The sequence below is a fragment of the Arvicanthis niloticus genome, chromosome 20 (assembly GCF_011762505.2).
Source record: "Arvicanthis niloticus isolate mArvNil1 chromosome 20, mArvNil1.pat.X, whole genome shotgun sequence".
Lineage (NCBI taxonomy): Eukaryota > Metazoa > Chordata > Mammalia > Rodentia > Muridae > Arvicanthis > Arvicanthis niloticus.
Genome location: NC_047677.1, coordinates 23225894 through 23343506, shown reverse-complemented (window position 1 = coordinate 23343506; position 117613 = coordinate 23225894). Strand labels below are relative to the sequence as shown.

At 39.8% G+C, this 117613-nt stretch overlaps 1 protein-coding gene and 1 pseudogene across 5 annotated transcripts; one reads left to right on the top strand and one right to left on the bottom strand.

The window, feature by feature from the left end:
• Nucleotides 1-43572: 43572 nt before the first annotated feature.
• LOC117724942 (amine sulfotransferase-like) lies at nt 43573-114245 on the bottom strand. Of its 5 annotated transcripts, none has more exons than XM_076917048.1 (7): nt 114007-114241; nt 81602-81753; nt 75245-75453; nt 71297-71423; nt 70207-70295; nt 57268-57454; nt 43573-43852 (listed from the first exon to the last, which is right to left on the bottom strand). In XM_076917048.1, exons 2-7 carry the CDS (start codon nt 81741-81743, stop codon nt 43731-43733), a joined length of 876 nt encoding a protein of 291 aa, XP_076773163.1. In that variant the 5' UTR covers nt 81744-81753; nt 114007-114241; the 3' UTR covers nt 43573-43730. The 5 variants fall into 5 exon arrangements, with proteins under 5 accessions (XP_076773163.1, XP_076773165.1, XP_076773164.1 ...); XM_076917050.1 differs by lacking the exon at nt 114007-114241 and adding an exon at nt 95802-95938; XM_076917049.1 differs by lacking the exon at nt 114007-114241 and adding an exon at nt 90388-90581.
• On the top strand, nt 114191-114746 carry LOC117724717 (asparagine synthetase domain-containing protein 1 pseudogene; annotated as a pseudogene).
• The last annotated feature ends 2867 nt before the right edge of the window (nt 114747-117613 follow it).

The window sequence follows — 117613 nt, the reverse complement described above, 5'->3', positions numbered from 1 at the left end:
TATTCATCCTTGAGTTTTACAGTCAACACATGTAACACATGTAAGTATTTCCTTGTCTGTATTTTACCTGGGGGCCCTCTGGAAGAAAGTGAATCTGGGCTCCAATCTTTGCAAGCAGGTCCCTGCCCAGAAGAGGGTAGGGGCATTCTGGAATGACTAAGAACTAGTAGTACACCTGTCCCAGGCCGAGGTCCATTGTCCTTCTGGTGGGCCATGAATATTGCTTATTGCCAGTAACTCCTAGACCCATGACTTCTTGTCAGACAATGGGCATGCAGTTTGTAGAAGGACTGAATGTTGAGCCCCAATATCCACCAGGAACTGGGTGGGCTTTTCCTCCACTCTCAGGGTTACCCTGAGCTCAAGGAGGGGTCCAGGCCCAATCTCCCTGATCATTGTCTTCATCTAGGGCCAGTATTTTGTGGTCTGGGGTTTCCTCTCGGGCTTGGTGGGATCTATCCCCCCCCCTTTCTTCAGGCAATCTTTTCCCAGTGCCTCTTCTCTTTGCAAGAGGTGAAATGATTCTTATCTAAAGGCCTCCTTCAGTTGCCAGGTACTCTCTCACCTCACCTGAGTCTCGATTTTTTTAAACCACTCTGGCCAAAATTATAGTCAATTTCTTTTCCTCTCTCTTTTCTTTCTTCAGTTCCCTACCTTCCTCCTCATTCTGCTTTTTCTCTTATTTTTCTTTCTCAGTTTTTTTGTAATAGAACACCCTTTCAGCTACCTGCACCAAATCTGTCAACAACTTGTCTTGCAATCTCTTTAACTTCTGAAACCTTTTTTTTTTTGTTTTGTTTTTTTTTGTTGTTGTTTTGGTTTTTTTTTTTTTGTTTTTTTTGAGACAGGGTTTCTCTGTGTAACCCTGACTGTCCTGGAACTCACTCTGTAGACCAGGCTGGCCTCGAACTCAGAAATCCACCTGCCTCTGCCTTCCAAGTGCTGAGATTGAAGGCATGCACCACCACTGCCCGGCCTGAAGCTTTTTCTTAATATCATTCGCAGATTGGTCAATAAAAGCTACTATCACATTTACTTTATGTTTATCAGACATCGGGTCATAGGGCTTGAACTGGCAAAACAACTCCACCAGCCGTTTTAGAAAAGCTGAAGGGAATTCAGGAGACCCTTGGTCTATTTCTTTTACCTTAGCCAAATTAGTGTGGTGCCAGTGCAGCTCTTTGGAGCCCTGCCATTAGAGACTGATAATAATAGACTTCCGGATGCTCCCTACCATATGACATGATGAAATCCCAATCTGGTCTGATCAGTGGGATGGCTGTGTCTATCTTGTTCTGTAAGGGAGTCAGCATTTCATCTGTCCCAGGAATATTTTCTTGGCTTCCAAGAGGATAACCTATATTTCCTCAGTAGTGAAAAGTATCTGTAAGAGCTGCTGACAATCATCCTAAGTGGGCTGATTTGAAAAGAGAAGGGCATCAATGAGGCCGAAAAGAGCCTGCAGGTCCTCCGAAAAAGGAGAGTTATGAGTTCTCCAGTTATAGAGTCTGCTGATGAAAAGGGCCAATACTGGAAAAGCTGGTTGCCCTGATCATCATGGGATCCATAGGCCCAAAGAGGCAAGACAGTGCTCTCAGGGGTCACCGCCTGCCTACTTCGAGTTCTGGCAGCCAGAACCTCTTGGCTCCCTTTTGCTCTGGGAGCTGAGGTTTCTACCAGGACTTTGCTCCCCTGTGCTGCCAGGGCTGCACTCCCCTGCGCTGCCATTGCAGGGAGGTCTGGTGGGTAAGGAGGAGGACAATCTAATAAGAAGTGGTCAGGATTACAGGTGGGTAAGCTCTTTCTTTCTCTCACAGGATGTGAGGCTTTTTTCTCCTCATCACCATCTTTTAACACAAACAACTCAAACTTCAGTGGGCCTGAAAGTGGAACAAATGGACGTACCCATGGGTTGGGGGGAGAGAACCAAATTTCCCCAGACAGTTATATAGGGGATCTGGTCTGGATGCCCACCAGGACCCTTCTGAAAAATTCTTCTTTTAACGTGTCCACCCTTTTCAAAAAGATGGGTCTTTTAGGTGGCCATCCTGTTTGAAAAGATGGCCATTCTGAGGTACACAATGTCTGCCATCTCTGTTTCTTCAAACCTACTGACAGATTATGAGTTCTATTCTTAACTTCAGTCTAGTGGTCATGAGTCACAGATAATGGGGGTAGAAAGAATCTGCCCATGTTCAAAAATGGTTCACCATTCCAACACAACACCTCAAACAATGAACAACACAAACTGAATTAGACACTTATATAATGCCATGAGACACCAAACACCACCTCAGGTGGCGGTGGCCAAATACCACCTTAAGAGGAAAGAGGGTTATTCCAGATTCTATCTTCAATACAAAAGAACTCTAGAGCATTCCACAGAGAACTGTGGCCTGCAAAGTGCCAACACGTCTGTCCTGTCAGTTCCACTACCCATGAATTCCTTCCCGGAACCTGTAACCTGACCCTATTCAAGGGTACCAAACAGACTGCTCTCTGTGGCTTACCCAGTTCTGGCCCTTGCCATGAGCACAGAAACCAGGCTACACAGAGAGTTGCCCCTGTCACAGGCACACAGACACAGTACACAGACATTTGCCCCTGGGCACAGGCACAGAGAATTCACAGACACAAAACACAAAACAAAAGACACACCTGCTCTAGCGAATACCTCTGGTCCCTGAACTGTGGGGTTCAAAAAGAGCATATCTTAGTGGGACCTCCAAAACTTTGGACCTAACGAGGCAAAACCAGGGGACACAGTTCCACCAGAAACACTCACAGATGGGATTCGCTGCAATAACATGAGGCTTATTGATGATAAGATAATAACCAGTATACTGGGGTTCCTCTGTATACAGACAAGAGGAACCCAAAGTTGGAGCTAAAAGCAAATTTTATACCATTTTTACAGATTTCACAAGGGCAGTTAATTACTTCTTAAATAGTACCCATAAAGGATTTCAAACAGAGTTTCCAGGCCAGGTTTCTGTTCCCAGGTCCAGTTTCTAAGTAACTAAAATTTATACCTTGTCTTTTATGACAAAGAGGGTCAGCTTAAGTGGCTTCTGCTTACCCAGGTGTACTGGGTTAGGTGCTCATCTTCCTGATAAATTCTTATCCTGGGTCTTTATTCCTGGAATGATTGTTTGAGTCTTTGGAATGTACTTCTCCTAGAATGTACCTCGGGGGCAGCTAATGTTTGAGTGTAAGCTGAAACTCAAATTTAAAAATTTCTTAATTTTAAGTTCAAGCTGAGACCTGAAATTACATTCTTACATTCAAAATGCATCCTTACAGTTCAACCTTAAGCAGCTAGAACAGTCTCTTTGAGAAGTTTTTTAAACCCTCAAAGGAATATTTCAAATATGAGGTTGTTTCATTTTGTGGTATTATTTTACCAGTTTTGTTAGACTGGCTTTGGACTTTAGATAATCTTCCTTCAGCCTGAGTGCTAGGGTGATTGTAGACTACCACACTTCCACAGCCTTGAGGTACAACTTAATTCTTGTGAAGTAGTGATGATCTCACAATCATCCTATAGCAAGTTGGGAATACTTAACCAGACTGTAGGATGTAAGCCTTCCTTTCTATGCTAAGCAAAAATGCTTTATATATAGAATTATTTAATAAAATTTGACACAGTTTTACAATTACTTACTTTGAACTGTGGTCACTAAAATGTCTATCCTCCTACTTCTGCTGGCCAGCTGTCTAATGTTAATCTAGCATCAATTTTACTGGATCCCTGCTTTCTTATTTCTGCAATACCCAGATTGGGGTTAAATAGTCCTGAGAAACTAACAATAGAACGTGTGGGCAACAGAAAAGGTAGCAGTGGAGCCTGTCTCAGAGGTTACATTTGCAACTTACATAGGTAAAATAAGAATATTACCATCTTAGCCAAATTGAATGATCTAAATGTTGTCTCTTAATCTTAATAGATGTTATATGTTTGTAACAAAAGAATTTGGATGTGGGAGCTTGTTGAAGATAGACTCAGCAATTAAAATAAGTTACTGCTCTTGTAGAAAATCTGAATTTGGTTTCCAGCACCTACATCAGGTAGCTAGATGTTACTTCTGACTGACACACATATGCCTATGTATGCACTTGCATGTGCACGTACACTCACAGTAAGTAAATAAACAAGCATAATTTTAGAAATAAATATTTTGGGCCAAGCATAGTGTCACATGTCTTTGGCCTCAGCTCTTTGGAGGCAGAGGCAGGGCAGATCTCTGTGAGTTCCCAGACAGTCAAGCTAAATAGTGAAATCCCATCTCCAAATAAAGGTTTTTAGGTACTCCGTCCCCTAGCATGTTTATATCAAGATATTTCCATTACTATTTTTTCTTTCTTTTAGCTTTCTCAAATGGAGTATGTACACTCAAAGAATCTCATTTACAGAGATGTCAAAACAGAGGACTTCTTGGTTGACCGACAGGGCAATAAGAAAGAGCATGTACTACACATTATAGATTTTTGGACTGGCCAAGGATACATTGATTCTTAAACCAAAGAGAGAGAGAGAGAGAGAGAGAGAGAGAGAGAGAGAGAGAGAGAGAGAGAGAAACCCACACACCTTATGGAGAGCACAAAAGCTTAACTGGAACTACATGATACATGCCTATCAATATACATGTAGGCAAAGGTGTGCTTGAAAGAGGCAGGTTATGTGAGCATCTTTCTTTCCCATAGCACTTTATTGTACATTGCATTGTGCATTACAACTTGTACCATTTTTTGCATTATAAGGTAAGTGACATTTTTGTACTTGAGAGATTGAAATGGCAAGTTAATGATGTTCCCATCGTTCTCAGCATCCACATGTCAGCCCATAAACATATGTTACTTTAGTTCCAAGAAATCAGATCTGTTCTGAACTCTTTGGGACCAGGAACACATGTACACAGACAAACACATATGCAAAACATCATGTAGATAGAATGGTTAGCCCAGTGGGTTATCCCACATGGCAATTATATTTATTATTCTATGAAGTTTGTTTTGAGCATCTACCCTGTATGATAATAGAGCACTTCATCGTCTTGGTATGCTGCATTTGCCACTAGAATTATCTCCAATGTTAAGTTTTATGAGGTCCAAGTGTTTTTCAAATTTTGTATGCATTACGGTTATGATGTTTTTTTTCTCTACTTCTCTACATACTGTAAAAAATTTCTCTCTTTCTCACTCCTCTCTCTCTCTCTCTCTCTCTCTCTCTCTCTCTCTCTCTCTCTCTGTTTGTGCATGTGTCTCTCTCATGTATTGTGTGTGTGTGTTTGTTTCAAGACAGGGTTTCACTATTTGTAGCCTTGAAGTCAGAGATCTGCACACCTCTAATTCCCAAATCTTGAAATTAAAGACTTGTGCTTCTGTGTCTGGCAAAAATTCTTGTAATTGGGTAATAGTGCACAACTTTAATTTCAGCACTCTTGAGGCATGAGCAGATGGGTTCCTGAGTTTGAGACTAACCTCATCTCCACAGGAAGTTCATGGCCAACTGAGATTACCTAGTAAGACCATGACTCAAACAAAACATAACTCATAAACTCTATCTCAGGTATCACATGAGAGAAGTTTCCATGGGAGCTCTAATGTTGTTTGTTTTTAAATGTGTTATATTTTTTAAGTTGTAATGAGGCAGGGGGAACCTGGGAAATACATTGTCAAATAACTCAGAAAAGTGCTTTTCATTTTATAATGGAAGTGAGCAAAGGAAAAAGGTGTTCTACCTGGCATTACATCAGATGTGCTACCTTCCATTGATTAAGACAGCTCAGGTGAACACAATATGTTTAGCCTAAAATTGAGGAGTTGTGCCTATAAAGCAAGCACATTAAAAAAAAAAAAAAAAACCTGAAAGTGAGCCTTCACCATGCTGAAGGCATTTGTGGCTTGTTCATTTTTTAGTAATGAAATTCTTCCTTGAAAACAAAACAAACAAAAAACTTGCTGTGAAAAAGTGAGGAGCACACTGGTTCCTTCCTGTCTGGGCCAGAGCACTGAGCAGACCTTGGGTGGCAGCTCTGCCCCCAACATCCAAGAACCCAGAGGAAGCAGGGATCCCAGGCACTCGAACTCAGGCAGTATCCTAGGTAAGCAGACAGCAGGGCCCACCCTAAACAGGGAGTAACTGGGAACCAAAAGGACCCAGGAAGTCACTCCCAGCACGGAACACTGGTTCCTTCCTGTCTGGGCCAGAGCACTGAGCAGACCTTGGGTGGCAGCTCTGCCCCCAAAATCCAAGAACCCAGAGGAAGCAGGGATCCCAGGTGCTCGAACTCAGGCAGTATCTTAGGTAAGCAGACAGCAGGGCCCACCCTAAACAGGGAGTAACTGGGAACCAAAAGGACCCAGGAAGTCACTACTGGCCCAGAACACTGGTTCCTCCCGGTCTGGGCCAGAGCACTGAGCAGATCTTGGGTGGCAGCTCTGCCCCCAACATCCAAGAAGCCAGAGGAAGCAGGGATCGCAGGCATCGAACTCAGGCAGTATCTTAGGTAAGCAGACAGCAGGGCCCACCCTAAACAGGGAGTAACTGGGAACCAAAAGGACCCAGGAAGTCACTCCCAGCCTGGAACACTGGTTCCTTCCTGTCTGGGCCAGAACACTGAGCAGATCTTGTGTGGCAGCTCTGCCCCCAACATCCAAGAACCCAGAGGAAGCAGGGATCCCAGGCGCTCTAACTTGGACAGTGTCTTAGAAACTAGTTCTCAGATCTGAGGCCTAGATCAGACCTCTGCCAGGTCTGCTGTTGTGTGGACCCCGGATTCCACCTGAGACATACTGGAAGGTCCACTCAATCCAGAGCCACAGAGGAACAAATGAACTCAGAGCTTCAGACAACATATCCTGAGATATTCTAGAGGAGACACTGCACCCAGAACAGCAGACACCTAGCTGGACTACTACCTTGGAGGCACCATATCCTGAGGCATCCTAGAGGTACCACTGTAATCAGTGCAGCTGGAAAAGATCACAGAGACATCTGGACCCCTAGGAGATCAGACACAAGCTACATAACTGGAAAGACAGGCTTCAGTCAGAGACAGCAAGTACAGGCAGCACTAGAGTTAACCAGATGGCAAAAGGCAAGAGCAAGAATGTAAGCAACAGAAACCAAAGTTACATGGCATCATCAGAACCCAGCTCCCCCATCAGAGCAAGCCCTGAACACCCCATCACACCAGAAAAGCAGGAATCAGAATTAAAATCACTTCTCATGATGATGATAGAGGGCTTTAAGAAAGACATAAATAACACTCTCAAAGAACTTAAGGAGAGCACTGGTAGACAGATAGAAACCCTTAAAGAGGAAACACAAAAATCCCTTAAGGAATTTCAAGAAAATGCAACCAAACGGGAAAAGGAATTAAACAGAACCATGCAGGATCTAAAAATGGAAGTAGAAACAATAAAGAAATCACAAAGGGACAATACCCTGGAGATAGAAAACCTAAAAAAAAAGATCAGGAGTCATAGACACAAGTATCACCAACAGAATACAAGAGATGAAAGAGAGAATCTCATGTGCAGAAGATACCATGGAAAACATTGACACAACTGTCAAAGAAAATGCAAAATACAAAAAGCTACTAACCCAAAATATACAAGAAATCCAAGACACAATGAGAAGGACAAACCTAAGGATAATAGGTATAGATGAGGGGGAAGACTCCCAACTAAAGGGACCAGTAAATATCCTCAACAAAATTATAGAGGAAAACTTCCCTAACCTAAAGAAAGAGATGTCCATAAATACACAAGAAGCTTACAGAACCCCAAATAGTTTAGACCAGAAAAGAAATACTTCCCGCCATATAATAGTCAAAACATCAAATGTACAAAACAAAGAAAAAATACTAAAAGCAGTAAGGGAAAAAGGCAAAGTAACATATAAAGGCAGACCTATAAGAATTACACCAGACTTCTCACCAGAGACCATAAAAGCCAGAAGATCCTGGACCGATATCATACAGACCCTAAGAGAACACAAATGCCAGCCCAGACTACCATACCCAGCAAAACTGTCAATCATTATTGATGGAGAAACCAAAATATTCCATGACAAATCCAAATTTACACAGTATCTCAACACAAATCCAGCACTTCAAAGAATAATTGGTGGAAAACTCCAACACAAGGAGGGAAACTACAACCTAGAAAAAGCAAGAAAGTAATCTTCCAAAAACCCCAAAAGAAGATAGTTACACAAACATATCTCCATGGATGTTAGTCCAAAAGCTTGGATTAGCGAAGACTCAACCCACAGGCCACATGAAGCTCATGGAGAAGGAAGACCAAGAGGGGATGCCTCAGTTCTACTTAGAACGAGAAATAAAAATGCTCAAGGGAGCAAATAGGGAAACAAAACATGGAACAGAAACTGAAGGAGGGGCCATCAGGAGACCTTTCCACCTGGGTATTCACCCCATGTACAGCCACCTAATCTAAACACTATTGTGGATGGCTGGAAGTGCATAATGTGAGGAACATGATATAGCTGTCTTCTTAGAGGTCAGCCAAAGACTAAAACACTCAGATGACAGTGTTCACAATTAACCACTGATATGATCAGGGGTTTCCCAATGGAGAACTTAGTGAGAGGACTGAAGGAGCAGAAAGGGTTAGTGACCCCAGGTGGAAAGCAACAATACCAAACAACCAGAGCCCCCCCCCAGGGTCTAAACCACCAGCCTGGGAACACATAGGGAGGGACCCAAGACTCCAGAGGTATATGTAGGGGAGGATGGCCCTGTCAGACATAGGTGGGAGAGGAGTTTCTTGGTCCCATAAAAAAAAAATGAATGAATGAACACACAGTGGGGGGGGGGGATGTGAGGGCAGGGAGGGGATAGTGAGGGGGTAGGTGTGGTCACTGCCTCATAGAAGCATGAGGAGGGGGATGGGATAGGTTTCTGGGTGGTGGGAGGAAGTAGCCTAAGGGGATAAAATCTGAAACGTAAATACTACAACCAATTTTAAGAAGCGGGGGGGGGGGGGGGGAAGTCTTCAGAACCAACATCTTTAAAAAAAATGTCAGTGCCATGGGGGTTGAAATTTTTTTTTTCTTGATACTAAAACTTGTTCTGAGAATTGTATATTGCAGAATACACAGCCTTGGTGTATCTACTCATCAAGCATACTGAGCAGACTTGCCCAAACCTCTGATGTCCTGGAAATCCATCTGGATTCAGTGAAGACACAGCATCAGAGGCTTATCAACTTACTCTCCCCCCCCACCCTTCTTCTAAAATCTCAACACCCTTAATCAGCTTGAAGAAGTTAAAGAAGAGTCAGCGCCCCTATTCCCTGAGCTTGGGGACTAATGTGGTTAATAATGGTCTGTCTTTCTAGGGACAAGTAGTGGTTTTGTTGGAACAGGAGGGATTAGCTAGGACTTACTGCATAGCTATAACCTACTGGTAGAAATCTGTATAATTATTATCAAGATGAAGTTATAAATTCTTAAATGGTACAAAATTTACTTTGATCTCAAATTTAAGGTTTTCATTGGTACGAGCCTCTTATTAATATAAAAATGAGATGAATATTGATACACTCATGGGCATTGTGCCTGTATAACACATTTAGGAATACAATGCCTAGACCCAGCCCTTTTTTAACTTTTTTAACTGATTTGGGATGGTTAACCTATGAGTTAAGGGACTATAGCAAATTCATATTTTTGAGTTTATTGTTAGGGTGCTTTCCATATTTTACTTAGAAATAGCTGAGAGGAGTTAACAGAAAACAGTCCAGGTTACCTTACATGGATAGTTGGTTTTCAAAACATCAGAAGTCCATAGAACTGATGCTACAAATATTTATATATTAATGTTCATATTGATTAGAGACCTGTCTGCTCCTGACAGCTTCCTGTCGTGGATTCTAAGAAGAAATTGAGCATCCTTGGAGTTACTCCAGTTGTGTGGTAACAGCCACTAGGCAAGAATTGCCTCTCTCCATCTACAGACAAATTACTGTCCAGAAAAGGACACACATGCAGAATAGTCGACTGATTATATCTGCCTAGACAGAGTAATCAGTCCTTAATAATCCTGCATCACCAAGGTCTGTCAGATGATTCTGGGCCAGAAGGCTGAAGATTTGATGCTCCAATGTTCGGTAGTATAGGGGCTTTTCAGGTGTTCAGAAGTCTCTATAAATTGGCTAAGTTTTAGAAGCTATGATTTGTGCTTCCCACAATTATAGTTAACTCAGTCATTCTGGATTTCTGATGGGGTTGAAAACTTATAACTATTTACCGTAAGAGAAAAGATTTTAGTGGATGGTCGTCAGCTGACATTCATCCTAAAGCCAGGTTCAGAACTAAATGTTTTAGTTAGGATAGATGACAGAGGTGCTGGTTAGTCAACAAAATGATGGACTGGGTATTAGGACTATCTTGTACCTCACTGGTACAAATTGGCATAATTATGCTCTAATTATATTTTGAGAGAAAAGTTTCATTTTAACAGGAAGGGTGATGTGTAGGAAGACCTAAGGTAGGAGGAGTACAGAGAGCAAGAAAAGGAGTAAGAAAAGGAGGAGAAGAAGGATAGGAGAAGCTAGGTGATGAAAGAGAGAAAGAGGGGGGAGACAGGGAGGCAGATATTCATGTATCTCCACCAGTCAAAGATAGTTGTTATATCTAGGTCAGTCAGTGGGTTACACCTCTGATTGAACAATTCCAAACTTATAACGCTTATGATTAACATTATTTAAAAAAAAATGTATAAATGCAAAAAGGAAAAGGGGGCATGTGATAGGAGTTTTCTAAGGGGGGTGGGGGGGAATGGGGAAAGGGGATGGCATCTGAAGTGTAAATAAAATATCTAATAAAAAAATTATAAAAAAAAAAAAAAAAAAAAAAAAGGAATGTGTCTTCCTGCTTTGGCCTTTTCCCACCCACAGGTGGGCCTACTGCCTGAGGCTTGAGAAATGTAATCCAGGAAGTGTCCTCTGGTTCAGGGATAATTTCCTCCACCTGGAATGTGCCCCGAGGCAGTGAAGGCCTGAAATCTTATTTTCAGTTCCTCGTTCTGGAACCTGCACTTTTTCTCTCAGGTCTAAGGCAAAAAAAGTCTACACATATTTCATAAAATGGTCTTTATAATTTTTCACTCTACAAGCCTCTGGCTATCACACCCTGAAGGCCTTGCCCTTTGTCCTGTAACTCTACATCCCTTGGTAATGGATTAACTAGCAAACCCTGAAGGTGGTTTTTTAAGTTACTTGGGTTTGGGAGAAGGAATCTACAGGGCCCTGCTATTTTATTAGTTTTTGTGGGACACATAAAAATTCTTTTCAGTACCTTAGCCCATCAAGGACAAGAAAAATAAAATGGCAGCCATGAGACAGTTCAAATGTATCTTTTGAGGTTAAAGAGATGATTCAATAGTTAAGAGCACTGACTGCTCTTCCAGAGGACTGGATTCGATTTCCAGCACCCACAATGTGACTTGCAACTGTCTGAAACTCCAATTCCAGAGGATCTGACACCCTCACACAGACATACATGCAGGCAAAACACAAATGCATGTAAAATAAAAATAAAATTGTTTTAAAAATAAAAATAATAAACTGTGTCTTTTTGACTATGATCATTACGAAAAGGGAAACCAAATGGGAATATTTTATTCAAATTAAAGGACAGAGACATTTTACATTTTTCCAGGAGTTTGTTTGTTTGTTTGTTTGTCTGTTTATTGTGAGGCAGGGTCTCATTCTAGCCTAGGGTAGCCATGAACTCATGTAAATGCTGACATTACAGATATGAGTTTCTTTGAGCCACCATGCCTCACTTCCCTTCCTGCTTCTCGAGTGCCCCCTACCCCACATCATCTGGTAGAGTTTGAGATGGAAACAGAGAGTCATAGAGAAGAAACTCAAGAAGGCAGGGAAAGGAGTGACAGAGAAAGACCAAGACCAAGGCTGAGAGAGGAAGGAAGGCCTACTAGCTTGGTGCTTTGAAGGAGTGAAAAAGACATGGAGAGAGCAGACTAGGAGTGACCAGAATATAGCAGCACTGGAGTTTCTAGATGACTTTTCAGGACACTGTTCCCATTTGCCTTCAAACTGTTAGTCTTCTCAGCTTCCCAAATTTTTAGTGCCTATCTAGCCACCCCCCCCCCCATCATCTCTAATGTCTGTGTCTCAGGTCCTCAGACATGCACTGCCCAGGCCTGCAGAGATTCAATGAGAAACTAGGGAAGGGGGCGAAAGAATGAAGGGACAAGAGACACAAAGAATGAGAGCTAGTCTGTGGTTCTGATCAAGCTCTGAAACTTTAATTTTGGGGGCAAGTTATAAAGACACAGAAAACTGGGAAGTTTGAGCAAGGATCATTGTTTAGGGTTATAGTACTATTGAGCCCTTATTGTTTAAGCCCATCACACTGTCATATCCTCATTGCCCTAGACCATTCCATTGTCATGACTGGCTCCAAGGAAATGCCAGATGTTCTTTAAATTCTGGGGACCTGAGGACTTTGAAACTCCTTTCTTAACCTTGTACTGGCAGGTCATTCCAGACAGCAGGTAATTTCCTGAGATTCTCTCAGAACAGCAGGTAATTTCCTGGGTTTGGCTCCAGGCATCTGCTTCCTTTTAACAATTTTAAATGAGGATGGCAATTAAATATGGACATTAAGAAATCTCCTTGGCAGATAAATGGGCATTGACCAGAGGGGGAAAGCATTGCCCTGATTATCTCAGTATTATTTGTAATGGTGTCTTTTGGGGGAGGAGAGTGTTATTTGTCTCAAGTACCATGTAGGATATTGAGGGTCCTAGCCGGCTGCTTTGAGACACCAACCACTATGTAATCAGGTTTGCTTTTCAGGGGACTAAGAAGAAGACAATTTGGGTCCTCCCCCTATAGTACCTTGTCATGCACACCTTGCAGTTACCCACATTGTGTCTGTTGTGCCCGTGCCATGCCAAACCAATGTGCATAGATCTGGGTTCTATGCAGCTCCTAAAGGAGATATGTCATTGAAATGCTTAGCCAAGGCTCTTTCAGCCAGATCAAGTCTATGATAATATACTTGTAGAGGTTTAGATGCCATGGAGTCAACTTGGTGTTTTTACAAAGCCAGTGAATCTATTAAAGGCCCAAGGGCTGAAAGCCAAAAGGAGAAAGGGATTGACCACAGGGCCCAGGATAGAGGGAATAAGGGTGGTAAGCCAAGGAGAGGCAGAAAACCAGTTTTTCTTGTTCTTGATGATTCTTTTGCCATTCTAATCTCTTTCTGATCTTGGCCACACTATGGATAACTACCCCAGTGTGGTCAGTATAAAAATAGCATTCCTCCTTGGGAATGGCACATAGCCCCCCTTTTCTAAACGAAAAGCAGATGAGGGATTTTTCTCTGAAGCCAATCTCTAGCTGTTCGATGTCCTTGTCAATGGCCTGTCAAGTTTCTGAGTAGTGCAGTTCCTGACACCTGCATCAGGATCAGAACATCCAAGTGTAAACATGATGGGTGGCTCATTTTCATCTGGAAAGGAAAAAAGAAAGGAATTCTCAGGAATATCTCTCTTCCCTGGATCTCAATTGTTATCCATTTTATTTACAATTGGGTCTGGCTTTGTGGAGGTATCTGTTTGTTTCACTAATCTTTCTGGCAGCCATCTAGCCAAGCTTTCTTTGGTATCAAACAAACATATAGCTCCTAGTCCCCATATGAGAACTGAATCTAGGCCATTCCATTTAAAAGTAGGAGGGTCCTTCCACATAACTGTGGCATAATTTTTATTGGTCTCAGGGTGCCAGAGGTGATTGGCAGCAGATTTGCCATGAGCTTCCAGATGTAGAAAATTGAGAACAAACAAGGCATGGTGAAGAATATTTCTAGGAGACCCCTTCTGGTGGTATAACTCCCACTCTTGTTTTTTAAAAGCTAATTTTTTGGAGTTGCTTGCAAAACCAGGGCAAAAGCACCAGTAGCTCCTCCTCTCACACTCAGAGAGTTATAAACATATTATTTTAAATTTCCAGGATAACTATTTTACAATGACTGTCCTTGAGGATTATAAGGAATCCCAGTAATATGAGTAATATTAAATTGTCAACAAAACATCTCAAATGTCCAACTGCAATAACCAGTTCTATATTTTCTCTTAATCTGATATGGAACAGCAAGCATAGAAAGATAACATAGGCAATAACTAATTACATTTTAGTTGCTTCTCCTGTTAAAGCAGTTGCAACTAGAAAGCCTGAAAAGGTGTCAATTCACATGTACATGTTTTAATTTTCCAAAATTAGAAATAAGTAACATTCACTTGACATAATTGATTAGGCAGAAGTCCTCAAGGATTCACACCATTATGAAAAAATTAAGGATACTGAGAACAAGTTTTTGCAGTTTGACTTGCACACCTTCTAGAAATATCAAATTGTTGTCTCAAAGTATTACTATTTTGATGATCTAAAGAATAAGATTGTCTGTTCAATTGTTTGTGTAAGGCTTATAATCTGCCTGGTATACAAATCTGTTGTGGCATTGCCCTAGGGTCCAGGCAATCCAATATGAGTTCTTAAATGTCTTATAAAGTTAAGAAAAAAATACATGTATCTTAAGTTAAGCTGTATTTGTAAAATTTGAGAAATAGCAATATGTAAAAAAGGAACAAATTTAAGCAATTATAAACCATAAGCTACATACCTGCTATGAATATACAAGTTGAAATCTTGATTTTTCAACATTTCAAACAGTGGGTTACAGCAGCTAATTCAATTATTTGTGCTGAAGCAGGGGGAGACAAGAAAATGAACATATGATCCATATATATATATATATATATATATATATATATATATATATATATAAAATCTTCCTATTAGATGAGCTGTCTGTAAATATTTTCTGCCTTTGAATATTTTCTGGGACAACAAGCACTCCCCAAAAATTTAAAGTTTGTTGTATGAGTGTGATGGCTTATATTAAAACTCCTTCAGAGAGATCAACTAATAAAATATCATACAATGAACAATATACACTGAAAGATTCAAATTCTTAACATCTTATATTAAGCAACAAAAATTTTTGTACATAATGTAAGGCTATTAGCCATTCATTGAGGCAAAATTTCTAGTGATATTGCTTCATGAGCTCTCAAAAGTTACAAGCATACTCACTAAATGTAAACCTCCCACCTTCACCAGGATATAAAGGAATGGTAAAAAAAACACTCTTCTAAATCTATACTAATTCTATATGCATTTCTTGGAATGGCAGCTGGAGTAGGCAAATCAGGCAGCAATGCCCCACAAGTTTCATAAATCTTAAATTTGAACTTTGCTTTGGATTAATTCTTTGTTTTGAGCAATTTTTTATTAGCAGGCACAACTATGCCATGGAAGGAAGCAGGCGTAATTTTAATTTCTCCAGCATGATTATTATCTATAACTCCTGACCCATAAACCATCTGTTGTGAAAGTCTTTGGGTCTAAGCCTGACCTTTCCTTCCCAAGGAAGAAGCAAAACAATAAAACAAATTCCAGAAAACACCTTTCTAAGGGCTAGTCAGGGTGACCATGACAAAAGGAATGTCACACAAGCTTCTGCTGAGCCCACTCTGAGCTTTGTCTTAACTCAAATGTGAAAGTCTTTTTAATCTTTGGGGGCTAAATTTGCCTCTACCACTGTATCTAATAAAGCTGTAAAAATGGTGGCAGGGCTGTACTGTGCTACAGCTGTTTTTAACTCCTTTATTACTCTTGGAATCATCTCCACCTGCTCTATCCTCTTCTGAACCATAAACATGAGTGAGTCAAAAATTCTTGAGCTCACGATTGAACTGCTAACTGCAGCCAATAGAACACTGGCAGTTTATATTTTTAAGTTTCTTTTGCAATATTAGTGTGTAACCATAATTTTGGGAAACAAAACCAATTTTTAACAATGTAAACAATTCATTTTCTCTAAAATCAACACCAAGTGGATTTCATCTCAGAAAGTTTGGATGTCAGTTTGTAGAGTGAAAAATTATAAAAATCATTTTATAAAATGTGTATAGGCTTTTCCTTAGGCCTCACTTTAAAGGACATGGGAAATTTTCTCAGAAGCAAGCTAAAAATGTAGACTGGCTGGTTTCAGAAACCAGCTAACCAAAAGGGAAGAGAAGAATGCAATTCATCTAGGTGGGGCTGAGAAACTAGTGACCATGATGACAGGGCAGGGCCATGTCCGGAGCAACTGAGAAATAATTGAGCAAGTGACAGGGCAAGGCCACAATGACATGGAAAGACCACATTTTTGAGAAGAATGAGTATACAGAGTGTTTTCTGTATGACCCTGACTCACTTAGGGTGGGTGTCTCTAAAATTTTCTGCTATTTTTATGTTATGTTTCCTTAGCAACCCCTCACCTCCTCTTCACTCCCCTGGCTTGTGGTTTTCCCCCTTTAAAGAGCCTTCAGCCAGCTGGTCTTTGTCAATTCAGCTCATGCATGGGCAAACAAATTGACCATTAGCCGGCTCACTCTCCCTAATAAAGCCTCTGCTGTTTGCATCCAGACTTGGTGTCTTGGGAGTTTTTGGGTGGCCGTGACTTCCTGAGACTTGAGTGAGGGTCTCCCCAGAGAGGGGGTCTTCAAGTACTTATATATCAATGCATGATAGTGCAGCTTTTAATAACAGGGTTTTTGTGGCCCAAGCAAAATGTTGAGGCCCAGGCTGCCCCACGTTGGGTGGCCAAAAATGTTGTGGCCCTCTCCACTCTGCGCTTGGCGGCCACTGTTTTCCCACCCAAGCTGCCACTCCGGTCTCCGCATCAGAATTCAGCAAGAGAGAGAGTGAGGATGCACTCGAAGAACGGAGACCAGACAGAGTGTGATTCAATCCGCTTTATTCTTCAGTCTCTCTTCCTAGTCCAAGACCCAAGTCTTGAGTTCCTAGTTCCTAGTGTCTGAATCTTTGTTACTCCAAATTGTTCTCCAAGTTGTACTCTCTAAAGTGTCTCCCTAAAGAGTATATCTCTTTGCTGTCTGCCTCTGCCTTTTATATGTCTCACTTTTAAGCCACGCCTCTAAGTTACACCTTTAGTCATGCCCTTAGGTCTTGTCTCTAAATCTGATCTCTAGGTCACACTCTTAAGTCACACACCTTTAATCTCACACACCTTTAATCTCACACACCCAAGTAAAGTCCTGGGTATCCAAAGCAAGATGTTATCAGAGTGTGCTCAGCTGTTGTAGGCTATTGTAATACAAGTCTCATGTCAGGGTATATGGCTCAAGATGGCTGCAAAGCTGATAGCCACTTTCTGCTAAAAGTCGGCTCCCAACACAGGGTGAGAAGGGTATTTAAAGAAAAAAACCACAAACCAGAGGGTGAAGGGGCATACCAGTGGAAAGTACTAGCCCGTCATTTAGTCAGTCATGTGGGGAATACCATGTACACGTTTTTCTCAGGAATTTAATCTTGCTCAACTATCTACTTTGTGGTTAGCCAGGTTCCTGCAACCTAGAGCTCAGGAACTAGGTGACCTGAATTCTTGGTTCCACCTTATTGTGGTCAGCCAAGTTCCTGGAACATAGACAGCCTGGCTCCTATTTATCTGCTAGGGGTCTCAAAAAGTTTCTATTTCTTTCACTCCCTACTTCTTCTAATAAATAGCTCTAATCATAGAGCTACAGTTCAGCATCATCATATCTCTGATTTTCCTGACCCTGAAGAGCCTGATACTGTTGTCAAAGCATTAACATCTGAACAGCACTTACCCTTTCTCTAACAAAGGTAACTAATCTATTTAACACACAGGGGCCTATAGTTAGTAGCAAAATCAAAATCAGAAGGGGTGACATAAGGGAAGATATCAAAGTAGTCATCCACGGGTATCTACCAAACCAACTTTAAAACCATCCTTGTTGTGCTTCTCTGTCTCTTTGCCTTTTATCTAATCTTACTCTAAGTTTACTCATTGAGTCTCTAATCATGCTTGAACAGTCTACATAAAAGCAACATTCTTCTCTGAGGATAGCACATAGCACTCCATCTTTTAAAAACAGCAAGTCTAATTCCTGTCTATTTTGTAAAACCACATCTGATAGGGAAGTCAAGGACTCTTCAAGCTTGGATATGAACTGTTCTAGGGCCCTTAGGTTCTCATCTATGGCTGATCTTATTGTATGGAAGTACTGAGGAGCCTGTACTAGGGCAGCAGTTCCTGTCCTGACACCAGCCACCACTCCTAGCCCTAGGATTATAGCCAGAGTCAAAAAGACAGGTTCTGTCTGAAAACACTTCAGACGTATATCAAATTCATCTTCAAAGGTGGTGGCTGGGTGATAATAGACTCTAGGTACTAGCTGCATGAGTACACAGTAGTCTTTGGTGTCATTAAAGACAGAAGTTGACACATAAGGGGTTAACTCTATACTGCAAGCCCACCACTTGTCTATCCCAGGGAATAAATACCTGGTATCAGATTTTCTCAGGCTCCCAAGAGATTCATTACATAGATGTTTATAGGTAGCTGGTAGGTTTCTTAGGCAGGTCCCTTTTCCCGAGACCTCAGTAAGTGTCAGCTTATTTCTATTGTTCCAGACACAAGCATCATGACTGATAGTATTGTTAAAGGTTCCAGATACCACAATTCCTTCATAATAAGGAGGTCCTGAGGTGAGGAAAGGCAACAAGATTCTGTCATATTAGGACTGGATCCGTTTAACACAGCAAATGCTCCTTGGATCAGATTAAATAGTCTTTGTCCTGTTGGAGGAAAGGGCAACAAAGTACTACCTGGTTCTGGAGAAGAGCTAGGTGTAAGGGCCCTTGAAGGGACATGAGTCTCTCTAGGTGGGGGTGCAACAGGGGCCGGGTAACCTTGTTCAGGTAATACTTTTTGGGGGCCTATTGGCTGGGGAGGGAGACTATGTATTATCAGGCAGATGAGAAGGTTAAATCCTGCCCCTCCCCCATGTTTATAAAAGACTAAACCCCAGGTCATCCCATTGCAATCTAGAAAGGTCAGTTGTTTTTCCCTTTTCAGTAAACTCTATTTTTATGTAAACTAAGTCAGCTGGAGAGCATGGCCTACCTATATATAATTCCATCATCACATATTTGCCTGGCCCTGAGTTGACGAAAGAAAAGGTCAATCTATCTTTAGTGGATGATGTAGTCCACCACCAATCTCCATCATTTGAGGTGACATGGGTCCACCTCAAACAAAAGAAGTCTTGGGACCCCCACAATATGTGTCTTTGTCAGTACCAGGACACCTGTAAAACCCATAACTGCATGCTAAGTTGGGGAGAGTACTCCCAGCTGTAGAGTTGATCTGTCAGAAACAAAAGTGTAAGACAGGCCACCATGTCCCTGGAGGGGCAATCTGTTGTATGCTGTTTACAATGATGCCAGTATCTGGGTCTATGATCTGCCAAGTAAGCTGGTGAGGGGCATGGGGATAAGTATTTTCACTCAGAACAGTCTCTGTGATGTAGACACTCATCTTTGGAGGATTTTGGAGCTCTCTTTACATGGGATGTGTGAATCTAAGCAGAAATGCCTTCTACTTTCTCTGCTGTGGGGGTGGTCAGGAGCATCAGGTATGGCCCTTTCCAGGGTGGCTCAAGGTTCTCAGCCCAGTGACACCAGATTAGGACTGTGTCTTCCACTTGGAACTGGTGTGGCACACTCAGATCTCTGGTCTCATAAGCCATTTTCAGCTGTTCCCAGACTTCATGCAGGACCACTTCAAGTGCTTTCATGTGAACAAACAAGGATTTAGAAAGAACAGCACCAGGATCATACAGCCCACCCACCTCTGTAAGTGGCTGCACAGAATTTCATAAAGGGTCACCTTAAATCATCCTTGGGTATTTCAAACCAGGAACAAAGCAAAGGGAAGGAGAGCTGTCCAGTGACCCCCACAGATCTATAAGGCCAATTTAGTCAAGGTCTCTTTTAAAGTTCTATTCATCCTTTTTACAAGTCCTGAACTCTGAGGTCTATATGCACAATGAAATTTCAACTTTATCCCCAGTTTGGCAGCCAGGCCCTGACTTACATGGGCAACAAAGGTGAGTCCGTTATCAGACCCTATTACCTTAGGTATTCCAAACTTGGGGAAGATTTGTTCTAAGATCTTTTTGGCCACTATATTAGCAGTCTCATTTTTGGTGGGGGAAGCCTATAGCCATCCTGAGAAAGTATCTATAAAAACCAGCAAATACTTGTGACCATATTCTACCATGAAGCTACTACCATCTGTGTACCAACTGGGGACACCATTCCATGGTTGATCTGCCAGGTCTTTCCAGAATCCCATTTCCTCCACCAGTATCTCAAGACACTGGTATGCTTGGGAGGCGGGGGTGTCACTCTCTTTGGGTAGCAGAGTGACTGAATTTAGGGCAACTGGTGGAGCAAAAGTCACTCTGTTAACAAGCTTTGGTAGTGTGTCATGTAGGCATTAGTCATCCTCTGGTCAGAAAGATGCCGAATGATGTTCTCCAGTGCATGAGGTGCTACTACAATGATTTGCTGGCCCAAAGTCAGATTACCAGAGTCTTTGATGAGAAGAGCTGCCAGGCAGTGGTGGCACATGCCTTTAATCCTAGCACTTGGGAGGCAGAGGCAGGCGGATTTCTTAGTTCAAAGACAGTCTGGTCTACAGAGTTCCAGGACAGCCAGGGCTACACAGAGAAACCCTGTATTGAAAAGAAAAGAGAAGAGCTACAGCAGCAATGGCCTTCAAGCAGATGGGCCATCCATTGGCAACTGGGTCTAGTTTCTTGGATAAATAAGCCACTAGCCTTTTCCATGGACCCAAGGTCTGTGTCAGGACTTCTCTGGCAACCCCTGTCCTCTCATCTACATATAAAGTGAAAGGCTTTGTTGAATCAGACAGAGCCAAAGCTGGAGCTGTTAGTAAAGCTTTTTGATGTCTTCAAAGGCATTTTGGTGTTTAGGAGTCCATGTAAATCTTCCTCCTTCTTTCCTGAGGGAGTAAAAAAGGGCTGCCAATGATGCAAAACCTAAAATCTACAGTCTACAAAAGCCAATGGTGCCCAAAAACTATCTCATCTGGCATGGGTGGTTGAGACAAGAATATGGGTATCACTCTTTTTCCTAGCTTCCATCAACCACTGCTTTCCATTTCTCAGTGTATAGCCCAGATAGATGACCTCAGATTTACACAACTGAGCTGTTTTAGCAGAGGACTGATATCCCAACTCAGCCAGTTCTGTCAGCAGTCTCTTGGTCCCTTGGAGACACTCAGATTCAGTTGATGATTCCCAAAGTAAGTCATCTACAAATGGAAGCAAAGTTATTTGAGGATTTTCAGCTTTGAAGGAGGCCAGGTCTCGATGAAGAGCCTCATCAAAGAGGGTTGGAGAGTTCTTAAATCCCTGAGGCAGCCTGGTCCAGGTCAGTTGCCCAGTTAAAACAGGATCCAGGTCCCTCCATTCAAAAGCAAAAATTGACTGACTAGAAGGATGTAGTTTTAGACAGACAAAAGCATCTTTCAAGTCCAAAAGAGTATACCAGTTCTTTTAAAGTGGCAGTGAACTGAGGATATTATAGGGGTTTGGTATGGTCAGGTGAATATCCTGGACTCTCTTGTTAACCTCTCTCAGATCCTGTAGTCATTAGTTCCTGGCTTTTTCACTGGCAAAAAGGGAGTATTCTATGGTGACTGACAAGGAACCAGGATGCCCTGTTAAAGCAGCCTTTGGATATGTGGCCTAATTCCCTCTCTGGCTTCTTTACTCATTGGGTGCTCTCCCACCTCGATGGGGAGGGCTCCAATTTTTAGTTCAACCATGATAGGGAGAACTCTTTCTGCCATGCTCACTCCCTAGTCTTGGCCCATGCTTTTGGAAATTCTGTCAACCATTTGTTAATTTCTGAACCATCCTGCATTTCTGGAGGTTCATGTAGCCAATATTCATCTTCTAATTTAATGGCCAGAATCACTGAGGTGGTGGTCCCCCAGGTAACCTCCAGGCCCATCTGTGTAAACTGGACCTGGGCCTTTAATTTTGTTAGCAAGTCCCTCACTAGAAGGGGCATGGGGCACTCAGGTATAACCAGGAACAAGTGGGACACTTTGCCACTTTCCAGTTCAACCATTCTGGAAGTGGCCCAACAATATTGTTTCTGTCCTGTGGTGCCCCCCCACTATGGTCTGTTTGAAGTTAAGCTTCCCTAATGGTTGTTTCAAGACTGAATAATCGGCTCCTGTATCTACTGGAAGGTCCATAGGTGTCCCCTCCATGCTCAAGGTTACTCTAGGCTCAGGAAGGAGGTTCAAGCCTCATCCACTCTAATCATCTTCTTTGAGGGCCAGGACCTTAGGAGTCCTAGCCTTCTTCTTGGGGCAATCTTGGGCCCAATGCTGTTTGTCTTTGCAATAGACACATGGATCATTGTTCAGCATGTGTAGCTGTAGCTTTCTGTTTTTACTGGGTCTGGGTCTTCTGTTGCCCAGGTTCTCTGTCTTTCTAGACCCTGTCCCTGTCCTCTCTTTTTTTCTCTCTCTATCTCCTACCACAGCCACCAATATCCTAGTCAGATTCCTCTCTTCTTTGTGATCCTGTCTATCCCCTCTCTCATCTCTCTCTCTTTTCTCTTTCTTGCTTCGCTTCCTCAGTCTCTCTTATGATATACTTTCTCTGCTTCCTTCACAAGATCCTGTAATGTAAAATCCTGCTTCTAGAATCTGCAGTTTGTTTTTTAATATCAGGTCCTGACTATCCTATAAAGGCCATGACCACTGCCACCCGATGACCCTCAGAGGCCCAATCAAAAAGATTATAGCACCTATAAGCCTCCATGAGTCTCTCTAAGAAAACTGACAGTGGCTCTACTGGTCCCTGTAGAACCTCCCTTACCTTCGTCAGATTGATCGGGCATCACGCTGCCCCTCGGAAACCTGCCACTAGTGTCCGGTGGTAGATGGCCAGTCTCTCCCTACCTTCAGCCATGTTGTACTCCCAGTCACGTTGATCAAGGGGAAATCCAGTGTCAATCTCATTGGGGAGGTTAGTAGGAGTCCCATTCTTGCCAGGGACGTTTTTGTGGGTCTCCAACAGGATCCACTCCCATTCCTCTTTGATGAACAAGACCTGCAGGAGCTGCTGATAATCAACCTAGGTGGGTTGGTGGGAAAACATTAAAGACTCCACCAACCCCATCAAGAAAGGTGATTAGTCTTCTAGTTATATAAATCAGCAGAGGAAAAGGGCCAATATTGTAATGGCTGCAGAGCCTCAGGGTCTCCAGAGGGAGGCCCGTAGGCACGCAGGGGCAAAGCCACTTCTGCTGATCACTCTTTTTTGTTTTCTCAAGAAACAATCACAGCTGTAAACAGAAAGTGGAATTTTCAAAAACTAAACAGCCAGACAAACGCGCGAGCACACAATGACAAAACAGAATGAAGGAGATGAAATTTTACCTCCAAGTGAGTTCTTGGAGATTTAGAAGTCTCAAATCCCAGATTAGCCCCCAAAGATGAAAGACCCCCAAGAAGGGAGACCCTCACTCAAGTCTCAGGATAACTCACAAGACACCAATCTTGATGCAAACAGCAAGAGGCTTTATTTCATGATCAGCTGGCTGAGGTCAAGACTCCTAACCTACACAGGGGTAGAAGAGTTTGACCCTGAGCCCAGGGTGAGAAGGGTATTTAAAAGAAAAAAAATACAAACTAGAGGGTGAGGGGTAATACCAGTGGAAAGTACCAGCCCATCATTTAGTCAGTCATGTGGGAAACACAATGTACATGTTTTTCTCAGGAATTTAATCTTGCTCAACCACCTACTTTTTGGTTAACCAGGTTCCCAGAACCTAGAATTTGTGAACCAGATGACCTGCATTCTTGGTTCCAACTTATTGTCATCAGCTAATTTTCTAGAACATAGCTGGCCTAGCTCCACTTTATCTGCTAGGGTTCTCAAAAACTTTCTATTCCTCTCATCACCTTTAGAGACAAAGGTTCCTTGCAGTAGAGAGATGTTTAGAAGACACAAGCATTAAGATCATAACAGTCACTGTCCTTGAAATACATCTCCTTTACAGACCTGTGGCAGACTGAACCTTTATTTTTCCTTTCTTTCCTCCCTCTCTTTTTTCTTTTTCTTTCTCCTCCTCTTCCTCTGCCTCTGCCTTAACCTTTCTCTTTCTCCCTCTTCCCCAACATCTTGAAGATCAATTGTTTGAATCAACTGAAGCAGAAGAATCCCACCCAGGATATGTAGTCCCTCCAGTGTCAGAGAGGACTGAGCAGAAGTTAACACTCTCTCAGAAGAACTTCTCTGGGAAGCAGTACAATTCTTGGCTGTTAAATCACCCAAAGGCCCAAAGCTCCAAGAAGTTCATCTACAGAGGAAAATTCTTTTGGGTACTTTCAGAATGATCCCTTTAGTTGGAAAGTAAAATGTAATTCTGATAGACATGAGAGGGGAACCCTGGCTAAGGAGTGGGGCACCTAGTACAGAGGGAGTCCTAGGTCAGGTCATCTCCGGTATCCACTGTAGAAATTCGGTTATACTTAACTTTTAGTTACTGTTAATGTTTAACTGCCTCAGGACATACCCTGGGAGGTCCACATTCCTTAGTCCAAGGATACCTGCTGGATTACCCTGGTGGATTAACATTCAGAGGAAAAGCCAATTATCATTCCTCAGACCACAGGGGTTGGAATGCACTTGCAGTTGAGAAAGGCCCAGAGCACATAGACACATTCCTCAGGACTGACCAGTCCTTGCCACTTACAGACAAGGGAGGTCTTTGCTACCTCATTCCCCAAAGACCAATCAGTTTAAAGTCACAGTGTTCTACCAATCATATTGTGCGTAAGCACTGTTTCCTTAGTCTACCCCATAAGCTGTATAAAAACTACCCTTAAACTCAACTTGGGGTTCTTCTTGCCTTTATGCAAGAGAACCTCAGTGCACTGGATTATTATTGTCATTAAACCTCATGTTATTGCAGTGAATCCTGTCCATGTAAGTTTCTGGGAAAGCGTGTCCTCTGGTTTTGGATTGTACAGTTCAACACCATATCCCACCTTACACACACACACACTCACACGCGCGCGCACACACACACACGCCTGCACACACACACACACACACACACACACACACACACGAGCACCAAAACTCAAAGGTCTATAATATGACTTAGCATTATCCAGGTGGCTCTTTTTTCTAAGTTTGAAGACCATGGTTTCTCCAAGTCACATCTTCTTCCTGTGGCTCAAAGAAGGAAAAATAAGGCACGCACCCTGGGTAAGGAAAGAAGCATGCAACATCACCTGCAGAAGCATGTAGTTAAGATGACACTCTTAAATCTGCTGTCCTTCCCAACACCTTCATGTAGAAGTTTCATCCTAAATGGTCCCTAAGTAATTTGCTCCATGCCAAGCATCTTTTGTCCTACTATCTTTAAAGGAGATGCATGTTCCCTGCAAAAATAGAAAAACAAAGAAACCCAATGAACATCAGAAATAAAGCCTACCATTTTCAACTAGTCGCTGTTGCATTTGAAACATTATACCATAGGATAACTCTCTCTGTGTTTATATATTTGCTTGTTTTGAGATAGTTTCTTGTGGCCCAGATAAACAGCTGAGAGTGGCCTTGAAGTTATGATCCTCCTGCCTACACCTCCCAAGTCTGAGAAAACTGAAGGTAAGAGCTATCACGCCTGGCTTCTCTCTGTCTTTAAATGAATAAAATTGCAAGTATGAGACATAAAGAGAGCCAAGCTCTGTGTTCTTTTCCACTCAACCATTTAATCAGTAGCACGTCAGTAAACTGCTAGTACTCCAAAAGCACAGAGCTCTGTGAGAAGTTTAGTAGTTCTATTCTGGATCACCATTTCTCCTACTTAGCCAAATACATTTAGGTTGCTTCCAGCTTTTCATTGTTAAATACCCAAAGATGAGTGTGTGTGTGTGTGTGTGTGTGTGTGTGTGTGTGTGTGTGTATTTTTGCATTCATGCAGTTAGCTTCTTGAGATAAATTCTTAGAAGTGAAATTATGATATTGAAAGAAAATATAGATTTTTATATTTGGGCCCAGATCATCAAGCTGTCCTGAAAAGTATCTTAGGGCACTGTATTCTTGTCCACCCATCCAAGGAGGGCATTGCTGTCTTCTACACTTTGCTTAGATTAAAGAGAAAGAGACAGCATCAGAAGCTGACTATTTAGGTTAGTTTCTAGGTGTTGATGTGACTCTGAGGATCTCAGTGAGCCTTGCACACAAGCTTAACATACTAATGTCTCTATCCTCTACATCAACACAAGGGTGAGCTGAAATCTTGCATAAACTTTCTCAGGGGAGGGCATGTCCCCTCCAGCTCTCTCCCATTCTCCATAGCTTTAAGATAGGGAGGAGCAAGTAACACTCAATTACCTGTAACTCCAGCTTTAGGGGTCAAATATCCTCTTCTGGCCTTCCTGACTACCTACATACACATCGCACACACACACACACACACACTTGAAAATAAATAAAATTTAAAAGAAGAAAGTAGACAATATGGAAAAAGTGAAAACTTTCTTACCGTCCCCATCTGGAGCTCTTTAGCCTTTCTGCCTGTATGTTCCCATCTTTAAAATGGGGATGTCTCCATTCTCTGTGTGCTTAGACAGTTAAACTAAACACAGCTCAGATGTCCTTAGGTCAGTGAGTGTCAGTCACCAGTGATGTTTTTAGCCATTAATCTGCATACAACAGCTAGGTAAGAGACAGCCCAAGCTACATCCCTGGTAGGGTTGAGATTAGTACCATCCCTTGGGGAAGGAGGGCAGGAGACACTTGCCACAGAGTGTTGATTCTGAACACAGTATCCCATAAAAATGCCACTGTTCTGCCTATCATGTGCATCTGCCGGAAATTGCAGCAAGAAGCAGAGGATGGTGAGAAGCTACTCCATCCAGCAAAGCTCAGTAGGCTCCCCATTTCCCCTTGCAATTACATATCAAACTGCTTTAGTTTCACAGGCCCTGGCTCTATAAGTGGCCTGAGGCAGAGAGCCACCAGGCAGCTTTGCAGCTTCAAAGCTGGGGACTCTGGTATGAGGTGGGCTATAAAGAGCCAAGTCAAGCCCCTGGCCCTGCAGGCACACACCAGGCAGCAGAGCTTTAAGATGTGCCCTCGAAATCACTCTCTACTTATCAGTGCTTAATGCAATACACAGAGGGTTTAGGGAGATGGATGGCAGAGACAAATCAATGGGAAGGCAGAGCCACAAGCTCTTGCCCCCTGGTGCAGCCTGAAGACAAGTAGTGAGCATTTCTTCCTGGAAGCCCTAGAGAGTCAAGGTCTTAATTTTGGAAACCCACTGTCCATGTTCAGGGTCTGTTTCCAAGCCCTCTCCAGGTGAACAGCATGACTCCAGGCCACCTAATCTTCAGGAAGTCTGAGCTTCTGGGCTTTTCTCAAAGATCCTCTTTCCTCTGATCCAGACAGGGTCAGAAGACGCTATAGAGGCATGAGCTTTTGAAAATTCCACCCATTTGTATGTCCACTCATCTACCCACCCACCATTTGTACTGCCATTCATTTATCCATCTATACATATGCATTCTTCTGTTCCTCCATCCATCATGTAACCAGGCACCATCCACTCATTTATCTCCACACCTATCCACTGATTGAGCATCCATTTATATCTATTTGTTTAAATATCCACCCACTGTCCATCCATCCATCCATCCATCCATCCATTCATTTACCCATAAATCCATCCATTGATCTATCCATTGATTCAACAATATGTTTAGCCATCCATCTGTTTTTCTACCTGTCCATTTATTTATCAATTCATCAAATAAATATCAGTTACTTCTCTACTCTGTGTCATCCCTCTGTCTCTCAGCCTTGCTTCTTGCTTGGTGTCTTCAATCCTCCTTCCCAGAGGGTGTAGATCTTAGGAGTCAGCACTGAGCAAGGAAAATACTAGACAACTCATGTCACTTCTCTGAAGTTCTATCTCTTTAAATCCTGGCTGCTTGGGTGTTTTCAGACACTTACAAAGCCTCCTGCCCTATTTCCTTTGGTCCCCTTCCTCTAGAACACAACCTTTGCTTTTGGGTGACTCAGTCTGGTCCCAGCTACTCTGCTGTCTTGGAACTGAAGCTGCTGCTGGGCACTGAGATGAGCTGCCTGCAGGAGAGCATGTTGCTAGGAGAGAAACACATAGCTGACAAAGCATGAAATTTGGGTCTGGGGCTGGCATTACAGGCAGGACACAGAGAAGAGTGACACAGCCGAGAGGTTCCAAATGTATAATTGTGGTAAGGACACTAGACAAAACAGTCTGATGACCCTTGATTTCCCTGAAGGCTTTATTTTTATTTTTCATAATAAGTAATTCTTCTCCATAAGTTTTTACCTACAGAGAGTCTGTAAACCAAAAGTATGACTTCCAGCAGCTTCCCAAGGAGGGAGGCAGTTAACCAACTCTTCCTGGCTTGTGCTAGGCCCTGATTTATTACATGGAGGAATTTCTGCAGTCACAGAGACCAGATTGCCAGCAAGATTGCCTATGTGAGGGCATGTGTTTCTGTCAGGAAGGAAGTTGGTATCTGGCTCAGCACAAATGTTTAGAATTGGTCCTAAAAAAAATGGAGCCAATTTCCAGCCTGACTACATATTGATATATAAACACATCTTAGCCAGAATCAGGGTAGGGGATGTCATGAGCTATTGAGGGAAGAGAGAACATATGCTACCCATGTTAAAAACTAAGTCTTATAAAATACTATAGGTGGTCCTTTCCAACTTTCACTCTAGTTTATTAATTTACTTGGACAGATGTGCCTATTTATGGATTATTATGCTCAGTAAGTAATAACTAGAACACTCCCATGTGCCCTACATTTTTTCAGGCCCCAAAGATATACTTGTAACTAAAACAGGAAATACCTTGCAATAGCAGGCATATACTCTGTTAATAGAAGATAGGACTCAAATAGATTACACTATGTGTCGGGATGTGGAAGGGTATCTTGGTTCTAGGGTGGGCATGGGCCTGGAATCACGAGACTCCAAGGGAGAAAAGGCAGGCATTAGGCCATGCCCCTAGAACCCAGAGTCCTGACACAGTGACTAATCTTCATTTAATTTGTACCATTCAGTCATGTGGGACACAGGTAGAGGGCTTGGTTACAGGTCTCAGCCTCTAGAGAGATTTCCATATTAATAAGTTATCCAAAGGCCAGAGGGGATAGCTAATTAAGTTACTTTCTCCCAGATCCTCCCCTCTTACTCTTCCTTACTTAAGCCAGGCCCACTCTGGCTTAAGTGGCATGTGCACACTCAGTCTACATTGTCCATGAACAATAAACTCTTGGAAATCCATGGACTCCCTTGTGTCTATTGAGGCCTGCCACTAAAGCATCCAGCCTATAGAATTCTGGATTTTTTCATGTTTTTGAGACCTGCAAGCATGGAAAGTTTCCCCCCCCTCCCCCCGCCATCTCTGCTGCAGTTTTTTCCCCACAATTAATAAGTTGCAAAATAATGATTATTCAATTATGGATTAACAATAAAATTCTCACATCAGCATTTCAAAAGTTATAAGGGCAGAAGACACCTTGCATATTGCAATCCATAAGTTAAGTAAGAGAGGAAATTCTGAATATTGTATGCCTAAAGCACTCATTTTTTAAAAGCCTTACATTAGAAACTTAAAAGAAATGACATTTGATCCACTCATAATACTTCTTGACTGCACTTTCTAAATGCAAGCAATATTAGATGAAACAGAGAAAACTATTCACCAAGTCAATTTTGCCAGTAGTGCTTGGTATTCTACTACAGGAGAAAGTCACACATACAAAGAAACAAAAATCTTGGGTAATTCCAGGTCCTTTTATGTACTGTAAAAATAAAATAATCAGTGGCACAGAAAGTCAAGTAACAAATGAGGAATGGAAATCCAGGTGGAACAGACCTCTGAGTGACTTTCTAGGACACCCACATTCTTCTCTGGCCCCTGATTAAATTTTTCAGAGCCTGCAAACAAAGCACTCCAGGATATAGAAAGAAAACACAGACACACAGTGGTACCAATGAGGGTCTCAGTCTTGTAAATATATGAAAAATGTTTGTGTAGACTGCTAATAATGAGAAAAGCCTTTTAAATAATGAGACCAATAGGGGAAGTTCTGCAGAAACACATAAATCTTAAATTTTAAGATAAATCTTAAATCATAAAGTCTCATAAATCTTGATAATTGATTCAGGGTTTATTCTAATTCTAAAATACAGCCATTAACATATCTAATGAATCAAAGCAGCAGAAGCTGATATGCATTTTTTTTTTAGTTTTATTTTAACTCGGGAACAATGTATGGTTTTCTTTTCATATAGCTTTCCAGAAAGTTTCTTTATTATGTTGTACTGTGCATTTCAGCTGTAATAAAGGTTCTCAAAGATTCTAGACAAATAAATGAAATATGCATGCCTGGGTGATACTCTCACTGCTAATAAAAAAAAAGGTTAGATTTACATTTCTTAGCCAGTAGAACAGTGTTTATGTGAAAATTGAATATCATAACCCCGTTTCTTATCAGAAATATCACCTATGTGAGGCATTAAGTGTTTTCTGCTTTCTGATGGTTTTTTTTTTAACTCGGCAACAATGTATGGATTTCTTTTCATGTATCTTGTCAGAAAGTATATTCATTAGACTGCACAATGCATTTCAGATGAAATAAAGGTACTCACTCTTAGGTTCTACACAAATCAATGAAATATGCATACTCGGGTGGTACTCACTCTGCTAATAACCAGAAAGGTGTTAGTTTTATATCCTTTAGAGAGTAAAAGAAGTAAAAGAGTGTTTATGCAAAAATCAAAACAATGTTTCTTACCAGAGACATCATCAATGTGATGCATTCAGTGTTTTCTGCCTGCTAAAAGTTTTCTTTTAATCAGGAACAATGTAGGGTTTTCTTTTTGTGCATCTTGATAGAAAGTTAATTCATTACATACTACAGTGCATTTCAGCTGTAATAAAGGTACTTACAAGTAGATTCTGTACGAATCAATGAAATATGCATGCCCCGGTGGTACAGTGTTTTTGCAAAAATCAAAACAATATTTCTTACCATAGACATCACCTATGAGATGCATTCAGTGTTTTCTGCTTACTAATTGTTTTTCATTTACCTCAGGAAAAAAAATGTATGGTTTTCTTTTTGTGTATCTTTCCAGAAAGTTTCTTCATTACTTAGTATAATGTATTTTAGTGGTAATAAAGGTACTTCTAGATTCCTAACCCTAACCCTAACCCTAACCCTAACCCTAACCCTAACCCTAACCCTTGACCCTGACCATGACCCTAAACCCAACCCTGATCCAGACTCTGATCCAGACCCTGACCCTAAACCCTACTCTGACCCTGACCCTAAACCCTACCCTAACCCTAACTCATTACCCCTAATCTTTAACAATAACCCTAACCCCAACCCGAACCCATAACCCAAGCCCCCTAACCCCCTAACCCTAATCTTAACCCCTAACCCTAATGCCTAACATCAACCCCAACCCTAAACCCCTAACCCTGACCCCTATCCCTACACTATTCCTAATCTTAACCCTAAACCTTATCCTGACCCTAATAATAACCCTGACCCTAACCCTATCCCTAATCCTGTAGAAAACTTAACTTTACCCTTTCAGGTACGGTTAAAACATGGCATTATATGGATAGTCTATTTATAGAGAATATTGCTGAAGTGAAGAGAACACAGCAGGGAGTCACTGTCACGTCTCACCTATCACACACAATACCTTCCACACACTCTTAAACATCCGTTATTTATTCCATCTTGATCTTCCTGGCTAGGAGTGTCACAATGATTCTGGAAGCACACTGAAGGAAATATTGACTTGTAATTTGTTGTATTTAGATACACAGCTAGGCAGTGTTTTAGAAAAATGGTGAAGAAAGAAAGTAGGGAGTGGAGAGGGGAGAGAGAATTTCTCTAAAACAAGAAAAATTAAGAGGGATGAAACAGGTTCATTTTGCAAATAGACATCAGTTTGGTGATAGAACAAAGAAAGTTATGTAAAGAAAAGGCATATGTATGAACCCTTCTTATTTCTTTACTAAATTAGTGAAAAAATATATTGAGACAAAATCTTTTCATATAACTGTGGCTGACCTGGAAGTCACTGTACAGACTAGGCTCACTGTGAATTCACAGAGGTCTACCTTCCTCTGCCTTCAGAGTTCTGGGATTGGAGTCATGCACCACAATCTACAGACTATAGATAAGTATACAAATATTATGCCAAAGAAAGGGAAAGCCTTGGTAGTGTCTGAATCTATTATTTTCTACTCATGAGTTGCATATCAATGGATGAAACAAAACCAGTTCTGATGAGATGTTGAGAGAAACAGGAATGGAAACCATTGGCTGCTGAGATATAAATATTGCCTGTCATATCTCCGACCCTCTGTTCCATGGGAAGTGTTTCTTGGTGATAGAAACATTGACTGCAGTGAAATCAAGTCTCAAAGCACTTTTAAATTGGATTCCTCTAAATTGTGGAATACTTTTTCAAATACATACTGGATATCTTGAGAATTTTCTATTCATTTTACTAGCTCAATCATTGAGTAAACAAGTTAGTTTGATATGTTACAATTCTTTAAACTTGATGTTAACCTCCATTCTTTTGTGTAGTTACCAATCATGCTTCATACTCTCAGGACTATCTCCTCATTCTGAAGATTGTTTCCTCTGCTGTAAGAACATTTTAATTTCATATACTCTTATTGGAAATATTTGCAGCCATTTTCTGTAATGCATTTGTCTTCAGGAAACCCTTGCTTGTGCCCAAGTTTCAATCTTTATCTTGTGGTCTGAATAAAGCTCATTTTTTTTCTGCCAGTTAAATAATCAGAAGGCAAGAAAAACTTATTTGGAGTAGATATATATTAATCTGAGTCATTTTTAGTACTGTAACAGTTTGGTTTATAGTCAATGATATCAGATAAATAAAATATGCATGGGTTCAATCACTAAGTACTGAGAGGAAAATAATAAATTTACATATATCACTCATTAGTCCTATGCTACATCATTTTTTAAAAAAATAGAATCAACAACTTAAGAAAGTAGAAGCAGGTATGTTTATGTATAATTCTCAACTGAAGAATTATTTTTAAAGCAGAGGTAAAGACTTTAAAAGAGTACTCAATTTACAATCATAAGTATATATACAATAGAATATTATACAGCCATTAAAAGTGAAATCATGGAATCCATATGGAAGTATATTGTGCTAAGAAGAAAAATCAGACTTGAGGTAATCAAGACCCAGAAAGAGAACTGTGGTAAATATTTACTTATTATTTGGATTTTAGCTGTTAAATTCTTCAAATAGGAAAGGGGAATAAAGTAGGAAGCAAGGGAGGGAGTGTGAAGAGAAATAGCTAAAACTAAGGGCCATTTGAGAGGTCATATGGGAAGCAAACACAGTAGAATACATCAGTGATGATATAGAAATAGAGATAAATAGACATCGACATGGAGAGACAGACAGATACAGACAGGAAACCATGGCATACAGATAATCGAGTTTAAATAAAATCCATAAAATTAGGGGGAGATACAAATAAGATATCTCTTGTCACTAAACCAAGCTTCCAGCACTGGAAATGGTGTTAAAGCTAAATAACTTGTTGGTCAATGGGACCCCATTTGAACAGGAACCATCACAAGCAACTGCCAAATATATATATTCGTTTTCAAACTTCCTAATGATGTGACATTTTAATAGATTTCTTCAGGATGTGGTGATCCCCAACAATAAACTTATTTTGTTCCTACTTTGTAACTGTAGTTTTGCCACTGTTGAGTTGTAATATAAATACATGTGTAATATTATTAGGAAGTTTGAGAACCACTGTCAAGGATCCTAGCAGTAAGATGACTACTAATGGCATCCTGTTATATTTCTAGATTAGGGCATTGATGAGCTATCATCTGAGAAGTTTTCTTCTATAATTGAAGGGTACATATACAGAGATCCATAGCCAGACAATGCAAAGAGTGAGGGACTTAAAACATTCAGTTGTAACTGGAATTTCACCATGAAATCCTTCCTCTCAGGTATCAAAAAACTCTGGGGACAATGAGAAGGAAAGAGGGTAAGAGTCTCAGAGGATGAAGGACAATAAAAAAAAAAGAAGACCCTCTAAGCACAGGAGGACTGATACACATGTGGAATCTCAAGAGACTGCAGCATGCACAAGGACTGCTTGGGTCCGCACTGAGAGAAGAGGAGATTCAAGTCCCCATACCTCATTTAGACACTTTCTTCAATCATAATCACTCACAAATAACATATTAATTTTCTCCATTGGAGTGCCACTAGGGATAAGAAAAATTATTAAGAACAGATGATATGCCTAGGAGTGAGAGGACTGAGTTAGGTAAAGCCAGGATGACTCCATGACAGGCCGAAAACTAGTAGTTTAAAAGATTAGGTCTACATTTCTGTTTGGACTAGGAAAGTCCAAAATAAGTCAATTTCAAAAAAAAATCACCCCTTACAGGCAGCCAATCTGGAGATGCCCTGCCACCTTGCCTGACACAGCCTGAGCCAAGAATAGCTAGTCAGAAAAGGCTCTAGAAAGCTCATCAAATTCCCCAGAGCCTTAACTAACCATAAAGGTACCCATATCCCTTGAGATAGAGCCAACCAATCAAGGGAATGACCAAAAAATCAACCATTCTTATATGAATGAGCTTTAAATTGACCCTGCAAAGCTCACAACTCTGTCTTCCATCTGCAGAATAAATGTTTTTTTGATGATGCATACTATTTGAGTGTGGGTTATCATTGTTGGTGAATCATGGACCCTTACAGCAGAAAATAGTGAAAGCAAAATGAAATCAATGGAATCTTTAGAGATTCATTATGACATAATGTACTGTCAGGTTTTTCTAACTTTGCAAGTTCTTCATTTATATATTATGACATCTAGTCTTCTGTTTATCCATCAGCATGTGCATATCTGAATTTATGTGGGGTTCTTGCTGTTTTTTGCTTTTGCTCTTTCTTTCAGTTTCTTTGTTATAGCCCACTATGAAATGTTTATTTTTGTTTGATCTTATTCTATTGCATTTTATTATTATTTGATAGATGTCAGTTTGTTTTCTAAGACCTAATTATATTGATGAATATATGTTTAGTCCATAAGCTTGGGCCTGTTCTAGAGTTACTTCATTCCTTAGTTATCCCATTTGTTCTATTGTATGCACTACCACATGGCTGGTTACCTAGTCTACAATTTCATGTGACTGTCTTCCTCCGAGTCTGGGCAAATCTCTGAGGCCTGACTTAATCCTAGAATCCTCTATCTATTCCAGATGTCCTGCCTTCTAATCCTGCCTCAGCTCATTGATGAATCAGCTATTTATTGACAGGTGAATGCTTTTACACAATGCACGAGGTATTATCTCAACAGTTCCTCCTTTTAGTCCAATAAAAGGCAGTATACAATAATAACAATTATGAAAAATACTACGTGAGATTTACATTCATGGTGTCCAGTACATATATGTATTTGGGAACACTGAAGAAAGTATTGAGGTCCAATTCCTAGTCCATGCACCAAATGCAAGACCTCCTGAGTGAACTATGTGGAGCCAAGAATCAATGCAAAAAACAAGAGGAATTTATTGTTCCAATGTGTTGGGGTCATCCTGCACCCAAAGGAGAGGTGGTGACCCTGATCTGGTCATTCAGTGAGCCTTTATACAGTTTTTAGAGAAACAGCAACTAGCCACAATATGATTGGCAGAACAGTGTGACTTTTAAACTGATTGGTCTTTAGGGAATGAGGTGACAAGGATTTCACTTATCTGTGGGTGGCCAATGATCCATCCTGTGGAATGTGCCCATGGGCTCTAGGCCTCTCCCACTCACAGGTCGGTCCCCACAACCTGTGGTATGAGGATGTTAATTTGCCTCTCCCTTCTGGTTGGAAGGGGTGCCTAAGTGTTCTATAATCTTTCTCTTCCAGGAGGGAAGGGGACTGGTAGAATTTTCCAAAGTTCCTAAGCTGAATTCTTCACTATCTTGGTGAGTTCAGCATTCTGTACCTAAATCAAATTCTATCATGGTTTGCATTACCCATCTAAAACATCTTCTTAGACTTAAGAACATTTTCTTAAGTCCTAAACAACTTAATCTTAATTGTAAAACTATTAAGCTTATTGTGAAACTATCTGGTCTTTAACCCCCTCAGAGACTCATGAAGCAATAAATATTATCTGAGCATTTAGTAAGTGCAGGCAAGCAGCTTCCAAAACTATGGCAGAGGAGTTGGATGACTGCTGAGTCACCAAAGATTTCTCTGTCATAGGAGCATTCATCTTCAGCCATGAGCCCCAGAATAACTGACAGACTTTTCTGTGAAGCAGGAATTATGAAGGACTCTTTAGCCTACCTTGGCACTTGACTTCCCTGCATCTCATTTGTCCATTTTTTTTTTTTTTTTTTTTTTTTTTTTTTTTTTTTTTTTTTTTTTTTTTTGGTTTTTCGAGACAGGGTTTCTTTGTTTAGCGCTGGCTATTCTGGAACTCACTCTGTAGACCAGTCTCACCTCGAAATCAGAAATCCGCCTGCCTTTGCTTCCCAAGTGCTGGGATTAAAGATGTGCACCACCACTGCCCAGCTTGATTTGTCCATTTTTGACAGTATCATTTCAGCAGTTGAAGCAAGGGTAGTTTTGTTTTTTTTTTTTTTTTTTTTTTTTTTTTTTTTTTTTTTTTTTTTTGCTCAGTGGCTAGCTTGCCACAATTGATGTAAACACCAAATGGAGGTTCTTTGATGCTCAGCAATTCTTTGAAGTAGAATAGGCTATTTCCAGGAGCAGACCTGGCTCATTGTCATAAAATATTTTAATGAAAAAAAATATCTTCAAATGTCATGTTCTATGGATCTCTGATATTTTGAAGACCATATATTTATAGTATAACTGAATTGGCAAGCATTGCTTGCTTTTAGCTATTTACTATCTGCTCAACTTTGAAAACACTTTATTTTAATTAATTGGACTAGTAAGTAACATGGCCATGGGTTTGATAAACTATTAATTTGCATTTCTTAATTATCCTAAACAGTTTGTAATAACAACTTTCAAAATAACAAGAAATTATTGTTGCATTTTTAAGAGTAACATAAGCACAATACCTGAAAGGAGTTTATACATTGGTGGGTGGCATGTCTGCCTCACTGATGGGATGCCAGTGGACCACCAGCATGCCACTCAGGAAAGGCAAATGCAGTCTAAGATGGGGTCTCAGCCAGTGTTCTTCTGTGCAAGAAACAATGATTTCTGAGACAATTGCTGTGGTTTTTAATTTTATGTATACCCAACAATGCTGGGGACCTCAAGGATCTGAGAATGGTGGGTCTGCTCTTCACCTCTGTTCCAAGCAAGAAGGGAATGGCTGAGCCTGGGACAGGCTGGAATCCAGTTTAGTTCTGAGTGATGTGCCAAGAGTTCTGAGGTGCCTTCTCCAGAAAATTTAGATTTTTTTTTAACCTCTAGCTCTCTCCTGAAAAAGTTCCCAAGTATTTTACCAAGTCTAGTAACTTTTCAGCATTTCCTGCAGTGTCCATATTTCTAACTGGTATCTCTCTTCCAAGTATCTATAACTGACAGCTCTCTGCTTCTCAGTTGGAAGGTTGTATTTCCAGGAGGCAGCCCTTGCTGGGTCTGAGCTGAAGCCAATGTCTTCTATAAAAACTTTGTCTCACACCAGCTGATAGAGTTTGGGAACCAAGCATATCTGCCTCACTTTGTGGGAGTCATTTGCCTGTAGGGTGCACCTGTTGCTTTGGGTCAGGCTTCATATTCACTACTCATAGTCTTCCACTTGCTAGCCTCTGCTGGCTTCACTGGAAAGTGGTACTTTTTCTCAAAGAACCATACATTTGACATTCCCTTGCCTCTCTAGGAATCTGCTCTGATTCAGAGCAGTGCTTGTTTGTACTCTCTACCTGGAACTCTTCAGGCTCTAAGCCTAGTTCTTTCTAAGTTTGGATTCTGTGCTCTAGGCTGGACATCAGTTGTAACAGAGGGCTCTTTCACATGGCTTCTTTATTCCCTAAAAGAACAACTGCAAGACATTATTATCCTTATGAATAAATGTTTAGGCCATAAACTTGAGACTCTTTGTTGACAAGCTCATGATTTAATGATCCCATTTGTTCTATTCTAAGTCCTGCCATGTGTCTAGTTACATGGTTCTTGGTTTCATGTCATCAACTTCCTCTGTGTCCTACTGAAGACTGCTACCTAACTTAATATCAGAATCCTCATGCTCTTTTTCATTTTTCTCACCTTCTAATCCTACTCAGCTCATTGGCCTATAAGCTTTTTATTGGCAGATAAATGTTTTTACATAGTGAACAAGAGTTCTGGCTCAAAACTTCTTAAAATGCCATAGCGGTAGTGATATGAAATCAGCTAACAACATAGACTGTACTTGAGAAAACTCACAACTGACACTGAAAGTATTTTCTTTCATGTAAACTTAGCAGTTTGGCATGGCATGATTAGCAACTAAAACCAACACAATACTCTATGTTGAGAAGTTTGACAAATTTTATAGCAAAACATGAAAATTTTCTTACTAACCTAGTATAGTACATGAACATTAAACCTTACATCCAAGTTAACAGAAAGTCACTGTATAATTATGGACGTTTAGAATTCACATATGCACCTTAACAAATTTGAGATTATATTATTTTTACAATTTGTCCTGAGCTTCCTTCTTTTTTTCTGTGAATTAAACCATTTTTACAAATTTCTTTCCTTGATTTAATGTGTAAAATTGGATCATGAAGACAGAGCTCTTGCTTCTCACCTTACTGTTTTTTCAATAACTGGAGAACTTCTTAAATGTATCTGTTATGTTCTGATCATACATACCCCTGTTTCTAAACTCTTAATGGATCATTCAAGACACACAATCCCAACATCATGACTTTCAAAAAATCAGATTTGATTTAATTTTTTGTGCTTCAATTGACCAAGAATAAGAATCCAGAGAAAGATTCGACAATTGGGAAGACTGTTTCAATACTTCTGTTCATGAAAATGGTTGCTCAGGTAATGACAGAACATATCCCTGACAGGATTTTCCCCAAGCCTCTGTTTTTATAAATAATATAAAGATTTACCTTATTAATCATTCATGTGAAAGGCCAGAATCAAGACACATTCTGCACACAAAGGTCACCTCATATGTATGGCACTGGAGACAAATGGTGTCGTGCTCCTGCACATAAATTAGGACCAAGTGGTGATATCACACATCAAAGGGTGGGGGAGAAATACTCTAGTCAAGCAGACTCAAGAAGCAAATAGACAATTCATCAACACAAAGTTTATATTTTATTAAGGAGATGAGTATATCTTCCCTCTTTTCCAGTGCTTAATCTAAATGGCTACTCTGCCTCCATTCAATGTTCAGGTAGTTTTCCAAATTAAAAACTCACACATTCTTGACTCAGTGAAAGTTAAAGTTTTATTGGAATAATGAGAAGTTATTTAATGTTTATTCATCCAAAATTGTACTGTAGATTTTGGGACAAAACTCGCGGGGGAGGAAGCTGCCAGCAGGATTCCAGGCGGGCTTCCCATACCTCTGGCAGAGGGTCCCACATTCATGAAGTTGCTTTGGGCAGGCCAGTGGCTGCATGGGGAAGTTTCATAGTTCCAAAGGCTGGGAACCTGGTGGCAGGTGCAGGAGACAAGTGGAATCCAGTTTTCCAAAGCTTTTATTGTACATGGCGTGGTGAATGTGTGTAGATGGTTTGCACTCCCCCATAAAAGCCAGGGAAACCTAACCCTAACCCTGGCTTTTATAGGGAGGGGGGAAAGTGGAAGGAATAACTTAATTAGCTGTGCCCCCCAACCTTTAGATAACTCATTAATATTTTAATCTCTGGAGGTGGAGACCTGTTAATCATGCCCTCTACTTGCATCCTACATGACCGAAGGGTACAGGTTGAATGGAAATCAGACCCCGTGCCAGGAGCCTGCGTTCTGGGGACATGGCCAAACCCACAACCCAAGAACCAGGATACCCTTCCGCGGCCCAACATCCCACTCTCTTTTCTTTCATAAAAGGAGAGGCAACTCTGTGTCATCTGTAGTCTGCAAGGTGCAGGTTAATGAGAGATGTGGACTGCATGGAGTAGTCTGGAATTGGGGACCATGGGGAGACATATGCCGTCCCTGACAGGCAATGTCCTGTTGGGTCCCTGGCTACCTCAAACCCAGCTCTCTACTGGGGAGATCAAACCCACATCCCAACATCTCACTCTTTTTTAGTGAAAATTTTGGATGAGAGAGTCAAAAGAAAACACTACGTTGGCTGGAAGGTGTAGCATAATTAAGCCAAGGGTAATGGGAATTGAGGGTAAGGTTTGAAAGGCAGGGGATCACTGAATCAATTAAATATAAGTTGTACAGTTTGAAGGTAATGACATCTGATGAATCTAAATAGACATTATGTTTTCCTCACTAACATGTAACCTTAGCTATGTGACTTTGGCAAAAGAGTCCATTTGCAGCTGGAAGGTCTGGATCTGTCTTCTGTAGTGAGCATCTCTGGATTTTGGCATGCATCTCTGGATCTCAGCATGTATCTGGGGTCCTCAGTCAGACAAGGTGGCTAGAAGAAGGCAACTTGGCAGGTTCCAGGAGGTGGCAGTCTCTTGGTCTCAATGTGTCTTAGGAGTCTACAGTCAGATGAGGTGGCTGGGAGAAAGCAGCTTGGCATCTCAGGCAGGTTCCAGAAGATGGTGTGGACTATGTTGGATCTGTGGGTATACCTGTAGGATAATCACAGCAGGGAAGGAGCATTTCTGGCAGGGAGATGTCTGTGAAGGCTGGATATTGAGCATTAAATTGCTTGGGAACAAGCACATTATGGTCTGTCATTAAGATCCTGGAGAGGCAAAGGTGTTTGAGGAAATTTTAGTCCTGGAAGGTATCTTTGAGTCTGTTTTTGGATGGCTGAGGGAGAAAAACAATGTTAATTATGTATCTGGGATTGGCAGCAACAGTTTGTAAAAGAACTTAGTTGTTAATTAAGACTCAAGAAATGGTGATCAGCATGTTGATTTAACCTGTGGAAGTAAATTAGATGGCTTTTGAACCTTGAAGAAATCATAAAGGTTGAAAAAATGTTGGACATATATCACTAGTGTTAGAGAGAAAAGGAAGCATTAAAACAAAAAAGCAAATAAATTTTGGTTGGGAAGCACGAGCATTGTTGCTTTAGGTGTTTTTGTTAGAAACAAAAGTAAACATTAAAAATATTTGGTTGAAAATAGGTTGCAGGTCTTCCCATTGGGGAGAAGCAGGGAGGGGATGGGCTGGCTCTGCCAGGCAGTTGCTGTTCTGCCACATGCTGCGGTGGCTGGATGTTTCAGCAGAGAAGCCCCCTGTATTCTCTATTCTTTTTTACTTAGTTGGCAAATTTTAAATGTAGAGAAGAAGAGGAAAGGCCAACTTTGAAGAAAAGTTTAGAGCAGGAAGCATTGGGGCTTGATAGGAGAGCTAAGAGTCAGAAAGAGTGATAGTCTGTGTCTATGGGAAAGACACATGGAAGCTGGATTGGAGCCAGGCAGCTTTTGAGAGAAATTTGCAGATGGCACCACAGGAGCAAAGGGTGCAGGCAGGATATTGACCCACTGCTTCTGGCAAGTTGGCTGAGCTAAGTAGCTTTACTGCAAATGACTGAGGGGGAGGGGAAGCATAGGCTGGCTAAGGAACACAGGGCTGGGTAGCAAGCAGGTTCTTGCCCTGTTGCTTCAGGCAAGCAGGCTAAGCCAAATAGCTGTAGCCTGTCCCATTTGACAGGGTATCAGGGGAAGAAGCTATCTGGCAGGGCACTAGGGACTAGAGTTTGGCGCCTGTGTTCTAGAGAGAGAGAGAGAGAGAGAGAGAGAGAGAGAGAGAGAGAGAGAGAGAGAGAGAGGACAGTCTCAACCACAAGAAGGAGTCTCTCAACCAAGGGAAGGAGTCTCCGAACAAGGGTTACAGCAGGTGTTGTGGCTTGAAGGACAGTTGTTAGCTGTGAAGGAGCCCCCTCTATGGAGCTGTGGGGATGGGAATAATGGGGGCTAGGGAGCCGCCACCATCTTGTCCTTTAGCTGGAGAACACGTGGGGAGAGAAAGAGACCTAGTCTTTATGAACTAGGCAGGAGTTAGACAGTAGCTAAGAATCAGAGAGAGAGAGAGAGAAAGAGGGGGTAGGGTGGACAGAGAGAGATGTTACTAATGGTTTTTGCAGGCACCATCAAGGGGCACTTGTGGAGCTGGCTCTGTACGCATTGTCCACCATCTGTGAGAAACACTGTAGGCCCATGTGTGGGTGCACGAGTATGGATCTCTGTTGCTTCGCTGGTCTGTGTGGTCCTTTGTCAGGGATGGATGTCTCGGGGACACTGGGTCTACCGCCGAGAAGTAGAGGCTAAGCAGGCACGCTCACACTGCACCAAGAGGACTCTGGGGCTCATACTTAGGCAGGGAATGAACTCAGCCTGATTTTAGCATGTGAGGGCATAGGGCTCTTTGTGAGAATCTCTGTTCTGGGCCCCAGCCACCACAGGAGTGGGTGCGCAGTAGGACAGAGACTATGGGGTGCATGGCGACAGGCCCATGCACTGAGATTGGCCACAATCTGTGGGGTCTCTGGAGGCCCGGCAGAATAGAGGCAGGGAATGTGCAGGTGGGAGCTGAGAGAGGACCGGGATAGCTCTGGCACCACACCTCGCAGGAAGTATACTTGTTTAGCAGACTTAGCCAGGATGGTTCTTGTAGATATGTGGATGTTCATGCCCTACGTTGGGCACCAGCTGTGGGAAAAAAATCCCGGGGGAATTCTAGCAGCGGGTCCCATGGCGGTCTGGCATTGTGTCCTGGGCAGGCTTTCCACACCACCAGAGGAGGGTCCCAGATTCATGCAGCCACCATGGGCATGCCAGTGGCTGCATTGGGAAGGTTCGGGATTCGAAAGGCTGGGAACCTGGTGACAGGCACAGGAGTCCAATTTTCCAAAGCTTTTATTGTTCATGACATGGTGAATGGGTATAGATGGTTCACACTCCACCCTAAAGCCAAGGGACCCTGGCTTTTATGGGGAGGGGGAAAAGGGAGGGAATAACTTAATTACCTATGCCCCCCAGCCTTTAGATACTCATTAATATTTTAATCTCTGGAGGTGTAGACCTGTTACTCATGCCCTCTACCTGTATCCTACATGACCAAAGGGCACAGGTTGAATGGAGATTAGACCTCCTGTCAGGAGTCTGGGTTCTGAGGGCATGGCCAAACACACAACCCAAGAACCAGGATACCCTTCCATGGCCCAACAGTAGATGATAATAAAAAACTGTGCATTGCAGACTACACCTTGTAGACATTTTTCTATACCAGAAAGCACCATAATTTATTACATTAGTACACAATACAATTGCTCGCTAGAAGCCAAACTATTATAATTTTGAAATTTGAAATCATTTTTTAACTTCATTGTAATTAACCAAGATATAGTTTATTCATTTTGATCCTTAATAAAGCTTGGTATTTAATGATTAAAATATGAAAGACAGTAATATTAATATTAAAGTATGTATTCTTCTGAATGGATTCTTTCTTAATTGTGTTTCTTTTGTGTTGACATTAGACTTTTATTGTTCATTTATATCCCAGATAAACTTCAAGGGAACATTTTTCATCTTCATCTTGAATATCATGTCAAATCTTTCATTCTGCTCCACAGTCAAATGGTTTTTCCAGTCTCCAATGGTACCTAATAGGATAAGGACAGAGATATTGTAGAGGTAAGTAAATGGAACATTCAAAGCAAAGGTCACTCTTATCAACCTCAGTATATTGTCCAACCCATATAAAATGACTATAACTTCTCTGTGGAGTTTCATACAACATTTTTTATAGAAGAATGTTCAGTAAAAGAAACGTATACAATAACACATTAAACAATCTAGTACTTCATTGTCCCATGTATCAGCTGACCAATAATAACCAATCTTTATAAAGAAATAAAAACCTTAACAAATATAAATACATGAGAATTCTTGAAGTGTATTTTACCATATGTCAAGAATCATACTAACCACACATTGTAACCAATAAAATATAACATGTCACAGGATTGTAGTTACACATGTTCATGTTTGGGTCTTCTATTTTGTACCATTTGGCTATATGTCTATTTTGTGTGTCATACTGTTTTTATGATTATATTTCTATAATGTACAAGGAAGTCTAAAATGAGAATCTCTCCATTATTTTATTGTTGGTGATGGTAGTCATGATGACTATCCAGATTTTTTAGTAACACATTAATTTTAAGATGCCCTTTTCTACAGTTCTTGGAAGAAAGTTGTGGGACTTTTGATTGAAATTGCATTCGATCTAATCATTGTTTTTCATAAGATGATCATTTCTCTATATTAATTCTGCAGATCCATGAACATGGGCAGTCTTAATATTTTCAAATATCTTCCTTAAAGTCATCACAGACTTAAATGTTTTTCAAAAGCTCTTTCAGTATCTGGGTTAGGTTTTTTCCAGAGGGCTTATCACCTTTTGATCTCATATAAATGAGATTATACCCATAATCTCTTTCTCAGCATGATTTTGTTGGTTTTATGTAGAAAGGCTATTGATTTTTGTGAGTTGCTTTTGTCTCCTGTAACTCTTGAAAATTTTATTAATACAGGCTTTCCAATGGAATTTTTGATAAAATATATCTTATAAATAGGAATGATGTGACTTTCCCCTCTTTCTATATGTCTTCAATTTCTTTCTCTTGTCTTAGTACTTTGGCTAGGTCTTCAGGGACTGTGTTTAAAAACAGTGGGTATAGTTGGCAGCCCTGTGTAATTCTTTATTTTAATGGAATAGCTTTGAATGTTTCTCAGTTTAGGATATTGGCTTGGGTTTGGCGTATATACCCTTTATTGAGTTGAAGTATGTTCCCTAAAGATCTATACTTCCTCTATAGCTTTTCTCATGAAAGTGTGTTCAGTTTTGTCAAAGGCTTTTCATGTATCTATTGAGATAATCATGTTATTTTTTCTCTCTATGTTCATTTATATGACTGATTACATTTATAAACTTACATGTTTATAAATGTAAGAGCTAACTTCCTGTTACTTGTGTAAGGCAATGGATTTTACTTTACTTTGTACTTCTTGGGTTTTCAGGCATAGTTTCCTTGTGTGGCTCTGGCTATCCTGGAACTTGCTTTGTAGAGCAGGCTGATATTGAGCTCAGAGAAGGGCCTACCTATGATTCTGGAGTGCTGGGATCAAAAGCATGTGACACCCTGATAAGGAAGGTTATTGTTCTTAGAAAAGAACCAATACCACCAATTTAATACATGAGAATAATTTATACTCAATATCTAAATCATATTCATATAACATAGATAATTGTAGCTCTCACCGGTCAACAAAGAAATTTCTCTTACAAGCAGGATATTCTCTATAGCAAACAGAGATTATTATAGAAAACTGTAACTGTCCATAGTGCAGAGATCAATATCTAATGTTGTGCTCATGTGTGAATGACACACCTATAACACGACTTCTATATCTAAGACTCAGGGAGCATCGTGAAAAGTGAAAAAAGTGTTTCAGAGTAATAATTGTTCCTCCTAAAATGACAGAGAAGCTTTAAGAGATGAGATATTCATGATATTTCAACAGCATAGCTGCTTATGGAAACACCTGAACAATTATAATATCAATAGACGTGCTAACAAGAAAAGAAAAAATTTCACCCATCCCATCTCTAAATCAAGAACTACAAGCTCCCTTGCCTTCAGTGGAAGACATGGTTCCACTCCTTGCCTTGACAGCATGGGAAAGGTGACTTATGTAGTGTGAGTGGCAAAGAACTGGTTCCATCCCACACCAGCTCCCACTACACTATTTTGTATAGCAAGCCTGTATACCATAGGCACAGCACAGTAAAACAGGCCCTAGTGGCAAGGCTGCTGGTGAGCCAGCAGTTCCTAATCTGCAGAGCAGGTATGGATGCAGGAGAGCTCTAACCCCTTCTCACACCTGCAGCAGGTGAGTGAGTTGGCCCCAAGGACATGAAAGCAGAAGAGCTGTTCTTACCCTTCATTGGCTTTAGCACTCAGAAGAGCAGGCCTGCACTTCATGGGCATCATAGGAAACCTGACCATCATGGTGGTATTTCAGGTGAGCAGCTGAAGTTGTGGGAGCAGGAGAGCTAGTCCTGCCCTAAACTGTCAGCACCACTTGGGAGAATAAACTTGTGCCTCAGCAGGGCAATATAGTAGAGCTGGCACTGGTGGTGTGGGTACAGGAGAGATGGTTGAAAGACCAAGACAGCTTCCACCCAGGCCCAAATCGTGGGCTTTGAATTAGTCCACCCCAACAATCACCCCATCTACAAACTGCTGTAGAAAAAGAAAAAGTTGTAGATCCAAACATATAGGATCTCCATGACATAGGGTAGTAACAGAATATCTGAGAGGAGTCTAGGTGAGAATCCAGTATTGATAATGTAGCGGAAACCAGATACTTCAAACCAAAGACTCATTGCAATGAACATTTGCAAGTAAAGCTGTTTGGCCAAAAGTGCATACTGTATGAAACACTGTGACACACTACAGCTTCCATGGAAAGCTTTCTTTTCTTCTTTTAACTGATATGAACAAATATAAGTGTGAATTGGATTGGGATGCATAAGGTGAAATTCATAAAGAAGCAATAAAAAGATTGTTAAAAAAAGAGGTACAGGCAACTATTAATTGCTGTTAAAAGAAGAATTCTCCTCTCCTAGTAATGAGCCTTTTACTTGGTTAAGGAATACAAAGTAGTTAGCCCACTGCCTGGGCAGACCATCAGCATGTCTACTCTTCTAAAGACCATACAGTCTAAAGGCCCCCAGGAGGTCTGCTACTTCCAGGCCACAGGTAAGGGTCCTTTGCAAATAGCCACAGCAGCTGGAAACCCTGAGGAGCCCAGTTGACTCAGGACCCACCTTCACCCCTAACTTCATCCCTAACACAAACCCTACTCACTTTCTGGGCTGTGACTTCCACCTGGAAAGACCATCAGCTTGTCTGTTCTTCTGAAGACCCCTTCTGAAGTCTAAAGGTCCCCCAGAAAGCCTGCTAAAGCCAAGGCCACAGGCCTACCAGAAGATCTGAAGCAACCCAGGGACACAGGAGGCAGGCTTCAGACAAAGACTACCAGACCAGCTAACACCAGAGATAACCAGATGGTAAGAAACAAGCACAAGACCATAAACAACAGAAACTAATATATGTTGGCACCATCAGAACCCAGGTCTCCCACTACAGCAAGCCCTGGTACACTGAAACACCAGAAAACCACAATGCTGACCTGAAATCTTATCTATGAAGATAACAACATCATTAAGGAGGATATAAATAGGTCACTGAAATAAATACAGGAAAATACAGGTAAACAGGTAAAAGCCCTTAAAGAGGAAACAAATAAATCCCTTAAAGAAATACAGGATAAAAAACAATCAAACAGGGGAAGAAATTGAACAAAGTGGTCCAGGACCTAAAAGTATAAGTAGTAATAATAAAGAAAATACAAATGGAGGCAACCCTGGAAATGGAAAAACTAGAAAAAAAGGTCAGGAACTAAAGATGGAACATCAACAACAAAATTCAAGGGATAGAAAAGAGAGTCTCAGTGTAAAAGATACCTTAGAAGATATTGACAAAACTGTCAAACAAAATTCAAAACAGAAAAAACTCCTCACTAAAAACATCCAGAAAATCCAGGATTCAATGAAAAGACCAAACCTAAGAATAATAGAAATAAAAGAGAGTGTAAATTTACAGCTCAAAGAACAAAAAACATCTTCAATAAAATCAATGAAGAAACCATCTCCATTAAAAAAAAAAAAAAACATAACCAAACAGGTCAAGGAATTGAACAAGACCATGCAGGATCAAAAAATAAAAATAGAAACAATAAAGAAATCAAAAAGGGAGACATTCCTGGAGATAGAAAACCTAGGAAAGAGATCAGGAGTCATAAATGCAAGCATCCCCAAAAGAATTTAAGAGACAGAAGAAAGAATCCCAGGGGGAGAACATGCCACCAAAGCATTGCAACAGTCAAAAATGCAAAATACAAAAAGGTTTTAACCCAAACATCCAAAAAATTTAGGACACAATGCGAAGACCAAACCTAGGGTTAGTAGGTATAGAATAGAGCGAAGATTCTCATATTAAATGGCCAGTACATCTGGCCATTCTCTTCAATAAAATTATAGAAGAAAACTTTCCTAACCTAAAGAAAAAGTTGCCCATGAACATACAAAAAAAAAAAAAAAAAAAAAAAAAAAACCCTACAGAACTCCAAATAGACTGGACCAGAAAAGAAATTCCTTCTGTCACATAATAGTCAAGACTCCAAATGTACAAAAAAGAAAGAATATTGAAAGCAGTGAGGGGGAAAACATCAAGTAACATATTAAGAATCCCTCCATCAGAATTACACCAGACTTCTCACCAGAGACTATGAAATCTACCTGAGCAGATATCATATAGACCCTGAGAAAACATAAACATTAGCCCAGGCTACTATACCCAGCAAAACTCTAAGTTACCATAGATGGAGAAAACAAGATATTCCATGACAAAAGATACAACATTACACAATATATTTCCAGAAATCCAGCCCTATAAAAAATAATAGAGTTTCCAAGGTGGGAAACTCTACACTAGAAAAAGCAAGAAGTAATCTTCCTTCAACAAATCCAAAGGAAACATAAGCAAACATAGTTCCACCTCTAGGAACAAAATTAACAGGAAGCAACAATCACTATACCTTAATATTTCTAAACATCAATGGACTCAATTCTCCAATAAAAAGACACAGACTAACAGACTGGATATGTAAACAGGACCCAGCATTTTGTTGCATACAGGAAATGTACCTAATTGTCAAAGACAGACACTACTTCAGAGTAAATGTTGGGAAAACAGATTTCCAAGCAAATGATCCCAAGAAACAACCTGGAGTAGCCATTCTAATACCGAATAAAATTGACATTCAACAAAAGTTATCAATAAAGATGAGAAAGGACACTTCATATTCATCACAGGAAAAATCTCCAAGAAGGACTCTCAATTCTGAATATCTACACTCCAAATGCAAGGGCACCTACATTCATAAAAGGAACTTTACTAAAGCTCAAAGGACATATTGCAAATCACACAATAATAGTGAGAGACTTGAACACCTCACTCTCATCAAAGGACAGATCATGGAAACAGAAACTAAACAGAGACACAGTGAAATTAACAGAAGTTATGGACCAAATGGATTTAAAAGATATCTATAGAAGATTTCATCCTAAAAGAGAATATACCTTCTCCTCAGCAACTCATGGTACCTTCTCCGAAATTGGCCATATAATCCATCACAAAACAGTCCTCAAAAGATACAATAATACTGAAATAATTCCATGCATCCTATCAGATCACCACAGACTAAGGCTGGTCTTCAGTAACAACAAAAGCATCAAAAAGTCCAAATACACCTGGAAGCTGAACAAGGCCCTACTCAATTATAACTTGATCAAGAAAGAAAGAAAGAAAGAAAGAAAGAAAGAAAGAAAGAAAGAAAGAAAGAAAGAAAGAAAGAGAGAAAGAGAGAAAGAGAGAAAGAGAGAAAGAGAGAAAGAGAGAAAGAGAGAAAGAGAGAAAGAGAGAAAGAGAGAGAAGGAGAGAGAGAGAGAGGAAGAAAGAAAGAAACAAAGAAAGAAAGGAAGAAATTAAAGACATTTTAGAATTTAATGAAAATGAAGGTACAACTTACCCAAACTTATGGGACACAATGAAAGCAGTGCTAGTAGGAAAACATATAGCTCTGGGTGACTCCAAATGAAAACTAGGAAGAGCATACACTAGCAGATTAACAACACACTTGAAAGCTCTAGAACCAAAAGAAGCAAATATACAAGAGGAGTAGATAGTAGGAAATAATCAAACCCAGGGATGAAATCAAGTAGAAACAAAAAGAACTATGCAAAGAATCAACAAAACCAGGAGATAGTTTTTTGAGAAAATCAACATGATAGATAAACCCTTAGCCAGCCTAACCAGAGGGCACAGAGACAGTATCAAAATGAACAAATTTAGAAATGAAAACGGAGATACAACAATAGAAACTGATGAAATTCAAAAACTCATCAGCTCCTACTACAAAAGTCTGTACTCAACCAAATTGGAAAATTTGTATGAAATGGACAATTTTCTAGACAGATAGCAAATAGCAAAGTTATATCAAGTCAGATGTTCTAGCCTGAGCTACCCCACGTTTGGGGGTCAAAATGTAGGGGACTGCTCTGTCAATCTTGGAACCCGCATTGCCAAAAGCCTTGGGGCTAAATTGTTAGAGCCCACACTACTCCAATGTTCTCCAGTTCTCCGGTCTGGGTTCAGCAAGAGAGAGAGTGAGGATGGACTCAAAGAATAAAGAGCAGACAGAATGTGATTCAATCCTGTTTATTCTTCAGCCTCTCTTCTTCTCTCTAAGTCCCTAGTTCCTAGTACCAAATCTCAGGTCCTAATCCTAGTTCCAGTTGCTAGTCTCTTTCCCAGTCTCAAGTTCTATTTCAAGTACAAGTGTCTAATCCTAGTTCTCTTTCCAAGTCTTGAGTGTCTAATAATAACTCCAAGTTCTTCCTCCAAGTGCCAAATGCCTAATACCTAATAATTTCTTCTGTCTGCCTCTTGTCTTTTATATGTCTCACTTCTAAGCCATGCCTTTAAGTGACACCTTTAAATCATGCTTTTAGCTCTTGTCTCTAAATCTGATCTCTAAGTCATGCACTTAAGTCACACACCTTTTAATCTCACACACTTAAGGGAAAATTCTAGGTATCTAAAACAAGATGTTATCAGAGTATGCTCAGCTGTTGTAGGCTATTGTAATCAACTCTCTTGTCAGGGTATATGACTCAAGATGGCTCCAAGGATGATAGCCACCTGCTGTCGGCTCCCCACACGTCCCACTTTTCAAATTTTTTTCAAAATGAAAGGCTGCAAAAAATTATGGAAGATGTGCCTGCCTTAGGTTGGAACAAAGAACCCCAACCTCCCTTTCCCGTCCTTGGATACTCAACAGCCATTGATTGAGCTCCTGTCTTAGGATGGTGAGGCCTTCCTTTTTAGGGACAAGGGTCTTGAAGTGTTCTCTTACCTGTCATTGACTATCTGGCTTAGTGAGTAAGTTAGGGGATAATCCTCATTAGTCTTGATGACAGAGGTTTTACAGTCCCTTACTTACAGCCTGTAATAATGGACCTGTATGGGTTTCATTTCAATAGCATCTATCTATTGTCTTACAAAAGCCATCAGTTTGTTGAACAGCATGGACCCAAGAGACATGAGATTTAACAATGCCTGAATAGTCAGTATAACAGCAACACGCTTTATTAAGGGCAACACATAACTCCCTCTGTCCAAGGAGCAAAAAGTATAAGCCTCTTCTATTCTGTTTATAAATGTGTTATAGCAGAATCTAAATCTATAGAAATACAGAACTCATCATAGCTTTGATCTTAATAAAACAAATAAAGAAATCCCTGTTCCTGCTTCAGTCAAACTCAACCCCCCCAAAAACCTATAGTAACTGCAGTAGTGGGTTTTCTCCTGGGTCTAAACAATGCTCTCCACTAAATCATAAGTTGGGGAACTAAGAGTCCAATAGAGCCACCCTGAAGGTACAGGTGGTAATGTCTCCTTTTATATTGAGGACTTCCCAAGTCAGGTTTGCTCATTGATCTGTTCCAATTTGAAGGCAATTGAGAAGCAACTTCATGTTTCCTGCAAAGAAAAATCCACTTCTCAGGGTGTTTACTCCTCTCTGGGTTTGTTATTGTTGTCTATCTGTTTAATCAGTCTCTTTGGCAGCCAGCATGCAGCATCTGCAGTTTAGGAATAAATGCAGACAGAACCTCTTCCCCAGATAAGCACTGGATCTGGCCCATTCCAGGTTCCAGTTAATGGGTCTTTCCAGAGGACTGTTGCAAAATTCTTTTTGATATCAGGATGCCAGGATCTATCTGCAGCGGATTTTCCTTCAGAATCCAAAGTAAAAAAATTTAAAATAAAGAGCATGTGATGAAGGATATTTCTTGGGGATCCCTTGGTAGGGTACCATTTCCCCGTTTTTATTTTTTTCAAATTGATATTTAATGGTTTGATGTGCCGTTTCTATCATACCTTAGCCCTGTGGATTATATGGAATGCCCATTTTATGTAGTATTCCCAATTTTTCACAGAATTGGCAGAAACTGGAGCTTGCATAACCTGGGCCATTGTCAGTCTTTATCTGTTTAGGCACACCCAATACAGTAATTGTACCAAGCATATGAGTGATCACATGCTTGCTTGTTTCTCCAGATTGTAATGTCACATAAATGAAACCAGTATATGTATATACACATACATGTATATATTTTGATTGCCAAATTCATTATAATGAGTAACATCCATTACCATGGACCTCAACCGGATGAGTAATCACTTCTTCACTTTTTCCTAATCCTTTCCCTGGGGAAAATCCAGAGTTTACCATTTGAGCCATGATTACTTCATTAGGGCTGCACATAATCAATCCCAACTGGAATAACAGATCTCTGCCCCAGAGATTAATGGGAAGGCCTGGAAAGACATAGGGTTGTATATTCCATGTATTTCTTTCCTTATCTTTCCATGTCAACACCTTAGAGCTTTGTTGTGGGTTTTGACTTTGGCCAATACCCCTTAGATTGGTTAAGGTTGGGGTCAGAGGCCAGGTGGTAGGCCAATCACTTTGTTTTAGGATAGTCACATCAGTTCCTGTGTCAACTAAGCCTCGGAATGCCTTTACATCCAGCCATAGTGTCATCATAGGTTTTTGTTTAACTATAGGGTGTACCCAGTATACATCAGAGGAACCAAAACCTTCAACCCCTTTATTAAGATTCTTATATTTGTGATTAGTAGGGTACAATGGAAGTAACAATAGTTGAGCTATCCTCCTTCCTATAGGAATGGTGTCTATATTCTGAATTGCCTGTGTCATTACCTTAATCTCACCTTGATAATCATTGTCTATGACTCCAGGAATAATTTGTAGTCCCTGCATAGTAGTACTGTTTCTTCCCACTATCAGGCCCAACACATTTGGATAGAGTGGTCCAAACACTCCAGTGGGTAAGGCCTGAGGTCCCATTTCTGGGGTTAATACTATGTGGGTGGCATAACTGAGGTCTAGTCCTGTGCTTCCTGGTGTTGCTCGACTAAGTTCTGAAAGGGATTGTTGTTTGCTCATATAAAACTGGCTGCTCCATAAGCCTTTTTCAGCTTGTGTTGGTTTGGGGCCTGGAGCTGTCCCCTTTTCCCATTTCCCTGATTATGGGAAAGGGTGTTTCCTTGTGCATCTCTTTTGGATCTACATTCAGTAGCTCAATGCCTTCCACATTTGCAAAGTTAGCAGAGCCCAGGCTCTTTTCTGGGCTGTCTCTGGGTTAACTTATTTTCTGCCTCGTAATCTCTTGCAAAGTGTCTAGGCTTGCCACATTTAAAACAGGCCTTTTGGTTTCTACTAGCCAAAAAATCTCTTACTGATTTTCCTTGCATGGCAGCCACCATAGCTAAGCCCTGTTGGTAGGAGGAACTTATGTCAGAACAGAGTCTGATATACCCCGTAACGTCTGTCTTTTTTTCTGTAGGGTCTCATCACCTCTTGGCAGGTATGATTGGCATTTTCATATGTTGTTTCACATAATCTACTCCTGCCTCTGCATTACCAAAAATCTTCCTTGCTGTTATCATTAATCGATGAACAAAATCAGAAAATCATACATCAGCTCCTTGTCTGACTGCTGTTAAGGATGCACCAGGGTCTCCCTTTGCCGGGAGTTTCTGCCAAGCCTTCATGGCTGCATTTTGAATTTGAGTGAATAAGCCTGGGTCATATTGCATCTGGTTATCACTAGAAGCAAATTGCCCTTCTCCTACTAAGGCATCAAAGGACCAACTATTGCCTGCCTGAATGTTTCTCCTAGCTGTTTCTTTACAATTCTCATTATACTCTGATTTCCAAATAAGATAGTCACCACCACTAAGAACTGCTCTCATTAAGGTATTCCAATTACTAGGAGTCAGCCACTCCTCTGTGGGAGACTCTAAAATTGCAAGAGTAAAGGGAGCAGTGGCACCGTATTGTGATAGTGAATTTTTTAATTCCTTAATAATTTGAAAATTAAAACCTGTGTGATGTATCCAAGCAACTCATTGATCATCTCTAGTCTTGGATACAGGGAAAGCCTCAGCATTTCCCTTCTCTGGATGAGCTGTTGCTAATCTTAAGCTAGGGGACAGGGACTGCCTTTGGACTCCTGGTTGAGGAATGCAAGGAGCCAAGGGAGTTTTGCAGTTTACCTCTCAAGACATCTTCCCTGTCTTTAATTTTTGTAGCTGATTAATTAAGTCCTGATACTCTTTTTCTAACTCTCTTTGTTGTTTAAGAAAAGATATTTTTCCTGCAATTCCCTAATGGGATCTATAACAAACATCTCGATTGGGGGAGCACTTGGAGGCGGAGGCAAGTAAGGAGGGGTTCTTCCAGAAGAGGGCCATTCAGGGTCATAATATTCAGCTGCTTCTTTCTCTAAGTCAGCACAATCTGGGTGTGAAAATTCATCATCAAACTTTGGTTGTAGTTTAGATTCTAATTGCAGATAAATATGTTTCTTTTTATTTTGAACATGAAAGATAGCATTCAAACAACAAAACAAAAGCAGACAATTAACACACCTGAGCAGCAAACAGCAAAATAAGAACAGAGAGTTGAGTTTAGGCTGACTTATTTCTTGTCCCATTTTCATTAACATGACCTACCTTTCTAGATACAGCAGATTCCTGCAGTGATCACCTTCTTTTCACTCCTGAATTTTTGGCAGACCCATCTTTTATTAACGTCCCTCACTGGGTCTCTCATTCTTGCTGGCCCACGTTGGGCACCAAAAATGTTGCGGCCTGAGCTGCCCCATGTTTGGGGGCCAGAATGTCACAGACCACTCCATCAGTGTTAGACTCGCACTGCCAAAAGCCTTGGGGGGTAAATTGTTAGAGCCCACACTGCCTCAAGCTTCTCTAGTCCATGGGTCTGGGTTCAACAAGAGAGAGAGTGAGGACGGACTTGAGGAATAAAGACCAGACAGAGTGTGATTCAATCCTGTTTATTCTTCAGTCTCTCTTCTTCTCTCCAAGTCCCAAGTCTTGAGTTCCTAGTCCCTAGTTCCTACTCCCTAGTGACTCAAAGTTCCAAGTTTCCAGTTTCAAGTTTTAGTCTCTAGTACCTAATGTCTAATGCTATTTACCTGTCTCAAGTATCAAGTGCCTACTGTCTAATTCCAGGTTCTTCCTCCAAGTGCCAAGTGCCCAATAATTTCTTCTGTCTGCCTCTCACCTTTTATATGTCTCATGTCTAAGCCACACCTTTAAGTCATGTCTTTAAGTCAAGCCCTTAGGTCTTGTCTCTAAATCTGATCACTGAGTCTTGCCCTTAAGCCACACACCTTTAAGTCTCACACACCCAAAAGAAAATCTTGGGTATCTAAAACAAGATGTCATCAGAGTGTGCTCAGCTGTTGTAGGCTATTGTAATCACATCTCTTGTCAGGGTATATGGCTCAAGGTGGCTGCAAGAATGATAGCCGCCTTCTCTAGGCTCACAGTCAGATAAACCATCTAAAGAATCCCTATAACTTCTAAAGAAATAGAAGCAGTCATTAAAAAGCTCCCAACTGAAAGAATCCCATGGCCAGAGGGGTTTAGTGCACAATTCTATCAGACCTTCATGGAAAACCTAATACTAATACTCTTCAAAATATTCCACAAAACAGAACCAGAAGGAACACTACCCAATTCATTCTATGAAGCCACAGTTACACTCATACATAAACCACACAAAGACCCAACAAGAAGGAGAACTTCAGAACAATTTTCCTTATGAACATCAATGCAAAAATATTCAACAAAAATCTCTCAAACCAAATCTGAAAACACACCAAACCAATCATTTACCACAATCAAGTAGGTGTCATCTCAGGAATGCAGGGATGGCTCAATATACTAAAATCCATCAATGTGATACACTACATACTAAAAGGAAAAAAACCATACAATAATTTCATTAGATGCTGAAAAAGCAGTTGAGTAAATTTAACCTCCCTTCATGTTAAAGGTCTTAGAAAGATCAAGAATTCAAGGCTTATACCTAAACATAGTAAAAATAACATACAGCAAAACAGTAGCCAATATCAAATTAAATAGAGAGAAACTTGAAGCAATCCCACTAAAATCAGGGACTAGACAAGACTCCCCACTCTCTTCCTATCTATTTAATATACTACGAAAAGTCCCAGCCAGAGCAATTACACAACAAAAGGATACCAAAGGAAATCAAATTGGAAAGGAAGAAGTCAAAATATTATTGTCTTTAGATAATATGAAAGTATACTTTAGTGACCCCAAAGAAATTCCACTAGAGAACTCCTACACCTGATAAATAACTTCTGCGAAGTGGCTGAATATAAAATTAACTCAAATCATTAGCCTTCCACTATTCAAAGAACAAAGAGGCAGAGAAGGAAATAAGGGAAATGACACTTCACAATAGTCACAAACAATATAAAATATTTTTGTTTCATTCTGACCAACCAAGTGAAATATCTGTATGACAAGAACTTTAAGTGTCTGAAGAAATTGAAGTTTACCTCAGAAGATGGAAAGATAATCCATGCTCATATATTGGCAGGATTGATATATAAAAATTGCCATCTTGCTGAAAGCAAACTACAGATTCAATACAATCCCCAGCAAAATTCCAATGCAATTCTTCATAGAGTTAGAAAGAGTAATTCTCAAATTCCTTTGGAATAACAAAAAAAAAAAACAGGATAGCCAGAACTATTCTTAACAATAAAAGAACTTCTTCGGTACTATTGAATTTCTGAGAAACTCCTTGTTCTCTGATCATTCAAATATTTTTATGTTCTCAGGGTTTCCAGTGTCTTTATCACTTGGAGAAAAAGATTGGAAGCCCAGTGTTATTACTCTGAGGAAACAGACTCTGGGCGAGTTTATGTACTTCATTACTACAAACCATTGAGTCTCACCTTTGCGTAGAAAATGGCTGTCATTGTTTCTCACCCCAATTTTATTATTAATAATATAATTGTAATTTGCTAGTGGGTCAGATTTCATGTTCTCAAAGGTAGATTGTCTCACAACAGCATCCAATTCTTCTTCACTCAGTTCTTTCTCCAGAAAGTTGCAAATTTTAAGCACTGAGCTTCTGAGGTCCTGAAATAGTCATGAGTTGAGAAATTACTGACCTTATAATGGATATATGAGTTACAGTCAAACATGAGACATGATCATGTAAGATTCCATCTAGGAATGCAAAGATGGCTCAACATAAGCAAATTAGTGAATGGTGCTTATATAAATTCCAGGACAAAACCTAATATGATTATTTGTATTGATTTAGAAATAAAAAACTTTTATTAAAACACAGCAAACAACAATAGAAAAAATATACTTCAAACACAAAAGGCTGCATGTAAAATACCTATACATGAAATCATACACAATAGAAAAACATATAAATATTTTTCAGTTGACATTGGGAATAATTCAAACTTTTATTTCTCTACTTATACAATCCTGGAAATATATAAAGAACAGAATAGTTGGTCAATAACAGGAAATGCAGAATCTGCAGGTCTGGTGTATTTCAATGCAGAAAATCTTAACAAAATAACAATGACATTTTATAATAGTGTCTAGTACAAAATCAAAACCACACCAATACAATGGTAAATTAATGAGGGAACTGCATCAACACTGCATAAAAAAGATCAATAATCTTAACATGAAAACTAACAAAGACAGTCAGAAATTAACCAAATATTGCTCAATAAAAACATGTAAAGCAGACAAATGTTTAATGTTAAGAGTTACAAAACAGTAATTTCAAGATTACCTATAAAACAATCTACACTCAGTACAGTGTTTCTTAAAATCTCATTTTAAAAAATAGAAAAAAAATCATAAAATTAATTTAAAAGATACTGTAAAGGTAAATAACCTTAAAAGGTGAGTTTCAATTTGCTGTATTCAAACTTCCAGGTACCAAAAGGAAGGAAAAACCTTAGTGTACTCAATACAATATAGTAATTGCATAAATAGGACATGTGAGGAAAATTTCTACTCTGGAATTTTATATATCATTTTAATGAACTGTCATGTTGTGTGTAAATGACCCAACATATAATTACTGCTATTTGTAACAAATTTGATTTAAAAAGTCCTGTAGTAAAATTTTAAATGTGAAATTATGACTTCCAGTTTAATGAAACAAACATCGCTGACTATAAAAATTCACATAGACCCTGAAAGAATATTATAGGCTGATTTCAATACTTCACTTTTGACTCAAGACAGGCTATCCAACTTAAAAATCAATATAGAAAACTCCTCATTAAATTACATCACAGATTAAGAAGTTATGACAACTATCTACAAACTATTTTATCTGCATTTGTCTCATTTCTTTAGTGATAAAACAGTGACCAAAAACAATGAGGCAAAAAACATTTTCATTTCTCAATTCAAGTGATACACCATCATAAGGAGAAGGGAGAAACTGAAGCAAGGAACACAAGCAGAACTAAGGAGGAATGCTGCTTATTGATTTGCAGCTCATGGCTTGCTCACTCTGCTTTTTTATACAACCTAGGACCTCCTGCCAATAGATGGCACCACCCAGAGTGGTTATGACCTTGTCACATCAATCATTAATTGAGAAAATGTCTCACAGACTTATCTACATCCAATGGGATGATGGCATTTTCACAACTAACATTTGTCTTCCAAGATAACTCTAGTTTCTATCAAGCTGAAAGAACACAAATGGTTGAGGCTCTAAAATCAACAATTGACAAATGGGACCTCATGAAACTGGAAAGCATCCGTAAGGCAAAAGAAAAGGCAATAGGACAATACAGCAACCTACAGATTGGGAAAAGATCTTCATTAAACCTATATCCTATAGAGAGCTAACATCCAAAATATACAAAGAACTCAAGAAATTAGACTCCAAAAATGAAATAAGCTAATTTTAAAATAGATATAGAGCTGAACAAATAATTCTCAGTTGAGGAATCTCAAATGGCTGAGAAACACCTAAAGAAATGTTCCACATCTTTAGTCATCATGAAAATGCAAATTAAATCAACGTTGAGATTCCACCTTACACCAGTCAGAATGGCTAAGATTAAAATTTAATGAGATAGCAGATACTGGTGAGGATGTGGAGAAAGAGAAACACTCCTCCATTGTTGGTGGGATTTCAAACTGGTACAACCACTCTGCAACTCAATCTGGTAGTTCCTTACAAAATTAGAAATAGCAATACTGAAGACCCAGCAATACGACTCTTGGGAATATACTCAAAAGATGTTCTACCACACCACAAGTACATGTGCTCCACTATGTTCATAGCAGCCTTATTTGTAATAGCTAGAAGCTGAAAATAGCCCAGATGTTCTTGAACAGAAGAATGGATACAGAAAATATGGTATATTTATATAATGGAATACTGACTATTCAGCTGTTAAAAACAAGGACATTAAAATTTTTGCAGGCAAATAGATGGAACTAGAAAATATCATTCTGAGTGAGGTAACTCAGACCCAAAAAGACATGCATGGTATGTACTCACAGATAAGTAGATATTAGCCAAGAAGTTCAGAATACAACTCACAGAGTGTAGAAAGCTTAGCAAGAAGGAAAGCCTAAGTGTGGTACCTGAAACCCACTTGAAGTGGAACCAAATAATAATGGAAGGCAGAGGGAGGGAAAAAACTGGGTGAAAGAAGGGAGGAGAAAGGAGAAAAGGAGGGGCAGGATCAGGTATGGGGAGAAACAAAAGGAACTCCCAAAGAGATAGAGTAATGAATCAAAATGTGCAACAGATGGGGCCAGGGGGCAGGAGGAGCCTTTAGAAAACCCTAGAGATCTGTCATGTGAAAGGCTATCTAAACTCAATGGGGATAATATTAGAAGAAATGTCCAACAGTAAGAAAATGGAACCTGAAGGGACCACCTCCAGTAGATAGATATGGCCTGTTGATGCAGAGGACCACTGACCCACCTTCAAAAATTTTATCCCAGCATTGTTCCTGTCTAAAGGAAGTGCAGGGACAAAAATGGAGCAAAGACTAGAAGAAAGAAAACCCACTAACTTGCCTAACTTAGGATTTATCCCAAGAGCACACACCAAATACTGATATTATAAATGAAGCCATATTATACATGCAGACATGAGCCTGGCATGGCTGTCCTCTAAGAAGCTCTTCCAGCCACTGATTGAGACAAATGCAGATACTTAACAGCAAACCATCAGATTGAGGTCAATAAATATAGAAGATTTGAAGCAGTGAAAGAGTTGAAGAGGATTGCAACCCCATAGGAAGAACAACAGTGTTAACTAACTCAGACCCCTCAGAGCTCCCAGAGACTAAGGCAAACACCAAGGAGCATATATAGGGTGGATGCTGGATCCTGGCATATGTATAACAGAGGACTACCTTGTATGGCCCTAGAAAGAGAATATGTGCTTAATTTTGTGGAAATTTGATGCCACTGGGAAGATGGGTTCTGGTGAAGGTGAGGTGAGGGTGAAGTGGGATGGGTGTATAGGTGGGCAGATGAGAGAGCACCTTCTCAAATGTGGGGAGGAGAAGGGAGGGTGTAAAGAACTCAGGGAGGAGGGACCTGGAAGGGAAGCAGCTTTTGGAATGTCAATAAAAATAATTTAATAAAGAAAATTAATAGAAAAACTACCCAGAACATATGAAGTTATACTGTATAGCTACATTAATATTAAATAATAAATAAATGGATAAATGAATAAATAAATAAATAAATAAATAAAATGGTGCTTTTTTATATTCCAATATTCCACAGTGATCATCGACTAGAATTGAAGACCTACATTTAAGCCCACACTCATAGCTATCTGATTTTTGACAAAAAAAGAAACAACACACATTTGAGAAAAAACAGGAGCTGGAGAGATGTCTCAGCCATTAAAGGCTAGTCTCACAACCAAATATGAAAGAAAAAAAGACAGGATCTTCAACTTATGGTGTTTGTCAAACTAGCTACAAGAAGCACCAAACTAGATTCCTATTTGTCCATGGCATAAAGCTGAACTCCAAATTGATTGATGACATAAACATAAGATCTGATAGCTTAAATGTGATAGAGGAGAAAGGTGGGACAGGAAAGATCTTCTGAACAGGATCTGGATAGCACAAGGAATAAGTGAGACTTCATGAATATGTTTCTGTACAGCAAAGGACACTATCATTTGAGTAAAGACATAATCTAAAGAATAGGAAAACTTCACCACCCATACAGTTGACAGAAGATTAGTATCTAGAATACACAAAGAACTAAAAGAAAAACAAAAATAAAATACTAAACACCATTAGGAAAAACAATGCAGTTGAACTAAATAGAGTTCTCAAAAGACAAAACAGAAGAGTCTAGAATAAGGTTTTTATAAATACATCTGGGCAACAAACTGTACTTCAGTGAAAAAGAAAAACACAGGTTACAAACTTGAGTAGGTAGGAAAGGAAGGTAGAACTTAGAGGAGTGAGGCAAGCGATCAATGTGATTAATTTGGAGGAAATTTTCACAGAAATAATAAAATGACACGAATATATAGGAATAGACAATCATACTCTGAAAAGGACCCCAATAGCTTAGGAAGTAATGGGAACAGTGGTAAAGGGATCACATCAAATTAAGGGTTTTGTGCAGCAAAGTAAATAATCTGCTGAGTTAAGAGACAATCTTCAGAATGAAAAACAACCAACCAACCAAAAACAACACATAAGTCACAGTGTTTAGTATCTAGGAAACATAAAAATGTAAAAAAAAAAAAAAAAATACACCCAAAATCCAAATCATCTAGTCAGTAAAGGAGCTAGTGAGATAAGTAGACAGTTCTCAAAAGAAGAAAGACAAGTGGTCAATGAGCATTTGAAAAAAAATATTCAAAATCCTTATCATCAGAGATATACAATCTGCAACTCTTTTAAGACTCAATCTTATCCCACTCATTAAGAAAACAATTGTACTTTTCTCTTCTTTTCTCTTCCATTATTTTCTTTCCTTCTTTCTTTCTTTCTTTCTTTCTTTCTTTCTTTCTTTCAACTAATTGGTTATTTTTCTTATTTACATTTCAAATGCTATCCTCCTTCCAGGTCTTCTCTACACAATGACCCTATCCTATTTTCCCTCCTCTTTGTGTTTAACCCACTCCTGCCTCACTACTCTAGCATCCCCCTATGCTAGGGCAACAAGCCCCCATTGAACAAAGGGCCTCCCTTTTCATTGGTGCCAGATAAGACACTCCTCTGCTACATATGTACTTGGAGCCATGGATCCCTCCATGTATACTCTTTGGCTGGTGGATTATTTTGGGAGAGTTCTGGGGGTCCAGTTAGTTGATACTGTTGTCTTTCCTATGGGGTTGCAATCTCTTTCAGCTCCTTCAGTCCTCCTCCTAACTTTTCCATTGGGGTCCACAGGGTCAGTCAAATGTCTGGCTGTGAGAATCTGCATCTGTCTTAGTCGGATGCTGGCAGAGCCTCCCAGGGGATAGCCATATTAGGCTGCTGCTTGTGAGTACTTCTTGTCATCAGCAATAGTGTCTGAGTTTGGTGTCTGCACATGGAATGGATCCCAAGGTGGGGTGATCTCTGGATGTCCTTTCCTTCAGTCTCTGCTCGATTTTTTTTTCCTGAGTTTCCATTAGACAGGAACAGTTCAGGGTTAAAAATTTTGAGATGGGTGGGTGGTCCCATTCTCCAACTCGGGGGCTGTACCAATCTACTGGAGATTCTCTTCAGGTTCTATCTCCCATCTGTTGGGTATTTTGGCTATTTTCATCCCTGTTGGATCCTGCAAACCTCTTGTTTTCCTGGCATCTGGGAATTTCTAGTGGTCTCCCCCAACACCAGATCCCTATGCCCCCACTGCTACATATCTCTATTCATGCTCCTGACCCACTGGACCTCTCTCCTGTCTCTTCCCACCAGATCCTTCCACTCATTTTCCCCATCCCCTTCTCTCTCCTTCCCAGATCTCCCTTTCCCTCAACTGTTTTTTCTCTCTCCACCTCCCTACCTCCCTCTACCTCTCTACCTCCATATATTTATCTCCCTCCCTCTACCTCCCATGATTATTTTGTTCCTCCTTCTTACTAGATTTGAAGGATCAACAATTTGTTCATCATTTTCATTAACATTCATAGCTGTGATTTGTATCATGGCCACTCAGAGTTTTGGGGCTAAGATCCACTTCTTGGTGACTATATACCATGTGTGTCCTTTTGGGTCTGTGTTGCCTCAATCAGGATGATATTTTCTATCATACATTTGCATGCAAAATTCATGACTTCCACATTTTTATCAGCTGTGGAAATGTAACACATTTTCTGTATATATTCATCAATCAAGGGATATATAGGTTGTTACCAGCTTCTGGCTATTGTAAATAAGGCTGCTATGAACATGGTTGAGCTTGTGCCCTTGTTATATGTTGTAGCATCTTTTGGGTATATACCTGGATCTTCAGGTAGAAATCTTTCCAATTTTCTGAGGAACCACCAGATTAATTTCCAAAGTGGTTGCAATCCCACCAGAAAGGGAGGAGTATTTGTCTTTCTGCACATCCACACCAGCATCTGCTGTTGCCTGAGTTTTTGATGTTAGCCATTCTCACTGGTGTGAGCTGAAATCTAAGGATTGTTTTGACTTGCATTTCCCTGATAACTAAAGATGTTGAACATTTCTCTAGGTGCTTCTCTGCAATTTGAGATTCCTCATTTGAGAATTCTTTGTTTAGCTCTGTACCCCATTTATAATGAGGTTTTTTGGCTCTCTAGAATCTAGCCTCTTGAGTTCTTTTTATATTTTAGATGTTAGCGATCTATCAGATGTAGTAACATCTGATACTAAAGATCTTAGAAAAGATCTTTTCCCACTCTGTAGGCTGCTGTTTTGTCCTATTGACAGTGTTCTTTGTCTTGGAGAAGATTTTTAATTTTATAAGGTTCCATTTGTCAATTATCGAGCCATTGGTATTCTCTTCAGGAAACTTTCCCCTGTGCCAGTGTGTTCCAGGCTCTTTCCACTTTCTCTTCTATTAGTGTCAGTGTATCTGGTTTTATGTGGAGGTCCTTGATCCACTTTGACTTGAGGTTTGTACAAGGAGATAAGAATGAACCAATTTGCATTCTTCTAAATGTAGACTGCCAGCTGAACCAGCACCACTTGTTGACAATGCTCTTTTTTCCACTGGATAGGTTTGGCTTCTTTGTCAATGATCAAGTAACCATAGGTGTGTGAGTTTATTTCTGTGTCTTCGATTCTATTCCATTTATCTAGCTGTCTATCTCTGTACAAATACCATGTAGTTTTTATCACTATTGCTCTGTAGTACAGCTTAAGGTCAGGAATGGTGATTCCCCAAGAAGTTCTTTTATTGTTGATAATTGTTTTCACTATTCTGGGTTTTTTGCTATTCCTGATGAAATTGAGACTTGCTCTATATCTGTCAAGAACTGAGTTGTAATTTTGATAGAGATTGCATTGAATCTGTAGATTGTATTTGATAAAATGGCCATTTTTGATTTGTTGATCCTGTTCATCCATGAGCATGAGAGATCTTTCTATCTTCAGAGCTCTTCTAAAAATTTTTTCTTAAGAGACTTAAAGTTCTTATCATATAGATCTTTCACTTATTTGGTTAGAGTTACACCAAGATATTTTAATTTGTGATTATTGTGGTTTTTTTCTAATTTCTTTCTTAAACATTTATCCTTTATGGAGAGGAAGGCTACTGATTTGTTTAATTTTATATCCAGCCATGTTGCTGAAGTGGTTTACTAGCTGTAGGAATTCTCTGATAGAATTTTTGGGGTTGTTTATATTTACTATCATATCATCTGCAAATAGCAATATCTTTTCTTCCTTTCCAAATTGTATAACTTTGACCTCATTTTGTTGTCTATTTGCTCTAGCTATAACTTCAAGTACTATGTTGACTAAATAGGAAGAGAGTGGTCAGCCTTGTCTTGTCTCTGATTTTAGTGGGATTATTTAAAGTTTCTCTCCATTTAATTTAATGTTGACTATTTGTTTGCTGTATATTCCTTTTATTATGTTTAGGTGTATTCCTTGAACTTCTGATCTTTCCAGAATACAGAAATCTTACAAATTAATAAGATAATTCATTTGAAAAGTAGGCAGAAACCAGAATAGATAGTTCATTAAAGACTAAACATGAATAATCATTGAGATAACATAATTTATTACCAGGAAGTTAGACATTAAAGCCACAGAATATTACCATTTTACACCACATAAAAAGGCCACCATCATAATAGTAATTAGCAGTTGAGGAGAATGTGGAGACAATGAAATAGGCATGTGCAAAATGTATGGTAATGTAGAATGTTTACTTATGTCCTTCCTGTCTGAGCCAGTGCCCGGAGACTACCTTAGGCAATAGCTCTACACCCAGTCCCACAACATCCAGAAAAAGAGACCACAAATGCCAGTCCAGGCTACTATACCCAGCAAAACTCTCAGTTACCATAGATGGAGAAACCAAGATATTCCATGACAAAGCCAAATTTACACAATATCCTCCCACAAATCCAGCCCTACAAAGGATAATAGATGGAAACCTTCCACACAAGGAGGGAAACTACACCCTAGAAAAAGGAAGAAAGTAATCTTCTATCAACAGTCAAGAGAAGATAGCCACACAAACATAATTCCACCTCTAAGAGCAAAAATAACAGGAAGCAACAATTACTTTTCCAAAATATCTCTGAACACCAATGGACTCAATTCTCCAATAAAAAGACATAGAGAAATGGGCTGGATACATAAATAGGACCCAGAATTTTGCTGCATACAGGAAATATACCTCAGTGACAAAGACAGACACTGCCTCAGAGTAAAAGGGTAGAAAAAAATTTCAAGCAAATAATCCCAAGAAACAACCTGGAGTACCTATTTTAATATTGAATAAAATTTACTTTCAAAATATCTTGGTGTGACTCTAACCAAACAAATGAAAGATCTGTGTGACAAGAATGTCAAGTCTTTGAAGAAACAAACTGAAGATGATCTCAGGGGTTGAAAAGATCTCTCATGAACATGGAGAGGCAGAATTAATATAGTAACAATGGTCATCTCCCTGAAGGCAATCTACAAATTAAATGCAATCTCTATCAAAATTCCAACTCATTTTTTCATAGAGTTAGAAAGAGCAATTCTCAAATTCACTTGTAATAACAAAAAACCCAGGATAGCAAAAACTATTCTCATGAATAAAACAATTTCTGGGAGAATCACCATCCTTAAGCTATATTATAAAACAATAGAAAAAAATGGCATGGTGTTAGTACAGAGACAGGAGGGAAATCAATGGAATAGAATTGAAGACCCAGAAAGGAAGCCACACACCTATGGTCACTTGATCTTTGTTTGACAAAGGAGCTAAAACCATCCAGTGGAAAAAAGACAGCATTGTCAACTGGAGGTCAGCATGTAGAAGAATGCAAATCAACCCATTCTTATGTCCTTTTACAAAGCTCAAGTCCAAATGGATCAAAGACATCCACATAAAATGAGATACACTGAAACTAATAGAGGAAAAAGTGGGAAAGAGCATTGAAAATATGGACATAGAGGAAGATTTAATCTCTGAGTTCAATAATTAAAAAATGAGACCACATAAAATTGCAAAGCTTCTGTAAGGCAAAGGACACTCTCAATGGGACAAAATGGCAACCAACAAATTGGAAAAACATCTTTATCAATTCTACACCTGAAAGAGGGCTAATATCCAATATATACAAAGAACTCAAGAAGTTAGACCACAGAGACTCAAATAACCCTATTTAAAATGGGGCACAGAGATAAACAAAAAATTCTCAACCGAGGAAACTCAAATGGCAGAGACACACCTAAAGTAATGTTCAACATCTTTAGTTATCAGGAGCAAAACAACACAGAGATTCTACCTCATACCTATCAGAGTGGCTAAGATCAAAAACTCAGGTGACAGCAAATGTTGGAAAGAATGTAGAGAAAGAGGAACACTCCTCCATTGTTGGTGGAATTGCAAACTAGTACAACCACTCTGGAAATCAGTATGCTGGTTCCTCAGAAAATTTGCCATAATATTACCTGAGGACCCAGCTATACCACTCTCGGGCATATATCCAGAAGATGTTCAAATATATTACAAGGACACATGCTCCACTATGTTCATAGCAGCCTTATTTATAATAGCCAGAAGCTGGAAAGAACCCAGATGTCCTTCAACAGAGGAATGGATACAGAAAATGTGATACATTTACACAATGGAGTATTACTCAGATATTAAAAATAATGAAATCATGAAATTCTTGGGGATTTGGATGGAACTAGAAAATATCAACCTGAGTGGGGTAAACCCATCAAAAAAGAACACACATGGTATGCACTCACTGATAAGTGGATATTAGCACAAATGCTTGGAGTACCCAAGATACAATTCACAGACCACATGAAGCTCAAGAAGAAGGAAGACCAAAGAGTGGATGCTTCAGTGCTTCTTTAAAAAGGAAATCAAATACTCACAGAAAAAATATAGAGACAAAGTGTGGAGCAGAGACTGAAGGAAAGGCTATCCATAGACTGCCCCATGTGGAGATTCATTTTATATACAGTCACCAAACCCCACACTATTGTGGATGGCAAGAAGTGTATGCTGACAGGAGACTGATGTAGCTGTCCCCTGAGAGGCTCTGCCAAAACCTGAAAAATACAGAGGTGAATGCTCACAGCCAACTATTGGATGTGGGCTGTCCCATATCAATTACTAATTAAGAAAATACCTTAAAGCTGGATCTTGTAGAGGCTTTTTCTCAACTGAGTTTCCTTCCTTTCAGAAAACTCTAGATTGTATGCCAGGCTGACATAAGAGCAACCAACTCATATGGTTACATTTGTATGAAATAACCAGAACAGACAAGCCTACAGGGACAGAGGCAGAGAATAGTTTATGGGGAGTGGTGTTTGGAAGCAGATGGCACCACAAATGGACACAAAGATTCTTGAGGGGATTATGAGACTGTTCTACAACTAAATTATAACTATTATTTTTAACATGATGAAGTCACAAACAATTGTGAACTTACACACTTAAAATGGGCACATTTTGTAGAATAAAAATTGTACCTCTGCAAAGCTTTCAACAAAGCAAAAAATTTAAATTTATTTTTAATATATTTAAATTTGATTTTATTATAGCTTATTTTATTTAAAATATAATAACATTGCTTTTCCTTTTCCTCTTCCTTCTATCAGCCCCTCCCATAATTCCCCCTTTAAACTCATGGCCTCTTTGTGTTTAATTGTTATTATTATATTCATATGTAACCAAATAAACATATATATATATATACATATATATATGTATATATATATACATATATTTTTTTAAAAAAGAACACAAATGTTGTCAAATGTGTGCAGAGATAATGCCATACACTGCGAATAAGATTATAATCTGGTGCATTTACTATAAAATTCAACATGAAGCTTCCATTTTTTTAAAATCTTAAAATAAAACTACTGTGTGATCTTGTGATAGTGTTTTCTGAGTAAGCACAAAATATAGACACTTAGACATCCATTTATATCTTTAAATTTTTTACAAGTATATGTATATGCATGTTACATCTGTGTCTGAATAAAAACATGCATGATTATATAGGTCAGAGGGTAATGTCTCATAGTGAGTTTCATCAATCTTGTGGGTCCCAAGGATCAAACTCAATTGTCAGGAAATTACCTTTACCATCTGAACCCACTCACTAACACCATGTGTCAATATGTATAGCTTTAACTTTCATGGTAGCCAAAAAAATAAGACACAGAGTCCACTGGTAGTTGATTGACTAGAGAAAGATGTGGTACACAATGGAGTTTTATACAGCCATAAGAAAAATTACAACAGGACACTTATATGAAAATGGATAGAACTGCATATCAATATGTTGCTAGAAAAAAGATAGATTGAGAAAAAAACTCCAAGTTTTCTTTTAAATGTAAAAAACAGACATAAAATTATATACATGTATATGCATTTCTATGCATGTTTGATCACAAAATAGACAGGAACTCATGTGAAGGGATTATGAAAAGTGAGGAATAAAGGTGTTTGTTGAACACACATAGTAAAAAAGCAAGCAGGACTGACTCTAGAAAAAAATAAAACTAGGTAGAGGAAAATGATGGTTTAAGGACTGGGGGAGGAAAAGGACAACAAATGAGAAAATGTGATTGTATAAATAAAAGTGTTTGGATATTCCAACCTAAGAAATTAGTAGAAAATATGTTTTAAAAAGAAAAGAAGGTAAAAAGGAGAAACCTTTTCTTTGAAGTGAAGCATGATGGCAAAGCAATCAAGGGTTTGAAGACACCAAGATGAGGGAATGCAGAAAAACAAAGTTTCCCATGTAGAAAGACAAAAAGCAGAAATCAAACAAACAAACAAACAAAGTTGTCATTTTAATGTTGAACTATGATTACTAGGAATTACAAAGTGTCCTGAGCAAAGAAAGGGTGAGAGTGTGAGAGTGATTGCCAATGAATGCTATGTTCATAGATGGAAATACCACAACAAATCTAATAAAACAAATGAGGTTTAATAATTTCTTAAAAGGGCAAGTCTACCCTAAATATGTAACATTGTTTTTATTGACACAGGTAGCTACACTAGTAGGAATACCAAGGGATGGCTACAGAGAGAAGAGAGCTCAGAAACACAACAGCCAATAAAAGAGGACCTGGGTATCAGGAACCTCCTTCAACAGGAAGACCAAGAGCAGCAAGGTATGAGGATACCTGGTAGTGTGTGGTTTAAACTCAAAGATGAGAACTAATTTTGACACAACTTTCTCATCTTACCTTTTTCAAATCTTCATAGCTCAGGAACATTATATTGAAGTCATGTCTGTGCTCATACCAGCCTCTAATGTGATCAAACCAACAGTTTCCTAAAATTGAAGAAAAAGTTTCTGAGTACCAAAGTGAAGGCATTATACATACTGAACTTGATTTTTTCTTTTCTTGTTTAGACTGTCAAGAAATAAAATGAAACCTATATAATTGAATGTCTATATGACTACTTTAAAAAATTATTTGTGTAGGCACAATATTTTCAAATACTGTGTAAAGTTTACTCTTGTGTTAGTTAAATATGGCTTTGTTATGTTAAATCTTAGAAGCTCCTACATCTAAATTGCATGAAATTTCCTTCTCTTTCATCCTCTGCCTTGCCAATAAAATCTACCTAGCCACTACAAAGCTTTACAAACAGAAAAGGTGAGACTTCTGATTCTAAGAAGGTTACAAACAGAAAGAGGAAAGGAGGAAGGAGCTACAAGGGAAGTGGAGAAAACATGTGGAAAAGAGAATGGAATCAAGAAAGAATGATAAATTTCAAGTAAGATGGGAATATAGTCTGGGAGGAAACCTGACTAACTTGGAGTTTTAGAATGGAGTAATAATTGCTCAGTATTTTTCTCAAGGCAATTTTAATAAATCTTAATCTTTCTGTGTGATTATTGGGGGAATTAGCTGGTTAAGAAATACAGCTGCCAGATGAATTTATTGTTGATTTCCAGTTAAAGGAAAAATGAAAAACTCAGTATTCCTCCAAGTGTATGCCATGCAGAGCTCACATTCACTCTCAACTTTAGCTATATAGCTGTTCCTATGCCATAAGCTAGGAGAAAAATGAGTAAAGTATTTGTAATCATCTTATGGTCTTACAAAATACCACCTTAAAATAACACAGCATTGTAAAGTTAACTACTATCACATCGTCCTGCCAATGGCTTAAAAAGTGTTCTGCATTAGGATGGGTTGATCAAAATTATTATTACTCTTTATATGCATCTCACTGCCCCCTCATCTCTTTGCTAAATGTTCCCTACATTGAGATGGTTTAAGTGTCACCTCTGCTTTTTAAATTAGTGAGAGGGATAAATGTTACCTTTTCCATCTAGAAATTTTCCCAGAAATTGGTCCAAGGTATCAGTAGCTTCAAAGATAGCCACCCAATTTGAAAAATGAAAATATGAGATCAAAACATCTTTGGGATTTCTGTAAATATAAAAAGTCTGCAGAAAAAAACAAAAAGTTGCTTTAGTAGTTCTTAGTTATCCTAATAAGTTCTGAACAATTATATGATTCATTTTCTAAAGAAATCTTTATATTCATCCAGGTAATACTTATGAAAATTTTATTAGTTATAAACTTGAAGAAATACAAAAACATACAATATAATAGGCGAAGGAAATGAATAAAACAGTCCAAGACCTAAAAAATGAAAATAGACAAATAAAGAAAGCACTAATGGAGGAAACCAGGGACATGGAACACCTAGAAAATCAAACAGGAATTACAAACTCAAGCATCACCCACAGAATATAAGAGATGAAAGAGAAAATCTCAGGTATAGAAGATACCATAGAAGAAAATGGTATATTGGTCTAAGAAAATGCCCAAAATTAAAAGAACACAATCAACAGACTAGCGCAATATGACACAACCAGAAGCTATCTCTCCTACTACAGCAAGGCCTGGATGCCCTAACGCATCTGAAGAGTAAGAACTTAAATCTTACTTCATGAAGATTAAAGGGTAAAAAGTTTCTAGCACAAAATATCCAGGAAATTTGGGACACTAAGAAAAGACCAAACCTGAGAACAATAGGACTAAAAGAGGATGAAGATTTTTAGTCTAAAGGGCTAAAAAATATCTTCAACAAAATCAGAGACCAAAAAATTTCCTAACCTAAAGAAGGAGATGGTTATAAGCATACAAGAAGCTTACAGAACATCAAATAAATTGGACCTGAAAAGAAAACACTCTTGTAACATGTTAAAATGAAAACATGAAATGCACAAAACAAAAAAGGAATATTAAAAGTCACAAAGGAAAAGTACAAAGTAACATATAAAGGCATGCCTATCAGAAATTTACCTGACCTCACAACAGAGACTATAAAAGCCAGAGAATCTTAGACATATATCTTGCTTACCCTAAGAGACCATAGATACCAACACAAACTACTGTAACCATTGAAACTTTCAATCACCATAGATGGAGAAACCAAGACATTTCATGACAAAATCAACTTTTAAAAATCTTTCTATTAATCCAGCCCTGTAGATTATAATATAAGGACAATTCCAATACAATAAAGATAACACAAAGAAACACAAGAAATTGATCATCTCATACCAAAACCAAAATAAGGGACACACACACACTCACACAGTATCACCACCAACAACAAATGACAGGAAATAACAATCATTCATCATCAGTATCTCTCAACATCAATGAACTCCATTCACCAATAAAAAGAAACAGGCTAACAGACTGAATACTTAAATGGTGTCCATCAATCTACTACATAAAAAAAACATACCTCAGCAACGAAAGAGACACTACCTCAGAATGATGGGCTAGAAAAAGGTTATCCAAGCAAATGGACTGAAGAAACAAACTGGAGTAGCCATTATAATATCTAATAAAATATATTATAAGCCAAAATTAATCAAAAGAGATAGGGAAGGACACTTCATACTTATTAAAGAAAAAATCCACCAAGATGACATTTTAGTTCTGAATATCTATGTCTCAAATGTAATAGTACCTACATTCATTAACAAAAATTACTAATCCTCAAATGACACATTGAACCCTCTACAAAAATAGTGGAGGACTTTAACACTCCACTCTCACCAATGGACCAGTAATTGAAAGAGAAACTAAACAGTGAAATGATTAAATTAACAGAGGTTATAATTCAAATGGATGTGAGAAATATCTACAGAAAATTTTACCCCAAAACAACAAAAAAGTGCCTCTTCTCAGCACCTCATGAAACCTTATCCAAAATTGATCATATATTTAGAAACAACATAACCCTCAAAAGACATAAGAAGATTGAAATAAACCCTTGCATTTTATCATATCATATTAGAATAAGGATAGACTTTAACAACAGAAACAACAGAAAGCCCACATATGCTTGGAAACTGAACAAATATCTACTCAATGATAACTTGGTCAGAGAAGAAATAAAGAAATTAAAGACTTTCTAGACATCAAGGAAAATAAAGACACAACATTCCCAAGTTTATGGAACACAATAAAAGCAGTGCTAAAAGGAAAATTGATAGCACTAAGTGCCTTCATAAAGAAATTGGAGAAGTCTCCAACTAGCATTTAACAGCACACCTGAAAACTCTAAAACAAAAAGAAGCAAACACACTCAAGAAGAGTAGATGGCAGAAAACAGTCAAACTCAGGGCTGAAATCAATAAATTAGAAACAAAGAGAACATTAAAAAGAATCAACAAAACCAAGAGTTGGATCTTTGAGAAAATCAACAAGATGGACAAACTTCTAGCTAAAATTACCTAAAAGGCACAGAGGCAATATGCAAATTAACAAAATTAAAAATGAACAGGAAAACATTATAACAAAAACTGAGAAAGGAGATCAAGTGGTTACAAATTAGAAAGAAAGAAGTCAAGGAATCAGTACCTATGGATGATATGATAGTATATATAAGCAACCCAAAAAATTCTACCAGAAAATATCTACAGCTGATAAACAACTTCAGCAAAGTGACTGGTTATAAAATTAACTCAAAGAAATTATTATGCCGAACCAAACCACTAATATATTGTGTGGCCTTTTCTGCCTGTAGTAGGAGAAGATGTGCCCAACCCTATAGGGTCTTGATGCACCAGAGTTGTGGGATACCCAAGGAGGCCACCCTATCAGAGAAAAAGAGGAAGGAGGATGGGAAGGGACTTTGTAATGGTGGAACTGGAAGGGGGACAGTATTTGTCATATTAATTAATTAATATTAAATTTTAAACATTCTTTCATACTATTATGCATAATAAATAATAAGTATATTAACAGCATTAGGCCAAAATTAAACATATTTCTAGTCTTGAAGCAAGGAAAGATTTCTTAAGTGAAGTCTTGTTTTAATAGGTTTTATTTGGGGTTTTCTTTTGAGAAAGTACTCAAAGTAGGAGTAGAGAGAGGATCAGGAAAGATGTGAGAAATGAGTAATCATTAACAAGTATATTATGAGTATTAGATCAATAGTAGGTATAGTTCTAGTCTTGAAACAAAGAACAAATTCTTAAATAGAGTCTTTATATTATATTAGGGTTTTGTTTGGTTTTTCTTAGAAGAACTTAAAGTTGGGTGGTAGGGATGGAGAAAAATCTGAATAAGATATGGACAAAATATATTTAATTTAAAATGGTTTAAATAATAAAAATATGATAGAAATAGTTAAGTAATGAATTTATATTTTTAAAATGCAGTATGATTGATACTATAAATAAGAATACTCTAGCCAAATTAAAGCACAAAATTATAAAGATTTATAAGACATAAGAAAGGTCACAAGCATACCTATATTAGTATCCAAACATGACAAAATTAAATTCAGCAGGAAAATTATGCTAAAGTTATAGTAATGAAAAATCTAGATGCATAGTAGAGCCCTTTCACAGAATCATAATTGATCATGGCTAGTAAATATCAAATAGATTTTATCTCATTATTGAGTACAGATATGCAAATTAAAACCAGTGTGAGTCATCATCCAATAACTATCACACTGACAAAAATTTAAGCCTGATGTGTCAAGTTACTAAAGGAAAACATAAGAACTCATCCTTTGCTGATTTCAGCAATACATGATTATTCATTTTCTTCAGAAATACAACACCACCTCCTTCAGTTGAGTACTCTGCTACTTGTGGCTCTGCAGTTCCAATCATGACAAAATTCTTGGGTAGCTGGCAGAAGAATGCTCAGGAAAAAATTATGAATTAATGATATTATCCAATAATAAAAGTATTTTATCTATGCAAAAATAATAAGCTGTCTTACATACTTTAGTCTTTTTTTCCTTGAGACCTTTTGGAACTAAGTAATATGGAAGGTGGGAAGAGAAGATGCGAGGTGATGACATTTTGGCATAGTCTAAATTATGAATATTGTACTCAAGGAATGGTACTCTATCTACTGTTGATATGTTTTCAGTGTTGTTCCGGTGACCCTCAAAATAAATCAAGCTGAGGATTTGCTGAGTCCAGATGGTACCTGTAAAAATAGATAACAATCCTGAAGTGGGTTTAAATAATAAATATCCATGGTAATGCCATCTATCACACAGTCATTGATGACTTTTAAAAAAACTCTCCATGTATACTAATGTGCATGTGGAGTTTTTGCTTTGTTTTTCTGTATAATTAAATAGAATAAGAAAAGATATATACAAAGGCCCTGTGTTGCAGGATATTTGATCACATAGTGAGATTATATTCTAGAAAAATCTGTCTCTTGTTGTGCTATGGCTCTATCCTAGCACCTACATTTAATCCTAAAGCTTTGTGATAATTGTAAACAAGATAAAATAAAGTCAACAGTAGGTTAACAAGCAGAGCAAGCATCTTTTTGACAGGGAGTGAGCATAGGAAAAACATAGAGTGTGGATGACACAGGAAGTAAAAAAGAGGAACACTTAATCTGAAGGGATTTTACAACAGTGTAGAGAAAGAAAGCAGACGCTCTGAGATGTCAGTTGAGGAGGAATGTCAGCTGGGTTCTATCTCTGTCTCTCTAAGCTAGGCAGGCTTTTAACAAATCATCTGGCTCTTGAGTCTTCATTTGGTAAAATCGAATGATTGAGATTTTCTTTTAAAAACAACAACTCTGATTTCACTTTTTAATTGTATAGAAAGTCCTGATTTCTTGGTAGTGATTGTTCAAATTATTCCTATAATTTCTCTGTATTCTGTGTTCCATGGAAAGTCTTTTTGTAGTACTCTAAAGTTCTCTTGGACAGATACTATTTGTAGATGTTAATAGATACAGTCTTACTATTCCCTACATGTATATTGTGCTAAACTTACACCAGTGTCAGTAGCATTTATATATTACTGTTTTTTGGAGCCTTATGACACATTTTTTTCTTGATTCTCAGGAATATATTCATTTTGTGTATTTCAAAATATATTCATTTTGTCCCCTTATCCTGTGCATCACAGGCAGTGGTAATTTTCTCTGATACTTCCTTGAAATTCATCAATATAGTACTTCGAGTCTTAGTTAGAGCAATAAAATAACTAAAGCATATCAAGGAGATACAATTTGTGAAGGAAAATGTCCAAGTATTGCAATTCACAGATGATATGATAGTATAAATAAAAGGCCCAATAAAATTCTACCAGAATATTCTGACAGCTGATAAACAACTTCAGCAATGTGACTAGACACAAAGTTATCTCAAAGAAGTCAGTAGCCCTCCTTTATACAAATAATAAATGGACTGAGAAAAAAGTTAGGGAGAAAACCCCCTTTTGTGATAGCCAAAAATAATATAAAATATCTTGGTGTAACTGTAAACAAGCAAGTGAAGAACCTATATGACAAAACTTCAAGTTTCTGAAGAAAGAAATTGAAGAAAGTATCAGAAGTTTGAAAGAGCTTCCATGTTCATAGATTGGTATGATTAACAAGGTAAAAACAGACATCTTACTAAAAGCAATCTACAGATTCAATGGGATTCCCATCAAAATTTCAACACAATTCTTTACAGATTTTGAAAGAACAATTCTCATCTTCATATGGAAAGACAAGAAAACCCAGACTATCTAATACAATCCTGAATAAACAAAGAAACAAAAACAAACAAGTTCTGGAAACATTACATATCACCATTCCTGACTTCAACCTTAGTACAGATAAATAGTTATAAAAACTCCATGGTATTGGTATAGAAACAGACACAAAACCATACAATGGAAAAAGGAGAGCCTGTTCAAGAAATGTTGGTGGTCTAACTGGATTCTGCATGTAGAGCAATCCAAATAGATTTATATTTATTACTTTGCACCAAACTCAAGTCCAAGTGGATCAAAGACCTCAAAGTAAAACTGGATACACTAAACCATATAGAACAGAAAGTAGGGAGTAGCCTTGAACTCATTGGTGTTGGAGACAACTTCCTGAACAGAACAACCATAGATCAGGCACTAAGTTGAACAACTAATAAATGCAACCTTATGAAAATGAAAAGTTTCTGTAAGGCAAAGAACACTGCTAAAAGGACAGAATGATGGCCTACAAATTAGTGAAACATTTTCACCAACTTTATATCTGACAGAGGGCTAATATCTAAAATATATAAAGAACTCAAGAAGATAGATACTAACAACCCAAAATAACCCAGTTAAGAACAGGTACAGAGTTAAACAGAGTTCTCAACAGAGAAATCTCTAATGAGCCAGAAAACTTAAAAAATGTTCACTGTCCTTAGTCATCAGGGAAACACAAATCAAAATGATTCTGAGATTCTACGTTACATGCTTCAGAGTGGCTAACATAAAAACTCCAAGAACAGCACAGTTTCCAATGAACAGGAACGGGGATATGGTGCAAGAGGAACACTCTTTCATTGATGGTGGGAGTGCAAACTTGTTTGAGTACTCTGGAAATCAATTTGGTAGTGTCTCAGAAAATTAGGAATAATTGTACCTCAAGATGCAGCTATATCACTCCTAGGCATATACCTAAAAGATATCCCACAATCCCAGAAGGACATTTGCTCAATTATATTCAGAGTAGCTATATTCATGATAGCCAGGAACTTCAAACAAGCCAGATATCCTGCAACTGAAGAATGGATAAAGAAAATGTGGTTCATTTACACAATGAAATAATACTCAGCTTTTAAAAATAAGAACTTCAAGAATTTTGCAGGCAAATGGATGGAACTAGAAATTGTCACCCTGAATGAGGTAACCCAGACCCACAAAGAATAGACATGGTGTGTAATAAGTGGGTATAAGTCATAAAATACAGTATACCTATGCTATAATCTACAAACCCAATAAAGCCAAATAACAAGAAAGGCCCAAGAGACGATGCCTGAATCTCTCTCAGAAGGGAATATAAAATAGATATTGGAGGTAGGTGGATGGAAGGACTTGGGTGGGAGAGCAGATGAAGAAGGGTGTTGGAGGTAGTGGGATCAGGTGTAGGAAGAGTAGAGGAGAGAAAATAGAAATCAGCACTGGACAGTGGGCCATCTCTAGAATGTGTCAACAACCTGGGACAGGGGAAGACCCCAGAGAGTCTGAGAGTAATTCTACCTGAGTCTCCTAGCAGTTCAGGAATCTGGAAACTGAAATGGACATTTTCTGTAGCCACACAATTTTCCCAGTTTAGTGTTATGGACAGCAAACCACCCATGAAAACACTGGCCATAGAAGACATATCAAGACAAAGATGGAGCAGAGACAGAAGGACTGGACAACTTGAAACCTGCACAAATGAGCAAAAACCAATTCTTGACACTATTAATGATACTGTTATTCTTGTAGACAGGAACCTAGCAAAACTGTTCTCTGAGAGTTTCCACCAGAAGCCAATGGAAACAGATGCAGAGACCCACAGCCTATCATCAAATGGAGCTCAAGAAATCTTATGGAACAGCTGAAAGTAGAACTGAGGAACCCAAAGATGATAGAGACTCCACAGGAACAGAGTCAACTAATCTGGACCCTTATGATCTCCCAGACACTGAACTACCATCCAAAAAGTAGGCATGGGCCAGAACTAGGCTTCCTGCGTATATGTAGCAGATATGCATCTTGGTCTTCATGTAGGTTCCACAACATCTTGAGTGGTAGTTGTCCCTCAACCTGTTGCCTGCCTGTGGATCCTGTTTTTCTAACTTGGATGTGTTGTCTGGCCTCAGTGGAAGAGTACATATCTAGTCTTGCAGTAACTTGATCTGCTAGTATAGGGTGATATGCTGGGCTGGGAGAATTCTTATTCTCAGAGAAGAAGGAGACAGGGGAGTTGAGGGAAGAGCTGTGTGAAGGGGATCCTGGGAGATGGGGGGTGATATTGCAATGTAAAGTGAATGACTTTATCAATGGATGGATGAACAAAAGAATAAAAAAAGATACAATAATGATAATGATACAGAAAAGGCTGAAAATTTACAAATAAGTCTGTGAGGTGGTGGGCTGTGAGAAGCAGCTGGGTGCTTGGTTGAGCATGAGGTTGGAACCCCAGAACCTTAATTGGATGGCAGTAGTTCAGTTCTGCTCCCAGGCCCTGGTTCTTTTCATTTAGCTTCAGCCCTCCAACAACCACTCCCACAGAGAGGTCTATGGCTAAGAGTCAAGAGGAACAGGCCTCAGGCCCTAGAAAGATTTACATACTAATGAAGTACCTGAAGGCCAGAGGGTGAAGCCAATTAAATATTCTTCCCCAGCCCCTCCCCCTCTCTCCCATCCTATTTAACTCAGGTCTGCCCTGGGTTTGGAAGGGTGCATCCAGATCCATCCACCATCCACCATCCACCATGACATTAAAGCCCATAATAACCCATGGATTTTCTCCTGTCATTGGGGCCATTCCATGAGAAACTGTGGAGCTACAGCAACAATGCCTAACTTCACCCTGGAGGAACCATCAGCAGTTCCCAGCCACCCTACCCACAGATGGTATCTCAGCATTCTCCAGGCACAACTACTTACATAAGTCTAAATAAAATTGAAACAAACACTAAGATAGAGACAGAGGAAGCAAGGTTAGAACATACTACACCATCTTGTAACAAGTCTTCAGGGTAATCTATATCTGTTAAGAAACTTAAAATGATTTTTCCAGCCTCAATAAAGAAATTATCAGATGAGAGAAACCCACAACTTTATTGAGAATTCAAATGTCAACCTATAGCATCACAGGATTTTAACAGATTTAAGGAAGCAGTAACAAATTATGGCCTACACTCAACATAGATCAAGCAGATACTTAATAACTGGGCCACATAATCATATAATTCCAAAAGTTTGATGAGATTTAATAACAGCCATCTTATAGCCTGGCCCCCAATTAAAATGGCTGATATTCTGGAAAGATGAGGCTTCGATCATGGAGCAAAAAAATAGGACTAGAAGCATTGATATTATCAAGAATCAATTACCAATTAAAGGTCCATATTCTAAATTAAGAGTACAGGTTACCCTTGATGATGATGTCCTACAAAAATGTCCTCAAACAGTATCATAAAATATAGCTTTAAGTGGTTGGGGTGAGGTTGAACAACAGGGACAAACTGAATTATAAACAAAGATAACCCAGGGTTCAGATAAATCTATTTACAAAGACTAACTACAGCTCTCAAAAAAAGCAATATGAGATCTAACTGCTAGAGAAAATTTAATTGAATCTTTAGCTTTTAAAAATGTTAATGCTGAATACAAAGAAGCTTTTTAGACCTTTAAGGTCCAAATAACATACTTCTTTATAAATGGATTAAAACTACTGAGGACATAGAGTTTATTGCTCACAATTGAATTATGGTTGGACAATTACAGCACAAAAATTCCATTGCTGTGGTTGTGTGAACAATCAAATCATTCCCTAAAAGACTGTAAACAAACAGATCATAAGACTATATTCTTCTATAATAATAATAATGCTTCAGGGCAAAAGTTTCCCATGCAATGAAGATATAGAAAGAACGGTCATATGGGTCATAAATGTATGTCATCCAAAGTAATAGAAGCTTGGAAATCTGGTACAGAGATAGAGGAAGATATGTGGGTGGAGAAGAAGGAGTCCAGAAATATGGAAAAGACCTGAAGCATGGGAGTTGAACAGAGGTAACCAGTCATGTAGTAGAACTTAGATTCAAATCAATGGTATATAAACTTATGATCTAATCAAAGAACTAACCAAAGCTTATGGCCAAGGTGCTTATAGGTATATTTTGAGTCCCTTAGTCATTATTCCAGGGACCTGGGGCAAGGAGAAAATACTCAATTTTACACATGCTTCTTAAACTGTGATAAGTAGATCTCAGTTTCAGTGAAATATTTAATGTAAATGATATTCAGTATAAAATTCATACTAAATAATGAAGCATTTGCATTCAGAAGAAAATGTTTCAGACTATATCATTCCTGTCTGGAAGAACAAGCCAGTGCTGAACAAGTGTCTGCTCTTGGCCCTATGCTGCACATTTTATTCCCATAACATTCCTACTTGCCATCATAGTGTACAGTATATGCACTGAAAGTGGCCTTCTGTCCTAGAGATGGAAGTTTCATTTACATTTTATCTGATCATAAATTCTTATGTGAATGTGTTTTTCCTATTCTTGGTGAGTAGACAGGAACCTGTTTTACACACATAGTACTAAACCAAAGGAGACATTGATGGCACTTACCAGATTTTGGGTATGTGATGATGAAGACATCATCATCTCTAATTTCAAATTCTTCCATTTTTTCTAAATCCTCAATGTTCACAACATCTTTCACAAAATTATGTCCTTTAAAGTTAACCAAATATTCATTTGTTTTGTCCATAATTATTCACCTAGAAGTAAAAACACAGAATCCATTTTGTGAAATAAATATTTATTGAAATCATGAACTCTAATTACTGAGAAGTCAATAAGTGCCAAGCACGATTTAAGCATCATATTCGCACAAATATTTACTCTAAAGAAACAAATAACATCAATGATGTTAACTAAATCTTATAATACTGTATTGTAGCCATAAATCATCTAACAATACATGAGGAAACATCTAGTAATACGTTAAATATATTTTCCTATAATTCGAGCTGAAAAGGATTATTATAATTCTAAACATATAGATGGGGAAATGGGGCTACTCAGGTGTCAACCAAATTATCCACAGTCACAGTGCTAGCCACCCCCCCCCTGAAGTTTCCATAACAAAAATTTGGACACAGAGTCCATACATTTAATCTAGAATATTTTTTATTTTTATTACCTGCATGTTTTCATTCTTAAAAAATGAGAATTTATTTATTTATGGCGTGCCTTTTGTCTTTAATGTAGTGTTTGAATAACCTGCTCTCTCTGAATGATGCTTCTGTGACCTAGCTACTGAGTGGCTACTTAAAATTACTCACACCAATGTGCATGCTTCTGACAGGTTACCCACTCATTTTTAAGGTCTCCTATAAAACTTTTCATAATTACAGTTTCCACCCAAAGAATCTGACATCAGAAATGTAAATTAAGTCCAAATAATTAATGAACAAAATGTATAAAGCAAACAATCATAACACTTACCTGATCTTCTCAGAGTTTGATCTGAATCTTCCAAAGAACTCTCTACTTGAAGGTTAAAGTAGTAGGGGAATGTTAACAGTTCTTATATTACCTTAGCACTAGTGGTATTACCTTGAATTATTTATTTTTAAAAACTCTTGTTTCTAAAAAATTCAATTTGACTAAATCTGAAAATATAGAGTTCACTTAATTACATGTTAATAAACAACATAATTTGGTATGGGGACAATCTAAGTGTGACAAGCACTCTCCATGTAGTATAGGCTGGCCCAGAACTTAATATGTATATCAGGGTAGCCTCAATATGCATGGATGCTCTTGGGTATACTGGGATTACAGTCATACTGAACTAATATCTCTACAAACATCTATCATACAGACAATCACTTACATTAGAATCACCTGGGTAAATCTCTGTGGTTCCAGAACACAACTAAAGCTATCTAATTGAGGCCCTCCTGTTTTAAAAGTTCCCTTTCTGACAACTCAAATGTAACCATCCTGACCACAGTGTGTTGGAGATAGAAAGGCTAGACAGAAAGCACACACACACAGACACACACACACACACACAGACACACTATTATTTTAATGGAGGTAGAGAACAGATAACATTGATATTGAAAACAAAAACTTAAATTTATCTCTTGAAGTATGCTAAAAAGAACAGACAGGATATAACCCTGATCAGTGGAGAGTCCATTCATAAAGAATATTGCTGAAATGAAGAGGAAATAACAGCCATACACAGAGAATTTAAAAATAGATTGCATGTTTAAATGACATTTTGGATATTAGAGAAGTATAATATATTGTTACATTGAATTTCACACATTTTTACTTTTAAAATGTAGCTTCTAGAAAACTCTAAAACAAAATTTATGGATCTCATTGGCATGTGGTGTCTCACCTCTATAATCACCCCTTTCACAGCCCTACATATAAGCACCCCAAAATGAATTCTGCACTATAACTCAGTAAAGGAAAGTGCTAGCCTAGCACAGATACTTTAGTGGGTCATAAATACCAGAGAGAGAGAGAGAAACAGAGAGAGAGAGAGAGAGAGAGAGAGAGAGAGAGAGAGAGAGAGAGAGAGAGAGAGAGAGAAAGAGAGAGAAGAGAAGAGAAAGGATTCTTATTTTTCAGTATCCTTAAATGTTCGTCTGGATTCTTCCAGTTTCAAAGGCTAGAAACAGAAATCCCTTTTCAAAGTCAGCTGAGAAAGACCTTGAAGTATGATGTTTAGTTTTCCAAGTACCTGTCGCTACCCACGTCTGACCTGCAGAATAAGGCAACGGCAACCGTGTTCTTCTTCAAGCGGTTTATTCAGCTATCCCTGTACAGCGCGCTTCCTCTCTCTTTCTCTTCTTCTTCCCTTGCTCCCACAGCCCCTTATATTCATTGCCTTGATCCTATGAGCAGCTGCCACAAAGTCACTAATTGGCCACTCTCAATGACACGAGGTGGGGTGATCGGGTAATCACACCTCTCAGCGCATACAACTCCATATATTTCTCTCAAGCAATGCCTATGCCAAGTGCCACCTTGTAATCACAAGAGCGGAGCCACTTCCCACAGCTCCTCCTTTTTTGTTTTATGCAAGCAGAAGGACATAGAGGTCTGACCCCCTGTATTTGAAGGGAGATTGTCAACCCCATTTTCACCACCTGCCGTCTACAGTATGGTTACCATGGGCGACCCAACCCGATGCTGTTTTCCAGGGGACAGGAACTAGGGCAAAATATGTATGCAGTCAGACATATGTCCGAGGGCATACAGCGCCCTCTGCGGTGCTACGCCCTACATCCTGCTGCATGTTACAACTCAGAGATCTTCAAATAGCTTAGCCAGATTTTCGGGGACTAGCCTCCTTCAAGAGCAGCAAATGCTTGAACAATCATGGCATTAGCATTGCGCTGTTGCATATGCATCTTCAGAATGGACCATAATGCTAGGCAACTGACAAGAACAAGGCAAAAGCTAAGGGCTGCAATTCCCACCCATTCTTTTAGGTGGTTCATTGCAGATCGGATACAGGAGGCCAGGCCCTCAGCAACAGAAAGGTCAACATGGGTGGAATTCACATGCACCATGGCTAGCCACAGCTTCTGCATCAAGCCCTCGAAATCTTCTGTCCAATTTCTGGTAAAATACTGAGGCAAATTTCTAGACAAATGAGCTGCTTGACTTGCATTTTCATATCTTACAGATGTCACACAAAGACCTGTATACTTCCACTGACAGACCAACTGAGCTAATTCCATGAGCACATCTACTTGCTCCTGAACTAGATCCACTCTTTGATTCACCAGCATAATGCCGGCTCTCAATTGAGAATTAATCTGCCTCTGTGTATCCAGGGCCATAGCCGCATTGGCCTGCTGCAGTAGCAGCAGTAGCTGACACTGCAATAGGTGTCACAATGGCGGCAGTAATACCAAAATCCCTGCATGTCCTAAACAGGGTCATAGCTGATGGGGCCTCCACCAGCCAAGGAACTAATCTAGGCATTCCCATCTGAACTCTTTAGTTTCTCCCTGCAGGGTCAGGATCTTTTCCCCCATCACCATCAGCATGAGCATCATCTTCACTAGCAACATCATGATTAGATAGGAGCTTCTGTTGTCAGCTTTGCACTGGATGAGTAAGTCTCTCTGGAACCCACAATGGCTGTTGCCCATCCTGTGGAAAAAACACAAACAGACCCTCTCGCCCACACCAACACTGGGTCTGGGCCATTCCACTGACCAGTAAGGATATCCTTCCATAACACTTGTCCTTTATTTGCTGGAGACTGTTGCTCATGTCTCTCTGCCGCGGACTTACCCTCTTTGTCCAACTGAAAATAATTGAGAGTAAAAAGAGCAATAGCAAGTCATTCTCTAGGTGTCTTTCCCATACCTACTCCCCCTTTTTGTTTTATTAAACACTCCTTCAAGGTTCTATGGGCATGCTCAACTATGCCCTGTCCTTGGGGGTTATATGGGAGTCCAGTGGAATGAGATATTCCCATGGCTTTGCAAAAGCTCTCAAATTGGGAGGAGGTGTAAGCTGGGCCATTGTCTGTTTTTAAGGACTTTGGCATTCCCCAGGCATTCCATGCCTCAAAGCAATGCACAATGACATGTCTTGCTTTTTCTCAGGCCATTGCTGCTCATTGCCGAAGCGGCTATGACTCCAGAGGCAGTGTCTACAGATACATGTACATACTTTAATTTTCCAAATTCAGAAAAGTGTGTAACATCCATTTGCCAAATATGCAAAGGGCATAAACCCTGGGGATTAACACCCACAGTTGGGATAGCAATATATGGCAGACAGGAATTACAGCTTTTCACAATGCTATGAGCCTCCTCGCAAGAGATCTTAAAGCGAGTAACCAATGCACGTGCATTGACATGAAATTGTTCATGGAATGTCTTAGCATTTTGAACAGGAGTATGAGCAGAGAATATAAAGATGGCTCTGGTAGTCTTATCTGCCAAATCATTTCCATCTGCCAATGGACCAGGAAGTCCAGTATGAGCTCGAATATGTTGTACATAAAATGGATATTTCCTATTTAAAATTTCCTGCTGTAATTGAATTAAAATTTCTCGAATTGTACTTTTAACATTTATTTTTCCTACTGCTTCCAATATCTTAAGAATATTTACCACATACTGGGAATCAGAAATTAAATTAAAAGATTCTTTAAATTTTTTAAATACCATTAATACAATTCGTAATTCAATTACCTGAGGGGACTCTATGGCAAACTGGACAACTTTGGGGCTATCACTAGAAACCACATATGAGCCACAGCCAGTTTTAGATCAATCAGTAAATATTATTTTTACATCTTTTAACGGAACAGCACTAGTCATCCTTGGAAAAACCACTGGATGTTCTTTTATAAATTGTAATAAGGGATCCTTGGGTAAATGATTATCAATAATAACTAAAAAGGAACATCTCAATATAGCCCAATCATCCATGGTGGAACATAATACCTCTTGTTGTTGGGCTGTATAGGGCACCACAATTTTTTGTGGCTCACTTCCAAAATATTGTATGTTTTGTTGTAACCCTTGTAAGGACAAAGCAGCCACAGCACTTGGATAATACTCCAAGATCTTTCCAGGTGATATTTTTGGATGTATCCAAAGCAAAGGTCCTCCCTTCCAAAGAACTCCAGTGGGCTTCTTTGGGGTAGATAAGATACACAATTCTAAAGGGGCTGTTAAAACCCTCCTACACAAGTAAGAGGTCGACAGGGCCTTTTCTACCTCATCCAGGGCTACTCGAGCCTCAGGTGTCAAACTTCTAGGAGACATCAAATCAACATTTCCTGGCAATATATCATATAGTGGTTGTAATTGGCTATTAGAATATCATAAACAAGGCCGAATCCATGGAATATCCCCTAGCAATTTCTGAAAATCATTTAAGGTACACAATCCATCCTTACATACTTGAATTTTTGTGGCCTTATTTCTTTTGTAGTAATGACAGATCCCAAATAATTAATTACTTTGTCTTGTTGTACCTTCTCGGGGGGCTATAATTAGGCCAAAATGTCTCAATTCCTCAACCATCAATATATATGCTTCTTCTAAAATTTGTTTACTCTTTATAGCCAATAAAATATCATCCATATAATGATAACAATAAAGCTTTGGGAATTTTTGTCTAACATTAACTAATGCCTTATCCACATAGAGTTGACACATGGTAGGACTGTTGGCCATACCTTGAGGCAAAACAACCCACTCATATCTCCAGTCTAGTTGGGCATGATTAATGGAGGGAAGAGTAAAGGCAAAACGCTTGGCATCTTGTTTGCACAAGGGAATGGAAAAGAAGCAATCTTTTATATCTATTACTATAAGCGGCCATTCCTCTGGTAAGGTAGAGAGCAATGGTAAGCCCCTCTGAACAGGTCCCATAACTTCTATCTGGGCATTAATGGCTCTAAGATCATGCAATAATCTCCATTTTCCAGATTTCTTTTTGATAACAAAAATTGGCGTATTCCAAGGAGATGTGGATGATTGAATATCACCCTAAAGCCAATTGCTCATTTACTAATTCTGTGGCTGTCTGTAGCTTTTCTGAGGAGAAGGGCCACTGAGGAACCCAAACTGGATCCTCAACTTTCCATGTTATAGGTAATGCTTCCTCAGTGGCCCCTGGGAAAAACCCAGCCCTGTTCTTCCCTTTTTCGGGTTGGGTAGTATAGGAGATTTCCTGCCCTGTAGGTACTTTCCCAACCCATGTTCAGGGTGGTGCCCCATGCGTTTCATAAGCTTTGGGGCAGCTGTTCCATAATCTGCTTCATTAGTCAATATAAAACCCATGTCTTTCAACAGATCTCTTCCCCACAATGACACAGGAATTTCTAAAACATAGGGTTGCATAGTGCCAGAATGACCTTCTCGATCCTTCCATGTTAAAGATCGGGCACTTATATCAGGGGATTTGCTATATCCTAGCCCTTGTAATAATTGTTATGACTTTTGAATAGGCCAACCTTTAGGCCAATCTGTTATGGCTATAATACTTTCGTCTGCTCCTGTATCTAAGAGGCTGAGAATACTTTTTCCTTCTATCTGTAACTCAATAAGGGGTCTCTGTTCTAAATCTATGGCATAGCCTATATAAGGCATGCCTGAGGATCCAAACCCTCGATCTTGCCGCTCTTTATCAGCTGAGGGAAACAAAGAATGGCAGCTTGGTAGCACAAGTAATTGTGCAAGTCTATCCCCTGGGGAGATCACAGCTATTCCCCTGGGAGAATATACCATGATTTTTACAATGCCAGTATAGTCAGAATCAATTACTCCAGGGTGAACAATGATCCCCTGCATAGTGGTAGAGCTTCTACCAATCAAGAGTCCCACTGTTCCTTCAGGCAAGGGTCCTTTGAAATCTGAGTCTACCAACTGGGGTCCCATTTGGGGTGTTAGTACAAGTCTGGTGGTGGAACAGAGGTCAAGCCCTGCACTTCCTCTTGTTGCCCTTCTTGCTGATTCTATGTCATTGGTTTTCTCAGGGATGGCCAGGATCTCTCCTCCTCCATTGCCCCATATATTTGAGGGCCCTGAGGACAGGGGCACTGTGCCCCATTTTTTGGCTTAGTGCCACCAAACCCGGGAGCAAGCAGTTGCCCATTTATGTCCTTGACTGATCTACATTCATTGGCCCAATGGTTCCCTTTTTTGCAACAAGGGCAGAGCCCTGGGGAGGGTTTAGAAACTCTCCCACTCCCTCCTTTTTGGTGGCAGTTCTTTAGGTGGCCAGGCTGACCACACCTAAAGCAATTCCCAGAATTGGTTCCTTGCTTCCTTCTAAGTTGCATGACTGCAGCTGCTAAACCAGCATTAGATAGCGGTCCACCTATCTCCCTGCATATCTTCATCCAGACCTCCAATCCCTTACTTTTATAGGGGTTGATAGCCTGTCGGCACTCCTTGGTGCACTGTTCAAAAATTAGCTGTTTGATTATTAATGGCATGGCTGCATCAGGATCCCCAAAAATTCTACCAGCGGCCTCTACCATTCTGGCCACGAAGTCAGCAAAAGGTTCAGTCGACTCCTGGGTTATCTTTGTTAGGTTCCCTTGTACTTCTCCCCTATTAGGAAGGGCCTTCCACACTCTGGTGCCTAATTGATTAATCTGCTTGTATACCTGCATTGGGTAATTAATCTGTTGGTTGGCAAACCTATCCTGTCCTAGTAGCATGTCTTGATTCCAGGCCTGTTGGCCTGCAGCCGCATTAGCAGCGGCCTGCTCTGCTGAGAACGCTATGAGAAATGCTTTCCAATCAAGATATTGGCCAGGAGTTAAGCAGGCCTTGGCTAGGCTCATCCAATCACTTGGGGTCATGCAAAATTGATGAAGAGATTCTAATTGTGCTATGACAAAAGCTGCACTGGTGCCATAAGCACGGACCCCCTCTGCAAGCCGTTGAATTATTTTAAATTCCAAGGGCTCATGTACTCTATTTCCCCCTCCATCGTGAAATACGGGGAAGCACTGCTGTGCCCTAGCTTCTCTCCAGGCCTCTGGACAGAAACTCTGTCCGCTACACATAGCTAATTCTGGGACATAGGGTGGTGGCCACGGCAAATTTGGCAGCCTTGAGGCAGAAGGTTCCACATTAAGTTCTGCCTTCTCCAGCCTTCTTACTACTTTTTCTAGCTCTTCCTCGGTATCAGTATCCTCTCGATCCTCATCTGTTTCTTCTGATTCCTCTAACTTTGCCGATCTCTCCTCTTTTAATTGCTCTAACGCTTTGGATTCTTTTTTAAGTTCCTTCTGACATCTTCCTTCTTTATCCTGGATGCAGATGCGCACCAACTTCCACAAAGGGCGGACACCACCTTTTAACTCTCCTTGCTCCCATACAAGATCAAGATCCCTCCCAAGCTTATCCCAGCTTCTAAGTGTCAAGAGACCTGAAACAGCAAACCATGGGACCACTTTATCAATTTCTTGTAAACATTTTTTTAATGTACAGGACTTTATCCCCAGCCCTTTGGGTTTTAAAAGCTCTTTCAGGGCAAAAAAAAAAATGGGTGACTTTGTGAAGTTCCCATCTTATAAGAAACTTGTCCAAAAACCCGGAACTTTATTGGCTAGTTTCACTTTAGTGCTTTATCGTCTCTTCCGAGAGCCTGACTTGTCCCAGTAACTGGGAACCTACTTTCACTTTCAACTGTCACTTTGAACTCTCACTGTCAACTCTCGCTTTCAACTGTCACTTTCAACTCTTACTTTCAACTCTCACTGTCAACTCTCTCTGTCAACTCTCGCTGTCAACTCTCACTGTCAACCCTTGCTGTCAACTCATCCCAATACCAGGAACCTATCTTGTCTCCTACCCGAGAACCTAATTTGTCCCAATTATCTGGAAACTTACCCAGTCGACTCTCCTGAAACCAGAAGAAGTTCTGAACACGTTCCAAGAGGTTTTGGTGGATCCTGGGTTTCAGCACCACTTCCGACCAGCAGAATAAGGCAACAGCAACCGTGTTCTTCTTCAAGCGGTTTATTCAGCTATCCCTGTACAGTATGCTTCCTCTCTCTTTCTCTTCTTCTTCCCTTGCTCCCACAGCCCCTTATATTCATTGCCTTGATCCTATGAGCAGCTGCCACGAAGTCACTAATTGGCCACTCTCAATGACGCGAGGTGGGGTGATCGGGTAACCACACCTCTCAGCACATACAACTCCATATATGGAGTTGTCTTTTCTCTGAAGCAATGACTATGCCAAGTGCCACCTTGTAATGGCGAGAGCGGAGCTGCTTCCCACAAGTACCCATTATTTGAAAATATTAATTGAAAAAAATTAAGAAGTGAGATCTTCAACAGTTTTAAATTACACATTAAATTATACACTATTTAGGATGATATGATGAAATCAGATGCTATCTTGCCTTGGAAATTAACTATTTGCTTGCCCAGCTATTCTATGCTGTGCGGACTACCTGCTTCTTTGTCCTTCGGTAACCATCTCCAGGATTCTCACTGTTATGTTGCAACCACATGGTCACATTGTTTTATAGAGTACCTCTGGAATTAGTGAGATAAGAAAGGGCTTCCTGGGTACTAAGCAAGGTAGACACACCCAAAGTAATGTTTTTATCTGTAAATGGATAGAAAGCAGAGGAGGGGGTGTGGTAATCAAATTTTCTTTGCATTTAAACAGCTCAGACAGTCTTTGTAGATGAGATGGCTGATATGTTTTTTTGTTGTTGATCATTTAATTGGTTGTTGATTTTCTTCAGACAGAGTCTGCTTTGGGTTTAAGATGACCTGCAACCTATGATCCTTGTTCTTTGGTCTCCCTAATAGCTGAGGCTGGAAGTCATTGGTACTACATTCAGTTCTGCAGGTGCTAAGAGAATAAAAAAACTTTTAGTGTAGATTTTAGTGCTATGAGCTAAAATGAGTAATTTTTCATGGTTGTTCACTTATGGAATTGTGCAAGGTAAAAATCTCTAGATACTGTAAACAACCATTATGGAAGAAAGCTACTATGAAGACTGCAACCTTGAATTACTTTCAATCATTGCTATTGAAGTTTGAGACTGAAAGAACTTTTTTTTATTGCAAGGAAATTAAGATAATATAAGGGGGGGTCTATTTAGTTTACATTCCATATACATTTAAAATATACCAGGTTTGCTTTGTTTTGTGTGTGTATGTGCATTTTAGCATCTTAAGGTAAGCATGCATTCCAGGTAGAAACTTCCATTATTTTTCATCACATTGCATTTGTTAATTAGTACTCCTTTTCTTCAAATCAGCTAAATGTCTGGACCAGTGCTAGATACTAACACAAAAATATTATTAATATCCAATAGTTACTATCTGCAGTTAATCTTTTGTTTATAGAAAAGACATACATGAACAGAGACAATATAAGAGGAGTTTGGCATGTTTGTCAGAACAATGAATTGTCAAATGTTGCTGATATTGGGTAGCTTCCTGTTTCCCTCTTTCATTTTTCCCAAGTGCTCACTAGAAATGTCATGACTTTAGTTGTTATGGTTCACATCCCTTAGCTTTCAGGGCACTGTTTGAAATTCAATAGCTATTCTGTTTTATAAGTCAGTGACAGGACTGGAGACGTGGCTCAGTAGTTAAGAGCACATCACATATAGCTCTTTTAGAGTTTATGAGTTCAATTCTCATCAAATAGGTCATAACTGTTTATAACTCAAGCTCCAAAGGATGATACTCTCACAGACAGACAGACAGACAGACAGACAGACAGACAGACACACACACACACACACACACATTTCAAAGAATGTAAATCTTTATTTAAAACAAAACAAACAAACCTTAGGGGTTGGAGAGATGGCTCAGTGGTTAAGAGCACTGACTGCTCTTCCAGATGCCCTGAGTTCAATTTCCCAGCAACCACACAGTGGCTCACACCCATCTGTAATGGGATCTTATGCACTGTTTTGGTGTGTGTCTGAGGACAGCTACATTGTACTCATATAAATAAAAATAAATTAATCTTAAAAACAAAACAAACAAACAAACAAACTCCATTAATCAGGTATAGTGGAGCATGCCTCTAATCCCAACACTAGAGAGTGAGAAACTGATGAATCTCTGTGAGTTTAAGGCTAACTTGGTCTGTATAGCAAGTTCAAGGAAATCCAGAGCTGCATAGAGAGACTCTGCCTCAAATAACAAAGGAAAACTAACCACAATCAAAACCCCAAGCCTTCTTCTTATCCCTTAAGGCGGGAATTTTACTGAACCTTGAGCTGATGGCAGCCCTAGCAATCCTGTCTTTATCCTTGACAAAGCTGTGGTTACTGTGAGTTTGAGACCAGCCTGGGCTGCAAAGTGGATTTCCCATTAATGAAACTACCACCATCTATCCACCTCAATAAATATATTTATATAAATACAAATTATATCATACACACACACACACTTTTGCTTCACATTCAGACAACTTGGGAGGGTTGTTACTAACAACTATTAGGTAATAACATAAGCAAACTAGCAAAACATTCAGGTGCTTTTATTTCAGTTCTCAGCCTGATGTACATTTAAAATATCCCTGCTTAGTTATTGTTCATAGTGCATTATGAAATATTTTTAGGTAGCTGTAACCCGCGCAATCATCTCACCAGCAAGAACGCACGTGGGCACCAGGATCCTTCTGCAGCAAGCATTTATTGCGATGGAAAGAGGAAGACAAAGAACCCCAAACGGTGCCAGCTTAAATGGTCCTTAAGGTGGCATGTACATACTTGACTGGCTGCTCGCTCATTACCCATATGATGCCCCGGGTTGGGCCGTGAGTTCTGGGCCTGGGATCTGGGGCCCAGAAACCCGTTTTTTGGAATGCCTTCATCTCTTTCCACTGGTGGGGAATCATGTTGAATAAGCTTTCCTTGAATATCTCTAACTAAATGACACTCATGAGCCCAATGATAACCTTTTTTGCATTTGGTACAAAGCCCTGAAGTTCTTTTTTGCGTGGAAGCACGACATTCTCATTTCAAATGACCCGGTTTGCCACAGTTATAGCAGACTTTATGGCTGTCAGGACTTGGGCGGTTTTGGCTTTGTAAGATAGCTGCTGCAAGGCCAGCATTAGTAAGCGGGCCTCCAAGTCCTCAGTAAACCTTTATCCAGTCTGTCAACCCTTTATTTCTTCTAGGGGTAATGACTGCCTTGCACTCTGGTGAGGCATTTTCATACACCAGTTGTTCTATCAGTGGTTTAACTCGCTCCGGGTCTCCAAAAATCCTGCCTGCTGTTTCTGTCATCCTAGCCACAAAGTCGGAGAATGGCTCTTGGGGGTCTTGTAATTTTTTTTTAGGTGTCCCCCGGCCTCACCTTTCTTTGAGAGGGCCTTCCATGCTTTAATAGCAGCAGCTGAAATTTGGCCATATGCTCCCCAATCGTAATTTGTTTGGTCATTAACAAACTGTCCTTGTCCTGTTAACACTTCAAACATCCACTCTCTTTGACTGCCTTCCGCATTGGCGTTGGCCCTAGCCTGTACTTGAGAAACATCATGCCATAAGGCTTTCCATTCCATGTACTGTCCCATATTAGGGAGAGCAGCTTTTACTGTATTTTGCCAATCATTCGGAGTCATTGCCATAGTGGCAAGTCGCTCAAGCTGCATGACTGTGAAATTAGCATCAATTCCATATCTGTTAACTGATTCAGCAAGTTCCTTAATAGGGGTATATTCTACCGGTGGGTGGACGCGACCTCCTGTTGGGCCTTGGACGAGGTAACTCCATTTAACCTGTTACCTTCAGTCACGTAGGACAGGTAAAGGGTGTGACTAACAAGTCTCCACCTCCAGAGATTTAAATATTAATGAATTATCAAAAGGCCAGGGGCGTAGCTAATTAAGTTATTCCCTCCCCTTTCTCCCTTCCCTATAAGACTGGTCTCCCCTGGCTTTTGGCGGGGGAAGAGTACCAGTTGCGCCCATTCACCATGCCATGAACAATAAAAGCTTTGGAAAATCAGCCTCCACATGTTCATGGTCTCTCCGCCTGATTCCCAGCTTTTAGAACCTTGGAACCTTGCCCATGCAGCCGCTGGCCCGCCCACCGACAGCTGCGTGAACGTGGGATCCTCCGCTGGCAGCACGGGAAGCCCTGGTGCCGGACCGCCCTGAGATTCTGTCGCCAGACTCCCTTCCCCCCGCCCGTGAGATTTTTCCCCACAACCTCCCTCCACAATCTCAAATACCGGAAAGGCTTGTAATAACTTTCTTTTATCTCCCTTCGAAAGGAAGGAGTCTGAGCAGCGCTTCTCCACATAAGGCAGAGGGGCACTGGGGACAATAGGTCAGGAGGGCACAACAGGCTGAGAGGCCAAGCGGTTCCTATTTCCTGTTTTCTTTTGCTTTTGATTTTGTAGTGGCAGCCGCTCATCTGGATATTACCTTTCCTCCTCATAGCGGACTGCCTCTTCATCTAAGTCTTCTTCCTCAGAGGGGCTTAGTTCCTCTGACTCAGAGCTATCAATCTCTAAGGCCTCCAGTTCCTGTACCGGATAAAGAGATTTCCTTTCTGGCTTCCTTTCTCCCTCCTCACGCTTCTCCCCCAGGGCATCTTTTCTCTTATCTTTGTTCTCCTTACATTTCTCTCCCAGGGCGTACTTTCCCTTATCTCTCTCCTCTGCAGACTGGGCGTCTTTGGAAGGGCCTTTCATCTTAGGTATACCTTTTCTTTCTTTGTGAGCTCCCAACCTTTTATCTCACTCTGTTTCTGACATGCTGTCCTGTAATTCTTCCAACACTCCCTGGCCTATCACTATAGTCGAGCGGCATTTCTCGTCCTGTAAACACGATCTCACAAGCCTCCACAGGGGTCTAGTTCCAGGCTTTAATTTCCCATTCTACTGTTCTCTAATCAAGTCACCCTCCAGTTTGTCCCAGGAGGTGAGCATTAGCGACCCTGAGCATATATACCAGGGCGCCACACGGTCTACCTCCTTCACAAACCCCTCCAATGTTTTTGTAGAGACTTTTAATTCATGCTGTCGGAAGAGTGACTGAAGCACCGTAATCACGGAATGTGAAGCCCCCAAGCTGCTCTCTTATCTACAAGAGAAGCTGACACACAGGGAGGGGCACCTCGGCTTATGTACGTCTGTCTAACCACGCCCAATGGCGGCAAGTCTCTTTACACCAGCCTTTATGGAAGCAAAATGAAACCAAAAGAAAGAGATCGAGCGCTACTAAAACCAGAGGGAATGCTACAACTGCTCCTGCCAATTGAGGTGAGAGATGGGACAAATCAAGACCAAAAATGCCTTTCAGAGTTTACCTTTGTCCTGCAGTTCTGAATCCTCTCCTCCATAATGGAGGGTCTCCTCGGCTCTGGAGGTGGTGAGGCTTCCCGGCGTCTTGGATTTCGGTACCAGCTGTAACCCACGCAATTGTCTCGCCAGCAAAAACGCACGCAGGCACCAGGAACCTTCTGCAGCAAGCATTTATTGCGATGGAAAGAGGAAGAGAAAGAACCCCAAATGGTGCCAGCTTAAATAGTCCTTAAGGAGGCGTGTACATACTTGATTGGCTGCTAGCTCATTACATTTACAACAAAGAGGGTCAGCTTAAGTGGTTTCTGTTTACCCAGGTGTACTGTGTTAGGGGCTCATCTCCCTGATAAACTCCTATCTTGGATCTTTTGTAGGTCCCTTTTTCTGGATGATCTCCTGGCTGGGGATAGGGTGAGAGCACAGAGGGTTCACTACAGTTTCTGTGCTGTCTCTGGCCTGCTTCTACATTGTCTGTAGGTATCTGGCCCAGCCTAATTCGGGAGGTTTGGGCCAAAGAACATAGAGAGTGAACAGGAGGGGAGATTGCCTGCCCACGCTGCTGCCCGTGTTTGCTTGCTGCCGCTGTCAGTGACTGGTCTCTCCTAGGTGCTGCACCTGTCTCTCCACACTGAGCTGGTCCAGGCCCCGGGTGAGCCAATATGAAGGCAGCTAGCTGGCAAGGAGGCAACTTGGTGTCCCAGGCAGGTTCTGGAAGAGCAGATCTCTCTCCAAGTATTACAGCTCTCGTGGCAGAAGTCTCAGACACCAGGGTGATTCTTGAGCACTCTACTTCTTCTAAATAGAGCCCTTATATACATTTTCAGGGTGGATTAGCATCTAGCAGCAGATAATGCCTATTGGCTTTGTCTGAGAGCTCGGAGATACCTCATTTGCATGTGGAAGAGCCTGAGGCACTGTTCCTCCTGACTGATGGCCATAAACCACTTTGTGGGAAGGGTTGTTGGAGGGCTGAAGCTAAATGAAAAATCCAGGACCTGGGAGCAGAGCTCCGCTCTCACCATTACAAGGTGGCGCTTGGCATAGGCATTGCTTGAGAAAAGACAACTCCATATATGGAGTTGTATGTGCTGAAAGGTGTGGTTACCCAATCACCCCACCTCTCATCATTGAGAGTGGCCAATCACCAGTGACTTTGTAGCAGTTGATGATAGGATGAAGGCAATGCTTATAAGGGGCTGCGGGAGCTGGGAAGAGAAGAGACAAGAGAAGAAGGGAGAGAGAAGAAACTCGCTGTACAGGGATAGTTGAATAAACTGCTTGAAGAAGAACATGGTTGCCGTTGCCTTATTCTGCTGGTCAGACTCGGGTAGCGACGAGTGGTGCTGAAACCCAGGATCCACCAAAACCTCTTGGGACATGCTCAGAACTTCTTGCGGCTTCAGGACAGTCGACTGGGTAAATTCCCAGGTAAGTGGGACAAGTTAGGTTCTCGGGTAGGAAACAAGATAGGTTCCCAGTATTGGGGCCAGTTGACAGTGACAGTTGAAAGTGACAGTTGAAAGTGACAGTTGAAAGCGAGAGTTGAAAGTGAGAGTTGAAAGTGATAGTTGAAAGTGACAGTTGAAAGTGACAGTTGAAAGTGACAATTGAAAGTGAAAGTGGGTTCCCTGTTAGTGGGACAAGTCAGGCTCTCAGAAGAGACTATAAAGTTCCCAGGTAAGTGGGACAAGGATAAGTTCTCAGTTTAGAGACTATAAAGTTCCCAGTTTTGGGACAAGTTAAGCAGAAAAATGAAAAGGAGTAGAGCTTAAGAAGGCTACTTTGGAAAAGTTCTTACAGGCCGTGGATGAGGTTTCGGTTTCGGGGAAGGATCTTAAGATGGCCAAGGAATGAAGGGTCCAAGAATGATAATGTTAATTGATTTAACTTTTAAAATGGGTGTGATTTTGAGTTGTATAGTTATATTTTTCCTCTCAATGTTTCCTCTGGACAAAAGGTCAATGTATAGGTTTTTCTGGTTACTGGCTTAAGAAAAGGCTAATTTAGGGGAAAAAAGGTTTTTCTATGAGCTTTTTGATGAGGTCATTAAAGTAGTAGTTATATCTTCTAGAATTATATGGATCAGATATGACAGAGGTAGGCCTCCAGAAGACTAGATTCCAGAGAATCAAACAAAATAATTATCTTGATACTAAAATTTGTTTTGAGATTTGTATATTACAGAATACACAGCTTTGGTGAATGAATCTTATCACCTGCATGTTCACTGATGCCCTGGACTTCCAGCAGGATGCAGTTAACACAGGCATCAGAGGCTTATCAATTTACCATTTCCCTCATCCCTCTTCTAATATCTCAATGCCCATGTTCAGCTTGAAGAAGTTAATGAAGAGATGGTGCCCCAATTCCCTGAACTTGGGGACTGAGGTGGTTAATATTAGACTGTCTTTCTAGGGGAAAGTAATGGTTTTATTGGAACAGGAAAGAAGAGGTAAAATTGACTACACAGCTATAATCTATTGTAGAAATCTGTATAATTGTTACTAAGCTGATGCAAATTCAAGGATTTCATTGGTATAATTTCTTCTATTGAAAATTTGTGGGTACAAGGCTTGCGCAGCCCTGCTTAACACCTGGCCAATATTTAGATTGGAAAGCCTATTTCATAGAATATTCAGCTGAATATGTGGCTCAAAATCAGGCAGCCGGACAGCAACAATGGGATCAGGACATGCTTTTAGGACAAGGTAGATGGACCATCTTGAATATCAGAGAGAAAAAGGGTTTTGAAAAGCAGTTGTTCTCTCTCTGGGTTGTGTCAGCAAAAAAAGAATGAAAAGGCTGTTTCAGAGCTCTCCAAGGAACAAGAGAAAATTCAGAAGATGTCTTGAGTTTCTCTCTTCCACAGGGGAAATCCTTAGTTCTGCTTTCTTTGTTTATTGTCTTCTCCTTGGTGCACCAATGTCCACCTGTGTCAATTGTTGTTTGAATGATTGGTGGTCTATGTTTTATGATGTTCTATGTTTCAGGTTCAAAAGAAAAGATCATTAAAACAGCTTGATCCAGCCTTTGATCTAGTTTACCTTGGTTTGAAAGGCAGTCTTAATATGCACAGCAGAGGTTGATAAGTTACCCTATACCTGTAGCTAAGAGTCAAGCTGAGCTGGAAAAACCTTTCCAGGAACTGATGGTCAGCATAAGCTGCTGAACTCCTGCTGTCCAATAAGGTTCTGGGATTCCAAGCTCATGCTCGACCAAGCACCAGCTGCTTCTCACAGCCCACCGCCCCACAGTATTTCTTCCTGGAATGTTTGTTTAAGTCTTTGGAATGTGATTCTCCCAGGATGTGCCTTGGGGCCAGCTAATGTTTGAGTGTAAGCTGAAACTCAAATTTAAGGATCTTTTAATTTTAAGTTCAAGCTGATACCTGAAATTACATTCTTACAATCAAATTACATCTTTACATTCCCCCCCTTTTTTGTAGCTGATTCCAATCTTGGAATCACAAGTCATCATCTGGGTGTACAGTGCAATTTTCTTGTCTAAGCATTAAACTATATCCTTGCCATTGAATCTTTAACTATATTTTTCTCACTCCCTGGATGGCCTCTAATATGTACTACTGAATTTTCTACACCCTTAGGTAACATAGAAAAAGTAGGTGTCTCTTTACACCCACACACTGATTGGCCTGCTGCCAGCATTTCCCATCTTTGGAGTGCACATGTATAGGGAAATTTTTTAAATTGGGTATACGTACCCTAAGCCCCACCCTTTAAGGCCACATCTGGGACACAGTTTAGATTCAAAAGTCTCTTTTCCCATACATTTGGGTAATCTTCACCCCTGTGTCTTTAGGGTGTGGATATTTCAGAAGTAAAGGTCTGTTGTTTTTTTTGGCCTTTTGGAACAGCAAGTGATCTTGAGCTGGAGGGGGTTGCTCAGGTGTCTGGTTGCTATCCAGTTGGCATCAGGTGTAGCTGCTGGTCTGAGTTATGTGAAGTCAGGCAGTTACTCTATTTACTTTAACAGAGGTTGGGATGGTCAACAGCACCAGGAACAGCCTCTTATTAGCCTGAAAAGTCATTTCTGGGGGAGGGGGTGAGTCAAGAGCTGGAGTCAAGGGAGTGGGGGTCCCACACAAGAGGGGTGTTCTGGGCTCAGAACAGGGACAGGACAAGGGACACCACCCAGCCAACATTGGTTTCTGAGGGCAGTTTAGTTAAGGTCTCTTTCAGCATGGCTCTAGAGTTTGGGCTTGGTGTTGTCAGACACAGATGGCATCTCTGACCTGGAACTTGTGAGAATTTTCCAGGGTCCCTGGTTCATAGGTGTGGGCCAGCAGGGCCCACACTTATTTCTCTAGCACTTGGAGTACTTTTAACCTAGCATAAAAATAACTGTTACTATGACAACTAACTCCAGTCACTTCTCCTAAGGTGGTCACAGGAGCGGGTGCCCCATACAGGATCTCAAAAGGAGTTAAGTTAAACCTTGAAGGGGTGTTTCTTACCCTAAAAAGAGCCAAAGAAAGGAGCACCACCTAGTCTGTACTGCTATTCTCCATGGACAATTTAGTCAAGGTCTCCTTTATAATTCTATTCATTTTTCTACCTTACTTGAGCTTTAGGGTCTGTAAATATAATGAAGTTTGCAATCAATCCCCTGGTACTTGGCCACTCCCTAACTTACCTGGGCAACAAAGGCAGGCCTAGTTATCTGAGGCAATTACTTTAGGTACCACGAACTGTGGAAAGATTTTTTTTTTCTAGGATCATTTTGCCACCACCATTGTTGTCTCTTTATTGTGAGAGAAGCCTCTTTTTGACAGGGTACACATGCATGTACAATATCTTTAAACAGCTGTGTAAGCCCAAGGGTGTTAAACTTGATGTTTAACATGGTAAGCACAAGTTTCTTAACTCTTCGGTGTGTCCACTGGTACATCTGCTTCACCATCTCCTCTGCCTCCTTTGGGGGGGCAGAATTATCTTTTCAGCTGGGACTTTTCACCCCCTCAACTCCTTATCAAACTCCTTTTGACTAAGCAAGCAGGCCATCTAGCTGACACAGAGTCTAGTTTCTTTGAGAGTTATGACACTGGTCTTTTCCAGAGCCCTAGCTTCTACATTAGGACCCTTTTTGCTACTCCTCCCTTCTCTGCCACATAAAGTGGAAAGGCTTGAAAACATCAGTAAGTCACAGTGCAGGGGCTGGCATAAGAGCTGTCTTAATGGTGTCAAAAACATCCTGATTTTTTTTCTCTTCACTCAAATGGCCTATCATTTTTTGGCAGAATCCCACAGTCCCAGGAATTTTCTCACTTGTTTGTCATTAGAAAGAGGGGATGTGAAACACAATCTCTTTTCTAGTCTCTGCTAGCCACTGTTTTTTCATCTTTGAGCAGATATAACAAGAAACTGACCTGTTTTCTGCAGATATGGGTCTTTTTAGCAGAGGCCCTATATCCCAGTTTCTCCAGTTCAGTTAGTAACCAACAAGTTTCATCGAGGTACATGTTTCTGTTAGGGGCAGCCAGAAGGATGTCATCTATGAGTTGAAGAAGGATTACATGGGGGTTTTCTGCTCTAAATGGGGTGAGATCATTGTGTAGAGATTCATCAAAGATAGTACAGGAATTCATAAACCCTGTGGAAGCCAAGTTAATGTTAGTTGTCTAGATATTTCTGATGTCGGGTCCTTCCATTTGAAATCGAGGTTTGGTTTGCTTCTCTGGCTCAGTCAGAGACAGAAGAAGGCATCTTTAAGATCCAGTACAGTGTACCAAGTCATTTTTGGGGGAAGAGAGCTCAACAAAGTATATGAGATTATAATTATATGGGATGTAAATTCATCACTCATTTGTTCACCTCACATAGATTTGTACCAGTCAATAGTCATTGGTACCTGGCTTCCATACTGGGAGCAGAGGTGTGTTCTATGCTGACTGACACTTTTTAACTATTCTCAGACTTAGCAGCCTTATGATATGAGGTCTCCTTCCATCTTGGGCTTCTTTACTCATTGAGTACTGATGAACTGCCACTGGGGTGGCAGAGGCTTTCAGCTCTACATGGACCACTGGCTGGTTCCTAGCTGCTCCCATGTCTGCTGTTTCTGCCCATGCTTGAGGGAACTGATTCAGCCACCAGTCCATATCTCTGGGATTATCTTTTGGTTGATCAAAGAGGTAGTATTCATCCTTGAGTTTTACAGTCAACACATGTAACACATGTAAGCATTTCCTTGTCTGTGTTTTACCTGGGGGGCCCTCTGGAAGAAAGTGAATCTGGGCTCTAATCTTTGCAAGCCGGTCCCTGCCCAGAAGAGGGTAGGGGCATTCTGGAATGACTAAGAACTAGTAGTACACCCGTCCCAGGCCAAGGTCCATTGTCCTTCGGAAGGGCCATGAATATTGCTTATTGCCAGTAGCTCCTAAAAACCCATGACTTCTTGTCAGACAATGGGCCCACAGTTTGTAGAAAGACTGAATGTTGAGCCCCAATATCCACCAGGAACTGGGTGGGCTTTTCCTCCACTCTCAGGGTTACCCTGGGCTCAAGGAGGGGTCCAGGCAGAAACTCCCTGGTCATTGTCTTCACCTAGAGCCAGTATTATATAGACCGGGGCTTCCTCTTGGGCTTGGTGGGATCTATCCCCCCTTTTCTTCAGGCAATCTTTTCCCAGTGCCACTTCTTTATGCAATAGGTGCACTGATCCTTATCTAAAGGCTTCCTTCGGTTGCCAGGTACTCTCACCTCACCTAACTCTTGATTTTTTAAACCACTCTGGCCAAAATTCTAGTCAATTTCTTTTCCTCTCTCTTTTCTTTCTTCAGTTCCCTAGCTTCCTCCTCATTCTGCTTTTTCTCTTATTTTTCTTTCTCAGTCTCTCTGTTATAGAACACCCTTTCAGCTACCTGCACCAAATCTCTCAACAACTTGTCTTGCAATCTCTCTAAATTCTGAAGCTTTTTCTTGATATCACTGGCAGATTGGTCAATAAAAGCTACTATCACATTTACTTTATGTTTATCAGACATTAGGTCACAGGGCTTGAACGGGCAAAACAACTCCATCAGCTGTTTTAGAAAAGCTGAAGGGAATTCAGGAGGCCCTTCTTCCATTTCTTTTACCTTAGCCAAATTAGTGTGGTGACAGTGCAGCCCTTTGGAGCCCTGCCATTAGAGACTGATGATAACAGACTTCCAGATGTTCCCTATCATTTGGCATGATGAAATCCCAATCTGGTCTGGTCAGTGGGATGGCTGTGTCTATCTTGTTCTGTAAGGGAGTTGGCCTTTCATCTGTCCAAAGAATATTTTCTTGGCTTCCAAGAGGATAAGCTATCTTTCCTCGGTAGTGAAAGTATCTGTAAGAGCTGCTGACAGTCATCCCAAGTAGGATGATTTAAAAAGAGAAAGGCATCAATGAGGCCAAAAAAAAAGCCTGAGGGTCCTCAAAAAAAGGAGCGTTATGAGTTCTCCAGTTATACAGATCTGCTGACAAAAAGGGCCAATACTGGAAAAGCTGGCTGCCCTGATCATCATGGGATCCATAGGCCCACAGAGGCAAGACAGTGATCTCAGGGGTCACCGCCTGCCTACTTCAAGTTCTAGCAGCCAGAACCTCTTGGCTCCCCTTTGGTCTGGGTGCTGAGGGTTCCACCAGGGCTTTGCTCCCCTGTGCTGCCAGGGCTGCACATTGCAGGGAGGTCTGGTAGATAAGGAGGAATACAATCTAATAAGAGGTGGTCAGGATCTCAGGTAGGTAAGATCTTCCTTTCTCTCACAGGATGTGAGGCTTTTTTCTCCTCATCACCATCTTTTAACACAAACAACTCAAACTTCAGTGGGCCTGAAAGTGAAACAAATAGACATACCCATGGGTTGGGGGGAGAGAACCAAGATTCCCCAGTTATATAGGGGATCTGGTCTGGATGCCAACCGGGACCCCTCTGAAAAAATTTTCCTTTAACCTGTCTACCCTTTTCTAAAAAAAGGATCTTTCAGGTGGCCATCCTGTTTGAAAAGATGGCCATTCTGAGGTACACAATGTCGCCATCTCTGTTTCTTCAAATCTACTGACAGATTATCAGTTCTATTCTTAACTTCATTCCAGTAGTCATGAGTCAAAGATAATGGGGTAGAAAGAGTCTGTCCCATGGTCAAAAATGGTTCACCATTCCAACACAACACCTCAAACAATGAACAACACAAACTGAATTAGACAGTTACACACTGCCATGAGACAACACCATACACCACCTCAGGTGGCAGTGGCCAATACGACCTTAAGAGAAAAGAGGGTTAGTCTAGATTCTATCTTCGCTACAAAAGAACTCCAGAGCATTCCACAGAGAACTGTGGCCTGCGAAGTGCCAACATGTCTGTCCTGTCACTTCCACTACCCATGGATTCCTTCCTTGAACTTGGAACCTGACCTGATTCTAGGGTACCAAACAGACTGCTCTCTGTGGCTTACCCAGTTCTGGCCCTTGCCATGAGCACAGAAACCAGGCTACACAGAGAGTTGCCCCTGTCACAGGCACACAGACACTTCACAGACACAGTACAAAGACATTTGCCCCTGGGCACAGGCACAGACAATTCACAGACACAAAACACAAAACAAAAGACACACCTGCTCTAGTGAATACCTCTGGTCCCTGAGGTGTGGGGTTCAAAAAGAGCATATCTTAGTGGGACCTCCAAAACTTTGGACCTAAAGAGGCAAAACCAGGGTACAATTTTCCCCAGAAACACTCACAGATGGGATTTGCTGCAATAACATGAGGTTTATTGATGATAAGATAATAACCAGTATACTGAGGTTCCTCTGTGTACAGACAAGAGGAACCCCAAGTTGGAGCTTAAGCAGATTTTATACCAATTTGTACAGATTTCACAAGGACAGTAATTACTTCTTAAACCGTAACCATAAAGGATTTCAAACAGCTGTTCCCAGGCCAGGTTTCTGTTCCCAGGTCCAGTTTCTAAGTAACTCAAATTTACACCTTATCTTTTACAACAAAGAGGGTCAACTTAAATGGCTTCTGCTTACCAGGTGTACTGGGTTAGGGGCTCATCTTCCTGATAAACTCCTATCCTTGGTCTTTATTCCTGGAATGTTTGTTTGAGTCTTTGGAATGTACTTCTCCCAGAATGTACCTCAGGGGCAGCTAATGTTTGAGTGTAAGCTGAAACTCAGATTTAAAAATTTCTTAATTTTAAGTTCAAGCTGAGACCTGAAATTACATTCTTACATTCAAAATGCATCCCTACAGTTCAACCTTAAGCAGCTTGAACAGTCTCTTTGAGAAGTTTTTTAGACCCTCAAAGGAATATTTCAAATATTGGGTTGTTTTATTTTGTGGTATTATCTTACCAGTTTTGTTAGACTGGCTTTGGACTTTAGATAATCTTCCTTCAGCCTGAGTGTTAGGGTGATTGTAGACTACCACACTTCCACAGCCTTGAGGTACAACCTAATTCTTGTGAAGTAGTGATGGTCTCACGATCATCCTATAGCAAGTTGGGAATACTTGACTAGACTGTAGGATGTAAGTCTTCCTTTCTATGCTAAGCAGAAATACTTTATAGATAGAATTATTTAATAAAATTTGACACAGTTTTACAATTACTTACTTTGAACTGTGGTCACTAAAATGCCCATCCTCCTACTGCTGCTGGCCAGCTGTCTAATGTCAGTCTAGCATCAATTTTACAGGGCCCCTGCTTTCTTATTTTAGTAATACCCAGATTGGGGTTAAATAGTCCTGAGAAATTAACAATAGAAAGTGTGGGCAGGAGGCAAGGTAGCAGTGGATCCTGTCTCAGAGGTTACATTTGCAACTTACATAGGTAAAATAAGAATATTACCATCTTAGCCAAATTGGATGATCTAATTGTTGTCTTTTAATCTTAATAGTTGTTATACATTTGTAACAAAAAGTATTAGGATGTGAGGGCTTTTTGAAGATAGACTCAGCAATTAAAAGAAGTTACTGCTCTTGTAGAATATCTGAATTTGTTTCTCAGCACTTACATCAGGTAGCTAACACTGCCTGTAACTCTGTTTCCAGGGAATCTGATAGCCTATGGCCTTTTAGGCACACGTACACAATTGGTATATATAAACTCAGGAAGGCACATATACATATGCATACATAAAATCACAAAACAAACCTTAAAATATGGTTTTAGTGTATGTCAGTAAAGTGGGAGATAAATAATAGTGAATTTTGTTGTTGTTGTTGTTGCTATTGTTATTGTTGTTGTATTATTTTTTTTGGAGACTAGGTCTTACTCGGTAGCCATGGCTGGCTTAGAACTTTCTTATGTAGAGCAGGCTGGCATTGAGCTCATAGATATATATCTTGGATTAAAGGCATGCACTACTACATCCAGCCAAAAGATGAGATTTAATTTTAGGTTTAGAAACCTAATGCTGAGCCAGGGACAACTGCATATCTATGATGGCAGTTACATAGAAGACCCAAATAAGAAGATTGCTTAAGTCCAAGAACTCAAGGTCTAGCCTAGACAGCAGAGTGATACAGAGCCATGGGAAGGAAAGAATAAAACATGGGGTGGGGGATATGTGAGGGGAGGTCACAGTGAAATGACTCAGCAGGTAAAAGCACTTGCCACCAAGTCTGACAAATTAAAGTTATCCTCGAGGTCCACATGGTAGAGAGAACTGATAACTACATGTTACTTCTGACTGCCACACACATGCCTATGTATGCACTTGCATGTGCACGTAAACTCACATTAAATAAATAAACAAGCATAATTTTAAAAAGAAATATGTGGGGCCAAGCATAGTGTCACATGTCTTTGACCTCAGCTCTTGGGAGTCAGAGGCAGGGCAGATCTCTGTGAGTTCCCAGACAGTCAAGCTAAATAGTGAAATCCCATCTTCATTTAGATACTACCTCCCCTATCATGCTTATGTCAAGATATTTCCATTATTATTTTTTTCTTTCTCTTAGCTTTCTCAAATGGAGTATTTACACTCAAAGAATCTCATTTACAGAATTGTCAAACCAGAGAACTTCTTGGTTGACCAACAGGACAATAAGAAAGAGCATGTAATACACATTATAGATTTTGGACTGGCCAAGGATACATTGATTCTTAAACCAAAACAAGAGAAAAACCCACACACCTTACAGAGAGCACAAAAGCTTAACTGGAACTGCATGATACATGTCTATCAACCATACATCTAGGCAAAGGTGTGTTTGAAAGGGGCAGGTTATGTGAGCATCTTTCTGTCCAATAGCACTTCATTGAACATTACATTCTGCATTACAACTTGAACCATTTGTTGCATTATAAGGTAAGTGACATTTTTGTACTTGAGAGATTGAAATGGCAAGTTAGTGATGTTCCCATATATCTTAATACTGTGTTTTCTGACTCTTCATTCTTCAACAGTTTAAGAATTATTACAAGATGATAGTAGTATTAACTTGGGTTAAGTGTGAGACTTGTATTTACACATGTATAACTCTATACACATAAAAGGAGGACATCAGGCTAGTCCTGTGTTAATGAAGAGGTTTCACTAAACATAGGTGATGGGGCTGGAGATATGGCTCACCAGTTAAGAGCACTGGCTGCCATTCCAGAGTACAAGGTTTCATTCTCAGCATCCACATGTCAGGCCATAAACATCTGTAACATTAGTTCCAAGAAATCTGATCTGTTCTGAAATCTTTGGGACCAGGAACACATGTACACAGACATACACACAGGCAAACATCATGTGGTCAGAATGGTTAGCCCAGTGGGTTATCCCACATGGCAAATATATTTATTATTTTTTATAAAGTTTGTTTTGAGCATCTACCCTATATGATAATAGAGCACTTCATTGTCTTGGTGTGCTGCATTTGCCACTAGAATTATCTCCAATGTTAAGTTTTTTGAGGTCCAAGTATTTTTCAAATCTTGTATGCATTGCAATTATGATGTTTGTTCTCTACTTCTCTACATACTGTAAAGAATTTTCTCTTTCTCACTCCTCTCTCTCTCTCTCTCTCTCTCTCTCTCTCTCTCTCTCTCTCTCTCTCTCTGTGTGTGTGGGTGTGTGTGTGTGTGTGTGTGTGTGTGTGTGTTTCTGCATGTGTCTCTCTCATGTATGGTGTGTGTGTATGTGTTTGTTTCAAGACAGAGTTTCACTATTTGTAGCCTTGAAGTCAGAGATCTCCATACTTCTAATTCCCAAATCTTGTGATTAAAGACATGTCTTGTGATTAAAGACAGTGTCTGGCAAAAATTCTTGTAATTGGGTAATAGTGCACAACTTTAATTTCAGCACTCTTGAGGCATGGGCAGATGGGTTCCTGAGTTTGAGACTAACCTCATCTCCACAAGAAGTTTAAGGCCAACTGACATTACCTAGTAAGACCATGACTCAAACAAAACATAACTCATAAACTCTATCTCAGGTATCACATGAGAGAAGTTTCCATGGGAGCTCTAATGTTGTTTGTTTTCAAATGTGTTATATTTTTTAAGTTGTAATGAGGCAGGGGGACCCTGGGAAATATATTGTCAAATAACTCAGAGAAGTGTGTTTCCTTTTATAATGGAAGTGAGCAAAGGAAAAAGGTGTTCTACCTGGCATTACATCAGATGTGCTACCTTCCATTGATTAAGACAGCTCAGGTGAACACAATATGTTTAGCCTAAAATTGAGGAGTTGTGCCTATAAAGCAAGCACATTAAAAAAAAAAAAAAAAAAAAAAAAAAAAAAAAAAAAAAAAAAACCCTGAAAGCGAGCCTTCACTATGTTGAACGTATTTGTGGCTTGTTCATTTCCTAGTAATGAACTTCTTCTTTGAAAACAAAACAAAACCAACAAAAAAACTTGCTATGAAAAAGTGAGGAGGACCTATTGGACTTTTGAGTTAAACAAGTGTAGAGCATCCAATTATAGAGAAAGCACATGCTAGTTTTCATTAACATTTTAAGACCTAGCTGCACAGTGGTGGCACACACCTTTGATCCTAGCACTTGGGAGGCAGAGGCAGGGAGTTAAAGGACAATATAATCTACAGAGCAAGATCTACGACAGCCAGGGCTCTACAAAAATACCCTGTCTCGATTTCATGAAGGAACGAAAGAAACAACCAAACAAAGAAGATTTAAGACCTAATAGTTTAACATTGATTATTTTAAAATTTTAGAGCTCAGAAATGGTTTTTCAAATAATCTAAAATAACCACTTTATTTTCATATACCAAACTGAGGCCCAAAGTAGTTGGCTTGGCTGTGTTTTCATTTACTAAATGGAGTTAATTTGAGTTAATAAAAATGGTGAGCATAGACCTAGATCTCAAACCTAGTTTAGGTATTGTGTTTCTTTATTTTGTGTCCCAGAGCTATGTTTTTATCCTTCTCAGGACTTAAAGAGATACACCCCATTTTTTTCTTGTGTTTGAAAATTGTAAATCTTTAGAGCGCTTGCCCTCTAGTGCTCACTTAGCCACAATTTAAGCATTTGTCTAGGAATTTTTTAATTGATATTTTATTGATTTTTTATTGACATTTCAAATGTTATTCCCTTTCCCCATTCCTCCCTCAGAAACTCCCTATCCCATTCCCTCTCCTCCTGCTTCTATGATGATGTGCCCCCACCCACCAAACCACTCCCAACTCCCTGCCCTCGAATTTCTCCACATTGGGGCATCCAGCCTTTATGGAACCAAGTACCTCCTCCCTCACCTATGCCCAACAATGCCATCATACATATACAGCTGGATCCATGGGTCCCTCCATATGTGCTCCAGGCTCCTGGTTTAGACACTGGGAGCCCTGGTTGGTTGGTATTTTTGCTCTCCCCATGGGCTGCAAACCCTTTCAGCTCTTTCAGTCTTCTCTCTAACCCCTCCACTGGGAACCCCATGATCAGTTCAATGGTTAGCTGTGAGCATCTGCCTCTGAATATGTAAGGCTCTGGCAGACCTCTAAGGAGACAGTTATATCAGGCTCCTGTCAGCATCCACTTCCTGGCATACACATCAGTGTCTGTTTTTGGTGACTTCACACAGGATGGATACCCAGGTGGAGCAGTCTCCAGATGGCCCCTCCTTCAGTTTTGCCCCAAACGTTGTTTCTATATTTGCTTCCATGGGTAATTTGTTACACCTTCTAAGAAGGATGGAAGCACCCACACTTTGGTCTTTCTTCTTCATGAGCTTCATGTGGTCTGTGAGTTGGATCTTGGGTATTGGAAAAAATAAAGAGAATACTGAAGGGAGGAACAAGATAGGGCAATGTTAGCAAGAGACAAAATTGTTCAATTTTCTCTCACAAGGATAATCTAGGTTTAAAAACAGTGGGTATTTGTGTGAAAACAGAAACTGGACTAAAGGGAGGGAAGAAGGAGGTCAGTGAGAGAGGTAAAGAGGATGATGGGGGGTCAGCTGAACAGAGTACAACAAAACACGTACAAAACTGTCTTGATGAAACTCATAGTGCTATACACTAATTTAAACCATTATTAAAATTGGGCAGAGATAAAATAACAATGGTTTTACTTTTCTCTCTTTTCTCTCTATATGCATTTTTCTATTTTTCTTTCTTGTTTTTTCGAGACAGGCTTTCTCTGTGTAGCCCTGGCTGTCTTGGAACTCACTCTGTGGACCATTGTGGGGAGCTGAGAGAAGGCAGCTACCATCCTTGCAGCCATTTTGAGCCATATACCCTGACTAGAGACTTGTTTTCAACAGCCTACAACAGCTGAGCACAGTCTGATAACATCTTGTTTTATATACTCAGGATTTTCCCTTGGGTGCATGTGACTTAAATGCATGACTTAAAGGCAGGACTTAAGAAGTGAGACATAAAAGGTGAGAGGGTGACAGGAGAGGGGACTGGAAACTTGGAACTTGGAGGCACTGGGAACTAGGAACAAGGGACTAGAAACTCGAGACTTAGAACTTGGACTAGGAAGAGAGACTTGAGAATAAACGGGACTGAATCACACTGTCTGGTCTCCATTCTTCATGTCTGCCCTCATGCTCTCTCTTGCTGAACCCTGACCTGTGGAGCAGATTAGCAGTAGGAGCCAGGACAATTTAGCCCCCAAAGTTTGAAGATGTGCAGGCTCTAACAATTTTGGCCCCCAAGTTTTTGGCAGTACAGGTTCCAACATTTGGCAGAGCTGACTCCGACAGGCCATGCTGGCCTTGAATGCAGAGATCTGCTTTCATCTGCCCCTCAAGCACTGTGCCTAAAAGCATGCAGCCACTACCCCATGGCTCTATACATTCTGTTTATTATAAAACTGAAACCTCATTATAAACTGTTTCAGAAAAATATCACTCAGAATTCCCAACACTACTTATGTTACTATTTTATACTACTGCTTCTCATTGATTTTGTTCACTTTAACTTCCTCAGAGAGGTATTAAGAAGACTTGCTTGCTTACTTATTTATTTTGCCTTTTTGAGACAAGACTATTGCTATGTAGTCTACACTGGTCTTTACTTGTAGCAATCTTACTGTTTCCATTTTAAAAGTACTGTGATTAAAAACATGTCCCGTCATATTGGGCTCTAATCACCTTTGTTTTGGTGGCTGTGCCAGACCCTGAACCAAGGCCTTGTACATGCCAGGGAAACACTCTACCCCTGATGCCTTTGAGGTGTCTTATACAATTTCCAAATCAACCTGTGTATTTGTGCACAGGTTGCATTTTATACCAGGTCACCTGAAAAGACAATCCACATCCTTCTTATTAGTAAACAAAAAGTACAAATAGCACACACTCCAGATCCAACTGCAGAAAGGACCTTGAGCATACCAAATGGTCTATCTGCATGCCCAGTGGTCCTTCAGACCTTAGATCTTAATTAATGATCAGATCTCCTGAAAACAAGAGTAGTACCTAAGGCCACGAGACCATACACTAACAACTTGACAGCACGCCTGAAAGCTCAAGAGCAAAAAAACCCAAATATACCCAAGAGGAGTAGACAGCAGTAAATAATGAAACTCAGGCCTGAAATCAACCAAGTAGAAACAAAAACAATTATACAAAGTATCAACAAAAGCAGGAGCTGGTTCTTTGAGAAAATCAACAAGGTAGATAAACCCTTAGCCAGACTAAAAAGAGGCCACAGAGACAGTATCCAAATTAATAAAATCAGAACTGAAAAGGGAGACATAACAACAGAAACTGAGGAAATTCAAAATATCACCAGACCTTACTACAAAAGCCTATACACAACAAAACTGGAAAATCCGAATGAAATGGGCAACTTTCTAGACAGATACCAGGTACCAATGTCTTAAAGTTTTTAATTAGGGCCTTGGAGAGATGGCTCAGCAGTTAAAACCATATACTAGTCTTGCAGAGGACCTAAGTTCATTAAGTTTCTAGTATATCAGGCAGCTAAGGAACTGTAGTTGATTTCACACTTTCTGGTCTTCCTGGGTACCTGCACTCATATACACATACCCATTGTTTTAGTTTGCTCTCTTTTATAACCACTATGATATGAAACTTGGGGAGAGAAAAGGGTTTATTTCTCTTTTATCTTAGTCTCTTAGGGAAGTAGCAACTAAAGCAGAGATCATGAAGGAACATTGTATACTATCTGGCTTGCTCAGTCTGCTTTTTTATACAGCTGAGGATGACCTGCCCACCGTGACCTGTGCCTTCCCACAGCAATCAATCAAGTTGAGGCTCTCTTACCAGATGACTCCTTGCTTGTGTCAAGTTGACAAAAAATTAACTTGCATACCTATACTGGATATATATATCTTTGTAAAAAGATTTTATTAGCCTGAATCATATAGAATTGTCTTTTTGTGACATTTTTATGTATTATATAATGTATTCACCACCCATAACCCTCTTTCTTTCTCTTACTCTGCAGACCACTTATTAACAACTACTCTGGTGCTCCTCTTCATCATACGTGTGTGTGTATATATGTGTACACCAGTGAATTTAATTACAACTATTTACAGGAGCATGAGCAATTTACTATTGCCTACAACACTGAAAGAAGTGTCTTTTACCACACAAATCATTGTCTATTAATCCTCAAGGATGAATGGAGACCTCTGCATTCACTACTTCTAATAGGAGCAGATAATCAATGGTTATCAGGAATCCAAAGAAAACTTTAATAGGAAAGGAACTGAAGCTAACTACAGCAGAAGCGTTTTCAAAAGAACAACCTTTGCCTAGCAGTGGTGGCACACACCTTTAATCTCAGCATTTTTAGGCAGATCAGTTAGATTTTTTAATTTGAGGCCAGCCATGTCCATAGAATGAGTCCCCATGACAGCCAAAGTTACACAGAGAAACCCTATCTGGGGAAGGGGGCAATATTTTAAAAATGGAGATCAGAGCTGGAGAAGTGACTTGGTAGTTGCTGCTACTCTGGATGATGTAGGTTCAAATTTCATCACCAATATTACAGCTCATAACTTTTGGTATCTCCAGTTCAAGAGGAACTAATGATCTCTTCTGGCCTTCTCAAACTGAACATACATAGTCCACAAATGTATATGCAGATGAAGTACCCATATACATAAATAAAATAAAAATTTTGGAAACAGAGCACTTAGAAATTAAAACAAATAGAAGGGTACAGGTTGGCTCACACCTTTAATCCCAGCACTTAGGAGACAGCAGCCAGTGGATCTCTGTGAGTCAAGGTCAGCCTGGTTTATAGAGCAAGATAGAGGACAGCCAGGTGTAAAACTAGAGTCTTGAAAAATCAGAGAGATGGAGGGAGAGGAGGAGAGAATGATTAAAACAACACAATTTAAAATCAATCAGATTGGAATATAAAATTAAGAAAGAAAAGCTGAGGAACATTTTAGACCATGTCTAAGTACATTAGTTCCAGAGAGATCAGAGAAAGGAAATGATTATCAAAAGTATTTCCCAGAGTCAAAGATCTCTTTACCAATAACCGAGATCATTGATTACCCAAGTTAATGAATGATAGAATTACACCATGGTTTATTTTCATGAGACTAGAACACTAATGACAAAAACAAACGCTTTAAGCTTACAGAAAGTCACAAAGAAAGAATCAGGAATTAATGTTCTGGGTTTTGATTTCTAAATAAGACTAGAAGCCAGAAGTCAGTGAAAATATCTCCAAAAACCTGAGGAATGATTTCTGACCTAGAATTCTTTACTCAGCCAAATGACCAGGACTACCTATTCCTAACATAGAAAGAAAACAGCAAAACCACCATGAGATACCTTCTGAAGAGTCCTCACAGAGTACATCTGTGGCTCAGGGTCCAGATGGTGCTGAGGTGCCAGTCTGAGTCACAGGAAAAGCAGAACTAAAGAAACTGCAGTCTATCAACCCTTCACAAACTTGGAATTTTGTGGAAATTAATGTTTCACTTGATCAACTACAAAAACTAAGAAAAGCACAAATATGTCACTTAGTTCAGCAATCAACACAGTTCTGGATGATAGTATTGGCTGTGCTGTCTGGTTTGCTTCCAGAGGAATCAGTTGGTTGGTGACTCAGGATGTGGTGAGATCTTAAGAGTAGTGCAAAGGTGATCCTCACTGGGAGGGGTACAGATGAGCAGTTGGCAGGTTATTCCTGTCATCATGCCTGCTTCCAGTTTCTTGGCCTACAAGGACTGAATGAGGAAATAGCAATGGATTTGGGTCTCATTTCTTCTAGAAACCTTGGTTGAGATGACAGTTATTGGTGATCATGGAAAGGAAGCAAGATTTCATTCCCTGGATGAAAGTGTCATGTCTCTCCTAGAAATCCTGCCAGATTGGGAAAAGATAGACCTGGCTTTGTCCAGTGGAGTTGGTGAAAAGCTCATTTTATGACTTGCAGCTATGGAACCTGGTATCCAGACTTTGCTCTTCTGCCAAAATGGACCATACAGTTTGGATCTAGAATTGCAAAACTGGAAAAAACTAATGAGAAGGCATCTCATAAATGTGGAAGGCAACAAATCCTACCTTAGAAACCCTCTCTCAAGATTACATCACAATATGATTATTCTACCATATAACAGTACTTTGTGACAGTTACCTTACAATAAACAGCTGCTGCCTTTAAAAAAAAAATCAGTGATTCAGGGCTGGAGAAATCAGTCAGTTACTGTGGTTCCTAGAACACACACAACCTTTGGTTTACTCCTAAGTGCTAAAGAAATAAATTAATTAAATAAACTAACATATTTTTTTAAATTTAATTAGTTAATTTATATGAGTCACTGACTTCACACACAACAGAAGAGGGCATCAGATCCCATTACAAATGGTCATAAGCCACCATGTGGTTGTTGGGAATTAAATTCAGGCCCTCTGGAAGAGCAGTCAGTGTTCTTAACTGCTGAGCCATCTCTCAGTACCTACCAGCAAAGATTTTAAGATGACTGCTTTCATAGGATGAGCCAGTTACCTATGTTAACAGTAATGTATGCTAGAAAATATGTGCACAGCAATCTCAGCAGAACCGAGGCAGTCTACAGAATGGTTCTCAATCAAGTTAACCTTCTCTGCCTTTTATTTATTTGCTGGGCTTCCTGCAACTTCTATTTTGAAATTTTTAAGTCTACAAAATAATCAGGAATATTTTAACCTAGATTAACAATTTATTAATGCTCTGTGACATTACTTTAATTTTGTGTGCTTGCATGTGTGTGTATGTCTGTGTGAATATGTATTTGCTTTCCAGATCTTTTGAAAGTTGACAGTATATTTTAGCTCCATACACTTTCACCTACATCTCCTCAGAACAAATATGTTCTTTCATGTAACCAATGACAACCTTGCTTTCTCCAAGAAAATAATCTCACAATACCTAACAACCCAATTTCCAGTTGTCCTTAAAATTTTATAGTATTCAGAATCTAACCAAAATTTCTGCATTCCATTGATTGCTTTACTTGTTTCATCTATTCCAATACTTTTATCTCTCTCTTTTTTGTTTGTTTATTTTGGTTTGTTTGTCAGTCTTACTCTGTGACTTATGGTAACCTGCATCTTACTGTTTAGCACAAGCTAGCCTCTAACTCATGGCAATCCTCCTGTTATAGCCTCCTGAGTCCTAGTAATATTAGGGGTTTATGACCCTGACTAATTCCTTATTCTCTTTTCCCCCTGCATGAATATGAGAACACTACATGTGTGCCTGGTGCTCTCAGAAGATAGAAGACATCAAACACCCTGGAACTGTTATGGATAACTGAGTGCTCATTATAGACACTAGGAACTGAACCTAATTCCTCTCCAAATGCTCTTACTACTGAGTCATCTCTCCATCCCTTTAATCCCTCTAAATCAGTATTAGTCCCTAGGGATTTTTTAAAGGTCTTTTTATTATGGTCTTTTTTGAAGAATCCAAGTCAGCCCTCTTATACAATTCTGGATTTGTCCAACTTTTGAAATTGTGACTAGATTCAGAAGACACCTGTTTTCAGAGAGAGGAAAATGCTGCATTTTATACTATCCATAATGTTAGGCTGTCTACTAATCAGAGATACTAAATTTGATCACTAACAGAAATTTGAGTCTTCCTTAGGTAAGTCAAAATTCAATGTTGGCTTCTTTTACTCCCATTAAACATATATTATTATTGTAATTTTCTCAATTATGTCTTAATGAGAAAAAAGTCAGGCACAAATTCTAGACCTGTCATAACCAACCTCTAATAAGATTGCTTCAGGAGCAGTGTGAGGCATTTATATAATACCATAAGTTTATATAGCTTAGGTTATATATAGTGGGTACCAGGCCAGGTCTACACAATAAAATCCTTGTCTAAAAAATAGTAGGTAGATTCACTTAGTCTGCTCCCAAAGCAGTAGACATTTTCTTCCACTTTTTTTTTTACTTCCCCCAGTATTGTATAGAGGTATCATACCCAGTTCTCTCCCATTCATTACTTTATAAGCCTCACATCAGTCTGTAAGAATAGTCTCAAATAGATGAAGTTACTTACCCAATAGCATAAGCTGTCTGAACCATTTATCGTATTTTGTGGTTCTCTCTCAGGTTTCAGAAAAGATCTTTAACAGCAGACTGGTTTGTGATGGGTCCCTTTACCCACTCTCCAGCACCCACATAAGCAGAAATCATGTGCTGGAAATAAAAGCAGGTGGCAGAAGCAGCTGCAAACCAAGACAAGCCTGATCGGATCCACATTAACCAGATAACAGGAGTGGGAGAGGGCCTTCATTGACAGTTAGGGGACCATCAGTGAGCAGTGGGATGACAGTGAATCTGAAATAAAGGCCTTTGAAATAAGACTTGATTTCCAAGGGAAGTTTGTCCTTACCCTACCCCTCTTAGAAGAGGAGGTGTAGCAGTCTTGTTTGAGTAACTTCAAATCAGTGCTGAAAGCCTTGAAGAAATTTCTGAAAGAAAGTGTCATTATTTATGGTTTCAAGTGCTCATTCTTGGTTTCCTTTTGAGAATATTTTGAAGTGATTACTACCTAAACTTTATAATTATATAGTATAACAAATAGAGTAGTAGAATTTACCCACCATGATCAAGAAGGCAGAATGAGTTAATCTTTAGAAGTTAGATGCACACTTATTTTTTCTTAGAGAGCTATATACAGTTTTGAAAAATGAAAGAATGTGTGGACAAACAGACAAAAGCCACACATGCATACAGACCCTAAATTAACCTTTGGTTAAGTCATTTTGTAGAGTTCTCATCCATTAGAAAAGAGTAACTAGTGCTGAGGGACAGCAAGACGGCACAGTCTGTAAATGACTGAACACCCAGCCTCATATCCTGAGTTCAACTGCCAGGAAACACATAATAGAAGGTGAGAGCCACCTCCCTCAGGCTGTCCTCCAAGTTCACATGCACACTG

Excerpts from the sequence above, each read along its gene's own strand:
- LOC117724942 (XM_076917048.1), bottom strand. The coding sequence starts at position 81,743 with ATGGACAAAACAAATGAATATTTGGTTAACTTTAAAGGACATAATTTT. Across the intron at positions 70,296-71,296 it reads AAAATTTCTAGATGGAAAAG|GAAACTGTTGGTTTGATCAC; the intron begins GTAACATTTATC and ends CTTCAATTTTAG. Across the intron at positions 57,455-70,206 it reads GCTATGAAGATTTGAAAAAG|GACCTCAGAAGCTCAGTGCT; the intron begins GTAAGATGAGAA and ends TGACTATTTCAG.